The sequence below is a fragment of the Jaculus jaculus genome, chromosome 8 (assembly GCF_020740685.1).
Source record: "Jaculus jaculus isolate mJacJac1 chromosome 8, mJacJac1.mat.Y.cur, whole genome shotgun sequence".
NCBI lineage: Eukaryota > Metazoa > Chordata > Mammalia > Rodentia > Dipodidae > Jaculus > Jaculus jaculus.
In genome coordinates, this window is record NC_059109.1 from 9,894,437 (window position 1) to 10,036,296 (window position 141,860).

The following is a 141,860-nucleotide window of genomic DNA, read 5'->3' on the forward strand; positions in this document are numbered from 1 at the left end:
GTGAGTTCGAAGCCACCTTGAGACTCCATAGTGAATTCCAGGTCAGCCTGGGCTAGAGTGAGACCCTACCTGGAAAGAAACAAAAACTAAACAAACAAGAATGGCTCCTAGGTGTCCACAAGGAAGGTGGGGATCCAAGAGCAGCTGGTTTTCTCTTGCACTCAGGAGGACTTCCCAGTGCTCAGTGACTTTAGAGGCACGGAACTCGTGTGTTGGGTGGAGGTATAGTGGAGGCGGAAGGAGGATCCTAGGCTCCCTGGATCTACAGGACCGTATTCAGCCCTGGGGTTTGAAGATTCCCTCTGGGAACCCATCATGATTTTCTCCAGTGCCCATGAGAACTTAGCTGGCCCATGTCCCAAGTGTCAGGCCAGCGCATGTGAGAAGTGAGTCTAGGCTAGGTTTGGAATGGCCACTCATTAGCAAGTCGGCCCCAGCCAGGCAACCCAGCCTAGGTTAAAGGGGTCCCAGATGTGTTCCCTCCAAGGTGTAAGGAATGGTGAGACTTTCAAGCACCTTGAGAAGGATCAAGAGACAGGTATAGGGTTGGACAGATGGCTAAGCAGTTAAGGCACTTGCCTGCAAAGCCAAAGGACCCAGGTACCATTCCCCAGGACCCACGTAAAGCCAGATGCACATGTGCCTGGAGTTAGTTTGTGTACCCATTCTCTCTCTTCTCTCTCTCTCTTTTCTACCTCTTCCTCTCTCTAATAAATAAATAAGTAGGTTAAAACGGTGACTTGAGGGCTGGAGAGATGGCTTAGCGGTTAATACACGTGCCTGCGAAGTCTAAGGACCCAGGTTCGATTCTCCAGGTCCTACATAAGCCAGATGCACATTGGTGGCACATGCATCTGAAGTTCGTTTGCAGTGGCTAGAGGCCCTGGTGTGTCCATTCTCTCTTTCCCTCTCTGTCTCTAATAAATAAATCAATAAAAAATATTAAAAAAAAAAAACAAAACCTTGAGTGAATTCTAGGTCAGCCTGGGCTAGAGCAAGATCCTACCTTGGGGGGAAAGAGAGAGAGAGAGAGAGAGAGAGAGAGAGAGAGAGAGAGAGACAGAGAGAGGTATATTTGGGAAACATGCCTGAGGAGGTTATCAAGTAGTTTCCAGAACCCTCAAGCCCATCCTAGAATGTGATTAACGTCACCTCAGGCCACAGGATCACAGGCCCGGCCATTTGAAGGACTGGAACGCTGCCTTAGTCTTCTTTCAGCAACCAGAAGGGGTACGGGGTACCTCAAGATTCCTCCTCCCTACCCTGCCGATGCCTTGCCAACGAGAACCCATATGCCTGGCAGCTGGAAGCCAGTACTTTACAAGACGTCTGTATCTTTGCCACCTCCCCCTTTCTTCTCTTCTCCCCCCTCCCCCCCAAAAAGGGAGGATGCCCCTCTGTTGAGTACACAGCCTGTAATTTTGCTGTCAAACCTCAGCCGGGAGGTCAGTGTTGTGACTGGCTGTGTAAGGATCGCTCCCTTAAGGGTAATTACACTAAATTCCTCTCTGAAGGACAGCTCTCTCTGGATGGAATACAAGAACCCCCCCCCCCTCGAGTATGCCACCCCCCTCCCAGCCCCATCACAGAAACACACCAGCTCTGTTGGCACTGGCAGTGAGACACTTCTAAGACACTCCGACTGCTTCGGGGTGAGGCTGCAGGATAGCGGTCCTGGCAAGACCTAGTCCACAGAGCAAGGGGAGAGGGCTCCAGCGGGGTTGCTTTGGGGAGCTCGGCAGGGGGAGGGGGATCGTGGGTGACCCATCAGGAACTGAGCCACCTCAGGAATAGCTCCATCTTCATGAGCCACACCCGGAGCCAGAAAGGCAAGGTTTTCCTCCATTCACATCCAGCCTGGGACACTGTTCCCTCGGCCCTGCCCCATTGTTTTATTTAACAGGTTTGCTCGGGGGACCCATCACCCGTCCTGCATTGGACCAGGCACTGAAAGGAGGACCCAACTTGGGGCTGCACAACCCCAAAATGGGATATTGGGGCGTCAGATGAGACAGTGGGCCTCTCGAGAAAGGGCTGGAAAAGTGCTTAGTCAAAACAAAGCAGATGTGAACTGTGAAATAAGATGCAGGCATCCCTTGTCCACCACCCCCGGTCCTGGGCTCCCTCTGTCCTGAGGTCTCCAGGAAGACAGAACAAATGATGGCCATGACCCTCCAGGTCTAGCCCCCGTTACTTCCACTCCCTCTTTCCCAGGGAGACCCTGGTGAGAGTTGGGGAGTCACTCACCCACAACAAACAGTTAAAAAGGAAGAAAGCGGGGCTGGCGCTATCAGTGCACTTTGATAACAATAAACTCTGCTTTTAATTTATGCTAATGTGTAGGGCTGTGGTGACAGTAAGAACTAAATTACAGAGTGGCTTTCGAGCCGGTAATTATCCATCCATTTTTCACTGCTCTGGAAGATGGACACACAATTATGCTCTCTTGCTGTATATTAATACAGATTCTTGACATCTTCAGTAGACCTGGAGCTGTCATCGAGCTTTTTGTCTCCTTTAATTGAAAATTAATGGTTACTGGGTTGCCACGGAAACAGAGGCCACGGACGCCAATGGCGCTCACGTCTCACCAAGGGACTGGCGGCATCGGGAGTCCGGAATGACCTTGAAAGTTAAAAGAATTAAAAAAAAAAAAAACTTAAAAAAGAAGAGGAGAGGAGGACAGAAGGGTGGGAGGCTGCGGGTCAGAGCTTTGAGAGGCAGAGAAAGAAGGAAAGGCGAGAAAAGGGGAAGAGAGAGAAAGGAGAGGAAAGATGAGATGGATTTTTTTTTTTTAAATTAGAAAATTCCAGGAGGTTGGGAACATGAGAGAAGGAAATTCAATTAGGAAGTTTCACCTCTCAATTTTTGCCTCTTACCCCTCTCCCTCCCCCCCTCTTTCTCATACATGAATGTACATCTTCATACATGTACGCACAAACGTGTGTTCAGGAGCATGAAGAATCCAGAGCTATCCTCAGTCACTCCCCATCGTTGTTTTATTTTAATAACTTTATTTTTAGTTAATTTATCCCTTATTTTATTTTTTATTTATGAGAGAGAGAGAGGCAGATAGAGAGAGAGAGAGAGAGAGAGAGAGAGGCAGAGAGAGAGAGAGAGAGAGAGGCATGCCAGGGCCTCCAGCCACCACAAACAACCTGTACGTACATCACTACTTTGTGCATCCAGCTTAACGTGGGTACTGGGGAAATCAAACCAGGGTCCTTTGGCTTTGCCAGCAAGCACCTTTAATCACTCATCTCTCCAGCCCTATTTATTTATTTTCACTAAGTAAAGTTTTTGTTTGTTTGTTTGTTTGTTTTTGAGGTAAAGTCTTGCTCTGGTCCAGGCTGACCTGGAATTCACTATGTAGTTTCAGGGTGGCCTTGAACTCGTGGTGATCCTCCTACCTCTGTGCCTCTCAAGTGCTGAGACTAAAGGCGTGCGCCACCACATCGGGCTGGACGTAGCGTGTGTTGGTATCGTCATTCCCCGCCTCCCTACCCCCATTCCACTGAGAGCCCCCCTCAGAGGGGTTGCTGGGATTCATCATGGGGTTGTGGGGTGTGAGTCGTGACAGCAGCAGTCATTGTTGGGGTGGAGAGAGTCCTTTTTTTTTTAAGATAAGTTCTCTCGTTGAACCTGGAATTTTCCATTTGGCTAGACTAGCCAGCAAGCTCTAAGGATCCTTCTGGTTCCTCACATGCACAGCTATACCAACCTTTCCCTCTCTCTCTCTCTCTCTCTCTCTCTCTCTCTCTCTCTCTCTCTTAAATTTATTTATTTGCAAGCAGAAGGGGAGGGGGGAATGGGCATTCCAGGGCCTCTTAACACTGCAAAAACCTCCAGGTGAACACACCATTTGGTGCCTTTGGTTTTACATGGGTACTGGAGAACAGAACCTAGGCCATTAGGCTTTGCAAGCAAGTGCTTGAACCGCTGAGCCACCTCCTCAGGCCCACGCCTACCATCCACATAGTCTCTGAGGATCGGAGCTCAGGCCTTCATACTTGTGCAGTCAATACTTCACCCACTGAGCCATCTCCCCCAAACCTGCCCCTGCTTCAAAGACCCACTGAAAACCTAGGAGTTGGGGCTGGATGGCTTAGTGATTAAGGTGCTTTGTTCTTCATCATGACACAATATTGTGTCCAAAAGACTCACTTCAGTGGTTACTGGGTGCCCACAGGGGCAAGCTAGGCTTTGGTGGTCACAAAGAAAAATTAATACAGATCCTTCCCTAGACAGAGTGGAAAATGGGTCTAAGGTAGACACAGCATCATAAACAATTGCAAGGTTAACTGTCCCCCAAAGGTTTTCCAATAAAGATGTCCAATGGGGTTGGGTGTGGTGGCACATGCTTTTAATCTTAGCACTTAGGAGGCAGAGATAGGAGGACCGCTGTGAGTTCAAGGCCACCTAAGACTACACAGTGAATTCCAGATCAGCCTGGACTAGGGTGAAAACCTACCTTGAAAAAAAAAAAAATGTTCGTGAGCTAGAGTGAACCCCTACCTCAAAAAAAAAAAGTTCAAAAATAAAAAAGTCAGGCATGGTGGTGCACACCTTTAATCCCAGCACTTGGGAGGCAGAGGTAGGATCATTGGATCATTGTGAGTTTGAGGCCAACCTGAGACTACATAGTGAATTCCAGGTCAGTCTGGATTAGAGTGAAACTCTACAACCGCCCCCCCCCAAAAAAAAAAGTCGACTGGGACTAGAGAGATTGCCCAGTGGTTAAGGCGCTTGCCTATAAAGCCTAATGACCCAGGGTTCAATTTCCCAGTACTTGGGAAGTAGAGGCTGGAGGTTCAGGCATTCTAGGCCAACCATTGTTACATAGTGAGTTCAAGCCAGCCAAGGCTACATGAGACCCTGTATTTACTTCTTTATAGTTATTTATTTAAAAGAGAGAGGCACTTGCCCACTCTTTACGAGGTCCAGGTGCAGCTAGAGACTCTCTGAACCAGCAGGTTTATTAGAATAAACCCATTCGTGGAAAGAAGCAATGAAAACCAGCAACTTGGGTTTGAGAGATGGCTTAGAGATTAAGGTGTTTGCCTGCAAATCCTACAACCCAGGTTCTATTCCCTAGGACCCACATAATGCTAGATGCAGTGGTGCATGCATCTAGAGTTTGTTTTCAGCAGCTCGAGGCCCTGGCACATCCATTCTCTTCACCACCCCCCTCTGTTTCTCTTCTATCTCTCTTGTTTGCCAATAAATTGATAAAAAAGAAAGAAAAGCAGCAACTTAGCCAGGCGTGGTGGCACACGCCTTTAATCCCAGCACTCAGAAGGCATAGGTAGAAGGATCATCAGGAGTTCAAAGCCAGCCTAGGACTACAAAGTGAGTGCCAGGTCAGCCTGGGCTAGAGTGAGACTCTATCTTGAGAAATAAAAACAGGGCTGGAAAGATGGCTTAATGGTTAAGGCATTTGCCTGTAAAGCCAAAGGACCTAGGTTCAATTCCTCAGGACCCATGTAAGTCAGATGCACAAGGTGGCGCACGCGTCTGGAGTTCATTTACAGTGGCTGAATGCCCAGTGTGCCCATTCACTCTCTCGCTCTGTGTCTCTCTCTGTGTCAAATAAATAAAAACAATAATTTAAAAGAAAAAACACAAACAAGGGCTGTAGAGATGGCTTACTGGTTAAGGTGCTTGCCTGCAAAGCCAAAGGACCTCAGTTCTATTTCCCAGGACCCGCATAAGCCAGATGCACCAGGTTGCACATGCATCTGTAGTTCGTTTACAGTGGCTGGAGGCCCTGGTGCACCCATTCTCTCTCTCTCTTTCTCTCTTCCTCTGCCTCATTCTCTCTCTCTCTCAAATAAATAAATAAAAATAAAATATTTAAAAAAGGAAAGAGCCGGGTGGGGTGGTGCACACCTTTAATCCCAGCACTCGGGAGGCAGAGGTAGGAGGATCACTGTGAGTTCGAGGCCACCTTGAGACTCCATAGTGAATTCCGGGTCAGCCTGGGCTAGAGTGAAACCCTACCTCAAAAAAAAAAAAAAAAAAAAAAATCCCAGCAACTTTGCAACTGTCCACGGTCTTTGTGTCTTGGCTGGCCCTTGATAGGCTAGGAGAGAGTAGTCCTTACTGGGAACTTTGGACAAAGACTGGCTGGGAACCGAGCTCCTGGCAAACACATGCTTTTAACCTCTCACCAGATACTTGAGTCACTTACATAGCAAACGAGATCTCCATCCCCTCCAGCCCACTTCACTCTTCCACCGCTGCCTAGTCTCGCCTTTACCCTCCAGCCCTCCAGGAAGATTCCCTTCCCTCCATCAACTTCAAGTAGCCGTTTCTTCCTCTGCGGCAAGAGCTCCACAGCTCCCCCATGACGCTGCCCTCCGCGGCAGTCCCAACCCAACCAAGACCGTAGCCTGTGTTTGCTCTGCTTGGACCTTTCCGTTTGTTTTTCCAGGTAGCGTCTTGCTCAAGCCCAGGCTGCCCTGGAATTCACTGTGTATATAGGACGGTTTTTAAATGTTTGTTTGTTTGTTTGTTTGTTTGTTTGTTTGTTTGTTTGTTTGTTTTTGAAGGTAGAGTCTCACGCTGGTCCAGGCTGACCTGGAATTCACTATGTAGTCTCAGGGTGGCCTCGAACTCTCAGCGATCCTCCTACCTCTACCTCCCGAGTTTAAATTTTATTTATTTGGCCGAACATGGTGGTGCACGCTTTTAACCCCGGCACTTGGGAGGCAGAGGTAGAAGGATCACTGATTTCGAGGCCACCCTGAGACTACATAGTGAATTCCAGGTCAGCCTGGGCTAGAGAGTTGAAACCCTACTTTGAAACACAAAAACAGAGAGAGTGAGAGAGAGAGAGAATGGGTATGCCAGGGCTTCTAGCCACTGCAAATGAGCATGTGCCACCCTGTACATCTGGCTTACATGGGTACTGGGGACTCGAACATGGTCCTTAGGCTTCCCAGGCAAAGTCCTTAACTGCTAAGCCATCTCTCCAGCTCCAGACACCTGTCTTTGAAACAGGGGTATCTCATTGGCCTGGAATTCAACCAATGAGGCTAGACTAGCTAGCTAGGCATCTCCCTGGATCCTTCTGTCTCTGCCTCCTCAGTGCCGGGATTATAGGAGTGTGCTGTTATGTCTGGCATTTTATGTGGGTTCAAGAGGGCTGAGCTCAGGTCCTCATGCTTGAAAGGCAAATACTTTCCTCGCTGAACTGCCCCTCCTACTTTTTTTTTAAAACTGCTAAGCCATCTTCCCAGCCCCAGACTTACTTATTTATTTATTTACTTACTTACAAGGGAGAGACAGAGAGAGGAGAGCCAGGTTTAGATCCTCTTACCATTGCAATCTCCAGAAGCATGTGCCATTTTGTGCATCAGGCTTTACGTGGATACTGGGAAATTGAACCCACACTGGCCGACTTTGCAAATAAGCACCTTTAATTAGTGAGCCATCTCCCCAGCACCCCCTCCTTTTTTGGGGGGGGACAGTATCTCTCATGTGTCCAAGATTGGGAACCCCTGATCCTCCTACCTCCACCTCCCAAGTGCTGGGATTACAAGCATGAACCGCCACACCTGGCCAGGCCGGTCCTCTTTCTGAAGGTATGCCGTCTGCTTAATGGCCTGCGGTGACTCAATTCTGTTGTCTCTTGTCCTGTCTCCCACACTCGAAACATGAAGAAAAAATAAAAATAAGAAGCTGCCGGGCTGAAGAGATAGCTTAGCGGTTAAGGCATTTGCCTGTGAAGCCAATGGACCCAGATTCGATTCTCCAGGGCCCACGTAAGCCAGATGCACAAGAGGCTCATGTGTCTGGAGTTCGTTTACATTGGCTGAAGGCCCTGGTGTGCCCAATCTCTCTCTCTCTCTCTCTCTGTCTACCACTTTTCTCTGTCTCTCTCAAATAAATAAATATATATATATATATATATTTTTTAAAAAGCTGGATATAGTGGTGCATGCCTTTAATCCCAGCACTCGGGGAGGCAGAAGTAGGAGGATCGCTGTGAGTTCGAGGCCAGCCTGGGACTACCTAGTGAATTCCAGGTCAGCCTGGGCTAGAGTGAGACCCTACCTCCATAAACAAATAGCCATGGAGGAAAGTAACCAGGGGGTGGCTTGTACCTCATTATGCAACCACCTGGCTGACTGGCTGAGACATTACAGGGCATGAGTCCCAGGCAAGGGCTCCCTGGATGTCTGTCCTGCTCCTGGATGGCAGATCTCCATCCCCTCCCTTCCCCTCTGCCCCCCTCTCGGGCCTTGCCTCCCCCTCCTGCCCCGGCCCACTTCCCTCCCGGCCCACGGTTCCACAAAGGAACAAGAAGACAAACCCAGCCCAGGGGTGGCCGGGCTGTGGCGGAGGCAGCTAGGGATGCAGGGAGCTGGCCTTCATTCCCTGCCTTCCCTGATCTCAACCTTAATCCGCGCTCAGCATCCTGTCAGCCGGCTGTTCTGAGCTGACATTGCTGCAGGCACCTTCTCCGCAGCCCTTCCTCAGATCTGCCTCCTCCAGGGACTTTCTAAAGAGGAGCCCGAGGTTTCTCTGTTACAGCCCGCTTCACTCGCTGCCCTCCAGCAAAGCCTGCGCTCCCCCGGGGCTGGGGGGAGGAGGGCTGCACTGGCAGAGCCAGGCCTGACGTTTCCGAGGTGGGATGGCGGTGCCTGAACTCTAGAAGTTTCCAGGGGCCCAGCCAGCACTTGTCTTATCTCAAGTGTGAGAGAGGGAAGAGCAAGAAACTGAGGCTGGGGGCCAGGGAACTCAGGGCTGTCGGGAGTGAAAGAAGTTGGCAGTCTGTGCACTTTTTAAAAAATATATTTTTTAGCCGGGCGTGGTGGCGCACGCCTTTAATCCCAGCAATTGGGAGGCAGAGGTAGGAGAATCGCCATGAGTTCGAGGCCACCCTGAGACTCCATAGTGAATTCCAGGTCAGCCTGAGCTAGAGTGAAACCTTACCTCAAAAAACCAAAAAAAAAAAAATATATATATATATATATATATATATATATTTTTGTGTATTGATTTGCAAGGAGAAAGAGAGAGAGAGAGAGAGAGAGAGAGAGAGAGAGAGAGAAAGGGTACGCCAGGGTCTCTAGCCACTGCAAAGGAACTCCATATGCATGTACCATTTTGCACATCTGGTTTTACGTGGGTCCTGGGGAATCCACACTGGGTCCTTAGGCTTTCCAGGCAAGCGCCTTAACCACTGAACCATCTCTCTAGCCCATCTGTGCACTTCTGAGTTTGCAGGAGATCAGCGTTGGGAGTGGGTTTGAAAGAGGGTCAGCTGGGACCTGTACACAAGAAACATCTGAAAAAAAAAAAAAAAGTTAAAAAGCCAGGCATGGTAGTGCACACTTTTTAATCCCAGCACTCAGGAGGCAGAGGTAGGAGGATCACTGTGAGTTCGAGGCCACCCTGAGATACATAGTGAATTCCAGCTCAGCCTGGGCCAGAGTGAGACCCTACCTCAGAAAACCAAAACCTAACCAAACCAAAACAAAACAAATTTTAAAAAAGCAAATCAAAACAACAACAACAAAAAAAAACAGGCCCGTGTGGTGGCACACACCTTTAATTCCAGCACTTGGGAAACAGAGGTAGGAGGATCACTGTTTGAGGCCAGCCTGAGACCACATAGTGAATTCCAGGTCACCCTGGGCTAGAGCAAGACCATATCTTGGAAAACAAAACCAAAAACAAACAAGCAAAAAAAAAAAAAAAACGGGCTGGGGAAATAGCTCAGTGGTTAAAGCACTTGCTTGCAAAGCTTGCTGGCCTGGGTTTAATGTTCCAGTACCCACATAAAACAGATACACAAAGTGGTACATGCATCTGGAGTTCATTTGCACCAGCAAGAGGCCGGGTGCACCCATACTTTCTCCCAAATAGATACATAGGGCTGGAGAGATGGCTCAGAGGTTAAGGCATTTGTCTGCAATGCCTAATGACCTGGGTTTGAATCCCCAGTACCCACATAAAGCCAAATGCACAAAGTGGTACATGCATTTGGAGTTCATTTGCAATGGCTAGAGGCCCTGGCATATCTATTCTCATCCACTCCCTGGCAAATAAACATATTAAAAGAAAAAGACAAGACCAGGCATGGTGACATACACCTTTAATCCCAGCACTGAGGAGGAAGAGGTAGGAGGATTGCCGTGAGTTCGAGACCACCCTGAGACTACATAGTGAATTCCAGATCAGCCAGGGCTAAAATGAGACCCTATCTTAAAAAAAAAAAAAGATAAATTTAAAAAAAGAAAGAAAGAAAGAAAAAGAAAAAAAAACAAGGGCTGGGTTAGAGAAATGGTTTTTCAAGGTAGGGTCTCACTGTAGCTCAGGCTGACCTGGAATTCACTATGTAGCCTCAGGGTGGCCTCGAACTCACAGAGATCCTCCTACCTCTGCCTCCAAAGTGCTGGAATCAATGGTATGTGCCACCCCACCGGGGGAGAGGGAGGATGGGCAGATCAGAGTCTCCAGCTGTTGCAAATGAACTCCAGACACAGGCACCACTTTGTGTGTCTGTTTCACATAGGCCCTGGGGAACTGAACCCAGGTTGTTAAGCAATCAATCACCTTAACCACTGTGTTCACTCCTAGGCCAGGCAAGGAACACCAGGAAGACAGGCAACGGTGCCTCCACTCAACTTTCTTTGACAACTTCCATACTTATAGACAATAAACCATGACAATTCCCTCTCCTCCCTTACTTTCCCCTTCAAAAATCCACCCTCCCTCCTATCCCCTCCCCCCCCAATCAGTCTCTCTTTTATTCTGATGTCATCATCTTTTCCTCCTACTATGAAGGTCTTGTGTAGGTAGTGTCAGGCACTGCGAGGTCATGGATACCCAGGCCATTTTGTGTCTGGAGGAGAACATTATAAGGAGTCCTACCCTTCCTTTGGCTCTTACATTCTTTCTGCCACCTCTTCCTCAATGGACCCTGAGCTTTGGAGGGTGTGAGAGAGACATCTCAGTGCTCCTCTGTCACTTCTTCTCAGCACTAAGGTCATCCCAGTGGTCACCACCATCTGAAAAGAGAAGTTTCTCTAACCAAAAGTGAGGGTAGTATTAATATATGGTCTAAAAAGTACTTACAGGGCTGTTTGGTTGAGCATAATATATGCTTTTAGCCAGACACCAGCAGGCGTTACACTCTTAGGGCTCATGACCACTCATGCCATAGGCTTTTGACTAGGTTCTCAGTACCAGGCACATATTCCCTCTGATTGAGCAGGTTTCCAATTCAATTAGAGAGCAGTTGGTTTTGCCCATAGCAGACATGCCATTATTGCACCCATTGGCTTATTTTTCCCTCTCTCCCATTGGTCATGGAGTAGATATGGCAAAGCCTTCTCTATCCCTTTACCCAGGAAGCAGGAAGTCCAGGCTTGGAGATCTCAAGGAGACTACAGGTCATCTGAAGTGAATGGGGCATGATTCTTTGTGGGTCCCCTCCCCACCAAGGTAGGGTTTCACTCCAGTCCAGGCTGACCTGGAATTCACTATGTAGTCTCAGGTGACCTTGAATTCACAGTGATCCTCCTACCTCTGCCTCCTGAGTGCTGGGAGTAAAGGTTTTTTGGTTTTTTGAGGTAGGGTCTCATTCTAGCCCAGACTGACCTGAATCACTATGTAGTCTCAGGGTAACCTCAAATTCATGGCGATCCTCCTCCCTCTGCCTCTGAGTGCTGGGATTAAAGGCAATCACCACCATGCCCAGCCATGATTCTTTAAAAAAAAAAAAAAAAAACTTTCTATTATTATTATTTATTTATTTATTTATTTTTGTTTATTTAATTTTTGGTTTTCTGAGGTAGGGTCTCTCTCTAGCTCAGGCTGACCTAGAATTCACTATGTAGTCTCAGGGTGGCCTCGAACTCACGGAGATCCTCCTACCTCTACTTCCCAAGTGCTGAGATTAAAGGCATGAGCCACCATGCCCAGCCTCATGATCCTTTAAAAAAAAAGAAACTTTCTATTTTTACTTTATTTTTAAATTTTGTTTATTTGGATTTATTTGAGAGCAACAGAGAGAGAAAGAGGAGAGAGAGAAAGAATGGGCGTGCCAGGGCCTCCAGCCACTGCAAACAAACACCAGATGCATGCACCACCTTGTGCATCTGGCTAACGTGGGTCCTGAGGAACTGAGCCTCGAACTGGGGTCCCTAGGCTTCATAGGCAAGTGCTTAACTGCTAAGCCACCCCTCCAGCCCTCTATTTTTATTTTTTATTAAAAAACAAAAACAATTATTAATTTATTTGCAAACAGAGAAAATAAGAATTGGGTGTACCAGGGCCTCTAGCCACTTTGTGCATCTGGCTTTACATGGGTACTGGGAAATCAAACCTGGGTCATTAGGCTTTGCAGGAAAACACTTTAACCACTGAGCATTCTCTCCAGCCCCTATCCATCTATTTTTGATTTTTTGAGGTAAAGTCTTATCCTAGCCCAAGCTGATGTGGAATTCACTCTGAAGTCCTAGGCTGGCCTTGAACTCACAGCAATCCTCCTACTTCACCCTTCTACGTGCTGGGATTAAAGGTATGTACCACCGTGCCTGGCTGGGTCTTTATTCTTCTTTTTGTTTTTTCAAGGTAGGGTCTAGCTCTATACCAGGCTGACCTGGAATTCACAATGTAGTCTCAGAATGGCCTTGAACTCATGGTGATCCTCCTACCTCTGCCTCCCAAGTGCTGGGATTAAAGATGTGTGCCACCACGCCTGGCCCTCTTTTATTCTTAAGAATGACTCCTGGGCTAGAGAGATGGCTTAGCAGTTAAGGTGTTTGCCTGCAAAGCCTAAGAACCCAGGTTCGATTCCCCAGTACTCACAAAGGGGCACATGCATCTGAAGTTGCTTTGCAGTGGCTAAAGGCCATTGAGCACCCATTCTCTCTCTGTCTGACTCTCAGTTAAATAAATTTAAAAATAATAAAATTTTCAGCCAGTTGTGGTGGCGCACGCCTTTAATTCCAGCACTCGGGAGGCAGAGGTAGGAGGATCACCATGAGTCCGAGACCACCCTGAGACTGCATAGTGAATTTCAGGTCAGCCTGGGCCAGAGTGAGACCCTACCTCAAAAAACCAATAATAATAACAATAATACATTTTTTTCAAAAGAGTAACTCTGTATCCTCAACACCTTGCCCAACCACCTCCTCTCAGGGAGTCCCAACCTCTATCTGTCTGGCTCTTCAAACGGCCCATCTGTTTGGGAAGTTTCAGAGGTGGCTACAGGGACCCTCAACCACCAGGTTCCTTCATAATCTGTATGGTGGAAGAACCCTGTTCCCAGGCAGTCTCAAACTACCTTGTGGGGGCGGGTGTCAGCCAAAGAGACATCCAGGGGGAAGGACTCTGGGCACCAGATCCCGGAACTCCCATGGGCGCTAGACCAGAAACCCAAACTCAGCCTCTCCTTACCCCTCCACCTTCACCCCACCCCTCAAGCCAAGGTCCGGAAAAAATAAACTATTTCCTGCAAGCAACTCCGAACCAGAGTCTGTGAGTATGGTGTGACACACGTTACATAAATAGAAGCCACAGAGGGGAAAATCCTGTTTTCTCTTTCATTATTTATCACTCTCTAACCATCTCCAGCTGCGTGAGTAAACAGGCGCATTGGCCCATAATAAGGAACAGACAGCTGCTGTGAGGCTGCTGGAGGGGTGTGTTCTAGTGTGAATGTGTGTGTGCGTGTGCATGTGCACACGCGCGCGCGCACACACACAGCTGCCTGTGACGTAGAAGAGGGGGAGTTGCGAGAGAGGAAGGCTGGTGGGTGGCACCTGATTCCAGAGGGCAAGGGGCACATCCTCTGGGTGGCATGACTGGGGTGGGCAGAGTAAGTAGTCAGGCTCAGCAGTGTTGAGGCTGGCGGGGAGAGGGGGGGTATTCCAGCAAGAGAGACAGGGAGTGAAGGGGGCCCGTGTGTGGGTGGGAGGGGATGTGAGATCAGGAGCCAAGTGCGAGGCTGCCAGTGCGCGGGGTTCTGAGCAGGACCTCCTTAGGGTGACCTTAGTGTGGCCACAGGGTGTGATGTGGGCACAGGGGCTTGTGCAGGGTGGGGTGTAAGGCTACAGGAGTGAGGAGCCATGGGCATGGGCATATGTGAGATTTTTGTGGCCACAGATATAGAACAGACATGTGTCACTGTGGAGAACATATGTAGGTGTAGGTTTTAGGGTTCCTACCCCATCCCCACCGAAACAAGCATATGATGTCCTAACACTGAGCACCTCAGGATACAACCTAATGTAGGCAGATGTTAACAGGAAAGACCAATTGAATGAAACTGGAGTCAGGTGGCCCAAAGGCAATATGACTGGTTATTTTTTTATATATATATATTTATTTATTTGTAAGCAGAGATAGAGAGAGAGTAAGGGCATGCAGCCAGGGCCTCTAGCCACTGCAAACAAACTCCAGATGCATACACCACTGTGCATCTGGCTTTACATGGATACTGGGGAATTGAATCTCAGGTCGTCAGGCTTTGCCTGATGAAAGTAAGCATCTTAACCACTGAGCCATCTCTCCAGCCCCATGACTGGGGTTCTTTGTTCTTTTTTTTTTTTTACTTATTTGTCCTAGAGAAAGAGGCAGATAGAAAGAGAGAAAATATGCATGCTAGGGCCTCTAGTGACTGCAAACAAACTCCAGACGCATGTGCCACTTTGTGCATCTGGCTACGCGGGGAATCAAACCTTGGTCCTTAGGCTTTGCAGGCAAGAGCCTTAACCACTAAGCCATCTCTCCAGCCGACGACTGGGGTTCTTATAAAAATGTTTCTGAAACTAGGCGTGGTGGCGCACGCCTTTAATCCCAGCACTCAGAGGTAGAGGTAGGAGGATTGCCATGAGTTCGAGGCCACCCTGAGACTACATAGTGAATTCCAGGTCAGCCTGGGCTAGAGTGAGACCCTACATCAATTAAAAAGTATATATATAGTTTCTGTAGTGCCAGGCATGGTGGCTCATGCCTTTAGTCATAGGACTCAGGAGGCAGAAGTAGGAAGATTGCCTTGAGTTGGAGGCCAGCCTGAGACTACATAGTGAATTACAGGTCAGCCTGGGATACAGTGAGATTTTACCTTAAAAAAAAAAAAAAAAAAAAAAAAAAAGTTTTGGGCTGGAGAGATGTCTTAGCAGTTCAGGCACTTGCCTGCAAAGCTAAAGAACTCAGGTTCAGGGCTGGAGAGATGGCTTAGTGGTTAAGGCACATGCCTGTGAAGCCTAAGGATCCTGGTTCGATTCTCCAGGTCCCAAGTAAGACAGATACACATGGTGGCACATGCGTCTGGAGTTCGTTTGCAGTGGCTAGAGGCCCTGACGTGCCATTCTCACTCTCTCTCTCCTTCTCTCTGTCTCTAGTAAGTAAATAAAAATAAAATCTTAAAAAAAAAAAAAAAGAACTCAGGTTCGATTCCCCAGGACCCACATAAGCCAGATGCACAAGGTGATGCATACGTCTGGAGTTTGTAGGGCTAGAGGCCCTGGCATGTCCATTCTCTCTCTCTGTCTCTGTCTGCTAAATAAATAAAATATTTTAAAACAAAGCATTTCTACTTTAAAAAATGTTTTTTATGCTGGGCATGGTGGTGCACGCCTTCAATCTCAGCACTCGAGAAGCAGAGGTTAAGAGGATTGCCATGAGTTTGAGGCCACCCTGAGGTCAGCCTGGACTAGTGAGACCCTACCTCAAAAAACAAAAAACAGGGGCTGGAGAGATGGCTGAGCGGTTAAGCGCTTGCCTGTGAGTCCTAAGGACCCCGGTTCGAGGCTCGGTTCCCCAGGTCCCACGTTAGCCAGATGCACAAGGGGCGCACGCGTCTGGAGTTTGTTTGTAGTGACTGGAGGCCCTGGCGCGCCCATTCTCTCGCTCTCTCTCTCTCTCGTTCTTTCTTTCTCTGTCGCTCTCAAATAAATAAATAAACAAAAACATTTTTTAAAAAATAGTTTTTATAAAGACAGACTCTTTGGAAGGTAGAAGTGAAGACAGGAGAGGTGTGTCTATAAACCAAAGGATCGCCTGGGCCCGGCTGAGTCTGGAGGAGAGGAAAGATCCTCTCCTATCAGTCTCAGGGGGAACTGTTTGTTTGTGGTTTGTGTTTCATGGGTGCAGGCTCACACATGTGGAGGTCAGAGCACAGCCTCACTATCCAGATGTCAGAACTCACCTTCTGTCTTGTTGGAGGGAGGGTCTCTCCTAGCTCCTTGCTCACCAAGGCCTTCATCAGGCTAGCTGGCCTGTGAGCTTCTGGAGGATTCTAACGTCTGCACCTCCTAGCCCCGCCCCCCACCGCAATAGGTGCCCTGGGATTATAGATGCGTGCACTGCAACTTCATACATGTATTTTCTGGGGATCTGAACTCAGGGACTCAGGTTTATACAGTATGTGTTTTATCCACCAAGCCATCTCCCCAGCCACCCCCACAAGTTTCAGAATGACTTTTTAAAAATAATTTTATTGCTGGGTGTGGTGGCCCACGCCTTTAATCCCAGCACTCAAGAGGCAGAGGTAGGAGGATCGCAGTGAGTTTGAGGACCCCCCCCCACCAAGGCTACATAATGAATTCCAGGTTAGCCTGGGCTACCTCGAAAAAACAAACTCACTAAACTAAAACAAAAAAATATATTGGGGCTGGGGAGATGGCTCAGCAGTAAAGGTGTTTGCTTGCAAAGCCTAAAGACCTGAGTTTGATTCTCTAGCACCCACATAATCCAGATGCACAAGGTGGCACACATGACTGGAGTTTGTTTGCAGTGGCTACGGGCCCTGGTTTTCCCATTCTCTCTCTCTGTAAAATAAATTTTAAAAATAAAATATAATATATTTATTTATTTAAGAGAGAGAGAGAAAGAGTGCGCCAGGGCCTCCTGCTGCTGCAAACAAACTTCAGAGGCATGTGCCACTTTGGGCATCTGGTTTTATGTGGGTACTGGAGAATCAAATCCAGACCATCAGGCTTTGCAGGCACCTTTAACCACTGAACCATGTGTCCAGTCCCTAAATTTAAAAAAAAAAAAAATTTTTTTTGTTTTGTTTTTCAAGGTAGAGTTTCACTGTAGTCCAGGCTGACCTGGAATTCACTCTATAGTCTCAGGGTGACCTCAAACTCACAGTGATCCTTCTACCTCTACCTCCCAAGTGCAGGATTAAAGGCGTGTACTACCACACCCAGCAAAATTTTTATTTATTTATTTATTTTACATATTTGAGAGGAGAGTATGGGTGCGACAGAGCCCATGAACTCCAGACACATGCACCACATGTGTATCAGGCATAAATGGGTCCTGAGAAATCAAACCTGGGTCCTTTGGCTTTGCAGGCTAGTGCCTTAACTGCTAAGCCATTCTTCCAACTCAAAATATAACTTTTTTTTTTCGAGGTAGGATCTCACTTTAGCCCAAGTCTCAGGGTGGTCTTGAACTCACAGCAATCCTCCTGCTTCTGCCTCCCAAGTGCTGGGATTAAATGTGTGCACCACCATGCCTGGGTGATTTTTTAAAATAATTTATTATTTTTTTTGACAACTTCTATGATGGTAAACAATATCCAATGGTAATTTCCTCCCTCCCCTCACTTTCCCCTTTGAAATTCTACTGTCCTTCATATCCTCTCCCCCTCTCAGTTAGTCTCTCTTTTATATTGATGCCATCATCTTTTCCTCCTCTTATGAGGGTCTTGTGTAGGTAGGTAGTGTCAGGCCCCGTGAGGTCATGGATATCCAGGCCATTTTGTGTCTGGAGGAGCACGTTGTAAGGAGTCCTACCCTTCCTTTGGCTTTTACATTCTTTCTGCCACCTCTTCCGCAATGGACCCTGAGCCTTGGAAGGTGTGATAGGGATGTCTCAGTGCTGAGCACTCCTCTGTCACTTCTTCTCAGCACCATGGTGCCTTCTGAGTCATCCCAAGGTCACCGCCATCTGAAAAGAGAAACTTCTCTAACGAAAAAGTGAGAGTAGCATTAATATATTGGTATGAACATTAAGAGAAGTGCTTTCTGGACAGTTTGATGAGCATAGTATATACATTTAGGCGGATACCAGCAGATGTTACACCCTTAGGGCTCATGACTACCCCTGTTGTAGGTTTTCAGTATCAGGAATGTGTTCCCTCCCATGGAACAGGGCCTCCAGTCCAATTAGAGGGCAGCTGGTTTCCACCATGACAGCAAGCCAGTATTGCACCTGCTGGCTCTTTTGGCCTGGCTGGCCAAATATAAGGCTTGCAGTGTCCACTGTTGAGTATCTTCACTGGTGATTTCTCTCTCCCCATTGAATTGCATGCAGCATGGCTTCTTTCAGCTTTCTGTCAGCTGGTCTACGTGGAGGAGGTTATCAGCTCAGTTCCAGCAGGATTTCTCAGTGGCCTCGCAGCCCAAGTATGTGCAGTCTTCAGCAATAGGGTCTTACCATCTATTCCTGGTGGGAAACCAAGGGCCTTGGCAATGGCCTGTAATGTTTTGGGGGCATCAGGGACCTCCCTGGCCAACGACTCATTGGAAGGTATCCCAGCAGACATGGCGGCTCCCCTGGGCGGCATGTTCACCGGGCAGCCCCCCTTCCCCCGCACAGGGTCCCCGCCACCAGGTCTCCCGGGCCAGGCCTCGCTCCTTCAAGCAGCGCCTGGAGCTCCCAGGTCATCGAACAGCATGTTGGTGGACCGAGCTGGAGTGGTCCTTCGAGGCTTGCTTCGCTTCTCTTGTGAGTCAAGGATTATGTGAATGGCACTGATCAGGAAGAAATTTGAACTGGTGTTAATCAGTGCATCCAGAAGTTTCTGGATGTTGCAAAAGAGACAGAGTGCTTTTTTCCTACAAAAAAAAAAAAAGATCGCGGTCGTCTGTTCAGAAACCGGAGCAGGTTACCACAGAGGATGTATCAGAACTAAGGAATGAACGGCAACGGAAGGATGCACTGGTCCAGAAGCGCTTGACAGCGGAGGCGCTGGCCGCAGGTGCTGACGGGCATCGATGCGCAGCGCAAAAAGCCACCCGAAACCCCTCAACGCCCCGTGGGCTCCCTCGAGCGGGCATGTGCCAACATCCCTGCACCTGTGAGGCCGACCTGAGTGCTCTGGCCAGAAAGCATTCCTATCCAGACAGTTGACCAAACTTCCTTATGGCATTTTGGAGGAACTGTGTTGAAGAATAATTTAATGACAGGCTGGAAGGTACCCCATCCTCGCCACTGACAACTTTCTACTAATAATCTACGGCTCCTGAGCGTCCCATTATCCAAAAAAGGTTTCCATATGACTTATTTATATCCTCTTAGATTTTGATTAGCCCTCCCTCCACCTTTCCTTTACTCAGCTTCTTCCTCTGACCTCACTTATGCCTTTTTAAATTTTTAAAATTTTTTTATTTATTTAAAAATTTGTTTATTTTTATTTATTTATTTGAGAGTGAAAGACAGAGAGAGAAAGAGGCAGATATATAGACAGAATGGGCGCGTCAGGGCCTCCATGCAAACGAACTCCAGATACGTGTGCCACCTTGGGCATCTGGTTTATGTGGGTCCTGGGGAATTGAGCTTTGAACCGGGGTCCTTACATTTCACAGGCAAGTGCTTAACTGCTAAGCCATCTCTCCAGCCCAAATTATTTATTTATTTATTTATTTGACAGAGAAAGAGTTGTGGGGGGGAGAGGAGGGGTATGCCAGGGCCTCCAGACACTGCAAATGAACTCCAAACACGTGTGTCCCCTTGTGTATCTAGCTGATGTGGGTCCTAAGGAATCAAACCTGAGTCCTTTGGCTTTGCAGGCAAATGCCTTAACTGCTAAGCCATCCCTCCACTGGCTGATTTCTTTGAGGTAAGGTTTTACTCTAGCTCAGGGTGACCTGGAATTCACGATGTAGTCTCAGGCTGGCCTCAAACTCACATCAATCCTCCTACCTCTGCCTCCCGAGTGCTGGGATTAAAGACGTGCGCCACCATGCGCAGCTTGTGTCTTTCTCCCTTCCTTCCTTCTTCCCTCCCTCCCTCCCTCCTTTCTTTCCCTCTTTCTTTCCTTCTTTCTTTCTTGGATTAAAGGCATGTGCCATTATTTTTTTTTTCTACGCTGGTTCTAGTAAACTTTTCCTGGGGAGACAGACTTAAGCAACTCTCCCCCACCCAACAGTTGGGACCTAATGATAGACCAAAGTGCAATTATACCAGAGTCTGCCTTGGTGAATGGACCAGTTTAATGGTCTTCCTTACAAAGCACTGGCAAGAGGATACTGATAGGAGTGTGGGTGACCCCAAAATTGCCATATCATTGGAAAGTCGCACCCCAGCCTGGATGACAACCTCCCCATAGATCCAGAGACGGAGTCATCTCTTTTACACACATTATATACTCTCTATAATCCTTATACTCTCTTTACAGTATCTCTTTTATTTGGGGGGGAAGGGGATTGAAGCAGGGTCTCACTCTAGTTCTGGCTGTGTGTGCCTCTGCTCAAGGTGCACATGATTTCGCAGTCTCTGGGGCACTCGAGTATAGAAAAGTACAGAGTAGAGGGCTGGAGAGGTGGCTTAGCTGTTCAGGCATTTGCCTGCAAAGCCCAAGGATCCTGGCTCGATTTTCCAGGACCCACATAAACCAGGTACACATGCATCTGGAATTTATTTGTAGTGGCTGGATGCCCTGGTGCGCCCCTTCTCCTTCTCTCTCTCTCTCTCTCACTCCTTCTTTCTCTCTCTCAAATAAAAATAAAATAAATAATAAATAGAGAGTGCAGAATATAGAGAGTAGAGGACACAGAGAATATAGAGAGTGTACAGAGTCAGTCGGGCGTGGTGGCGCATGCCTTTAATCCCAGCACTTGGGACGCAGAGGTAGGAGGATCGCCGTGAGTTCAAGGGCACCCTGAGACTACATGGTGAATTTCAGGTCAGCCTGGGGTACAGCAAGACCCTACCTTGAATAACCAAAGGGGGGGAAAAAATCAATGGGGCTGGAGAGATGGTTCAGCAGTTAAGGCTCTTGCTTGCAAAGCCTAGCAGCCTGGGTTTGATTCCCCAGTACCCACATTAAAACCAGATGCACAAAGTGGCACATGCATCTGGAGTTTACAGCAGCAAGAGGCCCTGGCGAGCCCAGTCTCTCTCCCTCTCTTTCTCTCCTTGCAAATAAATAAATAAATAATTTTTTTGTTTGTGTTTGTTTTTTGTAGGGTCTCACTCTGGCTCAGGCTAACCTGGAACTCACTCTGTAGTCTCAGGGTGGCCTCGAACTCACGGTGATCCTGTTACCTCTACCTCCCGAGTGCTGGGATCAAAGGTGTGTGCCACCATGCCCAGCTAATAATTTTTTTTTTAATGTGTAAATTTGTTTTCTGTTTTGTTTTCCAAACCCCTAAAGTCTTCAACTTGGCCTCATGGTCTGCAAAGCCTAAAATATTTATAGTTGGTCTCTGTCCATACAAAAAGGTTTGCTGGTCTCTGACATTGTAGCACAAAAATAGTCCCGTGATGCATAAACAAACGGGCGTGGCCGTGTTCCAACACAGCTTTATTTACAGAAACAAGCAGTGGGCAGGATTCAGCCATCGGGTGCCAGCCCCTGAGCAGAGAGGGCTGTAAACCCGTAGTCATTTTGATTGGCTTGGAGAACACGGGAGTCACTCCTTAGCGAGGTCTGGATAAGACAGTGTTTCCTTAAGCAGTTTACTGGACTGAGCTGGGCAAGGTGTGAGTCTGAAGTTGATGGGACAACCTTCCCAGGCCTCTGAGATTAATGTGCACCCAGCAAGAGTCAGCAATAGCTGTGTTTAGCCCCTGGATCACGTGTCATCGGCAGCAAGCCCTACCCTTGATTTTTTTTTTTTTTTTTTTTTCAGTTCCAGGAGCTAATCAATTTCCATTGTTACTTAAGCCAGTTTGAAGTGGGTTTTCTGGTGCTTGTCCTGATAGAAGCTCACAAAAGAGTAAGCGTGTGTAACCCAGCCTGGGGCATTCGGGGAAGACTTCAAAGAGGAGGTGCCATCTGATCTCAGAGTGTGGAGGGGCTGAAGGAGGGCTAAGGGTGAGAGGAAGTCCAGCTGCACAGAAGAGCCAGGCACACACCATAAACCCCAGGGGGCGCTGGGAGGGGACAGGGATGGAATCAGAGGTTTCAAGAGCGGGGCATTTAATCTCAGCAGTCGGGAGGCAGAGGTAGGAGGATCGTCATGAGTTCAAGGCCATCTTGAGACTACATAGTGAATTCTAGGTCATCCTGGGCTAGAGTGAGACCCTACCTCAAAAAAAAAAAAAAAAAAAAAAACCAACCATGAAGTGCCAATCTCTCAGGGCTAGTAAGAGGGCTAAGTAATCAAAGTCACTAGCTCACATAGTCTACTAGCCTGGGTTCAATTACTCAGTACCCATGTCAAGCCTGATGCAAAAAATTAAAGTGGCCCAAGTCTCTGGTGTTCATTTGTAGCATCAATAAGCCCTGGCACAAACAACTAAATAATTTTTTTTCTAAAAGACTGGATCAGTATCACATCCTTTTTTTAATTTTTTATTTATTTATTTGAGAGTGGCAGAGAGAAAGAGGCAAAGAGAGAGAGAGAATGGGTGCACCAGGGCTTCCAGCCACTGCAAACGAACTCCAGACACGTGGGCCCCCTTGTGCCTCTGGCTAAGGTGGGTCCTGGGGAATTGAGCCTCAAACTGGGGTCCTTAGGCTTCACAGGCAAGTGCTTAACTGCTAAGCCATCTCTGCAGCCCAGTAAATAATTTTTTTTTAAGTACTAGTCTCTAGACTAGAGCATGCAGGAAGTCATGGGTTCAGTCTCCAGTACTATACCATGAAAAAAATGCCAACCTGAATTTTTCATGCTCTGTCCAAGACCCATTCCAAACTGGAGCACCTAGAGTGGAGAATTGAACTCAGGTCTGCAAGCTTTTAACTGCTGAGTTCAAGGCCACCTTGAGACTGCATAGTGAATTGCAGGTCAGCCTGGGCTAGATCGAGACCCTGCCTCAACCTCCCCTTCCAAAAAGAGAGACAGAGAGAGAGAGAGAATGGGTGCACCAGGGCCTCCAGCCACTGCAAAGGAACTCCAGACACATATGCAACCTTGTGCATCAGCTTTACATGGGACCTGGGGAATTGAACCTGGGTCCTTTGGCTTTGCAGGCAAGTACCTTAACTGCTAAGCCATCTCTCCGGCCCCATCCTTCCTTCCTTTCTTTTTTAACTTAAATTATTTATTTATTTATTTATTTGAGAAAGAGAAGGAGCACACTGGGGCCTCTAGCCATTGCAGACAAACTCCAGATACATGTGGTTACTGAGGAATCGAACCTGGGTTTTTAGGCTTTGCAGGCAAGTGACTTAACTGCTAAGCCATCTCTCCAGCCCATTTTTCTAACTTTTTTTTTTTTTTTACAGCTTCCATTAAGTATAGACAATAAACCATAGTAATCCCACCCCACTTCTTCCTCTTTTTTTTTTTTTTTTTTTTTTGGAATTCACTATGTAGTTTCAGGCTGGCCTTGAACTCACAGCAATCTTCCTACCTCTGCCTCTCAAGTGCTGGGATTAAAGGTGTGCGCCACCATGCCTGGCTCTCCCCAACTCAAATCCACCTTCCACGAATCCCTTCTTCTTTCCAAATAGTCTTTCCACTATTTTGGTGTCATTATCTTTACCTCCTATTACGAAGGTCTTGTGTAGGTAGTGTCAGGCACTGTGAGGTCATGGATAGCCAGGCCATTTTGTGTCTGGAGGAGCACGTTGTAAGGAGTTCTACCCTTTGCTTGGCTCTTACATTCTTCCGGCCACCTTTTCTGCAATGGACTCTGAGCCTTGGAAGGTGTGACTGAGATGTTTCGGTGCTGAGCACTCCTCTGTCACTTCTTCCCAGTACTATGTTGACTTTTGGTTGTGGTCATTGTTGTTTTTCAAGGAAGGGTCTCCCTCTAGCCCAGGCCGACCTGGAATTCGCTATGGAGTCTCAGGGTAGCCTCCAGCTCTCGGCAATCCTTCTACCTCTGCCTCCCGAGTACTGGGATTAAAGGCGCGCGCCTCCATGCCCGGCTTGAGATTGGCACTTTTTCTGTTTCTTTATTTCCTTTCTTTCTTTCTTTTTTAATTTTTAAATTGTTTTTATTGATTTATTTGCAATCAGACAGAGAGAGAATGAGAATGGGTCCTCCAGCTACTGCAAAGGAACTTCAGATGATGCATGTGCCACTCGGTGCATCTTGATTTATATGGGTACTGGGGACTTGAACTTGGGTGGTTAGGCTTTGCAGGCAAGAGCCTTAACTGCTGAGCCACCTCTCCAGCTCTCCTTTCTTCTTTTCCTCAGGCAGTCTAAGGATGAGCTTTAACTTCAGGTCTTCCTTCCTTCCTCTCGAGTGCTGCCATTACAGACATGCACCACCACACTGGGTTTATGTCATGCCAGGGCTGGAGTCCAGGGCTCGTGTGTGCTTGGCAAACACTCTACCAGCTAAGCTACTTTTTCTTATTTATTTATTGGGTCTTTTTTTGTTGTTGTTGTTTTGTTTTGTTTTGTTTTTCGAGGTAGGGTCTCACTCTAGCCCAGGCAGACCTGGAATTCACTGTGGAGTCTCAGGGTGGCCTCGAACTCACGGTGATCCTCCCACCTCTGCCTCCCAAGTGCTGGGATTAAAGGCGTGCGCCACCACGCCCGGCTTATTTATTTATTTAAGAGAGAGAGAGAGAGAGAATGAACACACCAGGACCTCCAGCCACTGCAAATGAAGTTCAGATGCAGGTACTACCTTGTGCATCTGGCTTACCTGATTACTGGGGAATCAAACTTAAATGGAAGCTATCAATAAAAAAAAATATTAAAAAAAAGTTAGAAAAATGGGCTGGAGAGATGGCTTAGCAGTTAAGTCACTTGCCTGCCTAAAGCCTAAAAACCCAGGTTTGATTCCCCAGTATCCACATGTATCTGGAGTTTGTGTGCAATGGCTAGAGGCTTCATAGGCAAATGCTTTTACTGCTAAGCCATCTCTCCAGCCCCTCCTTTCTTTTTTCAAGACGAGAACTCACTGTGTAGCTCAGGCTAACCTGGAGCCTTTAGCTTACCTGCCAAGGATTCCAAGTCTTAAGTTTGGCCAGCCAGGCCAAATAAGCCAACAGGTGCAATAGTGGCATGTCTGTTGTGGGGGTAAACAACTGCTCTCTAATTGGATTGGAGGCCCACACCACAGGAGGGAGTATATGCCTGATACTGAAAATTTATGACAGGGGAAATCATGAGCCATAGGGTGTAACGTCTGCTGCTGTCTGACTAAATGTATATACTATGCTCATCAAACTGCCCAGTAAACATGTCTCTTAATGTTCATACCCACACATTAATGCTACTCTCACTTTTGGTTAGGAAACTTCTCTTTTCAAACATATTTTATTTATTTATTTATTTATTTATTTATTTATTTATTTGAGAGAGAGAGAGAGAGACACAGATAGAGAGAAAGAATAGGTGTACCAGGGCCTCCAGTCACTGCAAATGAACTCCAGATGCATGCACCACCTTGTGCATCTGGCTTACATGGATCCTGGGGAATCAAACCTGGGTCCTTTGGCTTTCCAGGCAAGTGCCTTAACCACTAAGCAATCTCTCCAGCCCAAGTTTCTCTTTTCAGATAGTGGTATCTTGGGATGACTCAGAGGGCACCATAGTGCTGAGAAGAAGTGACAGAGGAGTGCTCAGCACTGAAATATCTCTATCACACCGTCCAAGGCTCAGGGTCTATTGTGGAAGAGGTGGAGGAAAGAATGTAAGGAACAGGCCGGGGGTGTAGATCAACATGAGTTCGAGGCCACCTGAGACTACATAGTGAATTCTAGGTCAGCCTGGGCCAGAGTGAGACCCTACCTAGAAATAAGAAAAGAAAGAGAATGCAGAGGTGACAATGAGACACATGAAGATAGTGACTGGGGCTTGGGGGCCTGTTGATTCAGTATGGGACCAAAGTCCGACACAGGATGGCACCAGGAGTCACCAACAACACACATGTGCTAGTAAAAACCATGACAGCATGCCCAGTACAGCGGCACATGGCTTTAGTGCCAGCACTTGGGAGGCCAAGGTAGGAGGGTCCCTGTGAGTTCAAGGCTAGCCTGAGGCTGCACAGTGAGTTCCAGGTCAGTCTGGGCTAGAGTGAGATCCTGCCTTGAAACAAACCAACAAAAACAACAAATGAACCCATGAGAGATGGCCCAGCAGTTGAGGTTCTTACCTGCAAAGCCTAATGACCTGGGTTTGATTCCCCAGACCCACATAAAGCCAAATGTACAAAGTGGTGCATGCATCTGGAGTTCATTTGCAGCAGCTGGAAGCCCTGGCACACGACCCATTTTTTTTTTTCTCTCTCTCTCTCCTCTATCACTTTCCCTCTCCTTGGAAACAGACCTTTTTAAAATTTTATTTATTTATTTGAGAGATCAAAAGAGGGAGAGGCAGAGAGAGAGCCAAGAGAATAGGCATGCCATTGGCTCCAGCCACTACACACTCCAGACACATGCGCCACCTTCTGCATCTGGCTTATGTGGGTTCTGGGGAGTCGAACTGAGGTCCTTTGGCTTTGCAGGCAAGCACTTTTACTGCTAAACCATCTCTCCAGCCCAGACTTCTTCTTTTTAATTTAATTTATTTATTTCAGAGAGAGAGTGGGCGTGCCAGGGCCTCCAGCCACTGCAAACGAACCCCAGATGTGTGTGCCCTCTTGTGCATCTGGCTAACGTGGGTCCTGGAGAATCAAACCGGCATCCTTTAGCTTTGCAGGCAAACTCCTTAACTGCTAAGCCATCTCTTCAGCCTTTTTTTTTTTTTTTTTTTTAAGGGAGAGAGTAAACGGGCTTGTCCAATGAGACAGACACCTTGAGGAAAACAACGGGTCCATCCTGGAAAGTTGAGATAACCAAGAAGGGGAAAGTGGGAGAGGGATAAAAACACACAAAAAGGGTTGGAGAGATGGCTCAATGGTTAAGGCACTTGGCTGCAATGCCTACCAACCTGGGGTCAATTCCCCAGTCCTCATGTAAGCCTGATGTACAAAGTGGCACATGCATCTGGAGTTCGTTTGCAGCAGCTAGAGGCCCTGGCACACCCATACTCTCTCTCTCTTTCTCTCACTCTTGGCTTGCAAATATGTGTGTGTGTGTGTGTATATATATATTTGTTTTGTTTTGTTTTTCAAGGTAGGGTCTCACTCTATCTCAGGCTGACCTGGAATTCACTATGGAGTCTCAGGGTGGCCTTGAACTCACAGCAATAGTACTACCTGTGCTTCCCAAGTGCTGGGATTAAAGGCGTGCGCAACCACGCCCAGCAAATAAAATATTTTAAAAAAAAAACACAGAAAAAAAGAAAGAAAGGGAAAGCTAAGAAGGAGAGCAGAGGGTAGAGTGTGGCAGGCCCTGGCACCCTGCCCTCCTCTCTGTTTTCACCAGTGAACTTAGAAGGCTGCTCACTGCCAACACCCGTTCTTTGTCTGGGTGGGTGGGTGGGGGGGTTTCTGACTAAAGAAATACCCACGATTCCAGCTCAGACCAACTCGGATGTGCTGAGGAGATACCAGGCCTGCACACAGGCCTCACACTGTGCCCAGGGGGCTGCAGGACTAGCCGGCTCCCTGGTCCTGTGCAGGACTTGAGATGCCTTACACGCAGCTCCCATGGCCCCCAGGGGGGAGTGCACCCTCCTCTTACTCATTGTGCTGACCCAGTGTCTTCCTGGCTTGAATGCCTTCCTTTCCTCCTCACCACCCCACCTTGCTCTGGTCCTTCTGGGATCACCTGCTAAATAGATCACCTGTCCTTGAATCCTTGCTCCCTTTCCCCCAACCCCTAGTCTGCTTCTGGGAGATCCTTAGACAAAGGTAATGTGATATGGAAGCCAAACATAGAGAAACTTTTTAAAAGTTATTTTTATTTATTTATGAGAGAGAGAGAGAGAGAGAGAGAGGGTACACCAGGGCCTCTAGCAACTGCAAAGGAACTCCAGACGCATGTGTCACCTGGTTGCATCTGACTTTATGTGAGCATGGGGAAATCGAACTTGGGTCCTTAGGCTTTGTAGGCAAGTGCCTTAACTGCTAAGCTATCCCTCCGGCTTGTACAGAAACCTTTATCTTGGTCTCTCCAGGTGTCATTCTGGGTGGTGGCAGTGGTGGGAACCCTGTCATCCTGATCCAGGAGCCCACCACTGCGTTCATAAAGGAGACAGTCCAATAGGTCTTCCTTGGCCTGAGGCCCTCAGCAGGGGGCATCGCACATCCTCAGGGTGACCAGGCTTCAAAACCAAGGAATCCTTTCCTGAGTGGGGCTGCAGGTTGGTGGTAGAGGGATCGCTTAGCAGAGAGACCCTGTGTTTGATCACCAACAGTAGTAACCCTTTTTGCTCTCCACAGTTTGTCCTTTTCTTTTTTGAGGTAGGGTCTCACTCTAGCCCAGGCTGACCTAGAATTCATTATGTCATCACAGGGTGGCCTTGAACTCACAGCAATCCTCCTACCTCTGCCTCCTGAGCGCTGAGATTAAAGGTATGCGCCACCATACCTGGCCTCTTTTTTTTTTTTTTTTTTTAGTACTAGAGTTTGTCAATAAAAAGTTTAAAGAGGACTGGAGAGATGGCTCTGCTGTTAAGGCACATGTCTACAAAGCCTAATTACTTGGATTTGATTCTCCAGTACTCACATAAAGCCAGATGCACAAAGTGGTGCATGCGTTTGGAGGTTCTTGACATGGCCGGAGGCCCTGATGTGCCTCTCTCTCTCCCTCTCTCTCTCTCTCTCTCTCTCTCTCTCTCTCTCTCTCTCTCTCCTCTATCTTTCTCTGCTTGCAAATAAATAACTAAAAATTTTAAACTGGGCGTGGTGGCACACGCCTTTAATCCCAGCACTTGGGAGGCAGAGATAGGAGAATCACAATGAGTTTGAGGCTACCCTGAGACTCTATAGTAAATTCCAAGAGGTCAGCCTGGGCTAGAGTGAGACCCTATCTTGAAAAACATAACAAAAAAATTTTTTTTTCTGATGGGCCAGGCATGATAGCACACATCTTTAATCCCAGAACTCGGGAGACAGAGGTAGAAGGATCTCCGTGAGTTCGAGGCCACCTTGAGACTATCTAGTGAATTCCAGGTCAGCCTGGGCTAGAGTGAGACCCTACCTTGAAAAACAAAACTTAAAAAAAAAAATTTTAATAGGCTGGGCATGATAGCACACACCTTTAATCCTAACACTCAGTAGGCAGAGGTAGGAGGATCCCTGTGATTTCAAGGCCACCCTGAGACTATATAGTGAATTCCAGGTCAGCCTGGGCTAGAGGGAGAACCTATCTCAAAAAAAAAAAAAGGGGGGGGGGATGGATTGTAACAGTGGCTTAATGGTTAAGGCACTTGTCTGCGACATCTAAGGACCCAGGTTTGATTCCCCAGTACCTATATAACCCAGATGCACAATATGGTGCATGCATCTGGGGTTCGTTTGCAGTGGCCAGAGGCTCTGGTATGCCCCTTCTCTCTATATGTCTTATATCTGCCTTTCTCTCTCTCTCTTTCTTTTATTTTTATTTATTTATTTATTTATTTATTTATTTATTTATTTATTTATTTATTTTTGGTTTTTCGAGGTAGGGTCTCACTCTGGTCCGGGCTGACCTGGCATTCACTGTGTAGTCCAGGCTGACCTGGAAATCACAGCGACCCTCCTACTTCTGCTTCCCAAGTGCTGGGATTAAAGGCGTGATCCACCATGCCCGGCTCATCCCTCTCTCTCTCTCTCTCTCTCTCTCTCTCTCTGTCTCTTTATTTATTTATTTATTTATTTATTTTGGTTTTCTGAGGTAGGGTCTCACTCTAGCCCAGGCTGACCTGGAACTCACTATGTAGTCTCAGGGTAGCCTCAAACTCACAGCAATCCTACCTCTGCCTCCCAAGTGCTGGGCTTAAAGGCATGTGCCACCACACCTGGTTTACCACTTTCTCTCTTAAATAAATAAAACTAAATAAAAAATATTTTAAAAAGTTGAAGGAGCTGGGTAGACTCTACTTCAAAAAATAAACAACAACAAAAGGTTTAAAGAGAAAAAAAAAAAAAAAAAAGCCAGGCACAGTGGTGCTCACCTTTAATCCCAGCCCTGGGGAGGCTGAGGTAGATGAACTGGAAGCAGACACAAAAAGTGGCACATGGGCTGGAGAGATGGCTTAGCGGTTAAGCGCTTGCCTGTGAAGCCTCAGGACCCCAGTTCGAGGCTCGATTCTCCAGGACTCACGTTAAGTGGATGCACAAGGGGGCGCACGCGTATGGAGTTTGTTTGCAGTGACTGGAAGCCCTGGCGCGCCCATTCTCTCTCTCTCTCTTTCTCTGTCTGGCGCTCTCAAATCAATCAATAAATAAAAATGATCAAAAAAGTGGCCCATGCATCTGGTGTTCATTTACAGTGGCAGGAGAGACCCTGGTCCATCCATGTACACACAAGCATGCACATATGCAAAATGAGATAAAATAAATCCCCCCAATGTTCAAACGCAGAGAGGGAGAGAGCGAGAGAAATCCTATCTCAAACAAGATGAAGGAGAGGAGAGCCAATGTTTTCCTTTGACCTACATGAGTGCCATGGTGCAGTGTATAGACACACACACACACACACACACACACACACACACACACACACACAGCACCCCTGCCCAACACAGGTCTTTTGTTTTGTTTTTGTTGTTTTAGACGAAGTCTTACTGTGTAGCCCAGGCAGGCCTTGAACTTGCTGCTTTACCCCCCCTACACACACACACACACACACACTTACTTTCTTGCAACCAGTGATGCCCCAGCTGACCCTAAGGTGTGTGAAGCTGTCTCTGTTTGTTTTTATATGCTCATAATCAAATAAGATCAAATCAACATGCATTTGCTGTGCAAAAGACACTGAAGTTTGCACGCAAGGTAAATTCCCAAATGAGCCAGGCGCCTTTAATCCCACTACTCCAGAGGCGGAGATAAGGAGGATCACTGTGAGTTCAAGGCCAGCCTGAGACTACACAGTGAGTTCCAGGGCAGCCTGGACTAGAGTAAGACCCTACCTCACAAAAAAAAAAAAAAAAAAAAAAAAAAAAGCGGTTTAGGCGCCTGCCTGCAAAGCCAAAGGACCCAGGTTCAATTCCCCAGGACCCAGATGTACAAGGGAGTGCACGCATCTGGAGTTCGTTTGCAGTGGCTGGAGGCCCTAGCGTGTCCATTCTCTCTCTCTCTCTCTCAAATAAATAAAAATAAATTAAAAAAAAAAAAAAAAAGGACTGGAGAGATGACTTAGCAGCTAAGGCGCTTGCCTGTGAAGCCAAGGACCCAGGTTCAACTCTCCAGGCGCCACATACAACAAATGCCTCTGCAGTTTTTTCAGCAACACCCATTTTCTCTGTCCATCTCTCTCTCACTTTCTCTCTCCCTTCCTGTCTCTGTCTCTAATGAATAAATTTAAAATTAAAAGAAAGAGAGAAAGAAAGTATTAATTAATTCCCCAGTGACTAGAATCCAGGGCCTTTTTATCTAGTGAAAAAAGAAGCAACAAATGACTGAAGTGTTAAGAATACAATGTATTCAAAGTTAGTAAGTGTCTTTGAAACAAGTCAGCCAATGATACATTGTAACATCAGCGACACACAGGCGTTAGAAAGAGAAAGAGGAAGAAGTGGCTGCAGCAATCAGGAGGAACTAAAGCTACATTCTATCCAGCAAGTACCGAGAACTGCACCCAGCCTCCCAGTCCCTACACCTACCTGCCAAACCTTGTGATTGAAGAAACCGAAGTCAAGTTCCTAGTTTCCAGATTTCAGGATAGCAAATGACAGATTTGAGCCTAGGGAGATGGCATAGTGGTTAAAGGCATTTGCTTGCAAAACCTACCAGCCTGGGTTTAGTTCCACACAACCCACATAAAGCTAGATGCACAAAGTGATGCATACATCTGGAGTTCGTTTCCAGTGGCAAGAGGCCCCGGCCTGCTCTCTCTCTCTCATAAATAAATACTTTTATTTATTTATTTATTTGAGAGAAAGAGAGGTGCAAATGTAAATAGAGAAACTCTAGATGCATAAGCCACCTGGTGCATTTGCTTTACGTGGGTACTAAAGAATGGAATTGGGTCCGTTGACTTAAACACCTAATAAATATATATGTGTGTGTGTGTGTATGTGTGTGTGTGTGTGTATTACAATATTTGCAAACAGAAATAGGCTGGGTATATGGATCAGTACTAAAGTATGTGTATTTATTTGCCTAGCACACATAAGACCCTTAGATTCAATGCAAGCTTTTTGTGTAAGTTTTACTTATTTGAGAGAGTGTGAGAGAAAGAGGCAGACAAAGAGAGAGAGAGAGAGAAAAGGAGTGCCAGGGCCTCCAGCCACCACAAACGAACTCCAGATGCATGAGCAGTAGCATTTGGGTCCTGGGGTATCAAACCAAGGTCCTTTGGCTTTGCAAGCAAACGCTTTAACCGCTAAGCCATCTCTCCAGCCCGCAATTATTTTGTTTGTTTGTTCGTTTGTTTTCAAGGTAGGGTCTTTAGTCCCAGCACTTGAGAGGTGGAGGTGGGAGGATTGCTGTAAATCTGAGGACAGCCTGGGACTACAAGTGAGTTCCAGGTTAGCCTGGGCTACAGTGAGACCCTACCACAAACACAAAAACAAAAAACAAAAAGAAAGAAAGGAAGGAAGGGAGGGAGGGAGGGAGGGAGGGAGGAAGGAAGGAAGGAAGGAAGGAAGGAAGGAAGGAAGGAAGGAAGGAAGGAAGGGAAGGAAGAAAGGGAAAGAAAAGAAAAAAGAAAAAGGGCTGGCTGGAGAGATGGCTTAGAAGTTAAGGCATTTATCTGAGAAGCTTAAAGACCCGGGTTCAATTCGCCAGGACCCATGTAAGCCAGATGCACAAGGGGGTGCATGCATCTGGAGTTTGTTTGGAAGGATTGGCGGAGTCCGGGCGTCTGAGGCTAGCTTGGACAACATAGTGAGATCAACCCCTCCTCCCGTCCCTAAGTGTGTCTCACTCTCCCTGTGGAGAAATCCCTGCTTGCAGGAATCTCATCTGACCCAGAGTCACTGGGTTTTAATTAATGGAAAATTGCTCGCTGCTTGTCAAGTCATGTTAACTTCCTGGTCTTTATTAAAGAGATTTCCTACAATCAGCCCGGAGCCGTAGTGCTCACCACTGTGGACAAACCTGACCCGTGGAGTCTGTTGCAGTCAGGTTCACACTATTGGCAGAAATCACCCGACCAAGAGCAGCTTGTGGGGAAAAAAGGTTTATTTTGGTTTACAGACTTGAGGAGAAGCTCCATGATGGCAGGGGAAAAGGATGGCATGAGCAGAGGGTGGACATCACCGCCCCTGGCCAACATAAGGTGGACCACACCAACAGGAGGGCGTGCCAAAACACTGGCAAGGGGAAACTGGCATATAACGCCCATAAGCCCGCCCCCAACAATACACTCCCTCCAAGAGGCGTTAATTCCCAAATCGCCATCCACTGGGAACCTAGCATTCAGAACACCTCAGTTTATGGGGGAATACTTGAATCAAAACACCGCAGAGTCCCTATAAAAGTCACTTCAAGCCGGGCGTGGTGGCGCACGCCTTTAATCCCAGCACTTGGGAGGCAGAGGTAGGAGGATCGCTGTGAGTTTGAGGCCTCCCTGAGACTACATAGTGAATGCCAGGTCAGCCTGAGCTAGAGAGAGAACCTGCCTCGAAAAACAAAAAAAACAAGTCCTCCAACCACTGCCTCCAGAGTGCTGGGATTAAAGGCATGTGCCACCACACCCACTTCTTTCTCTTTCTATAAATAAATGAACAAACAAACAAACAAACAAACAAACAAACAAATAAATAACAGAGCTAGAGGCATGATAGCTCTTACTTGTAATCCCAATGTGAGGCAGGAGATTCAGGAGGTCAAGGGACCCTGCCTAAACAAATTTAAAAAAACAAACAAACAAACCAAGCATGGAGGTACACACCCTTAATCCCAGCACTCAGGAGGCAGAAATGGGGGGATCACTGTGAGTTTCAGGACACTCTAAGACTACATAGTGAATTCCAGGTCAGCCTTGGCTAGAATGAGGCCCTACCTCAGAAAACAAAGCAAAAGGAAACAAACAAACAAAAAGCCTCACTGTCTCAAATAAATAAGTAAATAAATATTCAAAAAAAAAACTACAAATACAAACAAACAAATAAATCCTAGAGTTAGAACTGTGCTGTCAGCCCGGACCAGAGTGAAACCTCCCTCAAAAAGCTAAAAAAGAAAGAAAGAAAAAAGTTTCAAAGTCATCCCCCACTACATAGTGAATTTAAAAAAATCTTTTATTAGGCTGGATGTGGTGGCACACACCTTTAATCCCAGCACTCAGGAGGCAGAGGTAGGAGGCTTGCCATGAGTTTGAGGCCACCCTGAGACTACATAGTGAATTCCAGGACAGCCTGGGATAGAAGAGGACCCTACCTAAAAAGAGGAAAACAAAAACAAAACAAAACAAAAAAACAACTAAAGCTTTGGCTGGGTGTGGTGATGCACGCCTTTAATTCTAGCTCTCAGGAGGCAGAGGTAGGAGGATTGCTGTGAGTTCAAGGCCACGTTGAGACTACAGAGTGAATTCCAGGTCAGCCTAGGCTAGAGTGAGACCCTACCTCAACAAAACAAAAATTAAAAAATAAAAATAAAAATCTTTTATTTATTTATTTGCCACGAGAGAGAAAGGGAACAGACATGCCACGGCCTCCTGCCCCTGCAAATGAACTCCAGATGCATGGGCCTCTTTGTATATCTGTCTTTACATGGGTACTAGGGAATTGAACCTGGTCTATCAGGCTTTGCAAACAAGTGCCTTTAACCGCTGAAGCATCTCTCCAGCCCCATACACAGTGAATTTGACCTCAGCCTGGGTTAATTGAGACAAAGCAAAAAGCAATAGACCAAAAAGCAAAAAGAGAACAAAAAACTCAAAAGGTATCTTTTTGCTTCTTGCTTATATGTAGCCTAACCTGGCCTAGAATTTGTGATCCTCCTGCCTCCGCCTCCAGAGCGCTGGGATTGTGCCACCATACCCGGCTGACTTTGAATTTTTGATACTCCTGTCTCCTGCTCCTCAGTATTGGGAGTACAATACTCTGCCCAGGTTATATTTGATGCTGAGAATCAAACCCAGGACTTGTGCAGACTAGGCAAGCGTACTCCACCAACTGACCTACAGCCCCCAAAGATAGTTTTGAGTCTTAAATTGTTTCTTAAATTTTAATTTAATTTATTTGAGAGAGACATAGCGAGAGAGAGAGGGAAAGAAAGAGAGATTGGGCATGACAGGGCCTCCAGCCACTGCAAACAAACCCCAGATGCATGTGGCACCTTGTACATCTGGCTTATGTGGGTCCTGGGGAATTGAACCTGGGTCCTTAGGCTTCCCAAGCAACTGCCTTAACTATTAAGCCATCTCTCCAACCCTCCTCATCTCAGGCTCTGTACCTGCCCTGCATCCTATGATGGGATAAGGCAAGGTAGCAAGGTCATACTCCCTGGGAACCAAGGAACCATCTCATGCAGCACTTGCATGAGGAGAAAGGGACATTTGTTCTGGATCTTTCTTTGGGGGGGTTGGAGATCAAGCAAATTGGCAAAAGCATAATTTTTTTGTTTGTTTTGTTTTTAGAGGTACGGTTCACTCTAGCCCAGGCTGACTTGGAATTCACTCTGTAGTCTCAGGGTGGCCTCAAACTCACAATGATCCTCCTACCTCTGCCTCCTAAATGCTGGGACTAAAGGCATGTCATTATGCCTGGTTTTTAGCCGGGCGTGGTGGCTCATGCCTTTAATCCCAGCACTTGGGAGGCAGAGGTAGGAGGATCACTGTGAGTTCGAGGCCACCCTGAGACTACAGAGTGAATTCCAGGTCAGCCTGGGCTAGAGTGAGACCCTACCTCAAAAAACCAAAGTAAATAAATAAATAAAATAAAATAAAATAAAATGGCCAATCTTTGCACAGGCTAAGCCTGGGGACACTGGAAGACTATGCGTCGTGGGTGGAGCTTCTTGAAGACAGGAAACTCATAGCTGCTCCAAAGATTTCCTGATAAACGTAAACAACTCATGATGTGATCTGATGCAAACTCATGATCTGTCTTATGGCCTGATTCCCTATAGCTTAGACTGCCTGGGACTGAATAAAAAGCGGGGAGTAAAGTCAGTTCAGGGAGCACCGGAGGGCATCGCTGACTCTCCATTAAATCGTAATTTGCAGCTAGGCATGGTGGTGCATCTTTTCATTTCAGTACTTTGGAGGGAGACATAGGAGGATCTCTGTGAGTTCAAGGCCACCCTGAGACTACATAGTGAATTCCAGGTCAGCCTGAGGCAGAGTGAGACTCTACAGCGAAAAATCACACACACACACACACAATCATGTTTTGGGGCTGGAGAGATGGCTTAACAGTTAAGGTATTGTTATTTGCCTGCGAAACCAAAGGACCCCAGTTCAATTCCCTAGGACCCATGTAAGCTAGATGCACAAGGGGGCATATGCTTCGGAAGTTCATTTGCAGTGGGTGGAAGCCCTGGTGCTCCCATTCTCTCTCTCTATAATAATAATAATAATAATAATAATAATAATAATAAACTTAAAAAATTGAAAAAAATCATACTTTGCATATTGTATGTTCATTTTGCGTTCATCCAAGCACCCCTGGAAGGTGTGTACAGAGAGGCTCACTCTCCCTCAGCACTTGGTGAGGACAAGATGGGGTCTTCTCAATCCCTTGGGCTTTCCACTGTGATTCCCGCAGAGTTGGGGCCTGAGTGGGCCTGGAGTTGAGGGCCAAACTGAGATGAAAGCAAACACCTTTTCCAATGAGCTTATGTGGGAGATGCGGGGTTACTTACCTATGAAGCCTAATAAGGACCCAGGTTCGATTCCCCAGTACCCACTTAAGCCAGATGCACATGGTGACTCATGCATGTGAAGTTCATTTGCAGTGGCTAGAGGCCCTGGTGCACCCATTCTCTCTCTTTCCAATAAGTAAATAAAAAGATTTTTAAAATGAAAAAAATTATATTTGAGAGAGATAGAAAGAGGGAAGGAGAAAAAGAGAGAGAAAGGAGAGAGAGAATGGCTGCACCAGGCCCTCCTGCTACTACAAAAGAACTCAGATACATTTGCCCCTTAAACATATCTTTATTTATCTATTTATTTGGGGGAGAGAGAGAGAGAGAGAGAATGGGCACAACAGGGCCTCTACTTTTTATATGGGTGCTGGAGAATCAAACCTGGGTGACTGGCTTTACAAGCAATTGTTTTAACTGCTCAGCTCATCAGTTTATCTAAGTCTTCCTCTAACACAGGCAGACGTGGATCTTACACTGGATCCCCAGGCTAGCCTCACACTCACAGCGATCTTCTACTTCTGCCTCCTAAGTGCTAGGATTAAAGGCATGTGCCACCACATCCAGCTTTTTTTTTTTTTTTTTCCCTTGAGGTAGGGTCTCACTCTAGCTCAGGCTGACCTGGAATTCACTATGTAGTCACAGGGTGGCCTTGAACTCATGGTGATCCTCCTACCTCTGCCTCCCAAATACTGATGTGTTTTCTTTAAAAATATTTTTTTAGGGCTGGAGAGATGGCTTAGCGGTTAAGAGCTTGCCTGTGAAGTCTAAGGACCCTGGTTCAAGGCTGGATTCACCAGGACACATGTTAGCCAGATGCACAAGGGGGCGCACACGACTGGAGTTCGTTTGTAGTGGCTGGAGGCCCTGGCATGGCCATTCTCTCTCTCTCTCTCTCTCTCTCTCTATCTATCTATCTGCTTCTTTCTCTCTCTGTTACTCTCAGATAAATGAATAAAAATGAAAAAAAATTAAAATTTTTTATATAAATATATATTTTTAAATTTTTGTTTTCAAGCAGAGACAGACACAGAGAGAGAGAGAGAAAGACAGTGGGCAGGGAGAGAATGTGTGCTCCAGAGTCTTCTACAAAGCTGCTACAAAGGAACTCCAGACACACGCGCCACCTTGTGCATCTTGGCTTCATATGGGTACCGGGGAATCAAACCCAGGTCCTTAGGCTTTGTAGGCAAGTGCCTCAACTGCCAAGCCCCAGCCTTATAAATCGTTATAAAGAGTGGGTGCTTTTGTGTCTCAGTCTCTTCCTCTATAAAATGAAGGCAGCCCATCTACCTCATAAGGTAATTATGATGATGAAATGAGCCAATGTACTGGGCATGTGGCAAGACTCACTGGTTACTTGTCAATTGATATGTATTTCAAGATAGGGTCTCACTACCCAAGCTGACCTGGAATTCACTATGTAGTCTCAGGCCGACCTCAAGCTCAGCAACCCTCCTATCCCTGCCTTGAGAGTGCTAGGAGCAAAGGCATGCACCACCACACTGAAGTCATTTGATTTTTTTTTTTTAATTTCTTTTTAACATTTTCAAGGTAGCATCTCACTCTAGCCAAGCATTCACTACGTAGTCTCAGGGTGGCCTCAAACTCATGGCGATCTTCCTACCTCTGTCTCCCAAGTGCTGAGATTAAAGGCGTGCGCCCCAACCCCCCAACTAATTTTACTTATTTTTATTCATATGAGAGAAAGAGGGAGGAAAGGAGAGAGAGAATGGGCACACCAGGGCCTCCGGCCATTGCAGATGAACTCCAGATGCATGCACCATTTTGTGCATCTGGCTTACACAATTAAAACAAAAATCAAACGAGGGCTGGAGAGATGGCTTAGTGGTTAAGGCACTTGCCTGTAAAGACTAAGGACCCAGGTTAAATTCCCCAGGACCCATGTAAGCCAGATGCACAAGGTGACACATGCATGGAGCATGCATACTCTCTCTCTCTCTCCCTGCCTCTTTCCCTGTCTCAAATAAATAAAATATTTTTTTAAATTACGTTTATTTATTCGAATACATATTTGTATGTGGGGTGATAGGCCACTATAATGAATGCCAGATACTTGCATTAACTTTTGTGTTTATTTTATGTGGGCAGCTTGGGAATTGAACCAGGTTTTGCAAGCAAGCAGCTTTGACCCTTGAACCATCTTCCTAGCCCATCATTGTTTTTATTTTGGGGGGGGGGCAGGGCATCACTCCAGCCAAGGCTGACCTAGAACTCACAATGTAGTCTCAGGGTGGCCTTGAACTCATGGCATCCTCCTTGCTCTGCATGCACCACCACTCCTGGCTTGCCCCACCCCCATTTAAAAAATATCATTTGAGTTTTGACTTTAAAAATTTTATTTACTTATTTGCTGGCCTGGAAAAGTTGCATAAACTCAGATTGCTGGACCACAGTTCAAGGAGACTCAGGTGGAGGACTGGCATTTCTTTTTATTTATTATTATTATTATTTTGTTTTTTCAAGGTAGGGCCTCACTCTAGCCCGGGCTGACCTGGAATTCACTATGTAGCTTCAGGGTGGCATCGAACTCACAGTGATCCTCCTACCTCTGCCTCCCCAGTGCTGGGATTAAAGGAGTACACCACCACACAGGGCTCTTTTTATTTTTAAAGTATTTTTTTATTTATTCGCAAGCACAAAAAGATAGGAAGAAAAGAGACCCAGAGATTGGGCGCACCAGGGCCTCCAGCCACTGCAAAGGAACTCCAGATGTGTGAGCCCCCTTGTGCATCTGGCTTACGTGGGTCCTGGGGAATCAAACCTGGTTCCTTTGGCTTTCCACTAAGCCATCCCTCCAGCCCAGTTAGTATGCTTTAAGAATGGTCTTGCAGCAGAGATGTGTCTTTCCTTTTGGCATAGTGTGTCTTTCATGGTGGGGTGTGTATGAGATGTCTTCATCTCTGAGCCTAAATGGGCATGTATTGAAAATGGAGCCAGATGTGGTGGCGCACACCTTCAATCCCAGCACTTGAGAGGCAGAGGTAGGTGGATCACTGTGAGTTCAAGGCCAGCCTGGGACTACAGGGCAAGCTCCAGGTCAGCCTGGAGTAGAGCGGGACTCGCCCCTCACACCCCCACAACAAAAGCCATCTCTCCAGCCCATTGTTTGATTTTTTTTTTTTTTTTTTTTTGAGGTAGGGTCTCACTCTAGCCCAGGCTGACCTGGCATTCACTCTGTACTCTCAGGCTGTCCTCAAACTCTCGGAGATCCTCCAATCCTGCCTCCCGAGTGCTGGGATTAAAGGCGTGCATCACCACGCCCGGCTGTTTTGAATTTTTGAGACAGGGTCTCATGTAGCCCAGGCTAACCTCAAATTTGGCATGTTGCCAAGGATGACCCTGAACTTCTGATTCTCCTGCTTGCTCCCCAAGGGCTGGGACTGCAGTCTCCACACCCACTGTCACCCGATTATCACCACTGGAGAGGTCATGGTGATGTTTCAATCGAGGGTCCTGGGATGTGGATGTGGCCAGATGGAAGCACACGTGTTCAGCATTTGTGGGACCCCAGCAATACAAAGGAAGTAAGTGACCCGAGCGTCGTCCTTCGACACTTTTTACATTACGTGTCAGAAAGGCCTCCACAGGGCCAACGTCCACCTGCTACAACTGTTTACTTAAGTGAGCAGAGAAGGTGTGGACTTGGGCAGGTATCCCCACATTGTACAACTTCTTTTGCTCAAGCCCCCGCCCCCCCAGGACAGAATAAGTGAAGGGAGTCAGTTAAGATGAACCCCATCTCTAAGACCTCGAACAGCTTTCTCCAGGAAATCCCCTCCCCAGGAAAGGCAAAAGGTCGTGGGTCTGCACCTTGGCCACCTGCCTCAGGTGACTGGGGGCGGGGGGGGGGGGAGGGAATTCCAGAGGCATTGCTTTTCTGTTCTCATCCCACAGCGAGGGTCCCACGTGTCGGGAACCTGGCACCACTAAGGCCTAAGGCCGGGTGGGGACACACACTGAGGAAGGATCCTTGAGACGTTCCTACCTCTCCACGCCACCACCTACTCAGACACAGTCAGGATATTTGGGGAAGCTTTTCTTTTCTTTTCTTTTCTTTTTTTCAGTTCACCAGCCAGAGCCTGGCGCCTGCTACCCCACCTTCCCTCCCCCTTAAATCCTGGGCCTTTCCGCGCCCGTACCCACGCCCCCCACCCCCACTTCCAGCTTTCGCTCAACCCAAACACTCCCATCCCCAGAGCCCGCGGGCAGCAGCGGTCTTCGGAAGCGCCCTTCTGTTTACAATCGCATTTGCTCAGATCCCCGGTGTCGACTCTGTTCCCAGCTTGGCCCGCGTGGATCCAGCCCAGAGCCCCGGTGGCTCCCCAAGATAGGAAATTACCCTCCGCAGACCGAGGCAGCTCGCGCGCGCGCGCGCGGGGCACGGCTCACAAAGCTGCCCCGGCCTCCACGCAATGGGCAGTGTGGAGGGAGGCCAGGTCGGGCCCGCAGTGGACGCCAGCACAGAACTCGGGGATTGGGGTCGGGAGGGGGGGGGGTGTTAGGCCACTCCCCGCGCTAGGCCCCGGGAACCAGTGAACCGTGCGCGCTCAGGACTTGGCCTTATCTCTCGATTCCAGGGTGGTGGTGGTGGCGGTGGAAAGGCCCGAGCTAGCCAAACTCGCGCCCCCAAGCTAGACAGCATCCCCGTGGTTTCTCTTTCTCTCTCTCTTTCCCTACTCCCTTTGACAGATCTCCCCAAACCCAAGCGCTCTTCTTCCTACGTCCCGATTTTTCTTCTTCTTCTTTTTTTTTTTTTTTTTTTTTTTCCTCTACGCCTAAAAAGTTTCGTCCACGTGGTCTGCCTCCGGCTCGCCGGGTGAAAGCGACTGCACCTGCTTTAGGCGAATTATGGTAGCACTAGAAGTTGGTCTCCCCTCCCTCTGCTCGCTCGCTCGCTCGCTCCCTCTCTCTCTCTCCTCCTCCCCGGCGCGCTCCCTCCTTTCCCTCGCGCCCCGCCCGCGCGCCGCCCCGCTCGCAGCCACTCGCTGCCCGGGGCTCAGTCTCAGCCCCTCGGAGTGGCGATCCGGCCGTCCCCAGCGGACCGGACGGTGGCGGCCGGAGACTGTGGGGAGAAGGGTGGTGGTGGTGGGGGGAACGGAGTCCAGTGCCGTCCCGGTTACCCCCCCCATCTTTGCTCCGCACACACACACTCCACCCTCTCCAACCTTAGCACGCGACGAGGGTGCGGCCAGCAGGCGGCTGCGGCGCGGCGGGAGGAGGAGCCCAGGGGCCGGAACCAGGGTTGGGCCAGGGGGTGGGGAGGGAGGGAGGGAGGGGAGGTGGGAGGCGGGGACGCCGGGGTCCCCGGGAGCCTGGAGCGAGCTAACGAACGTCGCGACGGGGGAAGGACGGAGGATCGGAATCGGAGCGAGGCAAGCGCAGCGACAAAGTGCGATGCCCCGGCGGGGTTGAGGCGCAGCGCGCGCGCGGGCGATCGTGGAGAGAGAGAGAGAGAGAGCGAGAAAGAGAGAGAGCGCGAGAGAGGAGCGGCGGGGCCCGGGGCGGCTGCGATCCGAGCGGAACCCCCATGCCCCGTGCACACTGACCGGGGCCCGGCCTCGGAGCCCGCACCGAGCGGCGGCTGGAGAAGGGGGAGGAAACCGGACAGGTAAGGTGGCGCGCGATCGGGCCCGGGGACGCGGGTGGGGGCAGGGCCGGCGACGCCACGACTCGAGCAACTCCCCGGCTCGGTCGCGCACTCCTCTCGCTCACTCCTCTCTCTCTTTCTCACTCACTCCCTCTCTCCCTCTCTCTCTCTCCCTCTCTCTCTCTCTTTCTCTCTCTCTCTCGCCCGCTCGCCGCTGGCTCACTTTGTGTTTGCAAACTGCCCGCCCGAGACGCGCCGGGGCGCGGGGAGGAACCGGGGTGTGTGTGTGTGTATGTTGGGGAAGGGGGGGTGACTCCCGGGGCCCGTCGTACTTTGTTTCTAGAACCCCCCCCCCACTCCACCCCCAGGCTGGCCGTGGCGCACTGACCTGGTGATTTTTTTTTGGGGGGGGGAGAGAGGAAGATCTGGGAGATCTCGCTCCCCCTCCCCCAGGCCGGGCCCCCCGCGGGCTGGAGCTGCCAGGGGAACAGGTGGGGGCCTCTTTGCGGTGGCGCGCGCCGGAGGGGTGTGTGTCGGGGATGGAGGGGGGGGCCCCGAACGGGACAGCGGGAGGCCGGGCGGCCCGAGGGAAGCCTCCGAGACCCCCGAGGCCCGCCCAGACCCGAGAATCTGGGCTCCGCCCCCCTCCTGGCTTCACCACTGGGAATGGGGTGTTAGGGGGACACGACCCCCCTTCACCCCTCAGCCACCCATACATACACACACACGTAATAAGACAAAGAGTATTTCCCAGTCCGGACTTTCCGGAGCCGAGAAGGGAAGACATAAAGTGGGATCCCCCCCAACTCTAGCTTGCGCGGGACTCCCCAAGACACGCCAGAGGCAGGGGAGGCTGGGGTGCAGGCTCACCCACCGCGTCGCCTTGGGTGGGGGGTGGTGGAGGGCCCTGGCCTGGCGAGGTCGCGCCTCGGAAGTGCAGGGAGACCAAGTCAAGCCTCATTTTAACGCATCCCTCGTTTTCAGCTCCGAGATAGAGAGTGGGAAAAACTTCTTGGGGATTTGAGAGAGTCACTGGAAATGGCCCCTCTGTGTGTGGGGGGAGGGGCGGGGGCTTGTGCGCCGCGAGTTGGACGGTGGGGGAGCCGATCTGGTGGTGGATCCCACGATCTACTCCATTTGGAGAGATATCCCGCCGTGTGTGTGTGTGTGTGTGTGTGTGTGTGTGTGTGTGTGTGTATGTATGTGTGGAGGGGTCAACCGCAGGGTCTGGAGACCATCAGGGTTGAGGGGTCCTGGAAGTGACCAGATAGGACCTCATCTTCCCAGACTGAAGGACTCTAGCGTCTATCCTGGACAGGTTTCCCCCCCTCCCCCCCGTGCATCCCACACCTCTCCGACCCCCGGGCCACCTCCAGCGCCGCCCCCCCTCCCCAACCAACCACCCTGCGATCCAAGCTGACTCTCGATTCAAAGCCAAACTTCTTGGGCCGTGCTGGCGCAGAGAGCCCAGTGTGCCTAGAATGAGGGATGGGCGCCCTGAACGACTTGAGGGAGGGTCGCCACCACCCGGGGTGGACGCGCCGGGTGATTTCGCGGGATGCGGATGCTGAGGCCCCGAAGGTCGCGCATCGAACGCTGTCCTCGCCCAACCTGGACGGCCTGGCGGTCACGCCAGTGTCTCACCCTCTAGTCACTTAGGTTGGACGGAAAAGGAGAGGGGGGGCCCCTGCGATCAGAGGACACCCCGATCTTTTCGTGCCGTCCCCACCTTGCCGGCTGTCTCACTGCACGCTCGGCACCTGGGGTTTTTGGTATCCAGGGAAGCGGATGGGAAGACCACCCCTGCGCTGGGTCTCCCCACGGGTGGACCTGGACGGTCAGATCTGAGGATAGGGGGTTTTGGGTGGTGGGGGGCTGTCCAGAGGAACAAACCCCAGTCCTAAACCACCGTTTGGTAGTTTCAGAGAAAGTCCCCCTAAACGTGTTTTTTTTTTAATTTTTAATTTTTGGCCAATGCGGGATTCGAAGCATCTTCGCCCCTGTTGCAAATGCCCCCGACTGGATTGGTCCCAGATCGAGGTGTGTTGGGTCTGGGATTCAGGGTCGATGGGGGCGGGGAGGGGGGGGGGCTCGCCTGAGCGTCCCCTTCTCCCGGGAAGGGTACAGCAGCCGCTGGGTGGTCGTCGGGCTGTGGCTGCGGGAGCGTCTGCGGCATCCCACCGCCCTGCTTCCCCCTAGAGCTCACTTGCTGCTCCCCACAGACACTCCCCCCCCCCCACACACACACAAAGGATGGTCGCCTAGGGCTTCTCTTACTCTCCGGGCATCAGCAGCATTTTGAGCCCCTGCCTGGACCACTGAGCCCGGAGGAGCAGTTTGAAAGAGGGCACGGTGGCCTCAGACAACCTCTGTCCGCCCCCGCGGAAAACCGCTGTGGGGAAGTCTGGAGGATTTTTTTTCTCTGCCCCCCCCCCCTTAAACTTAAGAAACTTTGTCTTGCTGCGGCGACTCGGGGATTCATTGTCACCTGGCGACCGGAGGGATTGTGTTTTGGACATCTCAGTGGCTTGTTGGCACCAAGGCGTCCTTTAATCATGCGTCTGTAAAGATTGTGTACTGGGAGGCCTCCCCATCTGGCCGGACTGCCCACTCTAGTTTGGAGGGCAGAGTGGCACGGGAAGGAGGGGTGGATGCTGTGGGGGGGGGTTCCCTATTCTCATATCTCCCAAACCCCGGGTGAGATCCTAACCTCTGCTTCGGGACCCTTAGGTGCCTACTTGGGGGGAGGGGTTGGCATTGGTGAGATAGCATCTCTCCGTGTAGCCCAGGCTGGTCTCAGATGCCATGGCCTCGTGCCTCATGTCTTCTGGATGCTGGGATTACAGGTGTGTGCTATACCTGAACCTCCCCCCCCAAAAAAAAGAAAAACTTGTACAACATTGATAGAGGTTGGAGGAGACTGTAGAACCTTCTGTCCTGATACCAAAAAGCTGTATCCCACAGTAGGGGTTCTCAGGGGTTATGGATTGGGGCACCTCTGAACCCCAGGAAGGGAACACCAGGGGTAGGCGGGGATTGGCCTGGCCTAACTTGCTGAGGGACCTTCCCCAGTTCCCTTCTGTTTAGCTCTGTCCCATCCCTCTTCCTCTATCTTTGTCCAGAAACTTCCTTTGGGCTGTGGGCAGGTAGGTCCTTCCTCAGCAGAAATGGGAACGTCGTGCTGAGCCCCAACTCCAAACACACCTCTTGCTCCCTGGAAGGGAAACCACCTGGGGACGTGTGTGTGTGTGTGTGTGTGTGTGTGTGTTGGGGAGGGTGATCACTCTCTTTGTGATCCAGTAATTCCCCCAGTGGTTGCTGAGCCCCCTACACTCTTTCTGGGCACATCCCTGGCTGGGTATCAGGGTCCTCCAATGTTGAAAGCTGGGGTCTGTTCTCTGGACCTCTGAGTGCTGGGAGAGAAGAGATAGGGGCAGGGGGGAGGTTTCCAAGAAGGGTGTAAGGTGCTGGAGAAGGAAGGGACCTGTGTCTCTCTCCCCTTGCATCCTTCCCTCCTTCCCAAAACACCTTAACCCTTCACTGCCTGTTGATCTTGGGCGTTTCCAGTAGGTCTCCCATTTATACCTCCAGCCACAGTGCCAGCTCTTGTATTTCAGCCCAAGCTGGCACATGCCTTTAGCCTTCTTATAGCTCCAAATGTGTGAAATGCTTCCTTTGGAGGGGCTGCTCGGTTTCCTCTCTTAACATCTTAACTCCTCTCCCCTCTCGTTGCTTCCCTAGGCCAAGGCAGCCTCAGGCCTATTTTTGTCAGGACTCTGTCTCTCCCTTGGCAGAAATTGACTTCTTAGAGCTTGGTTTCCAGAGTTCTGGAACCCGAGGCACGGAACTCGGGCCTCCCTAGGGCCTCGAACATGTGTCAGAGTGAAAAAGGCTTTGGAACTTGGCACTAGAGATGGGACTCTGGGGAACTTAATTAAGCTGCTGGAACCTCGATTTTCTAAGGTTATAAAGTAGGTCAGTAATACCCAGCGTAGAGTGGCAGCTTGGGAGCAGAATGATAGGTAAAGTTCTGAGCTCCAGCAAGTGCCTGGCCATGTGAGTGCCATTTAGCAAAGGCTTTCCTCCCTCCTGTTCTCCTCCCTCCCTCCCTCCTTTTCCTTCCTTCCTTTCTTCCTTCTTTCTTCTTTCCTTCCTTCCTTCTTCCCTCCCTCCCTCCCTTCCTTCCTTCCCTCCTGTCTTTCTCAATTACTTTACCAGCATTTCCAGGCCACTTATTGGGCTAAATACTAGGGTAATAACCTTTATTTTATAGGCTGCAAAATGAAGCCAGAGAGAAGAGGCAATTTTTCTGAGGTTTCTCAGCTGCTTATGAGCAAAGTGAGGACTCAATTGTAGGGCGTCAGTATAACCAGAGGGGCTGGAGCCTCTGCTCCGAGCCAGGGAGAGACCAGGAATGGAGGGGCTGCCGCTCCCCCGCCTCCTCCTTCTCCAGCCCCGCGGTCCTTTGCCTCTTCCTGCCTGCCTTCAGGGGTGATCTAGCTGGCATTCCTGCACACCCTGCCTTGTCCCCTCGGGTCTCCTAAGGTGCCAGTGGAGACAAATAAAGGTGAAGAATTTCCCAATAGGCAGAAGAATTAAAAAAAAAAAAAATCCCCAAAAGGGAAGATTCCTAGTTAGTGTTCTGCAAATGTAGCCCTCACGTCCTCCTGAAAATGCACCCAGCGGAGAACCTGAGACCGATCTGGGACTTAGCGTTTGAGTGAGTCATCTCCAAGAGAGGTGAACAGACCCTTCCCTCGATGGAACCTGAAATTGTTGGCTCGCTCTCTCTTGGTTTTCTTTCTGGGAATGCCGGCGCCTTCGCTCTCTGCCAGTTCCTCCAAGCCGGGATACTAGCGGGGGATCCCTCCCTCATCCCCTGTCCTGTGACTTTGGGTGGCTGTACTTAGTGACCCATCCCGGTTCCTACGGAGGACGCGGGCACACCACTGGGCTGGAAAGTGAGCACCCTCCACCTAAGGTTGCCATCTGCACGAGGTCACCATCTGCACGAGGTCACCGGTTCCTAAGCCTTGCAGGCACAATCTTTTTTGTGTCACCCAAGCTGTCCTGGCTTGATAAGTGTCCTTGCTGTCTTGATCCGTGATCGCAGTAAACACACACACACACTCACTTGCTCACATCTTTTCTGCACTCATCACCTTCCGCAGTGAGCGAGCAGTGAACAGAGAAGGGCGTAGCCCAGTGGCTGGTGGCTGGAGTCAGTCTGCCCACCTCCTTGGTTCCTTCTCCAGCATACCTGAGGCCTTTAGACAGGTGCCAGTGAGAGATGAAAGGTGTTTCCTTTCCCATTGGACTTGGTTCTGATGGCTTCTGAAGCAGGCTACTAGTAAATGGGCAGGGGTCAGTGAATGATGGACTTCCAGACTATAACAGTCTGCAGAATTAAAGACCAGTATTTAGCCGGGCGTGGTGGCGCACGCCTTTAATCCCAGCACTCGGGAGGCAGAGGTAGGAGGAGGAGGATCGCCATGAGTTCAGAGCCACCCTGAGACTCCATAGTGAATTCCAGGTCAGCCTGAGCCAGAGTGAAACCCTGCCTTGAAAACAACAACAAAAAAAGCTGGGCGTGGTGGCGCAGGCCTTTAATTCCAGCACTGGGGAGGCAGAGGTAGGTGGATCACTGTGAGTTCGAGGCCACCCTGAGACTACATAGTTAATTCCAGGTCAGCCTGGGCCAGAGTGAGACTCTACCTCAGAAAATCAAAAACAAACAAATAAACAAACAAACCAGTATTTAGCCAAGGTAGGAAGGGCTAGTGGAGGCAGAAATGACCTAGACATGTATGTATGTATGTGTGGTGTTAAAGGCATGCTCCAAAATTCTGACTGGCAGGAATAGGAAGAGAACGAATTGGCCAGCCCACTTGAGAGCAGAGTGATTTAGGGAGTGGAGACAAGATTTTAGGTATATCCACTCTAGAGTTTTTGGTTTTTTGAGGTAGGTTCACACTCTAGCCCAGGCTGACCTGGAATTCACTATATAGCCTCAGGCTGACCTCGAACTCACAGTGATTCTCCTACCTCTGCCTCCCAAGAGTTGGGATTAAAGGTGTGCACCACACGCTCAGCTAGGAATATCCATGCTATAAACCTTGTGTGTGTGCCTACTGTGTGCAGTAACACTAAAGGGACCCAGAGGAGAGGTGAAATAAGAGTTGGGGGAGGGAAACTGTCTTGCAACTTGGAAAATCAGAATTGGAGTAAGTGTGGGAGCTTGGATCTTTGGTATGGACACTGACTTTTGGGGTCCTGACAGGGTTCATATGCTTGTGGCAGATCCCCCTGAGAGAAAACTGAGGCGTGGGCTTTGAGTTTTCTTGTATTTTCTTTCTTTTTGGTTTTCCAGGCTGACCTGAAATTCACTACGTAGTCTCAAGGGTGGCCTTGAACTCACGGCGGTCCTCCTACCTCTGCCTCCTGAGTGATGGGATTAAAGGCGTGTGCCACCACGCCTGGCTAGAGTTTTATGTTCTCAACCCCACTAGGCCTAAGTTGGCTCCCTGGGATAGGATTCTGGCCAGCTCTGCATCTCTAGGCATCCGCGTTTCTAGGAGACCCAGCCTTAAAGAAGTCACTTCCGAAGGGGGTGGAAGTGTCCTTATTCCTTGTTCCCTATGCAGAGGAAGAAAAAAAATGGTGCCACTAGGGAGAATTTTGGGCGAAGATGGAGCATTGAGGTCTGTGCTTAGACCTGAGAGAGACAGCTGCTATAAGTGTTTGGGGAGGAGCAAAGCCAAAGGCTTGTGGTGTGGCGGAGGCTGGGGGGAACTGTGTTGAGGGTCTGTCGTTGGCTCCTGGGGTGGGACTCTCCCTACCTTGCGTGTACAAAGAGCCTGAGCTGCGGGCTTTCTCAACTGAGTGCTCTGGGCTTGGGAGCTCCCCGTTGCTCCCCAACCCCCTAGCATTTCATTTCTTTTTTTGTTGTTGTTTGTTTGTTTTTGTTTTCGAGGTAGGGTCTCGCTCTAGCCCAGGTTGACCTGGAATTCACTATGTAGTCTCAGGCTGGCCTTGAACACGCAGCGATCCTCTTACCTCTGCCTTCCTGAGTGCTGGGATTAAAGACGTGCGCCACCTAAGCCCGTCCTCCGTCCAGCTTGACGTCTGAGACCTGAGCTCAGGAATGCAGCTGTGACGTCCAGCAGCGCCTGGGCAGCGGGGAGCCCCATCTGTCTCTCGCCATGCCACCGAGGGCTGCTCGGGCGCCCCATGGCGCTGCGCTCCTGGGAGGGCTCAGGAGTGAGTCTGTGTGTCCTTGAGGTCTACAGATACACTGCGGGGAAGCTGGTAAGACGCTGCCACCAACATCCGAACTGGTTCCCTGGCCTTCGGCATCACATTTCTACTGTGGCTGGTAGCCTGGCGAACATGTCCAGTCCCCTCTCCCTGGCCTCCTCTTGCCCATGGGGAGTCTCCTGCCTCTGTGGGGACTTCCCAAAAAAGGGGTGCCATTGTGGAGCTTGGGGCCGGTGAAAGCCTCTTCCTTGCCAATTAGACAGCAGAGCCAGATTAAAAGGGGTGGCGCCTGCCTCCTCTCGCCTGATCCCCATCGACGACATTTCCCTTCATCAGAATCTCACATCCTCCAGAAATTAATTTGATGCCTCTTGTTATCAATTAATTGAATCTCCTTGGGAGAGAGAGAGCTCCGTAAGTCAGGCTGCAGGTTGCCCCTTGTGGGCCGCTGTCCCCCATCTCCCCCTCCTCCACACACCAGGACACCCTAACCCTCCCATCAAATTCTCTGTGTCCTTTTCTGCCTTGCTTTTCATTTCACCTATTTTCTGAAATAAAAGCCCTTCTGTGAACTCCTTCGCCTGGTCTGGTCAGGCTGGATACTTTGGGCTGAGTACTGGCCGGATTCACCTCTTTTTTTTTTTTTTTTTTTCTGAGTCTAGGTGCAGGGAGTTGGTATCTCTGATTTCTCCTTAAATAAGCAAAGTCTTGCACTGAGGGTTTAGGTGGCTGGGTCAAGTGCTCGCCTAACAGGCAGGAAGCTGAGGGTTAGATCCTAGCCCTGACGGCAGCGCAAGGCCGCAGTGCCAGCACCCTGGAGGTGGAGGCAGGAGGATCGGAAATTCAAGGTCGTCTTCAACTATACTGTAAGGTCAAAGTCCAGCCTGGGCTACATGATATCCTGTATCCAAAAAAGAAAAAAAAAAAGCTTTGAGAATCCTGCCTCTGACCCAGAGCCTGTGTGTTCCAGGGGCTAGTGGTGGGGAATTTAGGGAGAAATGAGGGATAAGCTGCTGCTTAGTAAAAGGAAGGGGAAGGGGACACACATCCAGACCAAGGTAGAGGCACCTGTTACCATCATGTCCTTTTTGGTTTTTTGAGGTAGGGTCTCACTCTGGCCCAGGCTTACCTGGAATTCATTATGTAATCTAAGGATGGCCTCGAACTCACGGCGATCCTCCTACCTCTGCCTCCAGAGTGCTGGGATTAAAGGCGTGCACCACCACGCCTGGAAGTCCCATATTTTTAAAATATTTAATTAATTGATTGTTTTGGTTTGGTATTGGTTTTTCAAGGTAGGGTCTCTCTCTAGCCCAGGCTGACCTGGAATTCACTATGTAGTCTCAGGGTGGCCTGGAACTCACTGTGATCCTCCTACCTCCGCCTCCCGAGTGCTGGGGTTAAAGGTGTACGCCACCATGCCCAGCTTAAATTTTTATTTTGTTATTATTATTTTTGGACTGGAGAGATGGCTTATCAGTTAAGGCACTTGCCCGAAAAGCCAAAGGATCCAGGTTCGATTCTCCAGGTTCCATGTAAGCCAGATGCACAAGGTGGTTTATGCATCTAGAGGTCCTGGGCTGCCCGTTCTCTCTCTGTCCCTCTTTAATTTGTTTTAAAAATTATTATTATTGTTGTTGTTATTTTTTCAAGGTAGGCTTTCACTCTAGCCCAAGGTGACCTGGAATTCACTATGCAGTCTCAGGGTGGCCTCTCAGTGATCCTCCTACCTCTGCCACCCAAGTGTTTGGATTAAAGGAGTGCGCCACCATGCCCAGCTTCCCTTTTTCATTTTATTTATTTATTTATTTATTTATTTATTTTTTATTTTTTTTTTTTTTTTGGTTTTTCGAGGTAGGGTCTCACTCTGGTCCAGGCTGACCTGGAATTAACTCTGTAGTCTCAGGGTGGCCTCGAACTCACAGCGATCCTCCTACCTCTGCCTCCCGAGTGCTGGGATTAAAGGCGTGCGCCACCACGCCCGGCATCATTTTATTTATTTATATGAGAGAAAGAGAAAGAGATAGAAAAACGTTTATTTTTATTTATTTATTTGAGAGAGAGAGAGAGAGAGAGAATGGACATGCCAGGGCCTTAAGCTGCTGTAAATGAACTCCAGATGCATGAATCACCTTGTACATCTGGTTTATGTCGGACCTAGGGAATCGAATCTGGGACCCTTGGCTTTTCAAGCACCGTGACCACTAAGCCTCATCTCCAGCTCCCATGTTTAATTTATTTATTGAGCGAGAAAATACACCAGGGCCTTCTGCCACTGCAAACAAACTTCAGATACGTGTGCCACTTGGTGTATCTGGCTTTACACGGGTACTAGGGAATCAAACCCTGACTGTCAGGCTTTGCAAGCAAGCAACTAAACTGCTGAGCCACCTTTCCAGTTCCTTGTTCCACCTCTTTTTAAAATTTTTTTTAAAAAATTTGTTTTTTCCTAGGTAGGGTCTCGCTCTAGCTCAGGTTGGCCTGGAATTTAATATCTAGTCTCAGGGTGGCCTTGAACTCACAGTGATCCTTTTACCTCTGCCTCCTGAATGCTGGGGTTAAAGGTGCCACCATGCCCAGCTAAAAAAAAATTATTTATTTATTTATTTGCAAGGAGAGGGAGAGAGAGAGAGAGAGAGAGAATGAGTGGGTGGGCCACGGCCTGTAGCCACTGCAAACAAATTCCAGACCACTTTGCACCACTTTGTGCATCTGGCTTTACATGGATACTAGGGAATCAAACGCAGGTCTTTAGGCTTTGCAGGCAAGCGCCCTAACCACTGAGCCATCGCTCCAACCCTGTCCCATCTTTCTAAAGAGTTGTTTGGAAGTCGTTCCTCTGCCGGGGTTGATCATCAGATGTAGGGTGGAGGACACAAGTGTGGAATCTTCCAGCTTCCCAATAATAGCCTGATCAAGCATCTGCAGCAAATAGCTCTTAGCAATGTTGTAGGATCACTGGAAGGCTAGTCTCTGCCCCTTTCATGGAAAATAAGGGAAGAGGGTTCCAGAAGATATCCAGTTAGGAAATCTGGTAGGTGGTAGGTTGTGGGAGGTGGGTAGTAAGCGGTTGTCAGACACCCCTCCCCACCCAAGATAGCGCTTTACAGTTTCATAACCCCCTTAATGTAACCTAACAGCCCCGAGAGACTGCAGGACCCAGGCTCAGAGACGTGGTGAGGCTTAGCCAGAATCACAGAGTTAACTGGAAACTATATATATATAGGAAGTGCAATATATATATAATTTTGTTGTTGTTGTTGTTGTTGTTTATAAGGTAGAGTCTCTTTTGTTGCATTTTTTTAAATTTTTTTGTTTATTTTTACTTATATAATTGAGAGCGACAGACAGAGAGAGAAAGAGGCAGATAGAGAGAGAATGGGCACGCCACACCAGGGCCTTCAGCCACTGCAGACGAACTCCAGATGCGTGCGCCCCCTAGTGTATCTGGCTAACGTGGGTCCTGGGGAACCGAGCCTTGAACCGGGCCCCACAGGCAAGTGCTTTACCGCTAAGCCATCCCTCCAGCCCTCTTTTTTCCTTTTAAGGAAATATTTATTTTCAAGCAGAGACAGAGAGTGAATTGAGGGAGCGTATGGGCACACCAGGGCTTCTGGTTACTGCAAATGAACTCCAGACACATGCGCCATTTTGTGCATCTGGCTTATGTGGATACTGGGGAATCGAACCCAGGTCATTAGGCTTAATGCAGCCCCCTCCTTTTTTTTTCCCCAAGGTAAGGTCTTACTCTGGGCCAGGCTGACCTGGGATTCACTACATAGTCTCAGGGTGACCTCAAACTCACAGCGAGTTGGCCTCAGCATGCACCACCATTTACTTCTTTTTACTTGGAGAGAATTATGAGGCTGATGTCTTCTGTTCAAGGAGCTCATCCTTGCCCAGGTGAGCCCTTCTGTCAAAATCATTACCTCTTTACCTGCCTTCCCCACTCCCCACCAATTTATTTTCTTTGTACTTTTTTTTTTTTTTTTTTTCATTTTTCGAGGTAGGGTTTCACTCTATAGCCCAGGCTGACCTGGAATTCACTCTGTAGTCTCAGGCTGGCCTGAACTCAGTGATCCTCCTACCTTTGCCACCCAAGTGCTGGGATTAAAGTTGTACGCCACCACATCCATCTTTGTGTATATTGTGTTGGTGGGGAAGGAGCTATCTTCTAAGGATGTAACCAACCAGTGGGCATTGGCATGCTGTGAACCAAGAGAACAAGGCACCTCATTTTTTTTTTTCCTCCCCTAGGTAGGGTCTCACAATAGCCCAGGCTGACCTGAATTCACTATGGTGAATGGTGGCCTCGAACTCTTGGCGATCCTCCTACCTCTACTTCCCGAGTGCTGGGATTAAAGGCGTGAGCCATCACGTCCAGCTGTTTTTTGTTTTGTTTTGTTTTGTTTTTTTTTTACATAAGTCTTACTCTAACCCGGGCTGACCTGGAACTCACTCTGTAGACCCAGGCTGATCTTGAACTCACAGACATCCTCCTACCTCTGCCCCCCAAGTGCTGGGATTAAAGGTGTGAGCCACCGCACTCTGCCGAGGCATCTTCTAAAACCTGTTTGAGTGCAGGCACCAGGGCGCAGCAAGCATCTTCGCCTGTCTGAATGAGGCTGTGTTTTGGATGCCTGTGAGTTGAGCCTTACTTGACAAAGGTCACACCTAGGAATTATCTGGGAAGACAGAAGCCAGGTCATGCCAAGGACCCGACCCAGTGGTTTGTTGAAGACTGACCGGAGCCCCTCCTATGCCCATGGGAGGCCCCTGTGCCAAAGGCACCATCAGAACCAGGCTCCAGATGGTCACTTGGACAATGAATGGGTTGTCCCCTACCCCTGAACTGGCAGGCCCCCCACGTAAGACGTCACTATTTAATTAGCTGTCTCTGATTAACCAAACTTGGCATTAGGCTCCTCTTGCCCTCTTCATTCCTAGCTCCGAATCAATGGCTTTGATATGCTAATTAGGGAGTAATTTAATTTCAAAAGGCCGCAATTAACAAGGGTGTTGTGGACATGCTGTAGTTAAGCGGAGTAATCTAATTTGCATTAGTAACAAGCAGAGACTAATTAGAAGCTTAATTAGACACTTAGATGGCTCTTATGTTTACTTTCTTAATGAGATGGAGTGGGATCTTTGGTTCACTCTCCCTTTTTTTCCTTCTTTATTGTTAATTCCTCCTTTTGGTCATGGTAGTGGGAAGGAGCATTGAGCCAGGCCTCAGCCTCCTTGCCAGGGGGGCTGGTGGTAGCATTTGGGGGGCCTGTAGCCCATGGATTGATTGAAGAGAGTATTTCTAAAGAGGATCAGGTCTTGGGACTTGCCGCCTCGATGTTGTGGCACAGGGAAAAGTCCTGAATTTCAGTTCAGCCTCTCAGTGGCCGAGGAACCTTTGCCAGTTTGGAGAATGGAACAAGTGGAGAGGCCGAGGTCAGCGTATGGGAGAAGGACAGCCAGGGACGCTGAGAGAAAATGGTTATGTTCATATTCATTAATTTTTGGTTTTTCGAGGTAGGGTCTCACTCTAGCCCAGGCTGACCTGGAATTCACTATGTAGTCTCAGGGTGGCCTTGAACTCACAGTGATCCACCTACCTCTGCCTTCCCAGTGCTGGTATTAAAGTCTTTGGAAATGGTTATTATTAAAAATGAAGCCGGGCGTGGTGGTGCACACCTTTAATCCCAGAGGTAGGAGGATCACTGTGAGTTCGAGGCCACCCTGAGACTACATAGATTACATAGTGAATTCAAGGTCATCCTGGCCTAGAGTGACACCCTACCTCGAAAAACAACAACAAAAAAAATACAGGCTTGGCTTGGTGGCACACATCCTTTAATCCCAGTACTTGGTAGGCAGAGGTTAGAGGATCACTGTGAGTTTGAAGCCAATCTGAGTCTATTTAGTGAATGACAGGTCAGTCTGAGATTGAGAGACACCCTACCTTAAAAAACAAAACAAGTGGTCTGGGGAAATGGCTTAGTGGTAAAGGTGTCTGTCTGCCTGAGAAGCCTAAGGATCCCAGTTCAATTCCCCAGGACCCACATAAATCAGATACACAATTCTGGGGTTTTATTTGCAGTGGCTAGAGGCCCTGGTGTACCCATTCTCTCTTCCTCTCAATCTGCCTCTTTCCCTCTATCTCTCAAATAAATAAATACTTTAAAAAACTTTTAAAGCTGGGCATGGTGGTGCCCTGGGTTAGAGTGAGACCCTTCGAGGGCAGGGGAGATATTTCAGTTAATAAAGTGGTTGCCTTGCAAGCGCTGAAGATCAGAGTTCAATCCTCAGAACCCACGAAAAATGTAAGGTAAGGTTGGGTCTTGTTTGCAATCCCAGCACCTGGGAGAGAGTCAGATCCCTGGGGCTCCCTGGCCACTCAGGGCAGTAAAAGGCTTAAAAGAAAGAAAAGACAGATGGTATGTTCCTAAGAAGCAGCTGCCCAAGGTTGTCCTCTGGCCTCTACCTGCACATACGTGGGTGCACATCAAACAGTAACTTTGAGACCAGCCTAGGTCTTCTCAACCCTCAGCCCTGAAAAGAAATAAAAGAATGAAATACATTCAAAAGAATAGTGCTCAGGACTGGAGAGATGGCTTAGCAGTTAAGGTGTTTGGCTGCAAAGCCAAAAAATCCCGGATAGACTCTCCAGGACCCATGTAAGCCAGATGCTCAAGGGGTCGCATGCATCTGGAGTTTGTGTGCAGTGGCTTGAGGCCCTGGCGTGCCCATTCTCTCTCTTCCTCTTAAATAAATAAATAAATAAAACATATTTTTAAAAATTGTGTTCAGAAGCCTGGTGGTTCACGATTTTAATTCTAGCACTGAGGCTGAGGTAAGGTAGGAGACTCTCTCTGTGAGTTCAAGACCAGCCTGGGGTCTGTACAGTGGATTCCAGGTTGGTCTGGACTTCAATCACACCCTACCTCAAAACAAAACAAGACAAAAAAAAAAAAAACAAGCTGGACGTGGTGGCACATGCCTTTAATCCCAGCACTGGAGAGGCAGAGGTAGGAGGATCACCATGAGTTCACGGCTACCCTGAGACTGCATAATGAATTCCAGATCAGCCTGGGCTAGAGGGAGACCCTACCTCAAAAAACATAAACAAAAATAATCTGTAAAGCCAGGCATGGTAGGACACACTTTAATCCCAGCATCTGGGGAGGCAGAGGTAGGAGAATCACCAGGAATTTGAGGCTACATAGTGAATTCCAGGTCAGCCTGGGCTAGAGTGAGACCCTACGTCAAAAATCCAAAACTATAAGATAAAATAATGATAATTATTTAGTGCCCAGTGACTCGGCTCAGAAGTCACCCACACACCCTTCCAGAGTACCCCGCCCGCACCTCACTGCCTGTAATCCTCATCCTTCCACAGTGCCTAACATAACATTTGCAAGGGTGTGTGTGTGATGTAGGAAAGTTTCTTTTTGTTTGTTTGTTTATATTTATTTAATTTTATTTGAGAGCGACAGAAGAGAGAAAGAGGCAGACAGAGAGAATGGGCGCGCCAGGGCCTCCAGCCACTGCAAACGAACTCCAGACGCGTGCGCCCCCTTGTGCATCTGGCTAACGTGGGTCCTGGGGAATCAAGCCTCAAACCGGGGTCCTTAGGATTCACAGGCAAGTGCTTAAGTGCTAAGCCATCTCTCCAGCCCGACAGTTTCTTTACTTTGACTCCTTCTGTAGTTTCGCGTCTTTTTTTAAAATATATATATTTTTTCATTTAGAAGACAGAGAATGAATGGATGGCTATGAATGTGCCACCACTTCTAGCCACCGCAATCGCAGCTGCATGCGCCTCCTGGTGCATCTAGCTTTACGTGGGTCCTTGGGAATTGAACCTGGGTCCTTTGTGTTTGCAGGCAAGCACCTTTACCACTAAACCATCTCTCCAGGCCTGGTTTAGAACCTTGGGGCAAGCTTTGTGAAGTTGCCTACACAAAAGTCCCTCTCCCCAGCTTCCCGTCCAACTGACCTAGGGTGGGGCCTGGGAATGGTTTGTCTTTAAAGCGCTGGGTCACTGGAAGATAAGCTTGTCTGCACCTTTGTTTGCCTATGTCTGTCCTCCCGCCACCAAGGATCCAGGACTGTGTTTTCTTCACGTCCATGAACCATGGTTAAAAGGCGGCGGCCCATCTCTACAAACCCAGAGCTCGCACGCTCCACTCGGCAGGGGCTCGGCGTTGGGTTTTGAGTGTTACACAGACATGAAAGTGTCTTGGAGAAGGCGGAGGGGGGCCGGTTTGAGGTGATTTGTGTGTCTGGAGCATAGAAGTGCATTGCAGGAGGCAAAACCAAACTCATACCCATTGTATGAACATCAGTGAACTCAAGACGTTTATAGCGACGTGTGGTGACGTACGCCTTTAATCCCAGCACTCGGGAGACAGGGGTAGGAGGTTCACGGTGAGTTCTAGGTCATCCTGAGACTATATAGTGAATTCCAGGTCAGCCTGAGCTAGAGTGAAACCCTACCTCGGGAGAAAAAAAAAAAACAAAGTTTACAAATAGACAATTTCAAAGTCTGGCAGTGGTGACGCATCTGGGATTCCAGAACGTGGGAAGTGGAGGCAGGAGGATCAGGAGTTCAAGGTTGTCCTGAGGTACATAGCGAATTTGATTTTTTTTTTTTTTTCGATTTTGATTTCTGATTTTTCACTCTGTATTCTCAGGGTGGCCTTGAACTCATGGCGATCCTCCTACCTGTGCCTCCCGAGTCCTGGGATTAAAGGCGTGCGCCATCACGTCTGGCCTGCTAATTTGATTTGAGGTCAGCCGAGGCTATATGAAGACGCTGGCTCAGATATAAAATCTAGGGCCTGGAGAGATGGCTCAGTGGTTCAAGGTGCTTGCTTGCAAGCCTGGTGGCCAGGGTTCAGTTCCCCAGTACTCACAAACAGCCAGGTGCACAAAGTAGCACGTGTGTCTGGAATTTGCAGGAACCAGAGACTCTGGGGGAGGGGCAAGAGATCCTGGTGTGTCTGCACTCTCTGCCTCTGTCTTTCATAAACAAACAAACAATAAACAAATGCCAGTGCCTGGTGGGGGCGGTGCACACTTGTCATTCCAGCACTAGAGAAACTGGAAGATAGCGTGTTCTAGGCTAGCCTAGCTCCTGTAGTGAAACTTTATCTCAAAACAAAGTACAAACAAAACAAAAACAAATAACAAAGTCAGTGGTGGTGCAAGCCTTTATTTATTTAGGGGTCTCAGGCTGACCTGGAATTTACTATGTGGTCTCAGGGTGGCCTTGGATCCTCCTAACTCTGCCTCTGGCAACAGCGGTGCAGGCCTTTAAGCCTACATAGTGAATTCCAGGTCAGCCTGGGCTAGGGTAAAACTATACCTGGAAAATAAAAAGTTCAAACAAACAAAAAAAAACCCCAAAAAAAGGGGTGGTGGTTCACACCTTTAATCCCAGTACAGAAGCAGAGTTAGGATCACTGAGTTCGAGGCCACCCTGAGACCACATAGTGAATTCCAGGTCAGCCTGGGCTAGAGCGAGACCCTACCTTGACAAACCAAAATAAATAAATAAATAATAAAATTAATTAATTAGAGAGAAGAAGCAATTCTTCTAAGCATGTGTCTTGGGCAAATAGTGAAAAATCCAGTGTGTCCTGTTCTCTTAAATCATAATTTAAAAAGTAGGTAATAGCCTAGATGTCAGTTTTTGGAGATTAGCAAAATAGAACTGGAACACAGGGCCATTCACGCAAACTATGTGGCCATTAAAACTTATTGAAAGTGGGGCTGGAAGCTGGCTGTGGTGGCCACACCTTTAATCCCAGCACTCTGGAGTTAGAGGTAGGAGGATCACTGTGAGTTCAAGGCTGCTCTAGACTACAGAGTGAATTCCAGGTGGTCAATCTGAGCTAGAGTGAAACCCTACCTTGAAAAACCAAAAAAAAAAAAAAAGAAAGAAAGAAAGAAAGAAAGGGGGGGCTGGAGAGATTGCTCAATGATTAAGGCACTTGCCTGCAAAGCCTAAGGACCTGAGTTTGATTCCCCAGTACCCACGTAAAGCCAGTTTCCAGTGGCAGGAAGTCCTAACATGCCCATATTCACTCCCTCCGTGTCTGCCTCTTTCTCTCGAATAAATAAATAAAATAAAGACTTGTTGAAAGTATTTAAAGGCACGTGGAAGTGCTTGTGCTGGTTCATGAGTTTCGGGAACTAGACCACCTCAAACCTTATGCAAATCATGACCCGAGGCTCACAGTTCTGTGAGGGGTGCTCGGAGATCAAAACTAGGTCATCACAAGAGCTACTTCCTCAGCTTCTCGTGGCAATTTTATTTGGGGGAGGAGGATTTTTCAAGGTAGGGTTTCACTCTAGCCCAGACTGACCTGGAACTCACTCTATAGTCCTAGGCTGGCCTCAAACTCACAGGGTTCTTCCAACTTCTGTCTCCAGAGTGCTGGGATTAAAGGCATGCGCCACCATACCTCACCGCCTTTTCATTTTTTAAATGCTTATGTGCCAACAGAGAAAAAATTAGATTGCATTGACTATTGGCTGAAAGCCTGCATCTCTTTATTTTCTTTTTGTTTTTCAAGGTACAGTCTCCCTGTAGCCCAGGCTGACCTGGAATTTACTGTGTAGTCTCAGGGTGGCCTAAAACTCATGGTGATCTTCCCACCTCTGCCCCCGAGTGCTGGGATTAAAGGCGTGCGCCACCACGCCTGGCTTTCTTTATTTTCTTTTTGGTGTGTGTGTGCACGTGCGTGCGTGCAAAGACATGTACATGCGTGTAGATGTGTACAACCTGTGCACATGTTTGTGGAGGCCAGAGGAGAGCATCAGGCGTCCTCTGTCTCTCTTCGGCATTGTTTCCTCGAGAAAGAGTCTCGCACCGAACAGGAGCTGCTGTTTCCTGTCGGACTGCCTGACCAGTGAGTCCCAGCCGTCCTCTGCCCCTGATGGGATTGGGGTTACAGGCTCAGGGGTTATGCCAGCCTTTTTGCATGGGTGCAGGGATCAGACGCAGACCCTTTCAGTCTCTCATGCTTCTGTGGTAAGTGTTCTTAACCCACAAAGCCCCCCTCAGCGCAGGGCCTCAAAAGCCTACCATTCTAATATGGCAAGCAAGATGATGGGCGTTCTTCTTTTTTCTTTCTTTTCTTTTTTTCTTGGTTGTTTTTTTTTTTTTTTTTTTTTTGAGGTAGGGTCTCACTCTAGCTCAGGGTGACCTGGAATTCACTATGTTGTCTCAGGCTGGCCTAGAACTCACGGTGATCCTCCTACCTCTGCCTCCCAAGTGTTGGGATTAAAGGCGTGCGCCACCAGGCTCAGCTTTCTTTCTCTTTATTTTTTCATTGGCAAGCAGAGAGAGTGAGAAAGATGTCGAGAGGAAGAGAGAGAGAGACAGAGAGAATGGGGAGCCACTGTAAACGAACTCCAGATGCATGTGCCACTTTGTGCACCTGGCTTTACATGGGTCCTGGGGAATTGAGCCCAGGCAGGTAAGCGCCTTATCCGCAGAGCCATCTCTCCAGCCCTATCCTTGAAGTTTTGCTCCAAGAGGCTTTGAATGGTCTCTAGAATTTGGGCAGGTAGCTCCTGGAGTGTCACATGCGGAGAATCTGTGGCCTGGCACCCAGGCACAGGAGTGTGTGTGGCGGGGTTGGGGGTGGGGGAAGTGCCACCTCCTCTCCTGGACAGGAGAGAAAGTCCCAGAGTTTAGGGAAGACAGGAAACGTGGAAGGGGTGCAGATGGTGGGGGGGGCCCAAAGGGTGGAACCCCGGGCCTTTCGCTTTTAGGTAAGGGTGCTACTGCTGAGCCTTATAATGACATTCTAACTGGTGGCTACTGCCTTACTCCTCTCAAATGCCGATCTGAAGACTTCAAGAATATGATGGGAAAAGCCGAGCATGGTGGTGCACGCTTTTTTTTTTTTAATTTTTTTTTGTTCATTATTTATTTATTTATTTATTTGAGAGCGACAGACATAGAGAGAAAGACAGATGGAGGGAGAGACAGAGAATGGGCACGCCAGGGCCTCCAGCCACTGCAAACGAACTCCAGACGCGTGCGGCCCCTTGTGCATCTGGCTAACGTGGGACCTGGGGAACCGAGCCTCGAACCGGGGTCCTTAGGCTTCACAGGCAAGCGCTTAACCACTAAGCCATCTCTCCAGCCCGTGGTGCACGCTTTTAATCCCAGCACTCAGGAGGCAGAAGTAGGAGGATCGCTGAGAGTTCAGGAAGGCCACCTTGAGGCTACATAGTGAATTCCAGGTCAGCCTGAGCTAGAGTGAGACCCTACCTCAAAAAAAAGAATATGATGGGCCATGGGCTACAGAGATGACTTAGTGGTCAAGACACTTGCCTGCAAAGCCAAAGGACGCAGGTTCAATTCCCCAGGACCCACATAAGCCAGATGCACAAGGTGGCGCATGTGTCCGGAATTCATTTACAGCCACTGGAGGCCCTGGTGCACTCATTCTCTTCCTCTCTCTCACTCACCTGGTACACCCATTCTCTCTCTCTTGCTTCTTTCTCTCAAAAATAAACAATTTTTTAAAAAATTATTTTTGGAAAAAAAAGAAAAGAACATGATGGGCCAAGTATGGTGGCACATACCTTTAATCCTAGGAGACAGAGATAAAGGATTGCGGTGAGTTTGAGACCACCCTGAGACTACAAAGTGAATTCTAGGTCAGGCTGGGATGGAGTGAGATCCTATCTTGGAAAAATTAAAAAAGAAAGAAGATGGTGGGATGACTTTTTATTGTTGAGATAGGGCATGATGCAGTCCAAGCTGTCCTTGAGCTGACGATATATATGTCCTAGAATGGCCTTGAACTCCTGATCCTCTGGTCTCCATCTCCATGGTGCCGGGATTACAGGTGTGTACCACCGCAACCAGTTTATGCACTGCCGCCAAGGAAACCCAGGGCTTCGTCCATGTTAACCAAGCGCTCCACCCACTGAGCCACATCCCTGTCCCCTCGAATTTGTGAGCCTGTTCTCTGAGGTGAGTTGCGGCAGGGCCTTTTGCAGCCCATAAATGCCATCGCTGGCCTTTGGGAGCATCTCCTCAGGCACCGTGCTTTTTGCATCACACAGCATCCTTGGAGGGAACGTCTATTGCTATTGGCCCCATATTGCAAATAAGGCTCAATGGCATGGAGATAATTAGCCTGGAGAAGGGTTAGCAGGCTCTGGCTGAGTAAGTCAAGCCCAGGGTCAAGTGGCCACTGAAGGAGAGCCCTCCCTTCTCCCTGCAGTCTGCAAAACACAGGGGTCAGAGCTGCATTGGAGGTATCATTGGTTCTTTTTGTTTGTTTTGTTTTGTTTTTGGTTTTACGAGGTAGGGTCTCACTCTGGTCCAGGCTGACCTGGAATTAACTCTGTCATCTCAGGGTGGCCTCGAACTCACGGTGATCCTCCTACCTCTGCCTCCCGAGTGCTGGGATTAAAGGCGTGCGCCACCACGCCCGGCTGTTTCTTTTTTAAAAAAAAATTTATCTGGGCTGGAGAAATGGGTTAGTGGTTAAGTGCTTGCCTGTGAAGCCTAAGGACCCCGGCTTTGAGGCTTGATTCCCCAGGACCCACATTAGCTAGATGCGCAAGGGGGCGCACGCATCTGGAGTTCGTTTGCAGTGGCTGGAGGCCCTGGCGCACCCATTCTCCCTCTCTAGCTGCCTCTTTCTTTCTCTGTCACTCTCAAATAGATACGTAAATAAATAACTTTTAAAAATTTATTACTTTATTTATTATATGTAGAAAGAGCAAGGAGGATGAGGGTACCAAAGCCGTTAGCCACTGCAAACAAACTCCAGATGCCACCATGTGCATCTGGTTTGCGGGGAGTCGAACCTGGATCCTTAGACTTTGCAGGCAAGTGACCACTAAGCCATCTCTCTAGACCTCTTTTTTGTTCTCCCCCCCCCCCCAAGGTAGGATTTCACTGTAGACCAGGCTGACCTAGAATTCACTATGTAGTCTCAGGCTGACCTCGAACTCATGGTGATCCTCCTACCTTTGCCTCCTGAGTGCTGGGATTAAAGGTGTGCGCCACCTCACCAGGCTAAATTTGTGTGTGTGTACGTCCACACATGGCAGGGTCTCTTGCTGCTGTAAATGAACTTCAGGCATATGGGCCACTTTGTGTCCAGCGTTATGTGTGTGCCGTGGGGAATTGAACCCCGGCTGGCAGGCTTGGCAATCAAGCACCTATAACCATTGAACTCTCTGCTTTCTGTTCCCAGATCCACAAGTACGATCGGCTAGTAGAATAGCTAGAAAGAAAGGAACAGAAAGAACAACAAATGGGGTGTTTCTGGGTTATGTTTTGTGGCTGTCTTCATGTGTGACCCAGGAGATGTATCTGTTTCTAAGCCTTTAGTACTAGAAAAGTCTGGACGATGTGACTTCTCTTTTGTATACAAAGGTCTTTGTACATGCATTTCCCTTGAATTCAGTGTCCCAGCCAGGCCTGCTCATTCTTTTTTAAAAAAAATATTTTATCTTTATTTATTTGAGAGAGAGAGATACAGAAATAGGAAGGTAAAGAGAGAGAGAGAGAGAATGGGCACACCAGGGCCTCCAGCCTCTGCAAACAAACTCCAGATGCTTGTGCCCCCTTGTGCATCAGGCTCATGTGGGTCCTGGGGAGTTGAACCTGGGTCCTTTGGCTTTGCAGGCAAGCGCCTTAACCGCTAAGCCATCTCTCCAGCTCCTTTTTCTTAATTTATTTGTTTTTGGTTTTTCGAGGTAGGGTCTCTCTCTAGCCCAGGCTGAGCTGGAATTCACTATGTAGTCTCAGGCCGGCCTCAAACTCACAGCGATCTTCTACCTCAGTCTCCTAAGCGCTAGGATGAAAGGTGTGCCCCTCCACGCAAGGCCACTAAACACTTTCTGAGCCTATGGATTGAGGATCTTTGCGTGGGAAGAGAGAAAAAGACTTCGTAGCTGCAGCTTTGCTAGAGGCTGAGCTTCGCAGGTCAAATGCCATACACTTAACACACTGCTCTTAGAGCAATTAACTCAAGCTGGCAATGGCTTGATTCCTTTGGACCAGGGTCTCATCTCCTGGGGGCGGATAGCAGTGCATAGCTTAATGTAGCCCTGAGTGCTTGAGGGAAGGAATACTCTTTGAGGTCTGTCACCTAGTTTTGGCCACCAGGAAGGTCATAACAGAACTCCGCTTCATCCGTGGAGCCCACCTGCCTCAGAAAAGCAGGTCAGCATCACCAGGGGACCTTTAGAAATGCAATTTTTTTTCAAGATCTTATTTTCATTTGAGGGAGAGATAATGCAAACCAATCCCATATCCATGCGCCACCATGTGCATCTGAACCTGGGTCCTTAGGCTTCACAGGCAAGCGCCTTAACCGCTTAGCCATCTCTCCAGCCCGAGAATTCTGTACAAATTACCGGGACTGGGGAGATGGCTCAGCCAGTGAGGGCACTTGCTTGCAAAGCCTGGGTTCTATTCCCCAGTACCCACATAAAGCCAGATGCCCAAAGTGGTGCATGCATGTAGAGTTCCTTTGCAGCAGCGTTCCCCCTCCCCAAGCCGCCCATGCTTTCTCTCGCTGTTCACAAATAAATAAAAATATTTTAAAGAAGAAATATTAGGGCTGGAGAGGTGGCTTAGCGGTTAAGGCGCTTGCCTGCGAAGCCTAAGGGCCCAGGTTCTGTTCTCCAGGTCCCACTTATAAGCCAGATGCACAAGGCGGTGCATGCATCTGGAGTTCATTTGCAGTGGCTAGAGGCCCTGGTGCGCCCATTCTCTCTCTCTAATAAATAAAATAACATAATATTTAATTATTAAGCCCTCTTCAGGGGTAGGGTCCAGTTAACAGCACTCCAGGGCGATCTCCTGGCTTGGGTTTTGGGTCTGTTCCCTTGTGCTTCGTGGCATTGTATTTTAGCAAGTTTTATCTGTCGCTTATTGCAATCAGTCTCCCCCTCTCTTGGAGTTATAAATAGCATCCATTTCCTTGGCCCTGAGTCGTTCGACAAGTTTGCGTTGGGGTTGTAGCTGGAAGTCAAGTTTCCCTGACTTCTCATGTCAGGCTCTCGCTGGAACCACGGAAGGCCCCGTCCTGCTCTAGGGATCCTGGGTCTTAGGTGACCTGTGACTCTCCCCGCCGCCCGTCCTCCCCCTCCCCCCCACACCCCAGTTCCCGGCCCACTGCCCATCTCGGCTTCCTTAAGCGCTGGCGTGCGCGCCCCTCTCCAACTGCGCCCCTCGCCCCGCCCCTCGCTCGCGGCTAGGCTCGCGGGCATCCATCAGTCTGTTAATTGCACTAATTAGAGATCGCGGAGGTGTTAATTGGAAAACCCTGGTATTGTGCCTGTTTGGGGGAAGAAAACGTCAATAAAAATTAATTGATGAGTCGGCAGTGCGGGCGGCGCGCCTGTTCGCGGCGAGGCGCAGGGTGTCGTGGCCAGCGTCAAGGGCTCAGATTAAGCGATTGTTAATTAAAAAAATAAAGCTATGGTAATTAATACTCCCTTATGCCATATGGGCCCGCGTTGGGGGGGGGGGGCTGATTGGGAGAAAAGGAGGTGAAGGAAAAGCACAAAAGGTTTGTCCACGTGTGGAGTTTCTGGTCTCTTTTTTTTCCCCTCTGTCCACTCTTGTCCCCAAAGGCCTCGGGTGTCCCCTCCCTTTGGTCCCAAGGCAGGTGGAGCTTGTCACTTCCGGAAGGGAGGGGATCCTACATTGTTGCCTTTCTTTTGCTCAGGCTGGAGCCTCTGGGGAAGTGGGGGTCCATACTATGTTCTCCAAAGAAGACTTCGACCTGGATTCAAAGTCCCTTCCTCCCTCCCTGCCCTCCTTCCTTCCTCGGCTTGGCCTTGGCTCCCAGGTGCCCAGGCTCTCCCAAGGGAACCGAGAGGGATGAGAGGCTGTCCCTCCTCCTCCCCAATCCTGGATCAACCCCCAAATAACTGGGCCTCCATTGCCTTCACCCCTCCCCACAACCTGCGGTGGGAAAGCCTTCTGAGATGGCTGGCTTGAGACTGAGAATCCCAAGCTTTAGCAAAGTCTACAAAGACCCCTGGAGTCCCTTATAAAATTTTCTTTGGGCAGGCTGTCAGAGAGCCCAGGCTGGCCTCTAATTCTATCTCCCTGAACAGCTGAAGCTGGCTTTGAACTCTTCTTTTTTAAATTTTTTTTTGTTTAAATTTATTTATTTATTTATTTGAAAGTGACAGACAGAGAAAGAGGCAGATAGAGAATGGACGCGCCAGGGCCTCCAACCACTGCAAACGAACTCCAGACACGTGCGCCCCCTTGTGCATCTGGCTGATGAGGGTTCTGGGGAACTGAGCCTTGAACCGGGGTCCTTAGGCTTCACAGGCAAGCGCTTAACCGCCAGGCCATCTCTCCAGCTCTGGCTTTGAACTCTTAATCCTCCTGCATCTTCCTCCAGAGTGCTGGGCTGGGATTACAGATTTACACCGCCACACTGGGCACCTCCTTGTCCCTTTGCCCTGTGGAGGAAAAGGAGGGGTTCGGGGGGGGGGTGCTGTGACTTGCCCAAGGCCACACACACACACCCCTAGTCCTAGAAGCCAGATGTTCTCACGTCAGCTTCTGCTGCAGATGTCTGGCTTCTTGTAAAGGGTAGGGTGACTGAGTGAGAAGACAGCATCAGCAGGACAGAGATGTCCCTGGAGGAAAGCATGTCCCAGGCTGGGGTCCGGGTTGTGGAAAAATGCAACGTGCATACCAGAGCAGTCAGCTGGGGGTAGACATTGGGTAAAGCCCTTGGGTTGGACCCTTAGTGACTCCCAGCAGCCACTGAGAGACTGTTTTCATGTCCAACAACTGCACTAGTAACTTTTTTGCTTCTGAAATTTATGTCCCAGGACCTCCTTTTTTTTCCCCCCTCTTTTGAGGCTGGCTTGAACTTCACTATATAGCCTCAGGGTGGCCTCGAACTCATGGCAGTCCTCCAGCCCCTGCCTCCCGAGTGCTGTGATTAAAGGCACGCGCCACCACGCCAAGCCCAGAGTTCTTGAAACTACCTTTCCATGGAGAGATGAGAACCTGGAGGCCCAGAGATGCCCCAAAGTGAAAGATTCTGAGCTCATGAATGCCCAAGCCCACTGTCTTCTTCTCTTCTTGCCAGGATCATGGGGGGCCCCTGGCCACACAGTCCCCCCCCCCCGCCCAACCTCCCCACCCTCTCCTAGTTACTGGGCAGTGGTATCAAAGCCTGCTGCCAGCCTAACCAGTCTCTGGCTGGTGCTCCCTGGCACACCGTCACACTGTGGAGAGGCAGGTGGGTGGCCGCGGGAGGTGGTCGGTGTGCTCAGCCCCGGAGGGCAAGTGTCCCAGGGCAGAGGTGAGGGCTTGGGGGTTTCTGCCATGTCGGTTTGAGGCGCCGGCGTTGGTGGGTGGGTGGGCAGGAGCGTTGGAGGAGGTATATGGGTGTGTGTCAGCCAGCCAAAGCCCCAGGAGGGGGCAGAGTATGCCACATGGGAATTAATGCCATTCACACACCCTGCGGAAATGACTTTTCAAATGCATATAATCTCAAACATGCAAATGGGAGGCTTGCTTCACCCTGTTTAATATGAATGACCTGGCCCTTGAATAGCTATTATTACACGCCACATTGCAGCAATTATGTTGTTCACTGGGTGTCACTTTGTCGTTGTGGGCCCCTCCACTCCCCCCCCCCCACCGCCACCACCGTGAAAAGAGGGAAAGAAAGAGACACTTCCATTTGCATCTTCCTTCCTTCCTTTGCTTCTCCGGCTTCCCAACTTGCTGTTGAAGTGACAACTTCAGGGTGCTCCTATGAATGTTGGAAAGGGACCCCTTTCCCTCATCCCGGGGGAGAGCCGCCCGAATCACTCTGCTTTCTCCCTTGTGTGCGTACACCCCCGAGGCTCTCTGTCTTTGTCCCCCATGGGGCCCAGGAGTTCTCAGATCTCTGAGCAGCCAGGCTGGGATTCGGGGCTGGCAGCTGCTCTCCATCTCTCCCCCTAGCAGGGCTAAGCCTTGCGGGTGGGGGGGGGGGAGAGAAAACAGTGGGCTTCTGCTGCGTTTGCCCCCCCCCCCAATCCCCCTCAAGCTGAGGCCTAGGCTTGAGTAGGGAAAGTTACTTCTGTAGACTTCAGGGTGGGTGATTTCGGGGGTGGGGGCTGACGCCCTGAGCTGTGGTGGGTAGAGACCTGTACCCGCCACATCCATCATTTGGCTGCTACTAGCCCTCGGGCTGACATGGCCATTAAAGGCCTCAGACCCAAGTACTCAATCTCTTCCGAACCATCACCCCTCATCCTCACCCTACCCTTGAGCCAGCTTCTCCCAGAACCGGGGGGGGGGGGGTGGGAGCAGCTGCAGGGGGAATATACAGAGAAATTAACATAGGCCACCTCTGTAGCACAGGGCCACCCCAGAGGCCCCGTAGACCCACTGCAACAGGGAACCAACCAAACTCACCGCTGGGGGTTTGGGGGGGCACAGTAGCTATGAGTGGCTTCCCACAAACCCTTAGCAGCTCCGTGTCCCCTCCCGAACCCCAGACCCTCACACTCCAACCCCTCTGCTTCTGTCTGGGACAGGGAAGCTCACTCTGTGGGGAAAGTATGTGGACCTGAGCCTGGATCCCCAGAATGCAAGTGAAATGTGGTTAGGGGGCCGTGGTGGCACTGGGCAGATGAAATCCCAGTGCTGGGGAGGTTGAGGGCGGGGTCTCGGGTTCACTTAGTCTAGCCCAAATCAGTCAACTCTAGGTTCAGTGAGACTCTATGTCAAAGGGTAAAGTGAGGCATATAGGAAGGGAAGGAAGAAGGCATTGAGATTCTCCACCCCAGGGAAGTAACCTATACTTCCTGCAGGTCCCCTAATGTGTTCCTTGAATTCATTCCCTCATTGCCCTATTGGCTGAGAGAGACCACGTGGTTATAGAGCCCATTGGGGCCCAAAGGAATCCACAGAAGGGGGGGATAAAGCACTGGCTGGTTCCTCCCCCTCCCCCAAGCCTTGCCAGGTGCTCACAGGGCTTTGACTCCTTGGTCTTTGTGTGACCCAAATATTTTTTTAAAAGCAATATTTTATTTATTTATTTATTTGAGAGAGAGAGAGAAAGAGTCAAATAGAGAGAGAATGGGCACGGCACGCCAGGGCCTCCAGCCCCTGCTAGCGAACTCCAGACGCACATGCCACCTCGCGCATCTGGCTTGCGTGGGTCCTGGGGAATTGAACCTGGGTCCTTAGGCTTCACAGGCAAGCCCCTTAACCGCTAAGCCATCTCTCCAGCCCAGAGCCCAGTTACTAACTTCTGAACTTCTCTGGTGAGGGTTACTCGGCCAGGTACTTCATATGTCCCTAAAGGACTCAAGAGGATGGATTAAATCCTTTGACAGACAAGGGAATTGAGGTTTGGGGGAGTTTGAGATATGTGTCCACAGTCTCATGGGGGAATACCTGCCCTATTCCCCTTAACCGAAATCCATGTTTCTCTGAAGGGGCTTTTAGAGGGGGAAAGTGATTGAGACAGGACCTTCCTGTGTCGCCCAGGCTGGCCTTCAGCTGTGGTGCCTCTTGGCGACCGCTGAGATGACCGGCCTGCGCCACCCGCCACTCCTGACTGATGAGCAGCGCCTTATCTTCAAAGAGGTGTACTTGCACCAGGTGGGGGGTCGCTGGTCATCCCATAGCCAATGCGAAGAATTCAGGCCACCTCCTCCGGCTCCCTGCCCTTGACCGTCCCAGCCGGTCGCCAGTCCTTAGAGGCTCCTGTCGGGCGGGAGGGTGGACCCTCGGCTTTGGGCAAGGTGCTTAAATGTTACACCTCAGTTGTTTGCTTGCCTGTGTTGGCTTTTCAAGGTTAGGGTCTCGGGGTGGCATGGAACTCAAAGCGATTCTCCCACCGCCGCCTCCCCTGGTTTGTTTGTTTTTTGTTTGGTTTGGTTTGGTTTTCCTTTTCAGCCTTTCCTTCTGTAGCCCTGGCTGGTCTTGAACTCTTATGATCTTCCTGCCTCAGCTCCTAAACTCTGGTATTACAGGAATGACTTTAAGTGTTTGTTTGTTTGTTTGTTCTTAGTGCTGAGGAATTCAAGGCCTCACAAGCATGCCAATTATACACCCCTCCCCAGCCTCACTGGGAGGGTACGCAGTTTAACTCCGGGTCTTAAGCATGTCTGCCTAAGCCGTGTCCCCCGACATGTTTTTCCACCTGGGAGATGGGCGTGGTGATTACAAGTTCTCAGTTCTTGTGGGGAGGACTTAGGAGGCTTAGGGGGAAACGGGACTGAGCAGCACGTACTTTGGGCCAGGCGCTGGGCTGAGGACATCACAAAAGTGAAGCCAGAGGTGATGCCCCGCCTCCAATCCCAGCAGTAGAGAGGCCTTGGCAGGAGGATGATGGTTGTGAGTTCAAGGCCACTCTGAGACTACATAGTGAAATCAAGGTCAGCCTAGGCTAGAGACCCTACCTTGAAAAAAAAGTGGGTCTAGGGGTGTCCTTCACCTGGTGACTTCAGCACCTCCCCACACACACCATGTCTGCCAGGCACCCAGGCTAAGGGCAGCCAGGTGACTAGGAACAAGGTTGGTTAGGCCCTGCCCACAGGGAACTCCCTACTTAGGGGGGAATTTACATAAAGTCTGTTACAGGTGGACGGGGCGCTGGTTGGAATTCCCAGCAAAAAAATGCTTTGCTGCCTGTTGGATAGAGACCAAAACTGGTTTTAGATCCCCCCCCACTCCAAGAGGAAGGGGCCCACTTGTCTTCTCCACTCCCCCTTCCTCTCTCCTTAAAGTGGTTGAAATGTGTGTGTGTGGGGGGTGAGGCCTTAACTTCTGCATGAAACTTTCCCTTAACCTGGCCTAGGGGAGGGCTGACATCCGAACTCGCACACACAGCCAGTGGTCCCAGGAGCAGCCCCATAACCGGGGCAGGGGCTGGGGGGAGTGGGATGTTGGGGTGTATGTGTGGTAGTGGGGGGGGGGTGGAGGAGGAGTTTTCTGTTGATGTCCTGGCTGGACCCTGCCCCGCCTCTCCATCCCTTGAGCCTCAGCCCCTCCCCCCGTGTCTCTCCCGCAGGTCCCCCTAGAGCGACATGATGGTGGAATCCGCCTCGGAGACAATTAGGTCGGCTCCGTCCGGTCAGAACGGTGTGGGCAGCCTGTCCGGCCCGGCCGAGGGCGGCGGCGGAGGCGGGCCCGGGGCCGCGGGCACGGCGGCGGTCAGCGCGGCCAGGGACGGCCCGGGCAGGGACCCCGCCGGCGGCGGCGCGGACAGCAACGGCGAGGTGAGCCCCGCCGAGCTCCTGCACTTCCAGCAGCAACAGGTAGGAGCTGCCTCCTCCCGCTCCCCGCCAGCCCCTTGGGGGCCTCCCCGCCCCTGTCCTCAAGTCTGGCTTGTTAACATTCTTGACCAGGTCCAGCCCTCCTCCTGGACCTCCGGTTCCCTTGGGGACTAGAAGACTCCAGTGTGCCCCAAGGTTAGGGGGAGAAAAAAAAAAAAAAAAGGTGCTGGGACCGGAGTTCATGGAGCTTGGAGCCGACCCAGACATGCCATAAGGACAGACAGATGCCTGGACAGCGGGCTTGGGAGTCTGTTTTGAGTGGGTGGGTGCCCGAGTTTCCCCGGTGCCCAGGGCTGTGAAACTGGCTACACATTAACAGGGCCGCGAGGCAAGTGCTGTGCCCACGCGGGTGTTTTTATTTGTTCTCGTGAGCTGTTCTCCATCTCCGTGGCTGCCTGGGTTCCTGACCCAAGCCGGCAAGCCACGAAAACTCCCAGACAGCTGGGGCCAGCACATCTGGCAAGGGAGGCCCCGGAAAGTTGCGGCACGCAGCGGGAACCCGGTCCGCGCCCTCTTTTTCTTTTTCCATGCCTGTCTCCTCCCACCCTGAAGTGCAGGGTTCAGGAGTTCAAGACCAGCTTCTCCAAGGTGAAGAACCTGGTTGGATGATAACTGAGATAGGTGTCTGGGTCCCCCCCGCCCCACCCAGGGGGATGCAGGGTACAGCCGAGGCATGCTTGACAAGTTCAGAACTGGCCGAGCCAGCCCTGGTCCTGTGACTCTCCTTTCATTTGACTGTGCTCTTCAAGTTATCATTGGAGGCCTCAGCTCCCGGGAAGGTGAAATAGGAGAGGCCTGCGTGTTACTCCCTGCCCAACACCCTCACACCTTCCTCATAGGCGCCAGGGCAGGGCCTCCGTGCCCTCTCCGGTACACTGCTTTTATCTGGGTTTACCCTGGCGCTCCCTCCGCTCCGCCCCCAACCCAGTTCATAACCCCTAGCAGTAGTGCAAAGCTGGTCAGGGGACTAAACTCAGATATGAAAGAAACCCTGAACTAAGTTGCGGCCAGCTCCGTTACCAGGAGTGTGACCCTGACCCCTGAAGTCCCACTCCACCATTCGGTCGTAAGTGTGACACGCCTCTTGCAAGGACTTGTCCATGTGCATGTGGATGGAACAAAGAGCTTTCAAAATCCCTTCCTCTTGGGCTGGAGAGGCGGCTTCATGGGTAAGGTGTTTGCCTGCAAAGACTAAAGACCTAGGTTCGATTACCCAGTACCCGTGTAAGCAAAATGTACGAGGTGGCACATGCATCTGGAGTTCGTTTGCAGTGGCTGGTAGTCCTGGCACACCCATTTGATGCCCGCAGGAAGGGACTTTCCCCATGAGAGATGGTCTTCTGGAGTCAGTCAGAGGACATCTCTTAAACCTCTGTAAGCAGGACCTGTGGGGAGGAGGCCCACTGAGTCTCTGCCATCTGAGAACAGAACGGGGGCTGGAGAGAGATGGCTTAGTGGTTGAGGCATTTGCCTGCAAAGTCATAGGATCCCGGTGCAGTTCTCCAGGACCCATGTAAGCCATATGCACAAGGTGGCGCACGCACGCGTCTGGACTTCGTTTGCAGTGGCTGGAGGCCCTGGCGAGCCAATTCTCTCCTCTCTTTCTCTCTCAAATAAATAAATAAAATATAGTTTAAAAAATAAAACAACAACAACAATAATAATAGCAGGCTGGAGAGATGGCTTAGCGGTTAAGGCACTTGCTTGCAAAGTGAAAGAATCCCCGTTCGATTCTCCATGACCCATGTATACCAGATGCACAAGGGGGCACATGTATCTGGAGTTCCTTTGCAGTGGCTGGAGGCCCTGACAGGCCCCATTCTCTCTCTCTGCCTCTTTCTCTCTCTCAAATAAATAAATAAAATGTGATATCTCATTAGAAGTTCCCCATGGTCACCTGTTTTGTATGGCTGTTTCTTCCCCTCCTGTACTTCTGTTTTTCCAGGTAGGATTTCACTCTAGCCCAGGCTGATGGAATTCACTATGTAGCCTCAGGGTGGCCTCAAACTCATAGTGATCCTCCTACCTCTGCCTCATGGTGCTGGGATTAAAAGCATGTGCCACCATGCCTGGCATTGAAAACTTTATTTATCTTGGTTTTCTTTCATTGTTTGCTTGTCTTTGTTTCACTCTATCCCAAACTGACCTGGAATTCACTGTTAGTCTCAAGGTGGTCTTGAACTCACAGTGATCCTCCTACCTCTGCCTCCCAAGAGCTGGGATTAAAGGTGTGTGCCACCACGCCAAGCCAAAACTTTATTTAAACAAACAAACAAAAAGGCTTAATATGCAGCATAAGCTCAGGCCTCTTCTGGGTAATTGGGGAGATGTTTGGGGTGGAATGAGATGGAACTGTCTGTACTGATCAGATTTCTGGGTTCGGCTCTGCACATGAGCCATGTTTTACCATGTCTATTCCAGGTTCCAACTATCCCTGTTTATTTTGGGGCCTATCCCAAAGTCCTGGAAAATCCTGTATCAGTTTCACAACTAAACTGGGATGGGGATCTGGAGGCAGGAGGCTGTTTTGTCCATTTGGGCTCACTTATGGGCGTAGTGACTAGGGCCAAGGAAAATATGGGAGATGTATATGTACGTAAAAGGTTTCATTGGCTTCAAACTAAGCAGTCTTCAAAATTAAAATTACGAAACATTCAATTAAAGCGAAGCAGGGGCTGGAGAAATGGCTTAGCGGTGAGGGCGCTTGCCTGCGAAGCCTAAGGGTCCAGGTTCAATTCTCCAGAACCCACCTAAGCCAGATGCACATGGTAGCACATGCGTCTGGAGTTCATTTGCAGTAGCTATAGGCCTTGGCACAGCCCATTCTCTCTCTGTCTCTCATAAATAAGTAAATAAAAAGAAAATAATAACACTGGGCCTGGTGGCGCACGCCTTTAATCCCCAGCACTTGGGAGGCAGAGGTAGGAGGATCGCCATGAATTCGGGGCCACCCTGAGACTACATAGTGAATTCCAGGTCAGCCTGGGCCAGAGTTAAACCTTACCTCGAAAAACCAAAATAAATAAATACATAAAATAATAAAGTGGAGCAGCAGTCTGTGGGTCATCTCTGTACCCCCAATATATGAATGAGCCTTTGCAGGGAGGTTGCAGCCTCCAAACGAATGTCCCGATTGATGGGCTGAGTGTGAGAGAGCCCAGCCCCTTGTTTCTTCCTCAACTTTGGTCCCCTGAACAAAAAGCCCTTTGGGGACAACTTTTTAAAGATTCACGCTGTGTCATTAAATTGGCTCTGTGTTCCTGGGGAAGGAGCACTATCAGTCCCTTTTCACAGATGAGGCAATCAGAGGCAGGCACTTCTACAGCTAGATCATGGTCTCCCAGTACCTAGTTCAAGGCTCTCCACACTCACTCTTACTCCAGCTACAGTCATGCAGCCCTCTGTACAAATGGAGGCGCTAAGTTCTCACACCTAGTGTGTGCTAAGGCGGTGTATGTTGGTGAGACTGTTTAAGATGTAGGTGTGTGCCTGTGAATCCGACGTTGAGGCAGGAGAATCTTGAGTTCAAGGCCCACTTGGGCTACCTAGTAAGACCCTGACGTAACAAGACTCTGTCACGCGTGGTAGTACACACTTGTCAATCCCAGTTCAGAAGGTGAAGGCAAGAGGTTCAGAAGTTCAAGGGCTACATAGACACTGACTCAAAATCAACGCCCCCCCCCCCCGTATGGCAATACATACATGGTAGAAGCAGGAAGAGTTCAAGGCTAGCCTGAGCTACATGAAACCCTATGTCAAAAACCAAAAATCAGGGCTAGAGAGATGGCTTAGTGGTTAAGGTGCTTGCCTGCGAAGCCTAAGGACCCAGGTTCGATTCTCCAGATCCCACATAAGCCAGATGCACCTGGTGGCACATGCATCTGGAGTTCATGGAGTGCCCATTCTCTCTCTAGCTTTCTAATGACTAAATAAAAATAACTTTAAAAATAAAAGTGAACAATTAAAGACAAAAGTAGCCACGCCCACCTCCCTAAGTGACCACTCTGGTGCCTGCTGCGAACTCCAGAGGCGGAGATTTGAGGAAATGGCCTGAAGATGGCACGCTGGTCCTGTCCTTCCTTGGGTCGCCGAGGCTCTCTCCCTTGGTCTGTTGGTTCCTTTCTGTCTGCTCTGGGTAAACAAGTCCTAGAAATGCAATCCTGGCCTTTGGGAGTTAAGAGACAGGGAGACTCGGAGAGTCAGAAGTCAGGCGGGTGACGGGACTTTATGCTGACACAAACAGTGCTGAAGAGGACAGAACAAGAGCCTGAAACACGGGGTTTCCACGCAACAGCAGGCTGGGAGCTTGTTTAAACAGAGGCTGGGGTGGGGTGGGGGGGAGATGGGGGAAGGGTGACCTGGCTTGGCTGCTTGGCTGCATAGATTCCCAAGCCACTTACCCCATGTCAGTTTCTAGATCCATTACTCGTAGGGGGTTCTTAGCTCCACTCGGTCTCCAGGTGTACAGTCTAATCCCTGAGGAGTTGGTGTGGGAGAATCCAGTCATTCTGTGAACCTGTTGAGGCTGTGAAGTGGTTCAGAGGGCAGGGTACCTGCGTTGCATGCCTGCAGCCCCGAGTTCGATCCCCGGCACCACATAAAACCAGGTACAGCCGGGTGTGGGGGAGGAGGGCAGTGAGTTCGAGGCCACCCTGAGACTCCATAGTGAATTCCAGGCTTCTAACCGCCGCAAGTAAACTCTAGACACATGCACCACCTTGTGCATCTGGCTTATGGGGGTCCTGGGGAATCAAACTTGGTCTTAGGCTTCCCAGGCAAGTGCCTTAACTGCTGGGCTATCTCTCCAGCCCAAGACCCTGTCTTTAAAAAAAAAAAAGAAAAGTTCAACCTTATTTTGGAATGGACACTGCGTGGGCCGTCTGGAGTTGGTGGTCCCTACTGCTCTTGGGAGTCCTGGGGAGACACTGGTGCGTTCCTTCAGCAAGGCAGGTGCTTCTGACCCCAGTGCTTTCTCAGTTTTACTCCCAAGAAGACTTTTGTCTTTATCAGTTGGTCTCGCTCTAGCCAGGCTGACCTGGAATTCACTATGAAGTCTCAGGGTGGCTTCAAACTCACAGTGATCCTCCTACCTCTACCTCCGAGAGCTGGGATTAAAGGCGTGCGCCACCACACCTGATTTGTATGGTTTCTTTAGTTGGGAAAGAGAGAGACAGAGAGAGAGAAGAAGAGAGAGAATAGGCATATCAGGCCTTCTGCTACTGAAGAAACTCCAGATGCATGTGCCACTTTGTGCATCTGGCACTGAGGAATTGAACTCAGGCCCTTAGGCTTTGCAAGCAAGTGCCTTAAACAGCTGAGCCGTCTCTACAGCCCAGCCTGTGTGTTTTCTTTTAATCTGGTATTACCTAGGTGACGTTCTTGTCTGTGGAGGTTCCTTCAAATACCCTTTGGGCTCCCTGGCAGGGGAGACAATGAAGGCTGGGAGAGTTATACCCAACCTCCCCCCAACCCTGCCCCAGTTTAGGAGATCTTAGAGGCTTGTCTGGCCAAGAGCTGGACTTGGGGCCTGGAGGGCTGAGCTGGCGGGGGTGGAATCAGGCCGAGCCACTGGCGGCCGGGCTGAAAGGGTCCTGGGCCTCTTCTGGAGCCCGCGTTCTCATTGTCCATGAGTTGCAGAGGTGACAGGTCAGGGAGGGTCACCAAAGGGTTGCCTAGCGTCTGGGAACTCCCACTGCAGTTGCCAAGGTAACGGGGCCAAATCCCACCCTGTTCACATCCTGTGAGGAGATTCAAAAGAGTTGGGGGGGGGGCTCTGCCACAGTAATGGGCTTTTAACTTACCCCCTCCAAAGAGATGGGAGGGGGGGAGTCAAGGAGCTGGGGGAGGGGAGGGGAGGAGAAGAATGGAGGAGCTTTTCCTCTCCCATCTGGCCTTCCTCTGTCCAAACTTCTTAGGGGGATCTGGTGATCTGCTTCCAGAAGGAGATCAGCCCCCCCCCACTGGACGTGTGTGTGCGTGTGCGTGTGTGTGCGCGTGTGCATACGCGCAGCCGCTGGTTGTCCGGAGCCTAGCCTCGTGTGCCTGATTTGTGTACTTCCGCCTTCTCCTTGCCCCTCTGCAGTCTAAGCCCCTCTCCACAGGTAGTGGGTGTGCCCGGAGAGTTGAGGCCTGAAACTCCCCAGGGGAAGGAAGTGATTGCAAGTAGAGGTGGGCAGGTGAGGTTTTTTGTGGGGCTGGGGAGGGAATACATCAGACATCAGGGCTGCTGTCCCCCCCACACACACTTTGCTTAATTACTAAGCCAAATGCTACCTTCAGATCTTTGCAGTGTGAGGGGAGAGGAAAGGACCCCCAGCTTCTGAGATGCTAGGCTCTTCTGTCTCCCTTTATTACTATTTTTTAAAACTTTTTATTTATTTATTTATGTATTCTGGTTTTCCAAGGTAGGGTCTTTCTCTAGCCCAGGCTGAACCTGAAATTCACTATGGAGTCTCAGAGCAGCCTTGAACTCACGGCGATTTTCCTACCCCTGCCTCCTGAGTGTGCTGGGATCAAGGGCGTGCGCCACCACACCCCGCTCCTGAGTCCCCTATGATTGTTCTCACTGGTACCCAGTGAAGACTGTGGCTGAAGGAGGATTTGGAGGGCAGGTGGGCGAGTGTTTCTGTTGAGGGCAAAGGACTTGAAAGGGTGCACCCCATCCTCTTAACAGAACTCCCCCCAGGACATCCCATGTTAGCAGGAGGGCGTGTGTTGCCTCGATGAAGTCCTGGGGGCATGGACCTTATGTCCCCAGTCCAAATCCCACACTCAAAACCCTCTGCAAAAGCAGATCCCCCCAGACCCCAGAGTAGAAGTGTTTCTAGAGAATTCCGCCGCTGAGACCAGCTGTGTGTCTCCAGACACCAAGTGGGACAGCCTGACCACAAACCGCCCCGTCTACGCGGGCACTTTCACTACTGAGAGCAGCTGGCTGACGTCCCTTCCTGACACTGGGATCCCAACCCTGCCTCTCACAGCACCTCGACAAACTGGTCTTGACCATCGGTGGGAGCCAAGAGGCTGTGAAGCCCACCTAGGGTGACACCAGGAGTGATGGACTGGGGCCGGGGGGGGGGGGTCCCACTCCCAAGGAGGGGCCCTTTTCTGTGCTATTGGGTTCCCTGGTCAGTGGGCACGTGCCAACGCTGGCTGCTCGTGGTCATAAGCACCTTCCGGACTGACCCAGAGAGGGCCCTAAAACCGGGACTCCACACCGGGGACGTCTCCCACCCACGTGGGCCCTACCCGCATCTGTGCATGGCCGGTTTTCATTTTAATGGTTCTAATTTGAGAATGTGCCGATGTCATTTTTACGAGGTTGGTGTAAAAAAAATTTACAGCCTTTTCCAAAAAGCTTTTTTTTTTTAATCCAAGGGGGAAAAAAGTAGAGAATCACTTCGGTGGTTTTTATAGTCTACACACACACACACACACACACACACACGTGCATGTGCACACACACTCGCATACACACTTTCTTTGTTTCTTTTGCATTATTTAAGTTTTTGTGTTTCTTTGCCAGAGGACGGAGTCTGGATGATCGCAGCCTGTATCCCCCTAGGTCAGTTCCCTTGATGGTGACCTCTGATCCCGTCTCCCTCCATCCCTCCTCCTACCTGATCCTTGAGCGAATTACTTTCCCAGGCTTTGGTGTTTAAGGAACACCCAGTTGGGTACCTGCTGTTCACTGGCAGGGCGTTGGGTCTCTCTCCTCAAAGATACGTCACTGTCTCCTTACACCCTAACAGAGGTTTTTCCTCAAGTGGATTATGAAGTCAAAAATTATTGTCAGAGCGGGGCGTGGTGGCACACGCCTTTAATCCCAGTCCTCGAGAGGCAGAGGTAGGAGGCCACCCTGAGACTATGTAGTTAATTCCAGGTCAGCCTGGACCAGAGACCCTACCTCGGAAAAACAGAAACAACAACAACAACAAAAAACCCTATTGACTGGCTGGAGAGATGGCTTTTAGTGGTTAAGGAACTTGCCGGCAAAGCCGAAGGACCCAGGACCCATGTTAAGCCAGATGTACATGGTGATGCATGCATCTGGAGTTGTTTGCACTGGGTAGGAGGTCCTGGCACGTGCATTTTCTCTCTATCTGTCTCTACACCCTCCATTCTCTCTCTATCCCTCTCTCAAATAAATAAACAAAATATCTTTTAAATATATTTATTTATTTGACAGAAAGATGGAGAGACAGGGATAATGGGTGCGCCAGGACCTCTAGCCACTGCAAACAAACGAATTCCATACGTGTGAGCTCCCTTGTGCATCTGGCTAACGTGGGTCCTGGGGAATTGAACCTGGGACTTTGGCTTAGCAGGTAGACGCTTTAACCACTAAGCCATCCCTCCAGCCCAAACAGAATTTTTTTTTTTTTTTTGAGGTAGGGTCTCACTCTAGCCCAGGCTGCCCTGGAATGTACTATGGAATCTCAGGGTGGCCTCAAACTCATGCCAGTCCTCCTACCTCTACCTCCCGAGTACTGGGATTACAAACAGAATATTTTTAACAAAATCATTGCCATGCCTGTAATCCCAACTCTTGGGAGGCAGAGGCAGGAAGACTGAGTTTGAAGGCAGCCTACATGTATAGTGAGGTTTGCCTCAGACTGATACTTGGCCACACTGACCTTGTTTTATTTTATTTTATTTATTTTCAGGGTAGGGTCTCACTGTAGCCCAAGCTGCCCTGGAATTCACTGTGTAGTCTCAGGCTGGCCTTGAACTCCTGGCGATCCTCCTACCTCTGCCTTCTGAGTATTGGGATGTACTACCGTGCCCGGCTCACACTGACCTTTCTTTTGTTTGTATGTATGGGTGTATTTAATAACAAGGGCTTGCTGGGTAGCCCAGGCTAGCCTAAAACTCTAAAGATTCTCCTGTCTCTGCTTCCAAGTGCTGGGATTATAAGTACGTGTCACCACCCCACCCGACGAGCCTTTTTGGCATATGGTACATGTCATAGTTTTTGTTTTGTTTTCCCATCTCAGGGCCTGTGCACCATCTGTTTTTCCTTCCTTGGATAGTCTTCCAGGGAGGAGTTGGTTGTTTCTGTTATGGTGTCTCTTTCCCAGGCCGTGAGTTCCAGGTCACCCTCCACCCTCCGTATAAGACTCATACCATGTCAGGGTTTGTCAATATCTTTGGTGTTACTACCAGCTCACTAACCTGTAAATACAAGCAGGGTAGCAAGAATTCCTCCCTGCACTCTTAGAAATACTGGCTGGTGACTAGTAAAGTCACCCCGGGCCCTCAGTGAAGCTGACAGCTTTTTTTCTGAGGATGCTCAGGCTTGAGACAGAGCAGGGGAGGGCAGACCCCTCAGACAGCTTCTAGTCCACCTTGGCAATCCAGCCTCCTTCTAGCTCATTATCACAACAACCTGTATAAGACTGAATCCCAACCTTGTCAAAAATTGTCAGAGTTGGGCTGGAGAGATGGCTTAGTCATTAAGGCGCTTGCCTGTGAAGCCTAAGGACCTATGTTCAACTCTCCAGGTCCCACATAAGCCAGATGCACAGAGGTGAGGCAAGCGCAATGTCGCACGTGCCCATTAGGTGGCGCAAGCATCTGGAGTTTGATTGCAGTAGCTGAGGCCCTGATGTACCAGTTTTCTCCTTCTCTCCCTATCTCTGTCTCTCTCTCTCTGTCTGTCTAAAAATTAAAATAAAATAAAATTGCCAGAGGGCTGGAGGGATGGCTTAGCAGTTAAGGCACTTGCCTGCAAAGCCAAAGGACCCAGGTTCAATTCCAGGACTTGCGTTAACCACATGCACAAGGGGACACACGCGTCAAGTTCTTTTGCAGTGGCTGGAGGCCCTGGCACACCCATCCTCTCTCCCTCACTTCCTCTTAGTCTGTCAAATAAATAAATAAAAATATTTAAAATAAATTGCCAGAGGAAAACAAGAAGGTTTGGGCTGTCTCTCACCACAAGGAGGGGGAACCCACAGTTTACTGCTGAGTCATCTCCCGTATCATCATCCCTCACCCCCCCCACACACACACCAACTTCTGGTTCTGCAGGTGCCACTGAGTCCCTGTGTCCTTGTCACTGGCCTCTCTCCCTCCCTCTCAATTGCCATGTTCTCATCTGTAAATGTACCTGTAACATTCCTATGTGGATAGGACATTCCAACCCACGTGACCAGCCATTTGGAACCCACTGTGCTGGGTACCTTGCAGCTCCACAGCTCATCTCCCTGCCTCCCCACCCCAAATGCTCACCCCAGAAGCAAAGGAACCTCTCACTGTTTTTTTTTTCTTCTGGTTTTTCTAGGTAGGGTCTCACTCTAGCCCAGGCTGACCTGGAATTCACTATGTAGTCTCAGGGTGGCCTCGAACTCACAGCGATCCACCTACCTCTGCCTCCCATGTGCTGGGATTAAATGTGTGCACCACCACACCCTGGCTTCTTTTTTTTTTTTTTTTTTTTTAATTTTATTTATTTGTGGGGTGGGGAGAGAAAGCACCAGGGCCTTCAGCCACTGCAGGGCTTTCAGCCACTGCAAATGAACTCGAGAGGGGCTTTGAACCTGGGTCCTTTATCTTGGCAGGCAAATGCCTTAACTACTAAGTCATCTCTCCAGCTCGACTTTTTTTTTTTTTTTTTTTGTAATATTGGTTTTCGGGGTAGGGCCTCTCTCACTCTGGTCCAGGCTGACCTAGAATTCACTATGTAGTCTCAGTGGTGGCCTCGAACTCACGGCAATCCTCCTACCTCTGCCTCCCGAGTGCTGGGATTAGAGGCGTGTGCCACCATGCCCGGCTCTGGCTTCACTTCTTAAGTGTGTGGATGAAGGTGGGGAAGTGAGGGGCAAGAAAGGGCACCGGCACCTACCGAGGATGAATGGAGGATTGCCCTACCTGACTCACCTGGCCTCAAGAGGAGGGCCCCAGGCAAGGTGATCTGGGCAGGGAGGGAAGCCTGCAAGATGGGGGCGTAGAGGGCCTCCCACAGAAAGGGTGGGGCATCCAGGAATGCCATTGCTGGGCCCTGCTGCTTTTTCTTTTCTCTTCTTTCCTTTTCTTTTTTTCTTCCTCTGTAAATCTTGTAATAATGTCATGCCCCAGGGGACCACAGAGTAAGCGAGTTGGTGAGTTGATTATAGTGCTCTGGTTACTTCCCCTACCCCAGAGACCGAGCTGGGCTTTCCCCCCAACTCCCCTTGAAAACTTCTTCCTTGCTGCCTCCCCTCCCACCCCCACCAATCTGGGCCTCATCCCCTCCCCACTTTGATGATTGTCCCCCTTTGGGCCACCTGGGCTGGTCACCCCTCCTGACCACTGACCTCTGTACCCCTTCCATGCTAGCCCCTCTTTGGAGGCCAAAGAAGCCTGTGTCTTAGACCTGGAGGAGGTCAGTTAAAAAACTTGGCCAAGGGGTCTGGAGAGATGGCTTAGTGGTTAAGGCGCATTTGTCAGGTTCAATTCCCCAGGACCCACCTAAGCCAAATGCACAAGGTGGCACATGTGGCTGGAGGCCCTGGTACACCCATTCTCTCTCACGAATGACTAAATACAATATTAAAAATATGGGGGGAAGAAACCTCAAAGCTATCTTTTTTATAGAAAAAAATATATATGGGCCAGGCGTGGTGGCGCACGCCTTTAATCCCCAGCACTCAGGAGGCAGAGGTAGGAGGATCACCGTGAGTTCAAGGCCACCCCTGAGACTACATAGTGAATTCCAGGTCAGCCTGGGCTACAGTGAGACCCTACCTTGAAAAACAAAAAAAAAAGCTAGGCAAGGGAGAGAGAGATGGCTTAGCAGTTAAGGCGCTCACCTGCAAAGCCAAAGGACCCAGGTTCGATTTCCCAGGACCCACGTAAGCCAGATGCACAAGGGGGCGCATGCGCCTAGAGTTTGTTTTCACTCTCTCTATCTGCTTCTTTCTCGCTCTCTCTCAAATAAAATAAAATAAAAAGCTAGGCAAGAGTCGGGGGCTCCTTCCTGAGGGACCTTGCACCTCCTGCTGCAGCCTCCCAGAGCTCTAGATGGGGGAAGGTAGAGTCTCTTGAAAGGACTCTCCAGTAGAATGAAACAGTATCCTGCTTCCCCTTGAACGTTCAAGATGCTTCTGTGGATGTGAGACTCAAGGAGGTGGCGAGGCTGGGGTCCGGGGCTGCTGAGAAGCGCACACGTTCCCATGGATTTACCGGTGCATACTCAGTTACTATCCTAGAGTAAACTGCAGCGTGGCCCCAGGAAGCCCAGCCAGTCAACACCGTGAAGGGCGGCGCAGGTGGACTGTATATATATGCTTCTGCTGGGTACACAGTGGGTGCTCAGAGGGTGTTTGCTGAGCTGTGAGTATAGACCACACATCCGTCTGCGTTGTTGCCGGGGCTGAAGGGGTGGTGATGCATGTCTAGTATATTAGAGGCCCTGAGTTTGATGCCTATGACTGGAAGAAAAATACCTTTTTCCCCCTATTTTTGGTTTATTTATTTGAGAGAAAGGGGCAGATAAATGATAGATAGAGAGATGGATAGATGATAGAAAATGGGTGTGCCAGGGCCTCCAGCCACTGCAAATGAACTCCAGCTGCATGCGTCACCTTGTGCATCTGGCTTACATGGGTGCTGGGGAATTGAACCTGGGTCCTTAGGCTTTGCAGGCAAGCGCCTTAACCCCTAAGTCATCTCTCTAGCCCCCCTTTTAAAATTATTTTATTTATTTGTTATAGATAGATGATAGAAAATGGGTTGCGCCAGGGCCTCCAGCCACTGCAAGCGAACTCCAGATGCATGTGCCACCTTGTGCATCCGGCTTACATGGATCCTGGGGAATTGAACCTGGGTCCTTAGGCAAGCACCTTAAACACTAAGCCATCTCTCTAGACACCCCTCCTTTTAAAAAGTATTTTATTTATTTATTTGAGAAAGAGACAAATTGAATGGGCACAGGCAGAGGGCCTCCAGCCACTGCAAATGAACTCCAGACGTGCGCGCCCCCTTGTGCATGTGGCTTTATGTGGGTACTGAGGAATCGAACCCAGGTCACTACGTGTTACAGGCAAATGCCTTAATTGCCGAGACATCTCTCCGGCCCAAGGAAGAAAAATTTCTGTCTCGAACGTGCTTCAGATGGGGTAGGACGATGGAGTCCGTGTGACAAGTGGATGTGCGTGTGCACAGGTGTGAGAGGTGGCCATAAGCAGGTGCTTTTGTCTGACAAGTGTGAGTGGGGTCTGTGTGGGCAAGTGGAGAGCTTCCTTGCGATGAGTGAGAAAAGAAGGGTAAACGTTTCTTGAATGCCAACAAAGTGCCAGGCATTGGTCTTTTGATTCCTCCCCCTTCCCCTAGCTATTCCAAAGTGGCTAGTGTCCTACTTAAAATATTTATAAAAAAAAATTTTTTTTTTTTTTTTAATTTGAGAGTGACAGAGAGGAGGAGGAGGAGAGAGAGAGAATGTGCATGCCAGGGCCTCCAGCCACTGCAAACGAACTCCAGATGCGTGCGCCCCCTTGTGCATCTGGCTAACATGGGTCCTGGGGAACCGAGCCTTCGAACCGGGGTCCTTAGGCTTCACAGGCAAGCGCTTAACTGCTAAGCCATCTCTCCAGCCCCAAGTTTTTTAAAATTTATTTATTATATGAGAGAGAAGAGAGAGAGAATGGGCGCGTCAGGGCCTCCAGCCACTGCAAACGAAACTCCAGATGCCTGTGCCCCCTTGTGCATCTGGCTGACGTGGGTCCTGGCAAGTCAAACCTGGGTCTTTTGGCTTTGCAGGCAAGCGCCTTAACCGCTGAGCCATCCCTCCAGCCCTTAGTGTCCCACCTCTGCAGATACAGAAGTTCAGAGACGGGGTGACTTGTCCAAGGTCACAGCCATAGTGGTTATAGCTGTGGATTGCAGCCTAAGTCTGCCTGGTGCCAGAGCCCAGCCCGCACCCCCATCCAGGGCCCCGGGCACAGCTGCTCTGGATCCCTAAGAGACCTTTGAGGGACCAAGGACAGATGGTATCGCATTCTTGGAAGGTGATTCAGGACCGGTCCCCACAGTCCTCACCTCTGAACCTCTGCTGGGGCACCATGACAGGCTGGCCTTCGAGAGGATTCCTGGGCCTCTCTGCACCTTGACTGTCCTACCATATTTCTCAGCTGCCCACTGTCCAGCCAGAGCTGTCCCTCTTGCAAACCTCTCATCCCATTGGAAGGATTCCCCTGGTTCAGATCTCCCTTGTCATTCGGGCCTACCCTGTAGCTCTGAAAGTTCAGTCATAGCTGTCAAAACCTGATCAAAATCTCAGCACTCGGGAGGCAGAGGCAGGAGGATCGCCGAGAGTTCGAGGCCACCCTGAGACTACATAGTGAATTCTAGGTCAGCCTGGACTAATGTGAGACCCTACCTCAAAAAAACAGAAAACAAAATTAAAAAGTTAAAAAAATAAAACCTGATCAAGCTGGGCGTGGTGGCGCACGCCTTTGATCCCAGCACTTGGGCGGCAGAGGTAGGAGGATCTCCGTGAGTTCGAGGCTACCCTGAAACTACATAGTGAATTCCAGGTCAGCCTGGGTTAGAGTGAGACCCTACCTCAAAATAAATAAATAAATAAATAAATAAATAAATAGATCAATGTGCACACCTTTAATCGTAGCACATGGGAGAATAAGGTAAGAGGATCACTGTGAGTTTGAGGTCAGCCTGGGACTATGAAGTAAGTTCCAGGTTATCCTGGGCTGCAGTGAGGCACTGCTTAAAAAATAGATCATTTCTCCTGGTGCCACAAAGCCTCCCTCTCACATTCCGTGAACATAGGCAGCCCCATGCCCCTGATTTCTACATTTCCCAGACCTCCCCCCCCACCACTGTGCTCTGATTACACCATGAATGTTTCACCTTTGACCTCTCTGCGGGCTCCCCAGTAGGCTTCAGGGGCGTACATCCTGGCTCCACCACCTTCTAGCCACGTGATCTTGGACAAGGGATTTACTTAGCCTCCCAGAGACTCTGCTGCCTCCCATACCCAAGGAGGCGGACCGTCCCTACCTCACAGCTTCTTGTGCAAGACCGGAACCTGGTGCATAAAACACCTGAGCCCCACCGTGGATGCTCAGAGGAGAAGTAGCTGGTATTCGACCCTAGGTCCCCGCCACTCCTGCACGGTCCCCTGGAGTCCTTTTGACCCTTGACCCTTCCATTTGCTGCCCCCATGGATCCCAGTGGGATCTCACTGGCCCAGGGTGAGTCTAGCCCTGGATGTTAGCAGCATGGACAGCTCCCAGCGACCCTCCCTCGCCTCTCCGTGCATACTGATCCCTGATCCTCCTCCAAGGCAGCGTCCTGACCCTAGGCCCCTGTCTTGCAGGCTCTCCAGGTGGCCCGGCAGTTCCTGCTACAACAGGCCTCGGGCCTGAACTCCCCCAGCAATAATGACAGCAAACAGTCAGCTTCCGCAGTGCAGGTGAGGAGGGGGCGGGGGGGGGAGGGGACGGTGGGCTGAGTTACCGGCTGTGCTTGGCACAGGGGGGTGGTGGGGTCAAAGCCCTCCCCGTGCCCAGAGGAAGCACAGTGTCTGAAAGGGTGGGACCCAGAAACTTCCACCTGCCAGCCTGACCTGGGTCTGTCTAACCCCTTCGTGGGTCAGTTCTTCCTGCAAGTCTCTCTCTCTCTCTCTCTCTCTCTCTCTCTCTCTCTCCTTCTCTCTTTCTGTTTCTACCTTCCTGTGGGTCACTCACTGAGTCTCCTCTTCTCTCATCAACTCTCCCAGTCAGTCTCTCTTTATTTCCTGTCTCTGATTGCTTTCCTGTCTTTTCTGTTTTCTTTTACACAATCTGCCCTTTTTTTCCCCTTCTCCCGGCATCCACCCTCCCCACCGCCGCCCCCCCCCCCAGCTTGCTGTCCCATCTGGCTGGCTGAGGGAGGGGAAATCTGTGGGGGGCGGGGAAACTAGGCCTTCTGTTTACCTTCCGTGTCACAAAGAACTCGGGAGCACTGCTGTCTGGGTCCCATTGGGTCACCCGCTCCGGCGGCCAGCTCCCCTCTCCTGCCCTCCCTTCCCCCTCTCCCGGAGGAGGGGCTGGCTGGGGACTGGAGGGGAGATTAAGTTGTGGGGGGGAGGCTCTGAAAGGAAGTTTATCTAAGAAAGGATGGGGAGAGAACAGGGCTGAGCCTTTTGGGGCCTGAGGGGACCTCAGGCTGGGATGTGGGGAGGGTAGAAAGGTGATAGGGTAAGTTCTTCAGGGTGCTTGAGGAAGGCCCCAGGACTGGGCTTGGTTCTGGGGGAGATTCGCGGTGTTCCAACACACACATGATCTGTTTTATGAAATACTTTATTTATTTACTTATTTTTCAGGCTGACCTGAAAATTCACTCTGGCGTCTCAGGGTGGGTCTTGAACTCACATCGATCCTCCTACCTCTGCCTCACGGCTGCTGGCACGAAAGGTGTGCGCCATCCACGCTGGCTGTTTCATATGTCTAAGTGTATGTTTGAAAAGAGCTTTGAGAAAGTTCAAGGTGCCCGGCAGCTGCGGAGCCCAAGCTTGGAGAGGGTCTCAGCAGTCTGAAAGGTCTTAAAAGTGGGGGCCGGCAGAGGAGGATGTAGCAAGGGAGCCCCCCCTACAAGTCTGGAAAGGCCAGGGAGGCATGAAGGGAGGAAGAGAGCCCTCACAGGAGAAGGGGGTGTCAGTCAGCACTGGCTCTCCTGGAATAAGGGACCCTACCTAAGTTCCCTGGGTCTACAGTGACCCAGCTTAGTATGTCCTTACAACAGGAAGGCAGTGGGGGCTGGGGGGATGGAGCAGGAGGGTCCCCCGCATCAGAGAAGGAAAAAGTGGATGGTGTTGGAGAAGCTCTGGAATCAGAGGGGGACTTCCCAGCTCAGAGAGGAAGGCAGGCTGCGGCCACTTCCCTTCCCAGTGGTTTTGCTGTGGGGTTCAGAGAGAGATAAACATGAGTCTTTCCTCAGGTCACCTTTGTCTGGTCTCATCTTTCAGCAGTCAGCACACTCATTGATCAGATATTGGTACTTTTTGTGTTTCCTTTTGGAGACAGGGGCTTCAAACTACCTATTTTCCTGCTTTCTCCCCTCCCCCCAAGTGCTAGAGAGATGGCTTGCCTGTACAGTACATCAGCGTTTTTTTTTATTATTTATTTTTAAATATTTTTTTATTTTTTCACATTTTTATTAACAACTTCCATGATTATAAAAAATATCCCATAGTAATACCCTCCCTCTGAACTTTCCCCTCTGAAACTCCACGCTCCATCGTATCCCCTCCCATCTCAATCAGTCTCACTTTTAATTTCGATGTCATGAGCTTTTCCTCCTCTTATGATGATCTAATGTAGGTAGTGTCAGGCCCTGTGAGGTCATGGATATCCAGGCCATTTTGTGCACACCAGGTTTTTATTTTTTATTTTTGTTTTTTTTGTGTTTTTTTTATGTTTATTTATTTATTTGAAAGTGACAGACAGAGAAAGAGGCAGAGAGAGAGAGAGAGTGAGAGAGAATGGGCACACCAGGGCCTCCAGCCACTGCAAACAAACTCCAGATGCATGTGCCCCCTTGTGCATCTGGCTAACATGTGTCCTGGGGAATCGGGCCTCGAACCGGGGTTCTTAGGCTTCACAGGCAAGTGCTTAACCGCTAAGCCGTCTCTCCAGTCCTCACACCAGGTTTTTAAATATATATATTCATTTTTTTTATGTATTAGAAAGAGAGAGTGAGCACACACCAGGGCCTCCAGCCACTGCAAGTGATCTCCAGGCACATGTGCCACCATGTACATCTGCCTTATTTTGGGTACTGGGGACTCAAACCCGGGTCCCTTGGCACCTCAAGTGGTAGGCAAGCCCTCTACCCGCTGATCTTCAGCCTGACTCGTTCTCCAGCCACCACAAACGAACTTCAGATACATGCGCCACTTTGTGCATCTGATTTTATGTGGGTGTTGGGGAATTGAACCCTGGTCCTTGGGCTTTGCAGGCGAGCGCCTTAACAGCTAAGCCATCTCTCCAGCCCCCCTTCCTCTTTTACACTCTCCTGTATAAGACCAGACTGGTCATCCAGCATAGCTAAGGACGACCTTGAATTCTTGCTCCTCCTGCCTCCATCTCTCAAAGGCTGAGATTACAATGTGTGCCATCACACGTGGTGTATGTTGTGTTGGCAATCCAGGGCTTCAGTCCTGTGTGGCAAGCACTCCGTTAGCTAAGCCACATCACCAGCCCTGGGGTGAAGTTTCAGAGGGCAATCGCCCTGAGGGATAGCCACATGGCCCAGCCCATTCCCCAGGCGCTGCTAGTTTTCTGAACCTGCCTGGGGTAGGGTCGGCAGAGCAGGTTGAGAACACTGGGACCTGGGTTCTTCCAAGACAAGGGCCCAAATCCCAGCGCTGTCACTTAAAGTCACCTGACCTTTCTGATTCACTCCTGGATAAATATAGGGCCTACAGCCGGGCGTGGTGGCGCACGCCTTTAATCCCAGCACTCGGGAGGCAGAGGTAGGAGGATCGCCATGAGTTCGAGGCCACCCTGAGACTACAGAGTTAATTCTAGGTCAGCCTGGACCAGAGTGAGACCCTACCTTGGAAAAAAAAAGGGGGGGGGGCCTACAGCTGGAGAGGTGACTTCCCTGTGAAGCCTAAGGACCCAGGGTCAAGTCCCCAGTACCCATGTCAACCAGATGCACATGGTAGCACATGCATCTGGAGTTTGTTTGCAGTGGCGAGGGACCCTGGCGTGCCCATTCATTCTCTCTCCTCTCTCTCATAAATAACTAAAAGTAAAATATTTTACCGGGCGATGGCTCAGAGGTTAAAGGCGCTTGCTTGCAAGCTTGATGCCCAGGTTTCGATTCCCCAGCACTCACATAAAGCCAGGTGCCGTCCAAAGCTTGTAATCATAGTGGCAAGAGACTATTTCAGAAGGTGGGGCGCACATACTTAGAGGCTTTCCTCTGGTTTCCACGTGCATGCCATAGTGTGTGTGTGTGTGTGTGTGTGTGTGTGCGCGTGCGCTACAGGTGACTGGACTTCTGTGTGAGCAGAAAGAAAACTCAGTAGCAAAGGCCAGTAAGCTAGAAAAGAGGTACCAAGGGAAGAGAAAGGAAGGGAGGGGACTACTTAATAGGATGGTATTGTATATATCTAAGTAGAACAATAGATTAGTGGGGGTGAAAAGGCCCAAGTGATGTCAGGGAAAGAGATTGAGTGAAGGAATACCAGAGCTGAAGAGATTGCTTAGTGGTTAAGCTTACCTGTGAATTCTAAGGACCCAGGTTCAATTAATTCTCCAGGTCCCATGTAAGCCAGATGCACAGTGTTGGCACATGTGTCTGGAGTTTGTTTTCAGTGGCTAGAGGCCCTGGCATACCCATTCTCTGTCTGTCTTCCTCTGTCTCAAATAAGAATTTTTTTTTTAAAGATTCTTCAAAGCTAGGCGTGGTGGTGCATGCCTTTAATCCCTGGCAGAGGTAGGAGGATCGCCGTGAGTTCAAGGCTACCCTGAGACTACATAGTTAATTCCAGGTCAGCCTGGACCAGAGTGAGACCCTGTCTGGGGGGAGGGGGGGGAAGATTCTTTAAAAAAAGAAATACTGGGGCTGGGGAAATGGCTTAGCAGTTAAGGTGTTTGCCTGTGAAGCCTGAGGACCCTGATTTGATTCCCCAGGACCCACATAAGCCAGATGCACAAGAGGCACATGTGTCTGGAGACCCTGGCACACCCATTCTCTCTTTCTCTCTGACTCTTCCTCTCTCTGTCTCTAAAATAAATAAAATATTTTTTTTTAAATTTTAAAAAAAAAAAGAAATACTGGGCTGGAGAGATGGCTTAGCGGTTAAGCGCGTGCCTGTGAAGCCTAAGGACCCCGGTTCGAGGCTCGATTCCCCAGGACCCACGTTAGCCAGATGCACAAGGGGGTGCACACATCTGGAAATCATCTGCAGTGGCTGGAAGCCCTGGTGCACCCATCCTCTCTCTCTCTCTGCCTCTTTCTCTGCCTGTTACTCTCAAATAAATAAATAAAAATAAACCAAAAAAAAAATTTTTTTTAAAGAAATACTGAATTTCATTGATTCTTATTTTCTTTATTTTTTTGAGATAATCCTGCAGATTTTGTCCATTCTGTTGATGTGATAGTTATGTTTATTGATTTGTATATGTTGAACTATCCTCGAGTTCCTGAAATAAATCCCACTGGATCGTAGTGTAAAAAAAACAAAAACAAAAACAAAAACCCAAGGCCTAACGACCAAGAGAAAGCCATCTTCACTCACATACTATGTCCACAATTAAAAGCCAGGTCACTACCCTTTCCTGGAATCTTCTGTTCAGACCCAAGCTGATGAATCAGATAACATTCTAAAATGTGGCCCAGCCATTTGTTATGGGTAGTAAGATTTAGGGCCAGTGGGACTCCCCAGCGTGCCTACATTCACTAAACCTCCGGGGCTTGCTCCTGTCAGCCTGGGGATTTCCTAACTCATGGCTTAAGGTGTGGTTCAGGGCTGGGGGGAGGGGGAGGAGGGTCCCCTGGGGACCAAACTTGTTCCCACCCTGGGCAAGTACCTGCAAAGCATTTTTCCCTCCCCAGGGCCCCAAGGCCTGCAAGAGAAACCTCTGATCAGTTGGAGGAGGCATCTCAGCTCAGAGACACCTTAGTAGATGTTGCAGTCAGGTTTGCATTGCTGGCAGAAATCACTCCACCAAGAGCAGCTTTTGGGCAAAACAAAGGGCTTATTTTGGCTTAAGGACTCAAGGGGGAAGCTGCATCATGGAAGGGGGAAATGATGGCATGAGCAGAGGGTGGACATCACCCCCTGGCCAACATAAGGTGGACCACAGCAACAGGAGAGTGTGCCAAACACTGGCAAGGGGAAACTGGCTGTAACACCCCCCCCTAAGTCCGCCCCCAATAATAAACTGCCTCCAAGAGGCATTAATTCCCAAATCTCCATCAGCTGGGAACCTGGCATTCAGAACACCTAAGTGTATGGGGGACCCCTGACTCAAACCAACGCAGTGGAATGCCCACTGTATGCCAGGCAGCCCTCAATGAAGGCAGCAACTTAGACCTGCCTGGCTGTGACTGGGGCTGTCATTGGGGAGGTGGGGCTAGGGGAAAATTAAACAATGCGATTGCTTCTCCCTTCCCTGTAGGTGGGTTCTCTGGGCTTCCTAGAGGGGCTTAAAGGAGGCAAGAGACAGAACAGTAACTGGGCTCTGAGATTCCCGATGGTTCAGCCAGGAATGTCTGTGCTCTGTGTTTGAGGGAAGGATGGGTGACTTGCTTGAAGTCTGCCTAACTCCCTTTTTCTTTTTTTTTAAATATTTTATTTATTTATTTGAGAAAGAGAATGGGTGCACCAGTTCTTCCAGCCACTGCAGACGAACTCCAGATGCCTGTGCCACTTTGTGTATCTGGCTTTATGTGGATACTGGGGAATCGAACCTGGGTTCTTTGACTTTGCCGGCAAGCACCTTAACCACTAAGCCATCCCTCCTATTCCCCGCGAACTCCCTTTTTGCTGTCTTCCTATGCTTTCAACCCACACACAGTAAACACGACCCTCCGTTCACATGCAGGCTTACCAGGGCAGGGCCAACAGTGCTCAGCTGTGGGCCCGCCTGTGTGTGTGCCATCTACACGGGGCTGCTAGAGTGTGTGATGGGCGTGTGGACCAGAGTCCAGGTCCTCAGGCCAAGGTGGCCACTTCTGAATCCTTCCCGTGGTTGCAGACTAGACTGTCCTCCCAGTCAGCTGGTTGGGAATGGCCCAGTGGGGCTTTCCATTTTGTTACCTTAAAGGTGAGAAGCCACCAGGTTCCCTGAGATCCATGTGATCTTCCCACACCAAGGGCCAGGCAGACAGAGAGAGCGAGCGAATGGACGCACCAGGGCCTCCAGCCACTGCAAACGAACTCCACATGCATGCACCACCTTGTGCATCTGGCTTACGTGGGTCCTGGGGAATCGAACCTGGGTCCTTTGGCTTTTCAGGCAAGTGCCTTAACAGATAAGCCATCTCTCCAACCCCCTCCCGGTAGCCTTAAGAGGTTGACATTATGCTAATTCCTTTGTTTTAGAGCTGAGAAAATCGGAACAGGGCATGGTGGTTTACATCTGTAATCCCAGCACTCAGGATGCTGAGGCAAGAGAATTGCCACAAGTTCAAGGCCAGCGTGGGCTACAGCATATAGGGTTATGCAAAACAAAAACAAAATTGGGAGGTAAGGGTAGACAGATCAGCTTCATAATGAGTTTGAGACCAGCCTGGGCTACATGATGAGAATCTGCCTCATCATGTACCATCTACCCTGTAAAACAAACAAAAAAACAAAACCCAAAGCCAGGTATGATGGTACACACCTTTAATCCCAGCACTCAGGAGGCAGAGGTAGGTCGATCACCATGAGTTCAAGGCCACCCTGAGACTACATAGTGAATTCCAGGTCAGCCTGGGCTAGAGTGAGACCCTACCTGAGAAAAAGAAAAAAAAAAAAAATAGGCTGGGGAAGGGTTCGCTAGAGATATTGCTTAGTGGTTAAGGCACTTGGCCTGCAAAGCCAAAGAACCCAGGTTCAATTCCCCAGGACCCATGTAAGCCAGATACACAAGCTGGTACATGCATCTGGAGTTTGTTTGCAGTGGCTGAAGGCCCTAGCATACCCATTCTCTCTCTCAAAAAAATAAATAAAATATTTTTTAAAATAAAAAAAAAAAAACAAGCCCAGCGTGGTGGCCCATACCTTTGATCGCAGTACTCGGGAGACAGAGGTAGAAGGATCACTGTGAGTTCGAGGCCAGCACAGTGAATTGCAGGTCAGCCTGGGCTAGAGCGAGACCCTACCTCGAAAAACCAAAACAAAACAAAAAATAGTAACAACAGTAACAAAACAAGCCCAAAGAGACACAGCCTATAAGGTGGGCGAGTCATGTAAACCCAGCGAACCCTGTGGGTGGAGTCCTGGGCACGGCCTCTCACTGACTAACGAGGTGAATCTAACAGGTGCCCGTGTCAGTGGCCATGATGTCCCAGCAGATGCTCAGCCCCCAGCAGATGCAACAGATCCTGTCTCCCCCTCAGCTGCAGGCCTTGCTCCAGCAGCAGCAGGCCCTCATGCTACAGCAGGTGAGTCTGGCCCTCCCCGTTGACTGCCACCCTCGCCGAGGACCCAGCGGACTGTGGGAGAAATCAGAGAGACTGCCTAAGCCTGACTGGCTGATGAGCTGCAAGAGTCCCCCTCACGGCCCCATCCGCCCTTCCTGGGTACCAGCCCCAGGAAAGGGCAGTGGTCCGGAACACCACGGGCCCCCTCCCCTGTGACCTGCTTGGGAGATCTGACATCTCCCTGCCAAGCTGTGTTCCCATGTAACCCGCACCCCTGTCCCGCCCACAGGGATCCAGGGTAGGGCGAGGCTACATTTGCAGCCAGCACCAGCTGGTTAACTGCCCCTTCTTGTCGCCACCCCCCCCCACCCCCCCCACCCCCGTCCAGCTGCAGGAATATTACAAGAAACAACAAGAGCAGCTCCATCTGCAGCTCCTAACCCAGCAGCAGGCTGGCAAACAGCAGCCCAAAGAGGTGAGTGGCCGCAGGGCTGAAACCCGACGCGGCCCCGGTTCGGTTCCCCCAGGGCTCCCCTTCCGACTCTGGCAGCCCAGCCCTCTTCTGACCGGGAGACCTGGATTTTGAAAGTCATTGGGAGGGAGGGAATGGCCTTGTGGGAGTCACAGAAAAACTAGGAGAGAAAATAGGAGGAAATGAGCGAGAGAGCACTGAGGCCGGGCGTGGTGGCATATGCTTTTGTCCCAGCACTCGGGAGGCAGAGGTAGGAGGATCGCCATGAGTTCAAAGCCACCCTGAGACTACGTAGTGAAGTCCAGGTCAGCCTGGGCGAGACTGAGACCCTACCTCGAAAAAAACAAAAACAAAAACAAAAACAAAAACAAAAGAGAGCAGTAAGTGTGGGACACTTACAATGCCCAATGCCTCCTACCTTCCTCCCTCACCCATTCTCTCTCCTTGATTGTGTTGTGTCCACGTGGTAGACCTGTGTGCGTGTCACTGGACATGTGCCTCATGGTCATGCCATCTTGCTGCCCACTTGTGCCTTTGTGAGACAGACATCCTGAGGGCCTACCTGTTCCATAGCAATGTACCTCCCCCCACGCCACCCACCTCAGCCTCACTTAGCTTCTGCCCTTTGGTTTTGGTTTCTCCAGGTAGGGTCGCGGTAGCCCAGGCTGACCTGGAATTCACTTTGAGTCTCAGGGTGGCCTCGAACTCACAGCGATCCTCCCACCTCTGCGTCCCAGGTGCTGGGATGAAAGGCATGTGCCACCACGCCCAGCCAACTCCTGCCAGCTTCACCAGTGTGCTCTCAGAACTACCCAACCCATTCCCCGTGCCCCGTCTGGGCCACTGTGCCCCCTGAATGGCTGTATCTGCTCCCTTGTGTCTCAGACGTGCCTCCCACCTGGCTAAACTGCAGCTGTAAAGCTGCCTCTTCCCAGAAGGTTGCTCTGATGGCATCCACACATTCTCCTGTCCCTCTGTGGGCTTACAGATCTGCTCTTAAATCTCTAGGCTGTTTATCCTCTTTTTAAAAAAATAACTTTCTTTTGTTTATTTTTATTTATTTGAGAGCAACAGACAGAGAATGAGGCAGACAGAGAGAGAGAAAGAATGGGCGTGCCAGCCACTGCAAACAAACTCCAGATGCATGTGCCATCTTGTTCCTGTGGCTTACATGTCCTGGGGAATCGAGCCTTGAACCAGGGTTCTTAGGCTTCACAGGCAAGCACTTAACCTCTATGCCATCTCTCCAGCCCTCTCTTTATTCTCTTTTAAAATTTATTTTTATTTATTTATCTGAGAGAGAGAGAAAAAAATTGGGAATGCCAGGGCCTTCAGCCATTGCAAACCAACTCAAGACACATGTGCCACCTTGTGCATCTGGCTTATGTGAGTCCTGGGGAATCGAACCTGGGTCCTTTAGCTTTGCAGGCAGATGCCTTAACCACTGAGCCATCTCTCCAAGTCCTATTTTTTTGTTTGTTTGTTTGTTTTTGTTCTTGGCTTTTTCAAGGTAGGGTTTCACTCTGGCCCAGGCTGGCCTGGAACCCACAGCAATCCTCCTACCTCTGCCTCCCAAGTGCTGGGATTAAAAGTGTGCGCCACCATGCTGGGCTCTCCAGCCCTGTTTTTATCTTCTTGTCTTGTTGAATTGCTCCCCTATACCAGAACCCCCCCCCCAGGCAGGCAGGCAGGCAGAAATGTCCTTGCCCCCCTCAAACACTGAGGATGTGCTTGGCTCCCAGGGCCCAGAAGATCTGCTGACAGGTTGACTTGCCAGCGCATGTTTGACATAGTGAAGGGGGGCGGGGGGGGGGGTGACGGGGAGAGGTGGGACAAAGCCACAGTGTGCCCGGGTGGATCTGCTGTAACCGGTCCCCCAAGCAGGTTTCTCGGGGTAGCTGATGCTCATACAGGTTCCTTCCGTTTCTCTGTCTAAACAGAAAAAGAGGACCGATCTGGGAGAGGGGCATAAGCTCCCCCCACACACACACCACCACCAGCAGCAGAAGGGGGGAGCCCCGGGCATGTGGGTAGGGTGTCCTTCAGGCGGGAGTGGCCCCCAAATCTGACAGGCTCATCGATCATGGTGACGAGAGCCCCCTGCCCGCCCCCCCCCCCACGCACCCGAGGCGCCTGGCTGCTACTTGGAACAGAAGCCAGAGGAGGAGGAGGGAGGGCGGAGGGTGTCTGGGCCTGGCTGTGTGTGTGTGTGTGTGTGTGTGTTTGCGCGTGCGTGTGTGCGTGCATGCGTGTGTTTACTGCGAGGAGGCATGCAGCCCTATGGAAGCTGGGCCGGGAGCAGAGAAGCGGCAGCCGGGGACGCCACTGCCGCCGCCGCCGCCGCCACCACGACAACTCCGGGGGCTGACAGGCCCTGGGAGGGGGTGGCCGCAGCGTGGGGGCCAGATGGCGCCGCCGAGGCCGACGGTACCCCTCTCTGCCCGCCCCCTCGGGCTCCCCCGCAGGCTCTGGGGAACAAGCAGCTGGCCTTCCAGCAGCTTCTACAGATGCAACAGCTGCAACAACAGCATCTGCTCAACCTGCAGAGGCAGGGGCTGGTCAGCTTGCAGCCCAGCCAAGCCTCGGGACCCCTGCAGACCCTCCCGCAAGGTGAGCACCCCCCCCCCCAACACACGCACGCACGCACCCCACCCCCAGCCCTCCCGTGCGTGTGAAGAGCTGGGGTTAGAATGGGCTCTGTGTGTGTGTGCACGCGCGCGCGTGTGTGTGCATGCGTGCACACGCTCCCTCCCGCGGACTGCCAACCTCCCATCGCTCCCCCCCCCGCCCCCCCACGCAGCAGCCGTGTGCCCGACGGACCTGCCCCAGCTATGGAAGGGCGAGAGCGCCCCGGGCCAGCCCGCCGAGGACAGCAGCGTCCGGCAGGAGGGGCTGGACCTCGCCGGCACAACTGCCACCGCTACCTCGTTCGCCAGTCCCCCCAAGGTCTCCCCGCCCCTCTCCCACCACCCCCTACCCAACGGACAGCCCACTGTGTTCACATCTCGGAGAGACAGGTACAGCTGGGGGATGGGGTGTGTGCCAAGGGACCTGGTCCAAGGCAGACCTGTCCCTTCTCCCCTCCCCCCCGCACCCCCCCCCCAGAAAATGGCACTGCAGTGGGGACCATAAAGGAGGGGGAAGGACTAGGGCGCCCAGGAAGCCTGGAGGGTTTGTGCTGAGCTGGGGGTACAGAGGGCATCAGGGTCTCTGACCACCACCACTTCCCTTCCTGTCCTTCTCCCCAGCTCCTCCCACGAGGAGACCCCTGGTTCCCATCCCCTCTATGGACATGGAGAATGCAAGTGGCCAGGCTGTGAGACCCTGTGTGAAGATCTGGGCCAGTTCATCAAGTAAGTGCCACCCGCGTCCCTCCCCAGCAATCTCTTCCCCGCCCGATCTCTTCTGGGGCCTTGGGGCACCTGCCACCCGCCCGCCTGTGTCCTCACTGCAAAGTGGCCCACTTCCTCCTACCCCTTGGGCTCCTGCATTCCTGGAGCTGCCCTCACTTCCCTGCTAGTGGCTCTCCCACAGAGCAGGGGAGTTGGGGGGGGGTGGAGCTTGTCTCCCCCACAGCCTAGTGATGCCTGTGGGTCACAGACAGGCAGGGCGGGAGGTAGACAGGCGGCTGGCAGCAGGAGGCCAGCTGCCACCGCAGTGCCAGGCTCTGTCACTGACTGATTAACTCCGCTGTCTCCCAGACCCTTGCAGCATCAGGGTCAAACAAATTGTTTTCACGCTTCGTCAGAGGTTTACTTAATTAGTTCATTTGCAATTAGATCTCTCTGTAGCCCACTTCTAGCGAGACATCAAAGAGGACTGACGAGAATGCTCCTTGGTTGCCCCGTTTTTTTTTTGTTTTTTTTTTTTGTTGTGTGTGTGTGTGTGTGTGTGTGTGTGTGTGTGTGTTTTCTCTCTCTTTCCATCCCTTTCTCTTTGTGTCTCTTGGTCTCTGATTTTCAGGCCAAGGGCTGGCTGGCAGGCTGATGACAGGATGGGGGAGGGGACGGGTGGAGGGATGAAGCTGGAGAAAACGGGGCTCACTCTCTTCCCTGCCCTCCTCTTCCCCAAGACACCTCAACACAGAGCACGCGCTGGACGACCGGAGCACGGCCCAGTGCCGAGTGCAGATGCAGGTGGTTCAGCAGCTGGAGATCCAGGTGTGGCCCGTGGGGGGGGGGGGCCAAGTTGTTGCGGAGGGGGACACACACGGAGGGCTTCTCTGTGCCTGGCACAGCATGAACTTTCCAGGTTCTCCAGAGTCTTCCTGATGGCATCCTATGGTCAGGACCACCATCTTTTTCCTCTCTTGGTCCTAATTACCCCCATAGTGTGAGGCAGAGGGCGGCATCTCTTCAGGGAGAGAAAGAGCAGACTCTGTGCTGGGCTGTGTCGTTTTCCTACATTTCTCAAGGACTCTTTCACATGGGCCACGTCTTCGTTTGACACACAGATCAAACAGGCACAGTGACTTGCAGGTGGCCACTTAGCTAGTGAGGGACAGAGCTGTGGTTAGAATGGGGGCAGCCTGGCTCCCACGTACAGGCATCAAGAGGCAACTCAAGGCAGCCCCCCACCCTTCCTGTGCCGGCCATCTCCATCTGGCCCCGTGGAGAGAAGGTAGTTGTGAAGGAAGAAGCGCGTTAGATCTATGAACGAAAGGGAACCAACCATCCGTCCGTCCGCCCGTCCGTCCGCCCGTCCGTCCCTAAGTCTCCACTCAGTATGTGAGGGCCTCCCGCACAAGTGCCGCCCCACCAGAGACGGGGGCGTTGCTCAACCTCTGGCCTCCATGGGGGTAAACGGGTACCGCGGAAGAGCCCACGTGGGGGTGATGGCAATTGCAAGTCTGAGATACACGTGGTACAGAGGGCGAAAGGAGTGAGCTTTACATCCTATGAACAGCCATAGCTTCCAGAAGCTTCCAAAAGAGGGGCGGGGGAGGGCTGGAGAGATGGCTTAGCAGTTAAGCACTTGCCTGTGAAGCCTAAGGACCTCGGTTCGAGGCTGAATTCCCCAGGACCCAGTTTGCAGCGGCTGGAGGCCCTGGCGTGCCCATTCTCTCTGTCTGTCTGTCTGTCGCTGTCAAATAAATAAATAAAAACAAACAACAAAAATGGGGGGCAGAGGAAGCAGATGCTAGTTTGTAGAGACAGCAGGGAGTCGGAGGAAACATAAGACTTTGGGGATTTTTCTTTTTTGGCTTTTTGAGGTAGCCCAGGCTGATGTGGGACTCACTATGTAGTCTCTCAGGGTGGCCTCGAACTCACGACGATCCACCTACCTCTGTCTCCCGAGTGCTGGGATTAAAGGCATGCGCCACCTCGCTGGGCTGAGCTTGTGGGGGGGAGCTTTTGGAGGAGTCTTCTGGGGGAGGGGGATGACGAGGAGTTCATTACCTTCCCTTCATCATCTCCGTCCGGCCTCTACCTGCCTCCCCCCACAGCTCGCCAAGGAGAGCGAGCGGCTGCAGGCCATGATGGCGCATCTGCACATGCGACCCTCAGAACCCAAGCCCTTCAGCCAGCCCGTGAGTACGCCCTGCCTTTGCTGCACCCCTGAATCCCCTCACGGTCCTGCGCAGCCCCCACCCCCCTTGGGACAGCTCCCGTGGGTGCTGTCCTCAGCACCTTGCCCATTGCTCACAGCTAAACCCAGTCCCTGGCTCCTCCTCATTCTCCAAGGTGACGGTGTCTGCAGACCCGTTCCCAGATGGCCTCGTGCACCCTCCGACCTCTGCCGCTGCTCCCGTCACGCCTCTGAGGCCCCCCGGCCTGGGCTCTGCCTCCCTGCACAGTGGGGGCCCCACCCGCAGGAGAAGTACTGACAAGCTCTGCTCCCCCATCTCCTCAGGTGAGAGGGAGTCCCGATAGGGCTGTGTGGCCATTATGGGAGGGACTTTATTTTTTTTCCAAAAAAAATTTTTTTTTAAGATCAATTTTATTTTTTTTTATAACTTACCTTTTATTTTTTTTAATTTTTATTAGCATTTTCCATGATTATAAAAAAAATCCCATGTTAATTCCCTCCCTCAAGATTAATTTTCTATTTATTTATTTATTAGAGGCAGAGAAAGGGGTGGTGGAGAGAGGGAGAGAGAGAATGGGCGCGCCAGGGCCTCCAGCCACTGCAAACAAACTCCAGATATATGTGCCACCTTGTACATCTGGCTTACGTGGGACCTGGAGAATTTGAGACAGAAAGAGGCAAAGAGAGAGAGAGAAAGAATGGGCGCACCAGGGCCTCCAGCCACAGCAAACGTTAATTCCAGACGCGCGCACCCCCTTGTGCATCTGGCTAACGTGGGTCCTGGGGAATCGAACCTGGGTCCTTTGGCTTTGCTGGCAAACGCCTTAACCGCTAAGCCATCTCTCCAGCCCGGGAGGGGCATTTTTTTTATTCCTCCAGGTAGGTTCCCCCCCCACCAACACCCCGTCTGGCTGCCTCATTTTCTACCTGTCTCTCCCAGAGCTGGCCCAAAATCACGAGTTCTACAAGAATGCCGACGTGAGGCCCCCTTTCACCTACGCCTCCCTTATCCGCCAGGTAGGCACGGGAGGAGGTGGGCGGGGCGGGCGGGGCACGCGGGCGGCTCCCACGTGCTCTCAACTGCGTCCTCAAGAGGCCTGGGGCTGTGTCCTATCGTCCCTGCCCTGTCATCTCGTCGTCCTGCTCACGCCTGTGGGCACCCCCTCAAGTCAGCCTCCTTCCGCCTTTACGCACGCACAGTCCCCAACTGTCCCTTTCCTTCTCTCCATCCCCTCAGTGTCCTTAATGCTCGCGAAAAGTCGCACGCATACACCGACGTGCACACACACGGGTCTGCCCTGTGGTACTCCCCACAAACATCCGCAGCCTCACACGCATTCTCTCACAACTTCCGGGTGCACTTTGCTGCCATATCAGTTCAAATTCCGAGCAGCCCCCCACCAAATCGTGTTCCCGTCCTTCCTCCAGACATGGCCTGTAACGCCTCATCCCCTCGGATGCAAGGCCTCCTGTTCGTTTCTCTGGGGTGCCCAGGCCACCCCTCGGGGACTCCCCCACTCACCCATCCCCTTATTTGGGCACTCAGATCTGGGGCTACGCAGAAGGCAGAGAACACGGGGCTGTGAGCCTTCGAGGACCCACACTGAGGAACCCTTTGCTCTTTCCTTTGCCTTGTAGGCCATTCTGGAAACCCCAGACAGGCAGCTGACCTTGAACGAGATCTATAACTGGTTCACTCGGATGTTCGCCTATTTCCGAAGAAACACTGCCACCTGGAAGGTGAGGCTCTCCCCGCTGCTGCGCCCTCGCCCTTGAACATCTCCGCCCCTGAGAGACCAGGGCTCCTTAACAGTTCATCCCCTCAGCGATTCGCTCTGCCAAAATAGCCCACCAGGGTCCAAGGCAGGGCCATAGCCCTCTCTCCCTCCGCTGTGCCACCTCCACCACCATACATATATACAGAAGGGCCTACAGTGTTCATAACTGCCAGTGATGGGTTGATCTGAGTCAGGAACTTGCTGTGCTACCCAGGCAATCTCAAAGCCCTTGAGTTCAAGGTCACCCTCCTACCTCAGCCTCCCAGGTAACTGGGAGTACAGGTATGCACGCCCATTCCCACTGGGGACACAATTTGCCTTTCAATTAACCCTGGCCAGGTTTGTGCTGCCTGCTTAGTGGGAAGAAAGCCTTCTCTCTTCCAGGGTACTCTCCCATGGGCCCCAAAGAATCCAGGCCTCCAGGGTAGGGTGTCAGAAGTCAGTTTGAGCCAGGTGTGGTGGTGCACGCCTTTAAATCCCAGCACCTGGGAGGCAGAGGTAGGAGGATCGCTGTGAGTTCGAGGCCAGCCTGGGACCAGAGAGTGAGTGCCAGGTCAGCCTGGGCTACAGCGAGACCCTACCTGAGGGTGGGGAGGGCAGGAGAAGAAGAAGAAAGAAATACTTTTTTTGTTTTGTGTTTTTGTTTTCTGAGGTAGGATCTCACTCTAGTCCAGGCTGACCTGGAATTCACTCTGTAGTCTCAGGGTGGCCTTGAACTCATGGCCATCCTCCCACCTTTGCCTCCCGAGTGCTGGGGTTAAAAGTGTGCGCCACCATGTCCAGCCCGAAAGAAATATCTTGATAAGTCCTGGGGTGAATCCATAGGGAGCCCACGGGTTGGCACAGTAGAACTGAGCCTGTAGATCCTGTGTGAAGCCAGCTGGAGCTGGGAGGATGCAGGTCTGACCACATGGGTGGACAGACCCCATGTCCTCTGGACACGTAAGTCTCCTGGACTCTACCACCAGTGGCAGGGAGGCAACTGTCGCTATCCAATTAATCATTTAACGCCTTCAGTCGTGTGTTTTCCTTTGAGACCGTAAGAATGCAAGAGGGAGGACCGACCGTAGAAAAATGGGGCACAGAGATGCGGACTGGGACACTAAGACATTTGTTCTTTTCCTTTTTTGGCTTTTCGAGGTAGGGTTTCACTACAGCCCAGGCTGACCTGGAATTTACTCTGGAGTCTCAGGGGGCCTCGAACTCACAGCGATCCTCCTACCTCTGCCTCCCGGGTGCTGGGATTTAAAGGCGTGCGCCACCACGCCCGGCGGCATTTGTTCTTTTCTATAGCCAAGGTGGCACACTTGTGCAGGTTCCAGGCCAAGCAGCAGGGTAGGAGGGTGGCGTCTACATTGGGAGGTGGGTGGAGGGAAGCCTGTTACACAAGGGAGAAGGGGCTTCTCTAGCTCAGAACCTGAATCGGATTCCCTGGCTCTTGAGTCCCCCTGCTGGCCATTGAAAACAGTGCAGTTGGACAGACTACGCCTGTGCCAACAAGTTTGACTGAGGACTCGCTCCCCAGCCGCACAGGCAGCACTTAAGACCAGATGGGGTCCGAAGGGGCCAAGATTTTACTGCTTCAGGAATGTGCTGAGTGTCCCATCTTCTTTCCGTCCCCAAGCCTAGATCCCAAAGCTTGAGAGAAGCCGTGCCGGCTGGGGTGGCCTCTCTGATTGGCTGTGACTGTTGTCAAGTTTCCTGCCAACCATGGTCCCACCCTCTTTTTGGCCCCTTGTTGGAGCCACCTGGTCCAGTCTCCCAACGTCCAGGCCAGATCAAATGCCAGGTGTTAGAAATGGTAAGAGCCCAACCAGGCGTGATGGCGCACGCCTTTAATCCCAGCACTCAGGAGGCAGAGGTACGAGGATCGCCATGAGTTCAAGTCCACCCTGAGACTACATAGTGAATTCCGTATCAGCCTGGGTTAGAGTGAGACCCTACTTAGAAGGGGGAAAAAAAGGGGAGGGGGAGAAAGGATAGAGTCCCATGGATATGAAGAGGTCACCCCAGTTCACCCTAGTGTTTAAGACAGTGTCTTTAATCCCTTCTCTTTACAGGTGACAAGGCAGTGCTCCTTTGCATAAGATAGCTTTTTCCGCCTGCCTTCCTGTCCTCGCTACAGTTTTCTGCCTATGTCTTCTCTCGGGGTTAGGAAGGTGTTAGTTCCAGTGACCTCCTTAGCCACTTAGTGACCGTGCCAAGGCCATCCCTACCTGTATTCTAATCGCCCATCTCTCCTGGCCACCAGCCTTGGTCATCTGTTTCCCCACTGTCTGGGTCTCAATAAACAGCTACCTGGGTTAAGGGAAAGCTAATACTGCCACCTGCGCCACCCAGGGGCGCCACACGGCACGAACCCTCCCCATGACAACTCAAGACTCCATCTTTGGCTTGAGGTCCAGGTTGACTTTCAGAGGTTCTTTCTTTCTTTCTTTTCTTTTCTTTTATTTATGTATTTGCAAATGGAGATAGAGAGTGAGTGTGGGCATTCCAGGGCCTGTAGCCACTGTGCATCTGGCTTACGTGGGTACTGGGGAATTAAACCCAGGCTGTTAGGCTTTGTAGGCAAGTGCCTTAACTGTTGAGGAAGGGTCTTGCCCTAGCCCAGGCTGATAAGTCACTATGTAGTCTCAGGATGGCCTTGAACTCGCGCTGATCCTCCTACCTGTGCTGGGATTAAAGGCGGGCGCCACCATGCACAGCTCAGAATTTCTTTTTTTGCCAACTTCTTTCATGTTACTTGGGAGATACGTGCCCTGTGTACCCTTCGCCCTCTGTTTCCTTTCCACCCACTTCCCTGGTCTTTCTGTGGCACATTAGTTAGGCTTCCTCTCTCTCTGCCTTCCTTCACTCTTTAGCCCCCAGCCCCAAGGTAAGATGCCATTTATTTCAGACCAGGGTGGTCTGGCTTGGGAGTGGGTGTGGGCCCGGCCAGCTGCTGTTCATCCAGGGACAGAGCTCCCATCTGCCCATGTGATGGTCCTCCCGGGCTCCACAGTGTCCATCCGCTCCCAGGGCCTATGTTGTGGGCTCATCCTTTTGTTTATGCAGCCCCCGCCAGACCCCTTAAATTGCCGTTAATGTTTCAGCGTAACGAATTAGTCTCTCATCACGAATCAGGCTTCGAAACGAGGGGGGAAAAAAGCCCCGGTGAGGCCATCCTCGGAAATTGGGGTCATTCTCATTTGCAAAGCGGAGGATCGGAGCCCCGTAATGCGGGCAAATTTATTCCGAGGCAGGAGCCCCGGCGTGATTAGGCCCTTTGTAATTATCGCTCCATGAGATTCCACTCCAGCCGCCCGCCTCCCTCGTGGATTAGCAAGCGAGTCGGAAAAATACACAGGATTTAATTAGAGGCAAATTAAAATTGGTAATGAAATCGGGCCAGTTGCAAGTGGCAAGAGTTGGAAGGGAGAGAGGGAGAGAGGATCCCAGGGGCGCACCCGCTGCCCGCCCTGCCCGCTTTCTTCCCTGTTTAGAAATGTAAAGAGGAGACAGGGACACGGTGAGGCAGGGGTAGCCTGGGGGAGGACAGGTAACGGGGACATAGCCGGGGGACTGGCGGTGGGGGGGGGGTACAGAAAGAGCTGAGAGCAGAGTGTAGGGTGGGACTGAGGGACACGGGGAGAAGCGCTACGTGGAATAGAGCCCTAGCCCAGGCTCTCAGGGAAAGCTGTGCCCAGCACCCTCTGCCCAAGGGTCCCACCAACCAGGTGGCCTCGATTCCTGAAGTTCTCCTGCCAGGAGGAGGTAGGAGGTACAAGGTGACTCTTCCTGCTTCAAAGCTGTGCACTCGCTCTTTCCTTCCAGTTAATGGCTTATTTCTAGTGGTATACTGGTATGTATTAGGCTATACATATATAGGGCATATATATACATATACATGTATATGCCCTATATATGTATATGTATACACGCACGTGTACCTTGTGCGCCCAGCAAGCTGTCTGCTTGGAGCCACAGCTCAAAGCCACAGTTCCCAGACTCCTAGCAGGCAATGAAAGGTAGCAGGAAGAACCATGAGTTTTTCCTAAAACTTAACGTGAGCTTTATCGGGTGTTCTGCCCGTGCCTGCACCGAGGCGGGCCCGACTCCCCCGAGCCACCGGGGCCCACGCACGAGCTCAGGCATAATAGCAACATGCTTGTTTGACCAGTAGGGACAGGAGAAGGAATTACTGCCTGGATTTCATTTTGTCAGCAGACAGCATTTTCTAAGAGGAGGGGCCTCCAGCCAGTAGCTGCCTGGTGCCTGAAATGTGGGGTGAACTCTGCGTGTGTGTGTGTGTGTGTGTACGTGTGTGTGTGTGTGTGTGTGTGCGCGCACGTGTTCACTTGAATGGAGGACAGACCAATGGCCTCCCCTGAACCTCTGTTCCCTGCACCCCAGAATGCCGTGCGCCACAACCTCAGCCTGCACAAGTGCTTCGTCCGTGTGGAGAATGTCAAGGGTGCTGTGTGGACCGTGGACGAGCGGGAATATCAGAAGCGGAGACCACCAAAGATGACAGGGTATGGGGGGGCCCCGAACTGGCTGGGCTGTGCCTGCCCTGGCCCGAGCCAGCTAGCCCAGCTCAGCTCTGCTCAGCTTCTGTCTACCCGGGACACCTTGCGTCCCCAACACCACCCTCTTCTGCGAGGACGTGGGCTTTAGGGGATAGAGGACGACCCCAGAGCTTGGCAAGGGGAGACTGGAATAGATGTGACTGACCATTTCCAAGAGGACATTTACGTCTTCTGTCCCCGCTTCTGATGGAAAAGGAACCAAGGAAGATGTGGCACTTGAGAGAGAGACAGAGAGAGCGAGAGAGAGCCCGTCAAGTTGTCATGGCCAGAGCCGGGACATGTGACCTGAGGCGACAGTATGGAGGAGCTGCCGTCCCCAGGCCCACCCTCCTGTCTCTGCCCATGATAGGAGGAACTGACCTCCGAAAGCCCTGGTCCCCACCTCGTCACTTGACGGAGGAGCAGGCTAGAGAGGGTAAAAGGCCTCTAGGAGGCCACACAGCAGCTGGGTGGCGGAGCTGGGTCCACAGTCGGGTCTCTCATGTTCCAGGCGTGTGATCTTCACCGCTGGGCACGTTACACAGGTCAGAAGCTGCCCTGGCAGCAGAGCCTGCCCTCTTGCCTAGGCCCCCGGCTCTGAAGAGAAGCCCAAAGCAGACTAGATGGACGTCTCCGGGGTGCCTCTGCCCCTCGCCCCCTCAAATGTCCTCCTCCACAGGCAGGGTCCGGGAAGTGCCTACTGCGGATCCCTGCACATGCCAGTCTTCGTGTGAGGCGGGGGTCCTCATGACTGGCTGGGGTAGCATTGCGCCTCTGTTACTCCTCAGCTGCATGACCCGACAGCCTTGTGTCCCTTCCCCTAGCACTTCCCAGGGCGGGAGAGTGTTGTATTACACTCACAGGGAAAGGCGGAGGACGTACGGTGCATCACCCGCCTCCACGTTAAAGGAAATGGACTTTGCATATACGCAATGATATGGAAGCTGTGTGTCAGGCAATGCCAAACATCAGAAAATGTAGGATCGGGCATGGTGGCACATGGACTTGAGGTAGAAGCAGGAGGACCAGGGTTCAAAGTCACCCTCAGTCACACAGCCAGCTTGAAGCTAGCCTGGGTTAGATGAAAAAAAGAAACACTGGGGATGGTGGCGCACGCCTTTAATCCCAGCACTCGGGAGGCAGAGGTAGGAGGGTTGTTGTGAGTTCCCCACCAACCTGGAACTACAGAGGGAATGCCAAGGCCAGCCTGGGCTGGAGTGAGACCCTACCTCAGAAAACCAAAACAATCAAACAAAAAGGTGGCCGGGTTGTGCACGCCTTTAATTCCAGCACTTGAGAGGCAGAGGTAGGAGGATCACTGTGAGTTCGAGGCCACCCTGAGACTGCACAGTGAACTGCAGGTCAGCCTGGGCTAGAGTGAGACCCTACCTCCAAAAAACAAACAACAACAAAAAAAAAAAGAAAAGAAAACCTAGAACGCAAAACTCCCCTCTCTCCCCAGGAGCCCCACGCTGGTGAAGAATATGATTTCGGGCCTCAGCTATGGAGCACTTAATGCCAGCTACCAGGTGACTGAGCACACCCACTCCCCTCTGCCCTGCGGCCCTGGCCTTCCCCAGGCTCCTCCCGCCTCCCTGTACAGGGCCGAAGGGAAGGTGGGAAAGAGACTGAAGCCTGCTGCCCCCAGCTCCGGCTCAACTTGTGTCTCTGGTTCAGAAGCTGTGTTCTAGAAGGGTGGGCGGAGAGACTGGCACACAGCCAGTGATGTCCCCTCCCCTGACCCATTAAAAGCTGCAGTTATTTGTCGCCTGGTGGACGACACTAAGCCAGGCTAGCTTCCCAGCTGGGAGGTAGAGCCAAAAGTTTTCTGGCCCGGGGAGAGGTGCTGTGTTCCAAGGACCAAGTCAGACCTGAGCCGGGCAGGAAGGGGGGGGCGGTTGGCTCGATTTGCCAGCTAGGGACAGCCCCGCCCTGTGTTGCCCCAGGCCGCCCTCGCAGAGAGCAGCTTCCCCCTCCTCAGCAGCCCGGCCATGCTGAACCCCGGCTCCGCCAGTAACCTCCTGCCACTCAGCCAGGACGACGTGGGTGCCCCCGGGGAGCCGCTGCCCAGCAATGGTGGCAGCAGCAGCCCCCCTCGCCCCTCCCCTCCACAGTACAGGTGAGCGCACAGCGACCCCATCAGACGTGAGGAAGAGTCCCCCCCACTTCACCACACCTGTTCCCAGGACAAGCACCCTCTTCCATCTTCTCACATGGGCCTCTCTCCTCTCCCCTCATTTGTTTTTTAATATATATCATGGATTTATTTATTTGAGTGAGAGAGAGAGAAAGAGGCACAGAGAAAGATAATGGGCGCGCCAGGGCCTCCAGCCACTGCAAACGAACTCCAGACGCATGTGCCACCTTGTGCATCTGGCTTATGTGGATGCTGGGGGGAATCAAACGGGTGCCCTTTGGCTTTGCAGGCAAATGCCTTAACGGCTGAGCCATCTCTCCAGCCCCTCTTGTCTTTTTTTTTTTTTTTTTTTTGTAAATTAAATATTTATTTGAAGAGGTAGATAGAGAATGGGCATGCCAGGGCCTTCAGCCACACATGCACCATTTGTGCATCTGGCTTACATGGGTCCTGGGGAATTGAACCCTGGGTCCTTTGGCTTTGCAGGCAAGCGCCTTAACCACTAAGCCATCTCTTCAGCCCCTCCCCTTCATCTTTTTTATTCTTCCTTCTCTTCCCCGCCACTTCACCCTTAACTCTTTATTGTGTCTCACATACCCTCTACTTGCAGCGAGGTTGGGGGAGATCCGACCTCAGGGATGAGAGGGTCCTGGTGGGGTTCCCCCCAGGGTTCTGGCTGGATGTTTTTGGGTGAGGAGGAAGAGGAGGCCCCAGGGCCCGGGTGCCCACATCATCCTTTCCACACAGCCACCCGATACAAGTGAAAGAGGAGCCCACTGAGGCAGAGGAAGACCGGAGGCCAGGACCGGCCCTGGTCCCCACTAACCCCAGCGCCGTAGGGCCTCCGGAAGACAGAGATCTGGAAGAGGAGCTGCCGGGAGAGGAGCTGTCCTAAGGGCTGGACCAGCAATCGGGGCCGAATAGACCCTCCCGCCCAGCCCTGGCCCACCCACCCACCCCCCACTTCACAGCCCCTCCAACCTCAAGGCACTTCGGGGACTCGGATGGGGGAGGCCTGGGCCAGCAGCTCCCGTGACATCTGACTGACGGACGCTTGGGGGCCGAGTTGTCCTCGCCCCCAAGAGGACACAATCCCTGGTCTGGGACCCTTAGAGGACAAAGAGGGCCCACACCCTCTCCTGTACCCCCAATCACCACCAGCAGCAGCAGCAGCAGGGCCGTCCCCTACCAGCGCTCCCCTCTCCAGGGCCCCTCAGCACCCAGGAGACCCGCAGGCGGGGCCGAGCCACCTTCCCACCCCAGAACCCCCTTGGCCCTGGCTCTGACGGTGGCTTCTGGCCAGAGGCCCCTTCCTGACTCATTGCCCTTTTCCGAACTGTGAAGATTCCGTTCTCCATTCCCGGCTCCCAGCCCAGCCAGGGTGGGGAGTGAACGTTTCAGACCAGCCCCTCAGCTGCTGGGGTGGGACAAATTGTATGCCCCGTGGGGTTCCCTGCCCCTTCCCCAACCTGAGACAGGACCCACGCTAGTTAGGCCTCCAGCCCACCTTGTTGGCTGGATGTCCCTCCTGCACCCACCGCAACACCAGGGAGGCCTGGCGACGGGGTTCTCCTGCAGAGCTCTGTGCGGGTGGCCCTGTGGTCTGAGCGCTCTCCACTGCACGGGGAAAGCTTAACCCCCCCCCCACCTATTTCCCAGTGGCCTGCAGGTCCCCCACTACAGTCCTCTCACCCCTTCCTGTCCCCCAGTTAAACGGATGACCAAAGACCTTTCTTATGCCGGAAGCAAAAACCAAAACTTTTTGTTGGATTTTTTTTTTTTTTCCTTTTGTCGCCTCCCCAAGCACCCTGCCCCTCTGCCCTGCACCCTGGTCCCAGGCTGGAAGCCCTCCCTCCACTTAAGTTATTGTTTTAAACCAAAGTTTACAGTGTCTGTTGGTGGCAAGACCCTCTTCTTCCCCCCCCCCGCCCTGTCCCCACCCTGAGGGTCCTGGGCCGCCCCTCACTCCCCTTGCATCTCCCTTTTGCTCTTGCCCTGTCTGGGGAAAGGGGAGAGGGCAGAGCCCTGCCCCCGCCCAGCAGGCTGCTTCCCAGGGGCTGTCAAGACCTCTCGGTAGGACCAAGTCCCCATCACGCTGGGAGTGTGATTTCCAGCAAAAGGCGCTGGAAAAATACGACTCCACAGACCCCCTATGGGGGACCCCAACCTAAGGCCAATGACTGGGTGTATTGGTGTGCCCAGAGCACCCCGGCCAGACCCCTTTACTGAGAAAAGACTCCTTGGACATTTCCCAGGTGACCTCCCCCGCCCCACGTTTGCCCCCCCCTCACAAGCCGCCCTCCTGAGAGGCGGGGGGGCCCTTCCCCGTGTACCCCCACCTGTGTTCCGTTTGACCAGCACAGAAATATTAAACGTCCTCTATTTACCGGGCCCTGTGTGTGTCGCCAAGGTGAGGGAGGGGAGAGCCATTGGAGCTGCAAGGTGTTTACTGTGGGCCGTGTGTGCTTATGCCCCCCAAGTACATGGACAGGCCTGCCTTGGTTTCTCTGCTTCAGGCCAGCCAATATGTGGTGCTGTTATGTCATCATATGTTTTGTGGGGCCACCCCATGGATGTGTGCGTGTGCGTGTGTGTGTGTGTGTGTGTGTGTGTGTGTGTGTGTGTTTTATCCTTGACTTCCTGTAGGATTAGTAAAGCAGATCACACTAGATAGACTTGTCTGTAGTGACTATTTCTGGTGGTGGTTGGTTGTGAAAGGCTTGTTCGTTCAAGTCCATTCCGAGGGACCCTGGTCAGTGAGGAGGAGGAAGAGGAGGCAGTCTGTGCTGCTAGGCCCTAGGTGGGACTCACCCATGGATGAAATCCCACTCAAACCTACCGCCCTGAACCCTCCTACCCGCTTGCTCCCATGGGCACCCCTTCTGGTTTACCTGCATGTAGGTCCCACCGTAAGGTCACCTTCAAGATGCCAGGGGGCTAAGGCCCCAGGCAGGGTGTAGAGTCCTGGGAAGAGTGCCCAGGTGGGGAAGGGAAAGGTATATGTAGGTAGAGATGCAACAGATCTGAGGGCACTGGCCCGTCCTACCTGGGTGGCTAGGAAGCTGCTGGAACTTTCCAGAGACTACATGTAGGGGAAAGGGGCTGGAGGCAGTCGGCCACCCTCTGCTCAGACCTGCCTGTGTCTTTGACTCGTTGTCCCCTCACTCCCCTTTGGGCCTCACACACTTGTGCAGAGCCTGGAGGGGACTCCAGTCTCCCCACTTGGCACCTTGAGAGGAACAAGAGCGCAACCTGAGCCCCCCCCCCCCCCCCCCCCCCCCGCCGGGGCCACCAGAAGCCCACTGGAGAGGCCAAGTTACGGCCGTGTGCTGTGGTTGGCCCTTCATGAAGGTGACACGACCCGATCACCGCCACAACCTGTAGACCACAGGCAGATCGCCTCTCGTGACATCACCATGACATCACTGTTTCAGCTGGGACCTACCTGCCCACCCCCCCAGAAGGCCCCAGAGAATTCTGGGCTTTTTCTGTGGGTGCCTAGCTCTTGAGCTCCCTTACTTATGTGTAAGCTAGCCCTTTTCTTTTTTGGTTTTTTTTTTTTTTCAAGGTAGGGTCTCACTTCTAGCCCAGGCTGACCTAGAATTCACTATGTGGTCGCAGGCCGGTCTCAAATTCAGTGATCCTCCTGTCTCAACCTCCCTAGTGCTGGAATTAAAGGCATGTGCTACCTTGCCCCGCTCTTAATGCAAATTGTAAAGGGACAAGATGGTACCTGCTTTCCCAGCCTCATTCTTTTTTTTTTTTTTTTTGATTTATTTTTATTTATTTATTTGAGAGCGACAGACAGAGAAAGAGGCAGAGAGAGAGAACGGGTACGCCAGGACTTCTAGCCACTGCAGACGAATTCCAGATACGTGCGCCCCTTCTGCATCTGGCTAACGTGGGTTCTGGGGAATCGAGCCTTGAACCGGGGTCCTTAGGCTTCACAGGCAAGCGCTTAACTGCTAAGCCACCTCTCCAACCCCCAGCCTCATTCTTGAAACAGTCCTCCTAGCCAACTAATTTAAATTTCTTCTGTTTCAGCTAGAGTCCTCTTTTTTATTTATTTACTCGTTTTTATTTGCAAGCAGAGAGAGAGAGAGAATGGGCACACTAGGACCTCTTGCCACTGTAAACAAACTCCAGATGGATACTCCACTTTGTGAATATGTCTTTATGTGGGCACTGGGGAATTGAACCCAGGCTGTCAAGCTTTGCAAGCAAGCGCCTTTAAACTGCTAAGCCATCTCCCCAACCCCAGACTTTTTGTTAATGTTCATTCTTCCCTTAGGGCTATGGTAAGACATTTGGCTATTTCGTTGGGAAATAGAGTGAAGATCTGCCTTTGAGCACTGACAGAGGATCTCGGAATGCCTGGGCGTGTTGGCACACGCTGTTGCTGCCAGCTCTAGGAGGATCACTGTGAGTTTGAGGCCAGCCTGAGACTACGTAGTGAGTTCCAGGTGCAAGGTCATACCTCAAAAAGAGAGGAGCTGGAGGGATGGCTTAGCAGTTTAAGGAACTTGCTTGCAAAGCCAAAGGGCCCAGGTTCGATTCTCCAGGGCCCACGTAAGCCCGATGCACAAGGTGGCACATGCACCAGGAGTTCCTTTGCAGTGGCTGGAGGCCCTGGCACACCCATTCTCCCTCCCTCTCTCTCTCTCTCTTTCTCTCTCTCTCACTGCCTCTTTCTCTCTCTCAAGTAAGTATATATATATTTTTTTTTAAGATTTTTATTTATTTATTTATTTATTAGAGATAGAAAGGGAGAGAGAGAGTGAGAATGGGCACGGCAGAGCCTCGAGCCACTGCAAACAAACTCCAGACGCATGCACCACCAGGTGCATCTGGTTTACACGGGACCTGGAGAATTGAACCTGTGTCCTTAGGCTTCGTAGGCATGTGCCTTATCTGCTAAGCCATCTCTCCAGCCCTCTCAAGTAAATATATTAAAATAATCATTTTAAAAAATAATCTTGCAATGAGAGGAACAGCCCACTCTGTTTCGAGCCAACAGACCGGGCACCCCGACTCCTCTGCCCTCCAGTCACTTTCCTGTCAGGACGTCCCTCATTCTGTCTTGGGTTGTTAAGCTGTGGCTGGCTGTGGTCCTAGCACAGCTGCCTTGGTGGGGAAGCTAGCTTTAGAAACTGCTCTCAAACTGTCAAAAGACAGACAAGCCCCTCTTGCCTCCCCCATTCCAGAACTCACCCTCACGGGCACTGTTGCCAGTGGCCGGCAGAGGGCGCCGCAGACAAAGCGGACCTGCGCCTGATTGACGCGGGGTGGGGGGGAGGTCAACTCCTTGGACAGCTGAGCTCCGCGCAGAAAAGGGCGCATTTTGGTGTTTGTGCTAGGTACACACCGCGGGCAAAGGAGAGAGGAAGAAAGTGCGGGAACACAGAGGCGCAAAGCCCTACATAGCAGCCACAAAGATGGGCTTAACCTTTAGGCCTGGCGTCTTGGCGCCTGTGATCTCAGCTTACGGGAGTTGGAGGCAGAAGTGTCCATTTCAGGGTCATTCTCATCTACATAGTGAGTTCGGGTCCATCCTGGGCTGCATGAGACTGAAAAATTTTTAGAAAAAAAAAAGGAAGCTGGGTGTGGTGGCACACGCCTTTAATCCCAGCGCTTGGGAGGCCACCCTGAGACTACGTAGTGAATTCCAGCGCTACATTGAGAGCCTACCTTGAAAAACAAAACAAAAAAGACTGAAAATGTATCTCAGTTGGTAGAAGGCTCTGGAGGACCTCTGTGAGTTCGAGGCCAGCCTGGGATTATATAGTGAATTCCAAATTAGCTGGGTTTACAGCAAGTAGCCTACCTTGAAAAAAAAAATGTATTTACATTTAATGGGCCAGAGACTTCTAGAAGCTCTGGATTATACTGTTCACCATACTTCACAGATGAGGAAACTGAGGCACAGTCACGTTGGACAATAGAACATTAAAAAGGCAGAATCCAGCCTGACATGGCTCATGCCTGTAATCCCAGAACCCAAGGGCAAGGAGTATGGCTGAGGCAGGAGGATTGACATCCAGCGAGTCCCAGGAATATAGAGGGTGTGGGGGAAGGGAGGAGAACGCGTCCTCTGGTTTGCATTGGGTGAAGGGAGAGGAGGCCTATAGTTTACAGCTTTCTGATGGCATCATTTACTTTGACAATCCGTCTTCCCTACCTCCCACTTCTTTAGAGATGTTCTGCTCAGAAACAGGTGCCAAGGGCCTCAGAGCCAAGAATTAGACAGTGGGTTTCAGAGCTCTGCATCTGCCATTTCTCTCCATGATGTCGTCACCCAGGAGAGAGCAGAACAGAGAAACAGAGACCGGCCGAAGTTCTCAGTGAAAATACACATCGCCAGGCGTGGTGGCGCACGCCTTTAATCCCAGCCCTCGGGAGGCAGAGGTAGGAGGATCGCCAAGAGTTCCAAGCCGCCCTGAGACTACATAGTGAATTCCAGGTCAGCCTGGGCTAGAGTGAGACCATACCTTGGAAAAAAAAAAGAAGAGGGGCTGGAGAGATGGCTTAGCGGTTAAGTGCTTGCCTGTGAAGCCTAAGGACCCCGGTTTGCGGCTTGATTCCCCAGGACCCACGTTAGCCAGATGCACAAGGGGGCGCACGCGTCTGGAGTTCGTTTGCAGTGGCTGGAGGCCCTGGCGTGCCCATATTCTCTCTCTCTCTCTCTCTCTGTGTCTGTTGCTCTCAAATAAAAACAAAATTAAAAAAGTGAACCAAAAAAAAATTTTTAAAAGAGAGAGAGAAAAAATATTCACACAAAACTTCCTGCAGATCTCAGGGCAGGGCAGACAGAAAAGCCCTTGTCTGAAGTGGGACGTCACAGAGACACTCTCATACATAGGCTATTAATTCAGTTTATACCCAGAGGTAACTTCCACAGGTCACAGGTTCATGCCATCACCCAGGCCCCGGGCCCTTTCCCTGGACTCCTGTCCTCTTCCACCTCAGAATCAAAAGCTTACAAAAACAGCCTGTCCTGAGCAGGTGATCCTTGGGGTTGCCTGAAAGGCCTTCTGCCCTAGCAGGAGGGGCCAGGTAAGGTGGTACAGGAACCAACCCAAAGGGGGGCATGATGTCAAGCGGGCATGGGCTATAGTACTCGGGATCCCTGTCCCAGCCTCCTGCCAGGCCCCTCTTGCCCTAGGACCTGGAATTCACCCCGACTTACATCAGGCCACTGCTTGTGCCCCAGAGTGGGTTGGGTGGGACAGCAGCAAGGGTGGGTGACCACCAGAGGTCACGGGACAGGCCTCTGCTCTGCTTCTCTTAAAAAAAAAAAATTATTGGGCTGGAGAGATGGCTTAGCAGTTAAGGCGTTTGCCTGGGAAGCCAAAGGATCCAAGTTCCGTCTCCCAGGAAACCATAGATGCACAAAGTAGCATATGCCTCTGGAGTTCGTTTGCAGTGGCTGAAGTCCTGGTGTGCCCATTCTCCCTCTTTCTATCTCTCTCCCAAATAAATAAACTTAAAATTAAAAAAAATAAAAAAGCATTTTATGAGACGGGCGTGGTGGCGCACACCTTTAATCCCAGCACTCGGGAGGTAGAGGTAGGAGGATTGCTGTGAGTTTGAGGCCACCCTGAGACTCCATAGTGAATTCCAGGTCAGCCTGGGCTAGTGAATTCCTATCTTGAAAAACCAAAAAAAAAGAAAAAAAAAAAAAGAAAGCATTTTATTTATGTGTTTATCACAGAGAGAATGGCCACACCAGGGCCTCTAACTCCAGACAAATGCACCACCATGTGCATCTGGCTTACGTGGGTCCTGGGGAATTGAACCTGGGTTTGCAGGCAAGCACCTTGACCGCTAAGCCATCTCTCCAGCCCAGAGCTGCTTCTCCTGCCAAGAAACACTCCCTGTGAGGGAGTGGGTTCAGTGGCTCCTACCTCCGCTACTCCCTTGGGAAACCCTCTTGAGAAGATTCTGTGACAGCTGATTGCCAGTTACCAGAGGAGGCACAGAGTCGAAGAGCTCCCTGGGGACCAGTCTGTCCAAAGCTAGGAAGGGAAATGTGGTTAGGCAGGAAGGGGAGAGAACGTTCTAGGTTTGCAGAGGGGACCGTGAATGGGTAGAAAGCAAGGGTTTGGAAGTAGGGAAGGCAGAAGAGGCAGGGAGAGCCACGACTAGCCCCCAAGCCTCAGGGTAGTAATGGTACAATTTTTATTTTTTTAATCTAGAGAGAGAACTGGCACACCAGGGCCTCAGCCACTGAAATCAAACTCCAGAAGCTTGCGCCACCTAGTGGGCATGTGTGACCTTGCACGTGCCTCTCCTTTGTGGGTCTGACTTATGTGGGATTGGGAGAGAACATTGTTGGTCCTTAGGCTTTGCAGGCAAGTGCCTTAACCACTAAGCCGTTTTATCCAGCCCACAATTTCTTTTTTAATTTTTTTGTTGTTGTTGTTGTTTTTGTTTTCCAAGGTAGGGTGTCACTTTAGCTCAGAGCTGACCTAGCATTCACTGTGGAGTCTCAGGATGACCTCGAACTCATGGCGATCCTCCTACCTCTGCCTCCCAGTTGCTGGGACTAAAGGCGTGGACTACCACACCTGCCTTTTAAAAAATATTTTTATTCATTTGTAAGGAAGAGGGTGGACATGGACACACCAGAGCTTCCTGCCACAGCAAATGAACTCCAGACACATGCTCCACTCTGCATCTGGCTTTACATGGGTACTAGGGAATTGAACCCAGGCTGTCAGGCTTTGCAAGCAAGTGCCCTTAACTGCTACGTCATCTCTGCAGCCCACAGTACAATTTCTTTAGCTGTTGAGCAGAGCTTAGAACCTCTGGCCAGATGAGGGAGAGAGCTAACAGGAAGTATACATAACAAGTGTGGAAACTCAGTAGGTAGGAGACATTGTGCTATTGTAAAGGCTATGTCATGGAAGGAGTCTTCCCTTAAATACTCAGGGATGTATGAGGGTCCATATTGGTGGGCCCAGCACCATGCACTGTGGCTGTCAAAGGGTTCAGAGCTTCCTGCAAGAGGTGAGGCTGAAAAGGAGTCTAGTGACAGAAGTCTGTGCCCAGAGGGGGTTGCTGGGGGTGGGGGGAGTGAGGAAAGCCCAAGGGAGAGTTCAGCCTGCATAGAAGGGCCCGTGGGCCATACTGGGGAGCCTGGAGTGGAGCGAGGCATCTTAGTCCACTCCCTATGGCCTGAATGAGGAACTTTACAAAGACAAGGTTCACTCTGGCTCACAGTTTTGGAAGCCCCAGGCAAAGGGGCACTGATGGTAATGGCCTCACTTAAAAGAGTCCCAAAGGGGCTGGAGAGATGGCTTAGCGGTTAGACGCTTGCCTGGGAAGCCTAAGGACCCCGGTTTGAGGCTCAATTCCCCAGGACCCACGTTAGCCAGATACACAAGGGGGCGTACACATCTGGAGTTCGTTAGCAGTGGCTGGAAGCCCTGGCATACCCATTCTCTCTCTCTCTCCCTCTCTCTCTCTCTCTCTCTCTCTCTCTCTGTGTCTTTCTCTCTGTGTCACACTCAAATAAATAAATAAAAATGAACAAAAAAAAATTTAAAGAGTTCCGAAGCCACACAAGTTCTAAAAGATCAACTCCCTCCAGACATAAAATGGCCTGGATATCCATGACCTCACAGTGCCTGACACTACCTATACAAGACCATCATAAGAGGAGGAAAAAATCAAAATAAAAGAGAGACTGATCGAGATGGGGAGAGGATATGATGGAGAATGGAATTTCAAAGGGGAAAGTGGGGTATTACCATGGGATATTTTTTATAATCATGGAAGATGTTAATAAAAATTGAGAAAAAAAAAAAAAAGACCAAGAAGCATGGGCAGCTGGGCACAGTGATGCACGCCTTTAATCCCAGTACTCGGGAGGCCAAGGTAGGAGGATCGCTGTGAGTTCGAGGTCATCCTGAGATTACATAGTGAATTCCAGGTCAGCCTAGGCTAGAGCGAGACCCTGCCTCAGAAAAGAAGAAGAAGAAGAGGAAGAAGCAGCAGCAGCATGGGTTTATGCACATGTGTTTTGGTCTCTCCACTCTTCTTTTTCTTTTTCTTCTTGTAGATGAGTGTGTATTGTACCTGCACGTATATATAATGTGCTCATATATGTGTGGGTACACGTGTGTGCAGTGCACAAGCATATGTGTGCACATGAGTGTGGAAGCCAGAAGTCAATATCTTCCTTGATTGCTCTCTACCTTATTTTAAAAAAAAAACTTTAATTTTTAAAAAAATTATTTGAGAGAGAAAAAGGTAGATTGGGGGAGGGGTGCTGGAGACATGGCTAAGCAGTTAAGGTGCTTGCCTGCAAAACCTAAGAACCCAGGTTCAATTCCCCAGGACCCACATAAGCCAGATGTACAAGGTGGCGCATGCATTTGGAGTCCTTTTGCAGTGGCTGGAGGCCCTAGCGCTGCATTCTCTCTATATGTATCTGCCTCCTTCTCTCTCAAATAGATAAACCAAATATTTTAAAGAAAGAGAGAATGGGCACACCAAGACCTTCAGCTGTTGCAAATGATATCTCATTGCATGAGCCACCTTGAGCATCTGGTTTTTATGGGTCCTGGGGAATTGAACCTGGGTCCCTTGGCCATGCAAGCAAGTACCTTAACTGCTGAGCCATCCCTCCAGCCCTCCACCTTATTTTTGAGACAGACAGCATCACTTACTGAACTTAGAACTTACTGGTTTAGTTATTCTAGCTTGCCAGCAAGTCCCAGGTATCCTCCTGTCTCTACCTCTCCAATGCTGGGGTTATAGGCATTGTGCCACCATGCTTTGCTTTTTATTATTATTATTAGTTATGTACTCTTTGTGTAAACAGCACGTATTGGTACCATTCCTCCTCCTTGTCCTCCCCCTTCCTTGGGGATTGTGGGTCGTGCATCAGGGTTAGCCATCAGTTATGGAGAGAGGCAATGTCTTCTGTGCCTGATGTCCCGACGTGTGGCTCTTAACGGTCTTTCCGCCCCCTCTGCCGCGAATTTCCCTGAGCCATGTTGGGTTCGTTTTAGGTCTGCTTCAGTGATGAGGACTTGGGAGCCTCTGTGTCTCTGGATCTCTGGTTTGGTAGGAGTCGAGTGTCCTCTGTGTCTATCTCCTTCCCCACTGTGCTGGTACCAGGTTCACCAAGAAAGCAGCACTCTTGCTCAGTTCCCCCAGTTACTCTATGGTTTCAGCTGGGGCCCTGGTGAGGTGCGATGGGCTGATTCTCTCCTCAGGACATGCGTCCATCTGAAAAAAGAGAAGCAAATTTTCCAGTAGAGGGTGAAGTCAGCACCACATACATGGGATAACCATTATTATTTCAGAGAGAATTTAATAGATGCAGTCCCTCTTGTAGCCCACAGTTGATGGGATCTTGATAATGGAGAGCGGGTTCATTTTTTGGATACGGTTCTGACTTGTTTCCCAGAACCAGCTATGGGTTCCATCCCACTGAGCAGATCCGTTAGCCAAATCAAGAGCAGGTGGTTTCCCACCATGGCTGCATGACACTATTGCACTTGTGTGAGCATCACATCAGGTTGTTTGCTTCTGAGTAGTTTAGACCATGAGTTGCTTGGACAGATGTTGGTCATTTTTCCCCAGTTGCTCACGTAGCACCTTCTGGCACTGGATGAGTTAACTGTCTGGGGACTGACTCTTCTAGCTTCTAACCTTTCACTCCCTGTTACGTGTCAACTGCATATGGAGTCTTCAGCAGTAGGGTCTTACCACTAACCTTTGGTGGGTCATCAAGTACTCTGACAAAAGTCTATCTTCTTTTGGGAAACCTTGTAGGTCTCTCTGATCAACAGCTCATTGTGGATGTTAGCCACATGCTGGTACTGGGAGTTACAGGCCAGCACCAAGGAAAAGAAGGAAGGAAAAGATAGGCAATATAAAAGAGATACAGAAAAGAGGGAGAGGGGGAGAGAGAGAAATAAGATTAAGGTTAGTCTTCATTGTACCCTCTCCAGGGCCCTGTGGTTCAGGTATTCCCTCTAAGGACATGATGAAGGTTAGGATATAGAATTTTATGGTACCATGGGGGTACAGTTTTGTGACCCCCCCCATGCTTGGCTTTAAAAAATATTTTATTTATTTAAGCCAGGCATGGTGGTGCATGCCTTTAATCCTACAACTCAGGAGGCAGAGGTAGGAGGATCACTGTGAGTTCGAGGCCACCCTGAGACCACATAGTGAATTCCAGGTCAGCCTGAGCTAGAGTGAGACCTTACCTCAGAAAAAAATAAAATAAAATATTGATTTATTTGAGAGAAAGAAATATCAACTGTACCATATGTTGCAGACCAAATTCAAGCCACTCAGCCTCAGGTCACTTTAAATTATGACTGGAGACATAAGTTCATACGTGTTACTTTTTAAATTATTTTATATTTATTTATTTATTTATTTATTTTTATTAATGTGACAGAGAGAAAGAGGGAGAGAATGGGCGTGCCAGGGCCTCCAGCCACTGCAAACGAACTCCAGATGCATGTGCCCACTTGTGTATCTGGCTTATGTGGGTCCTGGGGAATCGAACCCGGGTCCTTTGGCTTTGCAGGCAAACACCCAAGCCATCTCCCCAGCCCCACCCTTCCCATATAAAGCCAACAGGATTGAATCACCTTCTCTCCTGGCCTTCTTGAGTCCTCACCAGCTCCCAAACACCCACTTCCAAGGCACAGCAGATGGTCCCCACCACTGAGACCTTACAGTTGGGTTTCTATACATAATGCTTTGGGGATACTCCCAAACCCAGTCCTAACCATAGCTGAGAATTCTATGCAGAGACTTAAAACTTAAGGTGGTGGAACGCAAGTGATGTTGGGGGTGGGGACTGGAGAGATGGCTCAGTGGGTAAAGGCACTTGCTTGCAAAGCCGAATAGCCCAGGTTCAGATCTCCAGTACTTGTGTAAAGCCAGGTGCACAAAGTAACACATGCATCTGGAGTTTAATTGTGGTGGCAAGAGGCCCTGGAACACCCATTCTCTGTCTCTCTCTCCTTACAAATAAATATTTTTTGAGGTAGGGTCTCCCTCTAGCCCAGGCTGACCTAGAATTCACTATGTAGTCTCAGACTGGCCTCAGACTCACAGCAATCCTACTATCTCTGCTTCCTGAGTTCTGGGGTTAAAGGCATGTACCACCATACCCTGCAAATAAATATTAAAAAAAAAAAAGATATGGGAAGACAGGCAAGTTGTGCCACTGGGGCTAGGAGCATGTGTGTTAAATCACTCCTAGGATTGTCCCAGTGATGACATCTTTAAAGGGTAGGGCACTTTGAAGAGTAAAACCACATAGTAAAAGAGCTGAGTCAGGTCTGGGGAAATGGCTCAGTGGTTAAAGGTACTTTCCTGCAAAGCCTGAAGGACTGTATTTGATTCCGCAGTACCCACATAAGCTGGATACACAAAGTGACGCATGCATCTGGAGTTCCTTTGCAATACCAAGAGGCTCTGGCATGCCATTCTCTCTCTCTCTCTCTCTCCCCTCACAAATAAATAAATAAAAATATTTTTCAAAAGCAAGAGCTGTATGAGCCCAGTTGGGTAGATCTAAGTATTGGTTCCTGGTAGAGGCAAAAAAAAAATGAGTGAGGCACAGCTTACATTGCAATGATGTGCTACAAAGAAAAGGAGTATAAGAGGCTGGAGAGATGGCTTCATGGCTAAGGTGCTTGCCTGCGAAACCTAAGGACCTAGGTTCGATTCCCTAGTACCCATGTAAGACAGCTACACAAAGTGGCCCATGTATCTGAAGTTTATCTGTAGTGGCTAGAGGGTGTGGCATGCCCATTCTTTCTATGTACATCTACCTTAAGAAACCAAATATTTTTTTTTTTTAAAGGAATAAGGACTAAAGAGATGGCTCAGCAGTTAAAGCGCTTGCCTGCAAAGCCTAACAATCTGGGCTCAATTTCCCAGTACCCACATTAAGCCAATACCCATATTACAAAGTGGTGCATGCATCTGAAGTTCATTTGCAGTGGCTGGAGGCCCTGGTGGGTCCATTCTGTCTCTCTTTCTCTGTCTCTCGCTGCTTGCAAATAAATAAAAATATGTTTTAATATTAAAAAAGAGAAAAGAAATAAGCAAGAGCTTCTAGCAGTAGGGCCAATGTGAGCCCCCCAAATCATAATAAGTAATAATATAGAGGACAATTTACATCATGTTCGAAAACTTGCATAGTAATAATGTTACATCATGTAAGGGCACCCATAAGCATGTGGCAGACACTCAGAGAATGTGTAGGAATAATAAACATATTCAGCCAAGTATGGTGGCAATCCCAGCACTTGAGAGGCAGAGGTAGGAGGATCACCGAGACCACCTGAGGCTACATAGTGAATTCCAGGTCAGCTAGGCTAGAAAGAGACTCTGCCTTGAAAAACCAAAATAAGTAAATAAATAAGCAAACAAACATATTCAGGGCTGTGCTGACTTTCCAGGGGATGAGGGATATAGGTGGGGGGGGGGCGCTCAGGGGACAAGTAATGATTCATGTTTGAGCTGGATGGTGGGAACATGGGTGTTCATTCTGTTGTGTTTTGTAGCTTCTGTGTGGCTAGAAGGTTTCATTTAGAAACTAAAGAAGGAGCTAGAGAGATTGCTCAGTGGTTAAAGGCACTAGCTTGCAAAGCCTGATGGCCCTGGTTCAATTCCCCAATGCCCACATAAAGCCAGATTCACAAAGTGGCACATGCATCGGAAGTTTGTTTGCAGTGGCAAGAGGCCCCTGATGTGGACAATCTCTCTCGTTACAAATAAATTAAAAATAAAAATAAAAGAAGGGGGCTGGAGAGATGGCTCAGCAGTTAAGGTGCTAGCCTGCGAAGCCCAAGGACCCAGGTTTGATTCCCCAGTATCCACATAAAGCCACACACTAGGTGGCGCATGTGTCTAGAATTTAGTTGCAGTGGCTAGAGGCTGTTCTCTTTCCCTCCCTCCCTCATAAATAAATAAATAAATATTTTTTAAAAAAAACCTCATGTTCAAATCTCCAGGTCCCACGTAGACATATGCAGTGACACAAGCATGCAATGTTGCACATGCGCACAAGGGGGCGCTCGAGTCTGGAGTTCATTTGCAGTGGCTGGAGGCCCTGGATGCCAATTCTCTCTGCGTGTGTGTGTGTGTGTGTGTGTGTGTGTGTGTGTGTGTGTGTGTCTCAAAATAAAAAACAGAAAAGAAGGCAGGAGGACACAAAGCCAGCTTGCACTACATAGCATGACCCTGTCTCAAAAATAAATAAATAAACCGGGCATGGTGGCGCACACCTTTAATCCCATCACTCAGGAGGCAGAGGCAGGAGGATTGCCATGAGTTTGAGGCAAGCCTGAGACTCCATAGTGAATTCCAGGTCAGCCTGAGCAAGAGTGAGACCGTATCTACAAACCCAAAATAAATAATAATAATAAACAAGAGAGAGTAGATAAAGAGTGGAAAGAGGAAAACTGGAGGAGGAGAGGAGGGGGAGGATGGGACGGACAGGAAGAGTGGTGACCAGATGTGGCCACATGTCCATGATCCCAACACTCAGGAGGAAGAGGCAGGAGGGTCTTGAGAGTTTCAGGCCAGCCTGGACTACATGACATGACCCTGTCTCAAAGCAACCAATAAGAAAGAAAGAAAAAAAAAAAAAAAAAACAAGCCAGGTGTGGTGATGCACACCTTTAATCCCAGCACTGGGGAGGCAGGGATAGGAGGATCCCCATGAGTTCGAGGCCATCCTGGGATTACATAGTGGATTCCAGGTCAGCCTGAGCTAAAGTGAGACCCTACCTTGAAAAACCAAAAAGAAAAAAAAAACAGGGCTGGAGAGATGGCTTAGCGGTTAAGGCATTTGCCTACAAAGCCAAAGGATCCCAGTTCGACTCTCCAGAACCCATCCCATGTAAACTAGATGCACAAGGGAGTTCACTTGCAGTGGCTGGAGGCCTGGGCATGCCCATTCTCTTTCTCTCACTCTCAAATAAATAAGTAAAATATATTTTTAAAAAATAGGGGGCTAAAGAGATGGTTTAGCAGTTAAGGCCCTTGAATTTATTTATTTATTTATTTATTTATTTATTTGTTTATTTATTTATTTAAGAGCCACAGACCGAGAGAGAAAGAGGCAAAGAGGGAGAGAGAGAGAATGGGCGCACCAGGGCCTCCAGCTGCTGCAAAAGAACTTCAGGTGCATGCGCCACCTTGTGCATCGGGCTTAGGTGGGTCCTGGGGAATCAAGCCTCAATCCGGGATCCTTAGGCTTCACAGGCAAGTGCTTAACCACTAAGCCATCTCTCCAGCCCCAGCACTTGCCTTTGAAGCCCAGGGACACAGGTTCAATTCCCCAGATCCCCATAGCCAGATACACATAGTGGCACATGCATCTGGAGTTCTTTTGCAGTGGCTGGAGGCCCTGGTGCGCCCATTCTCTCATTCTCTCTCATAAGTAAATAAATCAAACAGGGCTGAAAGTGTTATTCAGAACAAAAGCTATTGCTTTGCATACAGAGGTCCTGGGCTCCTTCCTCAAGGAAGAAGGAGGAAGAGAAGAAGAGAGGAAAAGGAAGGAGGTTATAATCATTCCAGGGTGTGGGTCCTGGGCCACAGGGAAAAATCCTTATCCACTCAAGTCCAGACAAAATGTCACCTGGGTTTGAGAGAGGCAGGACATCTACTTGCCCATGGTGGGCAGATGAACACTGGTGAAGAACATGTGACCATGGGACGTGAGGCACGGCCACCAAGGAAACCTAAAGCGAGGGCATAAGTTCTCAAAGGACGGCGACCCAAGGGAGTGGGTGGCTCCAGACCAACGCAAGGACCCACCGAGATGGAGGTGTGAGGTTGGCAGATGGGGCTCCTGGTGACCTAGGGCAAAAGGGCTTCCCAGTGAGGTGTGAGGTTGTGCGTGTGTGCGTGCGTGCGTGTGTTGGTGGTAAGAGGCATAGCTATATGCACTCTTCCACAAAGGGCGAAAGAGCAGACCCCTAGATGGCCAGCGGCATAGCCATAGACTAAGAGGGTTTTAAAAAAAATATTTTATTATTTATTTATTTATTATGAGAGAGAGAGAGAATGGGCGCACCAGAGCCTCCAGCTGCTGCAAACAAACTCCAGACACTTGCAACCACCTTGTGCATCTGGCTTACGAAGGTCCTGGGGAATCTCTCCAGCCCTGTTTTTTTGTTGATTTTCGAGGTGGGGTTTCACTCTAGCCCAGGCTGATCTGGAATTCACTGTGTTGTCTCCCATCACCCCCTCAACACCAGTCCCCTCCCAAGGAAGCTCTGCTCTGGTCCTAACTCCGGGAGAGGGGCGGGACCCCAGGGCTGTCTGGAAACCATCACAGGACTGAGTCTGGCGGGGAGGAAGTGGGAAGCGGGTGGGAATCCCATCCGCAAGCAGAGGCCGGCTCTGGATGCTATCTTGACCGGAGGGGAGACCCCGACACATGGTCTACTGCACAAGGCTCCCATGCGGGCACCCAGTTAGCACCCCTGTTAGCATGAAGAAGGTTCCTAAGTAGTCTCCTCTGGGGACCTGTCCATGAACTTGCATGTCTTCCCCATAGCTCTAGCCACCACCACCACCACCCCCCACCCCACCCCCCCACCCCCACCCCCGCAACCCAACCCAACTGCCATTCCATTCACACCCAGAGTTCCAGGCCCCTCTATCTAACGACTTCCTCACTCCTCTCTTGCTTCCTGTTTCCCGGAGAAAACGTGGCTGTCATTGGCTGTGTCCGAATGTTTTCTGTCCTTCTGCTGCCACACCTCTGCCACCAGCCCAGGCTTGGACAATGTCCAGGCTGGCTCCTGGTCCTGCTTCCCTACCAGAGAATGACTCCAAGCTGGCTCGTGTGTCTCTCCTTAGTCTAGAGCTCACAGCCAACATTTATCTAGTGTCTACACCCAGGCTGATGGTGAGGGCTCTGGAGAGTATTAAAGACAATTACCAGGGCCAGGCCTGCCCTCAGGGGGCTCATAGCACACATGGTAAAAAAGTACCGGATGTGCTGATGGGCGTGGTGGCGCACGCCTTTAATCCCAGAACTCTGGAGGCAGAGGTAGGAGGATCGCCGTGAGTTTGAGGCCACCCTGAGACTCCATAGTGAATTCCAGGTCAGCCTGGGCTAGAGTGAGACCCTGCCTTGAAAAGAAATGCAGAAAGAATATAAGAGCCAAAGGAAGGGTAGGACTGCTTAAAATGCAATCATTCAGACACAAATTGGCATCGATATCCAGGACCTTGCAGTGCCTGGCACTATCTACACAAGACCATCATAACAGGAGGAAAAGATGATGTCCTTAAAATAAAAGAGAGACTAATGGAGAGTGGGAGGGGATGTGTCAGAGAGTGGATTTGTGAAGGGGAAAGTGGGCGAAGGGAGAGAATCTTCATGGTTTATTGTCTGTAATTATGAAAGTTGTCAATAAAAAAAGTTTTTTTTTTTTTTTTTTTTTTAAGTACCAGTGTAGAGCCGGGCGTGGTGGCACATGCCTTTAATCCCAGCACTCGGGAGGCAGAGGTAGGAGGATTGCCATGAGTTCAAGGCCACTGAGAATACAGAGTGGATTACAAGTCAGCCTGGGCTAGAGTGAGACCCTACGTCGAAAAACCAAAAAAAAAACAAAAAGTACCAGTGTGGGGCTGGGATGGTGGCCCAGTGGTAAGTGTTTGCTGCACAAGCTTGGCCTGAGTTGGGTTCCCCAGTACCCACCCGTGAAAAGCCAGACGCAAAGTGGCACGTGAGTCTGGAATCTCACCGTGCCCGTGACAATGACAAGCAGAGCCAGGAGACTCGGGAAGCTCACAGGCTGATGCACATGCACAGGCATAAACAAGGGGCGGGGGGTCTCAGGCAAGCGGGAGGGAGACAAGAAACAGCTGGAAGCTGTCCTCAGACTCCACCGTGCCCCGTGGCGCTCAGGCGTCCAACACACAGACATACATATATTTTAAAAAGTGTTTTAGCCGGGCATGGTGGCGCACGCCTTTAATCCCAGCGCTCGGGAGGCAGAGGTAGGAGGATCGCCGAGAGTTCGAGGCCACCCTGAGACTACAGAGTTAATTCCAGGTCAGCCTGGACCAGAGTGAGACCCTACCTCGAAAAACCAAAAAACAAACAAACAAATAAAAAATGTTTTATTTATTTATTTGCAAAGAGAGGTGGGGGGGAAGAGAAGGATGAGAATGAATGGGCACACCAGCGGCCTCCAGCCACTGCGAATGAACTCCAAACACATGTACCACCTTGTGCATCTGGTTTTATGTGGATGCTGGGGAATCGAACTCGGGGCAGCAAGCATTGCAAGCTAGTGCCTTTAGCCACTGAGCCATCTTTCCAGTACCCATGCACATAACTCTTCTTTTTTTTTTTTTTCTGAGGTAGGGTCTCACTCTAGCCCGGGCTGACCTGGAAATCACTATGTAGTCTCAGGTGGCCTCGAACTAACAGGATCCTCCTACCTCTGCCTCCCAAGTGCTGGGAACAAAAACATGCATAACCATGCTCAGTTCATATGTGTGTGTATATATGTATATATATATATATATATATATATATATACATACATACACATAATATATAAATATATATATATATATATATATATTTGTTTTCATTGGTTTTCTTTTCTTTTTCCTTTTTTCTAAGAAAGGTCTCGCCTCTAGTCCAGGTTGACCTGTAATTCGCTATGGAGTCTCAGGATGACCTTAAACTCATGGTGATCCTCCTACCTCCGTCTCTCTAGTGCTGGGATTAAAGATGTGCACCACTCAGCTTGGCTTAAAAAAAAAATGTGTGTGGCTTTTCAAGGTAGGATCTCACTCTAGCCCAGACTGACCTGGAATTCATCTGAAGTCTCAGGGATGACCTCGAATTCAAGGCAATCCTCCTACCTCTGCCTCCAGAGTGCTGGGATCAAAGGCGTGCGCCACCTTGCCCAGATGAAAATATCATTTACTTGAGAGAGTGAGAGAGAAAGAGGTGGATGGTGTTCTTGAAGATGACACCTGAGGTTGTCCTCTGGCCTCCGTGCACCTGTGCACACACACGTGCACACGTGCACACCCATTAAAAAAAATAAATCACTGGCCAGAGAGATGGCTTAGTGGTTAAGGCATCTGCCTGCAAAGCCAAAGGATCTGGATTCGATTTCCTAGGACCCACGTAAGACAGATACACAAGGGGGCGCATGCATCTGGAGTTCATTGGCAGTGGCTGAAGGCCCTGGCATGCCAATTTCTCCCTCTCTCTTTCTCTCTGCCTCTTGAAAAACCAAAAAGGAAAAAAAAAAGAAAGAAAGAAAGAACAAAACAGTCAAGCCAGGCATGGTGGTACACACCTTTAATCTCAGCACTTGGGAGGCAGAAGTAGGAGGATCGCCATGAGTTCGGGGTCACCCTGAGACTCCATAGTGAATTCTAGGTCAGCCTGGGCCAGAGTGAGACCCTACCTTGAAAAAGCAAAGGCCCAAAAAACAACAACAAAAACTTAAAAAGCAGTCAAGGTAAAACATCGTGCAGAAGAAGCTATTCCAGTCCTTTCTGCACTCAGCAATTCTCGACAGGGACAAAGTCCTTCTTACGACACTTTGAAGAGATTTAATTATTTAAAAGACATAGAAAGGAACAGAAATGGACAAATTATGAGTTATAACTAAAGCTTATCACTCGCACATTCAAAATTTATTGAGGACGTAGTGCAAGCAAGGCACTCAGCTGAGCTCTGGAAACGCAAAACAGGTGAGACACAGTTCCTCCCCTGACCGACCCAGAGCAGAGACAGGACAGGCAGATGCCTGAGGGAGCTTCATTCATTTCAGTACCTGGAAAAAGCTCCGTCTCCGCCTGTCACAAGCAGCCTTGGAGGTGAGTGTTGGAAGGTGACCAGGCCGGGCCAGGAAGAGTCAGGAAGGGCCACAGGCTCCCAGTGATTGTGCCCCACGAATAGCGGGGGAACGAGGCCTAGAGAGGGAGACCCGAGAGTCTGAGGATGGAAAGCTGTCTGCTCAACTCAGAAATTTATTCTAGAATTTTTGTTTTGTTTTGTTTTGTTTCGAGGTAGGGTCTCACTCTAGCTCAGGCTGACCTGGAATTCACTCTGTAGTCTCAGGGTGGCCTCGAACTCACGGCGATCCTCCTACCTGTGCCTCCCGAGTGCTATAATTCCATGCCCAGCTTGTTCTTTTTTTTTTTTTTTTTTAAATAAAACAGACATTTTTGGGAGTCTGAGGGAGGATTTTAAGATGGAGATTAGTCTGGGCTACATTGGAAGGCCGAGGTAGGAGAATCGCCGTGAGTTCGAGGCCAGCCTGAGACTACAGAGTGAGTTCCAGGTCTAGCCTGGGCTAGAATAAGACCTCATCTCAGAGAAACGAAACAAAAGCTGGGCGTTAAAGGTGGAGCACACCTTTAACCCCAGCACTCGGGAGGCAGAGGTAGGATTGCCATAAGTTCAAGACCATCCTGAGACTACTTAGTGAATTCCAGGTCAGCCTGAGCTGCATGCAGTGAGATCCTACCTTGAAAAACAAAACAAACCAAACAAGAACCAGACATTCTGTAGATGAGCTGGGAGGCAGAACTTTGAAGCCACTCCCCAGGCCCTGCTGGGGGAAGCCAGGTCTGGGTGGCAGCTGTGCCCCGGCGGCGGCAAGGGAAGTAGGAGGGCTGCGGGGAGGGAGAAGGCAGACTGGTTCTACAAATAGGAGGCCAGGCAAAGAAAAGCCGAGCAAGCCCAGGGCTTCAAACCCAGGATCGCAGAGGGACTCGGAAGCCAGCCGGAGGCAGGAGTCAGGACGCGTGGAGAAGCGGTTCATTTTGTGGTGGAAGATGACGGGACTGACTGCGTCCAGTTGAATTTGAGGTGACAACAGAAAACCCAATTGAGGCAACTTCTAATTAAAGATGGCCGACAGAGCTCATGCACTTCCCTTCCTGTCCCCGGAAACCTACACGACAGTAGAGATTGTTTTATTTTAAGAAACAGACTCTAGGCACGAGGGTGGCCCAGGCAACAGCGGGGACGGACAGATTCCAGTAACCCTCCTGCTAGGCTCCTTGATTGCCTGCTGCTGGATACCTCTAGAAATGGGGGAAAGAGGAATATTTTATTGTCAATGATGTGTTTATTTCTCTACTTAGTTTATTTATTTGAGAGAGGAAAAAGGGAGAGAGGATGGGCACACTAGGACCTCCAGCTGTTACAAACTCCAGACACATGTGCCACCTTGTGCGTCTGGCTTTACATGGGTCCTGGGGAATCAAACCTGGATCCTCTGGTTTTGCAGGCAAATGTCTTAACTGCTAAGCCATCTCTCCAGCCCAATTTTTTTTTTTTTTTTTTGAGACAGAGTCTCACTCTAGTCCAGGCTGACCTGAAACTCTGTAGCTTCAGGCTGGCCTCGAACCCACAGCGATCCTCCGACCTCAGCCTCCCGAGTGCTGAGATTAAAGGAGTGTGTCACCACACTGGGCATTATTATTTATTTTATTTATTGTATTATTATTTTTTTGTACATGTGTGTATGTGGTGTGTGCAAATGCATGCATAGAGGCCAGAGAGAATGTTAGATAAATTGTTCTGTGAATTATCTGTCTCTTTTCTTTCTTTCATTTTAGATATAGTTTTAAACATTTTATTTACCTATTTTATTCATTTATTTGAGACAGAGAGAGAGAGAGAGAACGAATGTGCCAGGGCCTTCAGCCACTACAAACAAACTCCAGACTCATGCACTACCATTTGCATCTGGCTTATGTGGGATCTAGAGAATCGAACCCGGGTCCTTAGGCTTCGCAGGCATGCGCCTTAACACTAAGCCATCTCTCCAGCCCCTGACTATTTTCTTAAAGCAAGTCTCTCACTGAACCCGGAGCTACCATTTTCTGTCAGATTGGCTGACCAGGAAGCCCTCAGTAATTCTCTAATTATCAGTCCTCATAGCACTGGGGTTACAGGCAGATGTGGCCTGGCCCAGTTATCTACTTGGGAGCTGCGGAATTAAACTCAGGGTGAATTGGGCACTCATGCTGATACTGCAGCTTGTCTTGAGTACTGGTAACTTCTTTCTTTCTTTCCTTTTTTTTTTTTTTTTTTTTTCCATTTTTTGAGGCTGATCTGGAATTCACTACGTATCTCAGAATGGCCTTGAACTCATGGCAATCCTCCTACCTCTGCCTCCTGAGTGCTGGGATTAAGGGTATGTGCCACCACACCGGGCTCTGGTAGTTTCTTGGTCTCTGCATCCCTGCAGACTGGGATTACAGGCATGAGTGGCCTATTGGTTCACATGGGATCTGGAGAATCAAACTCCAGAACTTTCAGGCCTCCTCAGGCCTTCATGATTGTACAGGAAGCACCCTTAACTCCTGAGCCATCTCTCCAGTCCCTGGCTTTCTTTTCTTTCTTTTCTTTTCTTTTTTTATCAGAGAGAAAGAGAGGGAGAGAATTGGCTCATCAGGGCCTCCAGCCACTATAATCAAACTCCAGATGTGAGAGCCGTCTTGTGTGTATGTGAACTTGAGCTTGCCTCACCTTTGTGCGTGTGGCTTATGTGGGACCTGGAGAGTCAAACATGAGTCCTTATACTTTGCAAGCAACAAGTGCCTTAACCGCTAAGCCATCTCTCCAGCCCTTCTTTTATTTTTATTTTTATTTTTATTTTTTGAGATAGGTTCTTGCTCTAATCCAGGCTGACCTGGAATTCACTATGAAGTCTCAGGGTGGCCTCAAACTCGCAGAGATCCACCTACCTCTGCCTCCCAAATTCAGGGTTTAAAGGCATGCGCCACCATGCCCGGCTCTTTTTTAAAATTTATTTTCTGTCTCTGTCTGTATTTTATTATTGCTTGTGTGTGTGTGCATGCGTGCGTGCACATGTGTAATGTGTTTCGTGGGTGTTGGCATATGTACATGTATGTGCCCGTACCCTGGCCTGCTGTGTGGGTTGCTCACCTGCAGTGTCCACAGCGGAACATCGGATGGCCCACTTGCTCTTCCGCACGGTCTTGTTTCTGAGCCAGCGTCCCTTTGGACTGTACCCAGAGCTTGCAGGGTTCCGCTGATGCTCTGCCCTCTGCTCCCCTGCAGGACTGGGAATTACAGGTCCACGAGCAACTACTGGTGTTGAGTCCGGCAATTTGAACCTGGGCAGTCTGAGACTCATGGAGAGAAGGCTTGGCAGTTAAGGCGCTTGACTATGAAGCCTAAAAACCTGGGTTCAGGTCCCCAGTGCCCACCTAAAGCCAGATGTATGAAGTAATGCATATGCCGGGAGTTCACTTGCAGCAGCTGGAGGCCCTGGTGCTCCTATTCTCTCTCTCTTGCCTCACAAATGAACAAATACATATTTTTAAAAATTAAAAAAAAAGGGCTGGTGGAATGGCTTAGTGGTTAAGCCATTTTCCTGTGAAGTCAAAGGACCCAGGTTCAATTCCCCAGGACCCACGTAAGCCAGATGCACAAGGCTGCACATATCTTGGGAGTTCATTTGCAGTGGCTGGAGGCCCTGGCATGCCCATTCTCTCTGCCTCTTTTTCTCTCTCTCAAATAAAAAAATAAAATATATGGGGGCTGCAGAGATGGTTCAGTGATTAAATGCTCTTGCTTACAAAACTTGAAGGCCTGGGTTTGATTCCCCAGTATGCACGTAAAGCCAGATGTACAAAGTGCTGCCTGTATCTGGAGTTTATTTGCAGCGGCTGCAGGCCCTAATGCACCCATTCTCTCTCTTTCTCCTCTCCCTGCTGGCAAAAAAAAAAAAAAAAAAAAAAAGCTATTAAAGGAGGAGGAGGAAGAGAAGGACTCTTTCACTAAATAGCAGCACCTCCAAATTTCAGAACACGGAAGTCAAAGAACAGATTTTTTGTTTTGTTTTTCGAGGTAGGGTCTCACTCTAGCCCAGGCTGACCTGGAATTCACTATGTCGTCTCAGGATGGCCTCGAACTCTCAGTGAGCCTCCTACCTCTGCCTCCCGAGTGCTGGGATTGAAGGCGTGCGCCACCACGCCCGGTGGAGGGCAGATCTTACCAAGAAGCAGAGAGAAAAGCAAGGGCCGTAAAGCGACTCCGAGTAGCCCCGGACCGCTCAACCCCACTGTCGTAAAATGCCATAAAGCATGGACCATTGCCTTTGACGTTCTAAGGGAAAATTATTTTCCAAGTAAAATTACACCCTGCCTAACTATTAATTAAGTGTGTGTGGGGGGGAAGCATGTGGAGACATGCAGGTTCTCCAAATACTGCCCTGCTCACCAGTGCTCACAGTGACAGAGGGAGGATGTATCTCCTCTAAAAACGAGGAAAAGGAAACAGAAGTTCAATCTAAGGAGACCCCATCCCCCTAAAAGAGAGGTGGGGGGCAGACTAGAGCGGTCAAAGGCTCTGGATGAGAGTTCTAGAGATGAAAAGGAGCTCACCTTTGCACATGTGACAAGATCAAAACCACACAGGAAAACTTAGGGGTCTGAGTCACCAGTGTTTATGAAGAAAGCTAGCAAAGAAAGAGGGAGGGAGAACAGGGAGAAAAATGTCTAAAGAAAAGCAGTAATAATTATACCTAGCACAGTTGTAAACAACATTTAGTCCTATTTATGACAACGCAGAGTCCCAATGTAGCCAAGAGGATGACTCAGGGACCACACTGGACATGGGGAGACAGGGATGCAGAGAGAGGTCATGACCACCATGGTGGATGAGAGAACTTATGTCTTACCGAAGGAGGCCTTAACTGGCACCTAAAGGGGGGAAAAAAAAAATCCAAAGATAGTGATACCATCTCATTTTCTCTTCTGATTAAAGATTTAAAAGGCAGAAAAAGGGCTGAAGAGATAACTCTGCAGTTAAAGGTGCTTGCTTGCAAAGCTTGGTGGCCTGGGTTTGATTCCCCATTAACCCTGTAAAGCCAAATGCACAATGTGATACATGCATCTGCAGTTTGTTTGCAATGACGAGAGACCCTGGAGAGTGCCCGTTCTTGCAAATAAATAAATAAATAATATATATGTATGCATATATATATATATATATATATATATATATAGCATTTTATTGATTTATTTATTTGACAGAGAGAGAATGGGCACACCACAGCCTCCAGCCACTGCAAATGAACTTAAGACATATGCACCACCTTGCGCATCTGGCTTATGTGGGTTCTGGGGAATTGAACTTGGATCCTTTGGCTTTGTAGGCAAGTGTCTTAACCGCTAAGCCATCCCTCCAGCCCTCAAAGTAGGTAGGTAGGTAGGTAGGTAGGTAGGTAGGTAGGTAGATAGATAGATATAGATATAGATATGTTTTTTAATGCAGGAAAGGGTTTAAAAGAATGAAGCTTGGGCTGGAGAGATGGCTTAGCGGTTAAGCGCTTGCCTGTGAAGCCTAAGGACCCCGGTTCGAGGCTCGGTTCCTCAGGTCCCATGTTAGCCAGATGCACAAGGGGGTGCACGCGTCTGGAGTTCGTTTGCAGAGGCTGGAAGCCCTGACGCGCCCATTCTCTCTCTCTCCCTCTACCTGTCTTTCTCTCTGTGTCTGTCACTCTCAAATAAATAAATAAATAAATAAATAAATAAATTTAAAAAAAAAAAACATTAAAAAAAAATAATGAAGCTTATTTCAAGGTAAGAGGTGAAGGAAGAAGAGAGAACATAGACTCCTCCTGGCAGAGGGAATCCCAGAGCTGTGAAAATCCACTGCCCCAATGGAGCTGGACCATCATCCAAGGAGGGAAAGCCAGCCTGTCCAGAGTCCATGATTGGTTAGCTTAAACGAACATAAAAGTGCCAGAGGGTCCACGACGCATCCAGAACTTTCACTTTGGCCAGGAAGTGGGTCACCCTCTTCAACATGTTAGGTTAGAATACATCGGGGGGGGGGGGGTGCTGGAGAGATGGCTGAGCAGTTAAGGCACTTGCCTGCAAAGCCAAAGGACCAGGTTCAAGTCCCCAGGACCCACGTAAACCAGATACACAAAGTGGCAAAGTGGCCCACGCATCTGGAGTGCGTTTGCAGCAGCTGGAGGTTATGGTGTGCCCATTTTTTTTTCTCTCTCTCTCCCTCTCTCTGCCTCTCTCCCCCTCCCTCTCCCTCAAATAAATTAATACAAATTAAGAAGAAGGAGGAGGAGGAGGAGGAGAAGGAGAAGGAGAAGAAAAAAGAATACAGCCAAGGACTCTTTCCCTTTGTCCTCTTAATCAAGGAAACTGCCTAGCTCTTATGGTAGCAAAACTAGTGTCCTTAAAAAGTGTGGTGGTTTGATTCAGGTGTCCCCCTTAAACCTCGGTGTTCTGAAAGCTAAATCCCCAGCTGATGGAGATTTGGGAATTAATGCATCCTGGAGGAAGTGTATTGTTGGGGGCAGGCTTATGAGTGTTACAGCCAGTTTCCCCATGCCAGTGTTTGGCACACTCTCCTGTTGCTATTTCCTACCACATGTTGGTCATGGGGTGATGTCAACAGTGCCATCATTTTCCCCTGCCATCATGTGGCTCAGTTGTTAAAGTGCTCACTTATAAGGCCTGACAACCTGGATTCAATTCCCTCGGACCCACACAAAGCCAGATGCACAAAGTGGTTCATGTGTCTGGAGTTCATTTGCAGTGGCAAGAGGCCTTAGTATGCCCCCCCACACACACACTCTCTCTCTCTCTCTTTTTCTTTTTTGAGGAAGGGTCTCACTCTAGCTCAGGCTAACCTGGAATTCACTATGCAATCTCAGGGTGGCCTCGAACTCACAGCGATCCTCCTACCTCTGCCTCCCGAGTGCTGGGATTAAAGGCATGCGCCACCACACCCAGCTTTAGTCTCTCTCTTTTGTAAAGAAATCAGTAAAAAGATTTAAGGGGCTGATGAGATGGCTCAATGGTTAAGGCACTTGCCTGTAAAGCCTAAGGAGACGGGTTTGATTCCTCAATACCCACGTAAAGCCAAGTAAGTGCACAAGGTGGCACATGTGCCTGATATTCATTTGCAGTGGCAGAAGGCCCTAGTGTGTCCATTCTCTCAGCTTCTTTATCTCTCTCTTTCTCATAATAAATAAATTAAATAATATGAATATATATAATATATATATATTTTTTTTTTCTTTTCTTTCTTTTTTTTTTTTTTTTTTTTTTTTTTTTTTTTTGGTTTTTCGAGATAGGGTCTCATTCTGGTCCAGGCTGACCTGGAATTAACTCTGTCATCTCAGAGTGACCTTGAACTCATGGCAATCCTCCTACCTCTGCCTCCGAGTGCTGGGATTAAAGGCGTGCGCCACCATGCCTGGCTATTTTTTTTTTTTTAAAGGGAAGAAAGACAATGAAACCATTCCAAAGGCCATGTAAGAAAGGTCCACGCAGCTCCCCCCAAAACGGTGTCACAGAGCCTCAGCAGAGCGAGCAGAGGAATTCACTTCCAAAGCAGGAGTTAGGGTTGGAGGTGGGGGGGGGGGGAACTAACCAGGAAGCCGCTACTAAATTAGCACACCCACGTCTCCCTCTCCACAACCAGGAAGGGAGCCCGGAATATCTATCCATTTGGCAGCTTCAGGAACATTCCTTCACTTTGTCATTACCTCCCCTGGGACAAAAGCAGCCACGGGGGGGAGGGCAGGGAGGGGGGGGTACCAGAAAGTGGCCGCTGCCTCGCATCAGCCTTTCTCCTCCCAGGCCCCAAAGGAAGGTCGCCTGCACGCGGACAGGTGCCTGGAGGGAACGGCTTCTCCTGGCCATCCAGTCCTGCAAGGCCCACCTCTGGCTCCCAGGGAGTCTCTCCTAGGACATGTGGCCTTCCATGCTGACGGCCACCTTGTCCTTTGCTCTCATCGGTCTAGCCAATCCAGGGGAACAGCGGACTTCAGGCTTGGCATCCCAAGGGGGCTGTCAGGAACCCACAGGCTGAATGGAGAAGGCATGGTGGTGGTGGTTGGGGGGGGGGGTATGGCAGTGAATTCACCGGAAAGAGCCTGGCATGACCCCCTAGCTCAGGGACCCCCACTATTGCCCGAGACATGTATCAGCCAATGGGACAGCACAAGGCTGGCCATAGAGAAGCAGGCCGAGCCAGGCAACCTTGGTGGAACACTGTCCCATTGGGACGCTGTGAAGCCAAGCGGTGTCTCAGGCAGTGAGGGGAGTCAAAGAGGTGCAGGGTGCTGTTGGGGTCGGCTTGGGTCAAGGAGCCCTGGGCCTCAAAGAACCTTCCTCCCGGAGCTCCCAAGTTCACCTGAATGCAAGGCCTGGTCACCAGCCAGCTGATACTGATCTTCCTGCCATAGCCCAGAATAGTCCTCTGAGGGTGAGACAGGTGGTAACGTGACGTCTTCCATCCTAATGACATGGGCACACAGGCCCTTCCCTGCCCTCTACCCATCTTGGAGCCAGACTTAGACCCTGACTCAGGTTGTCCCACTTTCTAGTTGTGAGACTGAGAGAGAGCAAGGTAATGCTCCCCGCCCCCAGCCTCCCTGTTCTCAACCCCCAAAGATGTAAGCATGAAACAATAATGTGTGCGGGGTGGGGGTGGAGGGCTGGAGAGATGGCTTAGTGGTTAAGCGCTTGCCTGTGAAGCCTAAGGACCCCGGTTCGAGGCTCGATTCCCCAGGACCCAAGTTAGCCAGGTGCACAAGGGGGCACGTGTGTCTGGAGTTCGTGTGCAGTGGCTGGAGGCCCTGGCACGCCCATTCTCTCTCTATCTGCTTCTTTCTTTCTCTGTCTGTCCCTTTCAAATAAATAAATAAAAATAAAAACAAAATTAAAATACTTTAAAAAATGAAAAAGATAATGTTTGCAGGGAAGGCTCTTAGTAGTGTTTGGCACGATTCAGCTGGTTGCTGTTTATTACTTCTAGAACTTGAAATGCTGTTCTCATACCTGTTTATTTGTTTTTGGTTTTTCGAGATAGGGTCTCATTCTAGCCCAAGCTGACCTGGAATTCACTCTGTATTCTCAGGGTGGCCTCGAACTCACGGTGATCCTCCTACCTCTACCTCCCGAGTGCTGGAATTAAAGGTGTGCACCCCCATGCCCGGCACCTAGTTTTGGTTTGTTTTTTTTTTTTTCTTTTTTGAGGTAAGATCTCACCCTAGCGACGACTGACCTGAAATTCACTATATGGCCTTAGGCTGGCCTCAAACTTACAGAGATCCTCCTAACTCTGCCTCCCAAAAAAGAAGAAGAAGAGGAAGAGGAGGAGGAGGAGGAGGAGGAAGAAGAAGGAGGAGAAAAAGAAGGAGAAGAAGAAGATACCAACACAGATACAGGGTAGCTATTAGTCTAAGGTTACTTCGGACAGGCTGTGTAGAGCAGTAGCTTGTGTAAGTATATGAAATTCATCTATTCATCCTTCCTTTTCCGCATGTGCAAACTGGTACTCAGCCAAAAGACTGAAGGCAATGCCTGCCTCTGCAGCTCTCTGCATACCTGCTCCGCTCGGCTCCCTCTCTGGTATTCAGCCCAGCAAATTCTAGCCCTGTGGCCCCTGGAACTCTAAATCTGTCTTCTGCATCAGCAAGACGCCCAAGCAGGGTATGGATTCCCCACACCCTACAGGAAGACTGGAGACAGCCTCAGGCAGCCAGCTGGGCTAAACTCAGGACTCACTGTTCCATATGTTTTGTCTGGAGTCCCAGGTGGTTTTTTTTTTTTTTTTTTTTTTTTTTTTTGAGAAAGAGAGACAGAGCAGGCAGAGAGAGAGAGAAAGAATGGGTGCACCAAGGCCATGAGCTGCTGCAAATGAACTCCAGAAGCATGTGCCACCTTGTGCATCTGGCTTTCATGGGTCCTAGGGATTCGAACCTGGGTCCTTTGGCTTTGCAGGCAAATGCCTTAACTGCTAAGCCATCTCTCCAGCCCTGGAGTCCTAGTTTTTGAAGGTAGGCTAGTAAATCTGGTCCCTGTTACTTCACGATGGCCAGAGGCTGTAGTCTGGTCTGATTCATAAAATTATTTCCTCCCCAAATTAATGACTTTTATCCCATTTAAATTATGCTGACTTCACTCTGTGTGGGAGAACCTGTTCTTTTTTTTAGTAGACAGCAAGACCCAAGGAGATAAACTACCCCTCACAATTCAGCCAAGCCACGCCTTTCATCCCAGCACTTGGGAGGCAGAGGTAGGAGGATCACCATGAGTTCGAGGCCAGCCTGAGACTACATAGTGAATTCCAGGTCAGCCTGGGCTAGAGTGAGACCCTACCTTGAGAAACCAAGAATTAAAAAAAAAAAAAAAAAAAAAAAAAGTCAGCAAGCTATTATATTGTTAGATCAGAGAAATGATGGCTCAGTGGTTAAAGGCACTTGCTTGCAAAGCCTGATGGCCCAGGTTCGATTCCCAGGTGCTCAGGCAAAGCCAGATGCACAAAGTTATGCATGTGTCTGGAGTTCCGTTTACAGTGGCAGGAGGCCCTAGGTTACCATTCCCTCTCATTTTCCTCTCTCTCTCTCTCTCTCTCTCTCTCTCTCTCTTTCTCTTTCTCTCCCTCTCTCTGTCTGTCTGCTTTTAAATAAATAAATTAATTTAAAACCAATGTTACAGGCTGGAGAGATGCCTTAGTGGTTAAGGCACTTGTCTGCAAAGCCAAAAGACCCAGATTGGATTCTCCAGGACCCACATAAGCCAGATGCACAAGTGCTGTATGCATCTGGAGTTCATTTGCAGCCGCTAGAGGCCCTGGTGTGTCCTTTCTCTCTCTAGCTGCCTCTCTCTCTAATACATGAATAAAAATAAAATAGTTAGATGTGACAAGCTGGAAGTGGTGGTGCACACCTTTAATCCTAGTATTTGCGAGGCAAAGGTAGGAAGATCACCATGAGTTTAAGGCCAGCTTGGAGCTAAAGAGTGAGTTCTAGGTCAGCCTAGGCTAGAGTGAGACCCTACCTCAAAAAACAAAACAACCAGGGCCGGAAGGATGGCTTAACGGTGTAGGCGTTTGCCTGCAAGGCCAAAGGATCCAGGTTCAATTCCCCAGGACCCACGTTAGCCAGATGCACAAGGGCACGCACACGTCTGGAGTTCGTTTGCAGTGGCTGGAGGCCCTGGCGCATTCTTTCTCTCACCCCCCCTTCTCTGTCAAATAAATAAATAAATAAATTTTTTTAAAAAGTCAGTCATGGTGGCGCACGCCTTTAATCCCAGCACTCAGGAGGCAAAGGTAGGAGGATCGCCATGAGTTTGAGGCCATTCTGAGAATACATAGTGAATTCCAGGTCAGCCTGGGCTAGAGTGAAACCCAGCCTTGAACAAGAGAGAGAGAGAGAGATTATATGGTAAATTCGACCTGTAAAGAGTGTCCAAT

General features: G+C 50.2%; 1 protein-coding gene and 1 pseudogene across 4 annotated transcripts; both read left to right on the forward strand.

Moving 5' to 3' along the window:
• The first annotated feature begins 18,518 nt into the window (after positions 1-18,518).
• Positions 18,519-19,069, forward strand: LOC123462719 (annotated as a pseudogene).
• Positions 19,070-42,217: 23,148 nt separating this feature from the next.
• Foxp4 (forkhead box P4) lies at positions 42,218-111,982 on the forward strand. 4 transcript variants are annotated; one of them, XM_045156685.1, is made up of 17 exons: positions 42,218-42,520; positions 71,797-72,043; positions 87,381-87,476; positions 95,027-95,149; positions 95,517-95,603; positions 98,066-98,210; positions 98,404-98,617; positions 98,849-98,953; positions 99,673-99,760; positions 101,047-101,130; positions 101,249-101,453; positions 102,070-102,146; positions 102,768-102,869; positions 107,300-107,421; positions 108,917-108,983; positions 109,401-109,573; positions 110,339-111,982. In XM_045156685.1, exons 2-17 carry the CDS (start codon positions 71,813-71,815, stop codon positions 110,484-110,486), a joined length of 2,067 nt encoding a protein of 688 aa, XP_045012620.1. In that variant the 5' UTR covers positions 42,218-42,520; positions 71,797-71,812; the 3' UTR covers positions 110,487-111,982. The 4 variants fall into 4 exon arrangements, with proteins under 4 accessions (XP_045012620.1, XP_004649567.2, XP_004649570.2 ...); XM_004649510.2 differs by having other exon boundaries at positions 42,219-42,520; positions 98,401-98,617; XM_004649513.2 differs by having other exon boundaries at positions 42,219-42,520; positions 101,285-101,453.
• The last annotated feature ends 29,878 nt before the right edge of the window (positions 111,983-141,860 follow it).

Excerpts from the sequence above, each read along its gene's own strand:
- Foxp4 (XM_004649510.2), top strand. The coding sequence starts at position 71,813 with ATGATGGTGGAATCCGCCTCGGAGACAATTAGGTCGGCTCCGTCCGGT. Across the intron at positions 98,618-98,848 it reads TTCACATCTCGGAGAGACAG|CTCCTCCCACGAGGAGACCC; the intron begins GTACAGCTGGGG and ends CCTTCTCCCCAG. Across the intron at positions 108,984-109,400 it reads CACTTAATGCCAGCTACCAG|GCCGCCCTCGCAGAGAGCAG; the intron begins GTGACTGAGCAC and ends GTGTTGCCCCAG.